Source organism: Daphnia pulex, chromosome 3 (assembly GCF_021134715.1).
Source record: "Daphnia pulex isolate KAP4 chromosome 3, ASM2113471v1".
Lineage (NCBI taxonomy): Eukaryota > Metazoa > Arthropoda > Branchiopoda > Diplostraca > Daphniidae > Daphnia > Daphnia pulex.
This window is the reverse complement of record NC_060019.1, coordinates 5166537-5305352: the sequence shown is the minus strand read 5'-3', so window position 1 is coordinate 5305352 and position 138816 is coordinate 5166537. Positions and strand designations below refer to the sequence as shown.

The 138816-nt window shown below is 40.9% G+C and overlaps 11 protein-coding genes and 5 long non-coding RNA genes across 36 annotated transcripts; 10 read left to right on the top strand and 6 right to left on the bottom strand.

Annotated features, from left to right (window-relative positions):
* The first annotated feature begins 24047 nt into the window (after nucleotides 1-24047).
* On the top strand, nucleotides 24048-25432 carry LOC124189716. Of its 2 annotated transcripts, none has more exons than XR_006872634.1 (5): nucleotides 24048-24131; nucleotides 24189-24320; nucleotides 24380-24466; nucleotides 24564-24676; nucleotides 24745-25432. It is a non-coding gene; the product is annotated as an uncharacterized LOC124189716 (long non-coding RNA). The 2 variants fall into 2 exon arrangements; XR_006872635.1 differs by having other exon boundaries at nucleotides 24559-24676.
* A 3006-nt stretch (nucleotides 25433-28438) lies between these two features.
* Nucleotides 28439-32223, bottom strand: LOC124191552 (probable ATP-dependent RNA helicase DHX35). The gene is made up of 14 exons (XM_046584843.1): nucleotides 32071-32223; nucleotides 31795-32009; nucleotides 31487-31722; nucleotides 31324-31408; nucleotides 31058-31250; nucleotides 30774-30941; nucleotides 30565-30711; nucleotides 30353-30494; nucleotides 30071-30261; nucleotides 29662-29765; nucleotides 29425-29512; nucleotides 29143-29352; nucleotides 28924-29077; nucleotides 28439-28666 (listed from the first exon to the last, which is right to left on the bottom strand). The coding sequence occupies exons 1-14, from the start codon at nucleotides 32090-32092 to the stop codon at nucleotides 28546-28548; spliced, it is 2076 nt and encodes a 691-aa protein (XP_046440799.1). The 5' UTR covers nucleotides 32093-32223; the 3' UTR covers nucleotides 28439-28545.
* Nucleotides 29166-29545, top strand: LOC124191553. Its single transcript, XR_006873476.1, has 2 exons — nucleotides 29166-29299; nucleotides 29378-29545. It is a non-coding gene; the product is annotated as an uncharacterized LOC124191553 (long non-coding RNA).
* A 510-nt stretch (nucleotides 32224-32733) lies between the features above and the next one.
* On the bottom strand, nucleotides 32734-36527 carry LOC124191551 (transcription initiation factor TFIID subunit 3-like). Of its 3 annotated transcripts, none has more exons than XM_046584840.1 (8): nucleotides 36348-36527; nucleotides 36057-36281; nucleotides 35753-35995; nucleotides 35546-35687; nucleotides 33746-35485; nucleotides 33292-33673; nucleotides 33122-33222; nucleotides 32734-33028 (listed from the first exon to the last, which is right to left on the bottom strand). In XM_046584840.1, exons 2-8 carry the CDS (start codon nucleotides 36217-36219, stop codon nucleotides 32905-32907), a joined length of 2895 nt encoding a protein of 964 aa, XP_046440796.1. In that variant the 5' UTR covers nucleotides 36220-36281; nucleotides 36348-36527; the 3' UTR covers nucleotides 32734-32904. The 3 variants fall into 3 exon arrangements, with proteins under 3 accessions (XP_046440796.1, XP_046440797.1, XP_046440798.1); XM_046584841.1 differs by having other exon boundaries at nucleotides 36057-36276; nucleotides 36348-36490; XM_046584842.1 differs by having other exon boundaries at nucleotides 36057-36276; nucleotides 36343-36478.
* Nucleotides 36528-38966: 2439 nt separating this feature from the next.
* Nucleotides 38967-42419, bottom strand: LOC124189718 (nucleolar protein dao-5-like). Of its 4 annotated transcripts, none has more exons than XM_046582166.1 (9): nucleotides 42134-42419; nucleotides 41871-41926; nucleotides 41726-41811; nucleotides 41374-41621; nucleotides 40444-41310; nucleotides 40338-40382; nucleotides 40193-40267; nucleotides 40053-40133; nucleotides 38967-39228 (listed from the first exon to the last, which is right to left on the bottom strand). In XM_046582166.1, the coding sequence occupies exons 1-9, from the start codon at nucleotides 42236-42238 to the stop codon at nucleotides 39073-39075; spliced, it is 1719 nt and encodes a 572-aa protein (XP_046438122.1). In that variant the 5' UTR covers nucleotides 42239-42419; the 3' UTR covers nucleotides 38967-39072. The 4 variants fall into 4 exon arrangements, with proteins under 4 accessions (XP_046438122.1, XP_046438119.1, XP_046438120.1 ...); XM_046582163.1 differs by having other exon boundaries at nucleotides 39205-39836; XM_046582164.1 differs by lacking the exon at nucleotides 40053-40133 and having other exon boundaries at nucleotides 39205-39836.
* A 267-nt stretch (nucleotides 42420-42686) lies between these two features.
* On the top strand, nucleotides 42687-54781 carry LOC124191116 (myosin-I heavy chain-like). Of its 5 annotated transcripts, none has more exons than XM_046584129.1 (37): nucleotides 42687-43010; nucleotides 43409-43515; nucleotides 43579-43641; nucleotides 43705-43960; nucleotides 44023-44161; nucleotides 44271-44322; nucleotides 44396-44614; nucleotides 44743-44916; nucleotides 44987-45359; nucleotides 45458-45520; nucleotides 45585-45763; nucleotides 45987-46126; nucleotides 46236-46321; nucleotides 46379-46557; nucleotides 46626-47021; nucleotides 47171-47499; nucleotides 47573-47801; nucleotides 47863-48012; nucleotides 48111-48205; nucleotides 48288-48434; nucleotides 48539-48645; nucleotides 48740-48786; nucleotides 48851-49024; nucleotides 49318-49414; nucleotides 49510-49595; nucleotides 49661-49763; nucleotides 49835-50107; nucleotides 50188-50334; nucleotides 50580-50674; nucleotides 50741-51640; nucleotides 51724-51835; nucleotides 51904-52093; nucleotides 52300-52471; nucleotides 52588-52770; nucleotides 52837-52896; nucleotides 53112-53315; nucleotides 53383-54781. In XM_046584129.1, exons 1-37 carry the CDS (start codon nucleotides 42980-42982, stop codon nucleotides 53470-53472), a joined length of 6447 nt encoding a protein of 2148 aa, XP_046440085.1. In that variant the 5' UTR covers nucleotides 42687-42979; the 3' UTR covers nucleotides 53473-54781. The 5 variants fall into 5 exon arrangements, with proteins under 5 accessions (XP_046440085.1, XP_046440083.1, XP_046440082.1 ...); XM_046584127.1 differs by having other exon boundaries at nucleotides 52297-52471; XM_046584126.1 differs by having other exon boundaries at nucleotides 47171-47508.
* A 701-nt stretch (nucleotides 54782-55482) lies between these two features.
* On the top strand, nucleotides 55483-75326 carry LOC124191118 (cAMP-dependent protein kinase catalytic subunit 1). 2 transcript variants are annotated; one of them, XM_046584130.1, is made up of 13 exons: nucleotides 55483-55751; nucleotides 64647-65011; nucleotides 65468-65606; nucleotides 69894-69955; nucleotides 70589-70717; nucleotides 71997-72095; nucleotides 72315-72397; nucleotides 72498-72624; nucleotides 72684-72779; nucleotides 72857-72979; nucleotides 73111-73275; nucleotides 73565-73697; nucleotides 74101-74230. In XM_046584130.1, exons 1-12 carry the CDS (start codon nucleotides 55706-55708, stop codon nucleotides 73694-73696), a joined length of 1566 nt encoding a protein of 521 aa, XP_046440086.1. In that variant the 5' UTR covers nucleotides 55483-55705; the 3' UTR covers nucleotide 73697; nucleotides 74101-74230. The 2 variants fall into 2 exon arrangements, with proteins under 2 accessions (XP_046440086.1, XP_046440087.1); XM_046584131.1 differs by lacking the exon at nucleotides 73565-73697 and having other exon boundaries at nucleotides 74101-75326.
* Nucleotides 75327-76334: 1008 nt separating this feature from the next.
* LOC124189826 (anillin-like) lies at nucleotides 76335-81258 on the top strand. The gene is made up of 17 exons (XM_046582303.1): nucleotides 76335-76522; nucleotides 76597-76617; nucleotides 76718-76916; nucleotides 77050-77297; nucleotides 77365-77460; nucleotides 77560-78187; nucleotides 78249-78678; nucleotides 78761-78929; nucleotides 79003-79176; nucleotides 79242-79379; nucleotides 79441-79561; nucleotides 79626-79787; nucleotides 79851-79939; nucleotides 80002-80181; nucleotides 80294-80632; nucleotides 80707-80835; nucleotides 80905-81258. Exons 2-17 carry the CDS (start codon nucleotides 76600-76602, stop codon nucleotides 81043-81045), a joined length of 3261 nt encoding a protein of 1086 aa, XP_046438259.1. The 5' UTR covers nucleotides 76335-76522; nucleotides 76597-76599; the 3' UTR covers nucleotides 81046-81258.
* Nucleotides 81259-82067: 809 nt separating this feature from the next.
* On the top strand, nucleotides 82068-87400 carry LOC124191599 (protein NDRG3-like). Of its 4 annotated transcripts, none has more exons than XM_046584906.1 (12): nucleotides 82100-82349; nucleotides 82721-82910; nucleotides 83601-83700; nucleotides 83960-84059; nucleotides 84163-84283; nucleotides 84748-84889; nucleotides 85117-85263; nucleotides 85329-85598; nucleotides 85710-85794; nucleotides 85897-85941; nucleotides 86042-86128; nucleotides 87090-87400. In XM_046584906.1, the coding sequence occupies exons 2-12, from the start codon at nucleotides 82735-82737 to the stop codon at nucleotides 87107-87109; spliced, it is 1293 nt and encodes a 430-aa protein (XP_046440862.1). In that variant the 5' UTR covers nucleotides 82100-82349; nucleotides 82721-82734; the 3' UTR covers nucleotides 87110-87400. The 4 variants fall into 4 exon arrangements, with proteins under 4 accessions (XP_046440864.1, XP_046440862.1, XP_046440861.1 ...); XM_046584905.1 differs by having other exon boundaries at nucleotides 82101-82349; nucleotides 83598-83700; XM_046584908.1 differs by lacking the exon at nucleotides 86042-86128 and having other exon boundaries at nucleotides 82068-82349; nucleotides 83598-83700.
* Nucleotides 87401-88073: 673 nt separating this feature from the next.
* Nucleotides 88074-90898, top strand: LOC124191598 (CDK5 and ABL1 enzyme substrate 2-like). The gene is made up of 9 exons (XM_046584904.1): nucleotides 88074-88807; nucleotides 88878-89064; nucleotides 89125-89321; nucleotides 89387-89510; nucleotides 89583-89930; nucleotides 89995-90101; nucleotides 90165-90244; nucleotides 90321-90451; nucleotides 90687-90898. The coding sequence occupies exons 1-9, from the start codon at nucleotides 88425-88427 to the stop codon at nucleotides 90825-90827; spliced, it is 1698 nt and encodes a 565-aa protein (XP_046440860.1). The 5' UTR covers nucleotides 88074-88424; the 3' UTR covers nucleotides 90828-90898.
* A 1556-nt stretch (nucleotides 90899-92454) lies between these two features.
* Nucleotides 92455-93641, bottom strand: LOC124191600. The gene is made up of 2 exons (XR_006873494.1): nucleotides 93461-93641; nucleotides 92455-93396 (listed from the first exon to the last, which is right to left on the bottom strand). It is a non-coding gene; the product is annotated as an uncharacterized LOC124191600 (long non-coding RNA).
* A 16763-nt stretch (nucleotides 93642-110404) lies between these two features.
* On the top strand, nucleotides 110405-111221 carry LOC124191597. Its single transcript, XR_006873493.1, has 3 exons — nucleotides 110405-110684; nucleotides 110756-111023; nucleotides 111081-111221. It is a non-coding gene; the product is annotated as an uncharacterized LOC124191597 (long non-coding RNA).
* Nucleotides 111222-122870: 11649 nt separating this feature from the next.
* Nucleotides 122871-126632, top strand: LOC124191594 (ubiquitin fusion degradation protein 1 homolog). 2 transcript variants are annotated; one of them, XM_046584903.1, is made up of 8 exons: nucleotides 122871-123032; nucleotides 123235-123612; nucleotides 125353-125402; nucleotides 125458-125519; nucleotides 125589-125743; nucleotides 125811-125983; nucleotides 126043-126285; nucleotides 126364-126632. In XM_046584903.1, exons 3-8 carry the CDS (start codon nucleotides 125374-125376, stop codon nucleotides 126584-126586), a joined length of 885 nt encoding a protein of 294 aa, XP_046440859.1. In that variant the 5' UTR covers nucleotides 122871-123032; nucleotides 123235-123612; nucleotides 125353-125373; the 3' UTR covers nucleotides 126587-126632. The 2 variants fall into 2 exon arrangements, with proteins under 2 accessions (XP_046440859.1, XP_046440858.1); XM_046584902.1 differs by lacking the exons at nucleotides 122871-123032; nucleotides 123235-123612 and adding an exon at nucleotides 125131-125249.
* Nucleotides 126633-126890: 258 nt separating this feature from the next.
* LOC124191593 (trafficking protein particle complex subunit 13-like) lies at nucleotides 126891-130144 on the bottom strand. 2 transcript variants are annotated; one of them, XM_046584900.1, is made up of 12 exons: nucleotides 129864-130136; nucleotides 129608-129785; nucleotides 129463-129547; nucleotides 129273-129403; nucleotides 129133-129205; nucleotides 129030-129074; nucleotides 128333-128341; nucleotides 127999-128098; nucleotides 127808-127932; nucleotides 127598-127726; nucleotides 127334-127434; nucleotides 126891-127230 (listed from the first exon to the last, which is right to left on the bottom strand). In XM_046584900.1, exons 1-12 carry the CDS (start codon nucleotides 129898-129900, stop codon nucleotides 126990-126992), a joined length of 1254 nt encoding a protein of 417 aa, XP_046440856.1. In that variant the 5' UTR covers nucleotides 129901-130136; the 3' UTR covers nucleotides 126891-126989. The 2 variants fall into 2 exon arrangements, with proteins under 2 accessions (XP_046440856.1, XP_046440857.1); XM_046584901.1 differs by lacking the exon at nucleotides 128333-128341 and having other exon boundaries at nucleotides 129864-130144.
* Nucleotides 130145-130574: 430 nt separating this feature from the next.
* On the top strand, nucleotides 130575-132586 carry LOC124191592 (arginyl-tRNA--protein transferase 1-like). Of its 4 annotated transcripts, none has more exons than XM_046584898.1 (8): nucleotides 130575-130649; nucleotides 130752-130893; nucleotides 130961-131029; nucleotides 131093-131631; nucleotides 131699-131749; nucleotides 131815-131945; nucleotides 132004-132250; nucleotides 132319-132586. In XM_046584898.1, exons 2-8 carry the CDS (start codon nucleotides 130794-130796, stop codon nucleotides 132466-132468), a joined length of 1287 nt encoding a protein of 428 aa, XP_046440854.1. In that variant the 5' UTR covers nucleotides 130575-130649; nucleotides 130752-130793; the 3' UTR covers nucleotides 132469-132586. The 4 variants fall into 4 exon arrangements, with proteins under 4 accessions (XP_046440854.1, XP_046440852.1, XP_046440853.1 ...); XM_046584896.1 differs by having other exon boundaries at nucleotides 130581-130678; XM_046584897.1 differs by having other exon boundaries at nucleotides 130581-130686.
* On the bottom strand, nucleotides 132522-133363 carry LOC124191595. 2 transcript variants are annotated; one of them, XR_006873492.1, is made up of 3 exons: nucleotides 133125-133338; nucleotides 132815-133059; nucleotides 132522-132743 (listed from the first exon to the last, which is right to left on the bottom strand). It is a non-coding gene; the product is annotated as an uncharacterized LOC124191595 (long non-coding RNA). The 2 variants fall into 2 exon arrangements; XR_006873491.1 differs by lacking the exon at nucleotides 132522-132743 and having other exon boundaries at nucleotides 132781-133059; nucleotides 133125-133363.
* Nucleotides 133364-138816: the final 5453 nt, after the last annotated feature.

The window sequence follows — 138816 nt, the reverse complement described above, 5'->3', positions numbered from 1 at the left end:
CAGAGCACGCCAATTCACACCAGAGCACGCAAGTGCACGCAAGAGCACGCCAGTGTACGCCATAGCACGCCAATTTACACCAGAGCACGCCAGTGCACGCAAGAGCACACCAGTGTACGCAAGAGCACGTCAATGCACGCCAGAGCACGCCAGTGCACGCCAGAGCACACCAGTGCACGCAAGAGCACGTCAATGCACGCCAGAGCACGCCAGTGCACGCCAGAGCACGCAAGTGCACGCCAAAGCACGCCAGTGCACGCCAAAGCACGCCAATTCACACTAGAGCACGCCAGTGCACGCCAGAGCACGTCAATGCACGCTAGAGCACGCCAGTGCATTCCAGAGCACGCCAATTCACACTAGAGCACGCCAGTGCACGCCAGTGCACGCCAGAGCACGTCAATGCACGCCAGAGCACGCCAGTGCACGCCAGAGCTCGCCAGTGCACGCCAGAGCACGCAAATTCACACCAGAGCACGCCAGTGCACGCCACAGCACGCCAGTGCACGCCAGAGCACGCCAGTGCACGCCACAGCACGTCAATGCACGCCAGAGCATGCCAATTCACACCAGAGCACGCTAGTGCACGCCAGATTACGCCAGTGCACGCCAGAGCACGCCAGAGCACGCCAGTGCACGCCAGAGCACGGTAGAGCACAGCAGATAACCGATCAGCACTTAAAGTTGCTATTATATTGTTTTCACTTGTTAAAACCATTTTTTAATTACAGGATGTGTAAATCAATGTCAAATACACCATTTCAAGTCTATTGAATCAATAAATTTTTAGAGCAAATCATGAACAAAAAGTTTTAGAAAAACGCACATCACAGCACTTGAATTTTTTAAAATTATTTAAGTTATTTGAGTTCTATTGTCGAGTAGTGGATTTCTATTGTCAAGCACTTCAGTTCTGCATAGCAGAGCACGCCAGAGCACGCCAGAGCAAGCCAATTCACACCAGAGCACGCCAGTCCACGCCAGAGCACGCCAGTGCACGACAGAGCACGCCAGAGCACGCCAGAGCACGCCAATTCACACCAGAGCACGCCAGTGCACGCCAGAGCACGCCAGTGCACGCCAGAGCACGCCAGTGCACGCCAAAGCACGAAAGTGCAAGCCAGAGCACGCCAGTGCACGCCAGTGCACGCCAGTGCACGCCAATTCACACCAGAGCACGCCAGTGCAAGCCAGAGCACGCCAGTGCACGCCAGTGCACGCAAGAGCACGTCAATGCACGCCAGAGCAAGCCAGAGCACGCCAGAGCACGCCAGTGCACGCCAGAGCACGGTAGAGCACAGCAGAGAACAGGTCAGCACTTGAAGTTGCTATAATATTTTTTTCACTTGTTAAAACCATTTTTTAATTACAGGATGTGTAAATCAATGTCCAATACACCATTTAAAGTCTATTTAATCAATAAATTTATAGAGAAAATCATGAACAAAAAGTTTAAGAAAAACGCACATCACAGCACTTGAATTTTTAAAAATTATTCAAGTTATTTGAGTTCTATTGTCGGGAAGTGGATTTCTATTGTCAAGCACTTGAGTTCTGCATAGCAGAGCACGCCAGAGAACGCCAGTGCACACCAGAGCACGCCAGTGCACGCACTAGCACGTCAATGCACGCAAGAGCACGCCAGTGCACGCCAGAGCACGCCAGTGCACGCCAGTGCACGCCAGAGCACGCCAATTCACACCAGAGCACGCCAATTCACACCAGAGCACGCCAGTGCACGCACGAGCACGTCAATGCACGCCAGAGCATGCCAGTGCACGCCAGAGCACGCCAGTGCACGCCAGAGCACGCCAGTGCACGCCAGAGCACGCCAGTGCACGCCAGAGCACGCCCATTCACACCAGAGCACGTCAATGCACGCCAGAGCACGCCAGTGCACGCCAGAGCACGCCAATTCACACCAGAGCACTCCAGAGCACGCCATTGCACGCAAGCGCACGCCAGTGCACGCCAGAACACGCCAGTGCACGCCAGTGCACGCCAGAGCACGCCAGTGCACGCCAGAGCACGCCAGTGCACGCCAGTGCACGCCAGAGCACGCCAATTCACACCAGAGCACGCCAGTGCACGCCAGAGCACGCCAGTGCACGCCAGTGCACGCCAGTGCACGCCAGAGCACGCCAGTGCACGCCAGTGCACGCCAGAGCACGCCAATTCACACCAGAGCACGCCAATTCACACCAGAGCACGCCAGTGCACGCACGAGCACGTCAATGCACGCTAGAGCATGCCAGTGCACGCCAGAGCACGCCAGTGCACGCCAGAGCACGCCAATTCACACCAGAGCACGTCAATGCACGCCAGAGCAAGCCAGTGCACGCCAGAGCACGCCAGTGCACGCCAGAGCACGCCAATTTACACCAGAGCACGCCAGAGCACGCCATTGCACGCCAGAGCACGCCAGTGCACGCCAGACCACGCCAGTGCACGCCAGTGCACGCCAGACCACGCCAGTGCACGCCAGTGCACGCCAGAGCACGCCAGTGCACGCCAGAGCAATTGAATGCACGCCAGAGCACGCCAATTCACACCAGAGCACGCCAGTGCACGCCAGAGCACGCCAATTTACACCAGAGCACGCAAGTGCACGCAAGAGCACGCCAGTGTACGCCAGAGCACGCCAATTCACACCAGAGCACGCCAGTGCACGCCAGAGCACGCCAATTCACACCAGAGCACGCAAGTGCACGCAAGAGCACGCCAGTGTACGCCATAGCACGCCAATTTACACCAGAGCACGCCAGTGCACGCAAGAGCACACCAGTGTACGCAAGAGCACGTCAATGCACGCCAGAGCACGCCAGTGCACGCCAGAGCACACCAGTGCACGCAAGAGCACGTCAATGCACGCCAGAGCACGCCAGTGCACGCCAGAGCACGCAAGTGCACGCCAAAGCACGCCAGTGCACGCCAAAGCACGCCAATTCACACTAGAGCACGCCAGTGCACGCCAGAGCACGTCAATGCACGCCAGAGCACGCCAGTGCATTCCAGAGCACGCCAATTCACACTAGAGCACGCCAGTGCACGCCAGAGCACGTCAATGCACGCCAGAGCACGCCAGTGCACGCCAGAGCTCGCCAGTGCACGCCAGAGCACGCAAATTCACACCAGAGCACGCCAGTGCACGCCACAGCACGCCAGAGCACGCCAGTGCACGCCACAGCACGTCAATGCACGCCAGAGCATGCCAATTCACACCAGAGCACGCCAGTGCACGCCAGATTACGCCAGTGCACGCCAGAGCACGCCAGAGCACGCCAGTGCACGCCAGAGCACGGTAGAGCACAGCAGATAACCGATCAGCACTTAAAGTTGCTATTATATTGTTTTCACTTGTTAAAACCATTTTTTAATTACAGGATGTGTAAATCAATGTCAAATACACCATTTCAAGTCTATTGAATCAATAAATTTTTAGAGCAAATCATGAACAAAAAGTTTTAGAAAAACGCACATCACAGCACTTGAATTTTTTAAAATTATTTAAGTTATTTGAGTTCTATTGTCGAGTAGTGGATTTCTATTGTCAAGCACTTCAGTTCTGCATAGCAGAGCACGCCAGAGCACGCCAGAGCACGCCAGTGCACGCCAGAGCACGCTAGTGCACGCCAGAGCACGCTAGTGCACGCCAGAGCACGCCAGTGCACGCCAGAGCACGCCAGTGCACGCCAGAGCACGCCAGTGCACGCCAGAGCACGCCAGTGCACGCCAGAGCACGCCAATTTACGCCATAGCACGCCAGTGCACGCCAGAGAAAGCCAATTCACACCAGAGCACGCCAGTCCACACCAGAGCACGCCAGTGCACGCCAGAGCACGCCAGAGCACGCCAGAGCACGCCAGTGCACGCCAGGGCACGCCAATTCACACCAGAGCACGCCAGTGCACGCCAGAGCACGCCAGTGCACGCCAGAGCACGTCAATGCACGCCAGAGCACGCCAGTGCACGCCAGAGCACGCCAGTGCACGCCTGAGCACGGAAATTCACGCCAGAGCACGCCAATTCACACCAGAGCACGCCAGTGCACGCCAGAGCACGCCAATTCACAACAGAGCATGCCAGTGCATGCCAGAGCACGCCAATTCACACCAGAGCACGCCAATGCACGGCAGAGCACACCAGTGCACGCCAGTGAACACCAGTGAACGCCAGAGCACGTCAATGCACGCCAGAGCACGTCAATGCACGCCAGAGCACGCCAATTCACACCAGAGCACGCCAGTGCACGCTAGAGCACGCCAGTGCACGCCAGAGCACGCCAGTGCACGCCAGAGCACGCCAGTGCACGCCAGAGCACGCCAGTGCACGCCAGAGCACGCCAGTGCACGCCAGAGCACGCCAGTGCACGCCAAAGCACGAAAGTGCAAGCCAGAGCACGCCAGTGCACGTTAATTCACACCAGAACACGCCAGTGCAAGCCAGAGCACGCCAGTGCACGCCAGTGCACGCAAGAGCACGTCAATGCACGCCAGAGCACGCCAGTGCACGCCAAAGCACGCCAGTGCACGCCAGAGCATGCCAGTGCACGCCAGTGCACGCCAGAACAGCTCAGCAGTTGAAGTTGCTATATAATAATTTTTTCACTTGTTTAAACCATTTTGTAATTACAGGATTTGTAAATCAATGTCCAATACACCATTTCAAGTCTATTGAATCAATAAATTTATAGATCAAATCATGAACAAAAAGTTTTAGAAAAACGCACATCACAGCACTTGAAGTTTTAAAAATTATTCAAGTTATTTGACTTCTATTGTCGGGTAGTGGATTTATATTGTCAAGCACTTGAGTTCTGCATAGCAGAGCACGCCAGAGCACGACAGAGCACGCCAGAGTACTCCAGTGCACGCCAGAGCACGCCAATTCACACCAGAGCACGCAAGTGCACGCCAGAGCACGCCAGTGCACGCCAGTGCACGCCAGTGCACGCAAAAGCACGAAAGTGCAAGCCAGAGCACGCCAGTGCACGCCAGTGCACGCCAATTCACACCAGAGCACGCCAGTGCAAGCCAGAGCACGCAAGAGCACGTCAATGCACGCCAGAGCAAGCCAGAGCACGCCAGAGCACGGTAGAGCACAGCAGAGAACAGCTCAGCACTTGAAGTTGCTATAATATTTTTTTCACTTGTTAAAACCATTTTTTAATTACAGGATGTGTAAATCAATGTCCAATACACCATTTCAAGTCTATTTAATCAATAAATTTATAGAGAAAATCATGAACAAAAAGTTTTAGAAAAACGCACATCACAGCACTTGAATTTTTAAAAATTATTCAAGTTATTTGAGTTCTATTGTCGGGTAGTGGATTTCTATTGTCAAGCACTTGAGTTCTGCATAGCAGAGCACGCCAGAGCACGCCAGTGCACGCACGAGCACGTCAATGCACGCCAGAGCACGCCAATTCACACCAGAGCACGGAAGTGCACGCAAGAGCACGCCAGTGTACGCCAGAGCACGCCAATTCACACCAGAGCACGCCAGTGCACGCAAGAGCACGCCAGTGCACGCCGGAGCACGCCAGTGCACGCCAGAGCACGCCAGTGCAAGCCAGAGCACGTCAATGCACGCAAGAGCACGCCAGTGCACGCCAAAGCACGCCAATTCACACTAGAGCACGCCAGTGCACGCCAGAGCACGTCAATGCACGCCAGAGCACGCCAATTCACACTAGAGCACGCCAGTGCATGCCAGTGCACGCCAGTGCACGCCAATTCACACTAGAGCACGCCAGAGCACGCCAGAGCACGTCAATGCACGCCAGAGTAAGCCAGAGCACGCCAGAGAACGCCAGAGCACGCCAGTGCACGCCAGAGCACGCCAATTCACACCAGAGCACGCCAGTGCACGCCAGAGCACGTCAATGCACGCCAGAGCAACCCAGAATACGCCAGAGCACGCCAGAGCACGCCAGTGCACGCCAGAGCATGGTAGAGCACAGCAGAGAACAGCTCAGCACTTGAAGTTGCTATAATATTTTTTTTTCACTTGTTAAAACCATTTTTTAATTACAGGATGTGTAAATCAATATCCAATACACGATTTCAAGTTTATTGAATCAATAAATTTATAGAGAAAATCATGAACAAAAAGTTTTAGAAAAACGCACATCACAGCACTTGAATTTTTAAAAATTATTCAAGTTATTTGAGTTCTATTGTCGGGTAGTGGATTTCTATTGTCTAGCACTTGAGTTCTGCATAGCAGAGCACGCCAGAGCACGACAGAGCACGCCAGAGTACTAGCTCACACCAGAGTACGCCAGAGCACGCCAGTGCACGCCAGAGGACGCCAGTGCACGCCAGAGCACGCCAGTGCACACCAGAGCACGCCAGTGCACGCAAGAGCACGCCAGTGAACGCCAGTGCACGCCAGAGCACGTCAATGCACGCCAATTCACACCAAAGCACGCCAGAGCACGCCAGTGCACGCCAGAGCACGCCAATTCACACCAGAGCACGCCAGTGCACGCCAGAGCACGTCAATGCACGCCAGAGCAACCCAGAATACGCCAGAGCACGCCAGAGCACGCCAGTGCACGCCAGAGCATGGTAGAGCACAGCAGAGAACAGCTCAGCACTTGAAGTTGCAATAATATTTTTTTTTTCACTTGTTAAAACCATTTTTTAATTACAGGATGTGTAAATCAATATCCAATACACGATTTCAAGTTTATTGAATCAATAAATTTATAGAGAAAATCATGAACAAAAAGTTTTAGAAAAACGCACATCACAGCACTTGAATTTTTAAAAATTATTCAAGTTATTTGAGTTCTATTGTCGGGTAGTGGATTTCTATTGTCTAGCACTTGAGTTCTGCATAGCAGAGCACGCCAGAGCACGACAGAGCACGCCAGAGTACTAGCTCACACCAGAGTACGCCAGAGCACGCCAGTGCACGCCAGAGCACGCCAGTGCACGCCAGAGCACGCCAGTGCACACCAGAGCACGCCAGTGCACGCAAGAGCACGCCAGTGAACGCCAGTGCACGCCAGAGCACGTCAATGCACGCCAGAGCAAGCAAGAGCACGCCAGAGCACGCCAGTGCACGCCAGAGCACTCCAATTTACACCAGAGCACGCCAGTGCACGCCAGAGCACTCCAGTTCACGCCAGAGCACGCCAGAACACGCCAGAGCACGTCAATGCACGCCAGAGCAGGCCAGTGCACTCCAGAGAACACCAGTACACGCTAGAGCACGCCAATTCACACCAGAGCACGCCAATTCACACCAGAGCACGCCAATTCACACCAGAGCACGCCAGTGCACGCCAGAGCACGCCAGTGCACGCCAGAGCAAACCAGTGCACGCCAGAGCACACCAGTGCACGCCAGAGCACGCAATGCACGCCAGAGCATGCCAGTGCACGCCAGAGCACGCCAGTGCACGCCAGAGCACGCCAATTCACCCCAGAGACCGCCAATGCACGCCAGTGCACGCCAGAGCACGCCAGTGCACGCCAGAGCACGTCAGTGCACGCCAGAGCACGCAATGCACGCCAGAGCATGCCAGTGCACGCCAGAGCACGCCAGAGCACGCCAGTGCACGCCAGAGCACGCCATTGAACGCCAGAGCATTTCAATTTACGCCAGAGCACGCCAGTGCACGCCAGTGCACGACAGAGCACGCCAGTGCACGCCAAAGCAAGCCAGAGCATGCCAGAGCATGCCAGTGCACGCCAGAGCACGCCAGTGCACGCGAGAGCACGCCAGTGCACGCCAGAGCACGCCAGTGCACGCCAGAGCACGTCAATGCACGCCAGAGCACGCCAGTGCACGCCAGATCACGCCAGTGCACGCCAGAGTACGCCAGTGCACGCCAGAGCACGCAAGTGCACGCCAGAGCACGCCAATTCACACTAGAGCACGCCAGTGCACGCCAGAGCACGCCAGTGCACGCCAGATTACGCCATTGCACGCCAGAGCATTTCAATTTACGCCAGAGCACGTCAATGTACGCCAGAGCAAGGTAGAGCACAGCAGAGAACAGCTCAGCACTTGAAGTTGCTATAATATTTTTTTCACTTTTTAAAACCATTTTTTAATTACAGGGCGTGTAAATCATTGTCCAAAACACCATTTCAAGTCTATTGAATCAATAAATTTATAGAGCAAATCATGAACAAAAAGTTTTAGAAAAACGCACATCACAGCACTTGAATTTTTAAAAATTATTCAAGATATTTGAGCTATATTGTCGGGTAGTGGATTTCTATTGTCAAGCACTTGAGTTCTGCATAGCAGAGCACGCCAGAGCACGACAGAGCACGCCAGAGCACGCCAATTCACACCAGAGCACGCCAGAGCACGACAGAGCACGCCAGAGCACGCCAGTGTACGCCAGAGCACGCCAGTGCACGCCAGAGCACGCCAATTCACACCAGAACACGCCAGTGCACGCAAAAGCACGCCAATGCACGCCAGAGCACTCCAGTGCACGCCAGAGCACGCCAATTCACACCAGAGCACGCCAGTGCACGCCAGAGCACGCCAGTGCACGCCAGTGCACACCAGAGCACGTCAATGCAAGCCAGAGCACGCCAGTGCACGCCAGAGCACGCCAGTGCACGCCAGAGCACGTCAATGCACGCCAGAGCAAGCCAGTGCACGCCAGAGCAAGCCAGTGCAAGCCAGAGTACGCCAATTCACACCAGAGCACGCCAGTGCACGCCAGAGCACGCCAGTGCACTTCAGAGCACGCCAGTGCACGCCAGTGCACGTCAATGCACGCCAGAGCACGCCAGTGAACGCCAGAGCACGTCAATGCACGCCAGAGCAAGCCAGTGCACGCCAGAGCAAATCAATGCACGCCAGAGCACGCCAGTGCACGCCAAAGCACGCCAATTCACACCAGAGCACGCCAGAGCACACTAGTGCACGCTAGAGCACGCCAGAGCACGCCAGAGCACGCCAGTGCACGCCAGAGCACGCCAGTGCACGACAGAGCACGCCAGTGCAAGCCAGAGCACGCCAGAGCACGCCAATGCACACCAGTGCACGCCAGAGCACTCCAATTCACACCAGAGCACGCCAGTGCACGCCAGAGCACGCCAGTGCATTCCAGAGCACGCCAGTGCACGCCAGAGCAAGCCAGTGCACGCCAGAGCACGCCAATTCACACCAGAGCACGCCAGAGCACGCCAGTGCACGCCAGAGCACGCCAGTGCACGCCAGAGCACGCCAGTGCACGCCAGAGCACGCCAGTGCACGCCTGAGCACGCCAGTGCACGCCAGAGCACGCCAGTGCACGCCTGAGCACGCCAGTGCACGCCAGAGCACGTCAATGCACGCCAGAGCAAGCCAGTGCACGCCAATTCACACCAAAGCACGCCAGTGCACTCCAGAGCACGTTAGTGCACGCCAGAGCACGCCAGTGCACGCCATTGCACGCCAGAGCACGCCAGTGCACGCCAGAGCACGCCAGTGCATGCCAGAGCACACCAGAACACGCCAGAGCACGTCAATGCACGCCAGAGCACGCCAGTGCACTCCAGAGTACGCCAGTACACGCTAGAGCACGCCAATTCACACCAGAGCACGCCAATTCACACCAGAGCACGCCAATTCACACCAGAGCACGCCAGTGCACGCCAGATTACGCCAGTGCACGCCAGATTACGCCAGTCCACGCCAGAGCACACCAGTGCACGCCAGAGCACGCAATGCACGCCAGAGCATGCCAGTGCACGCCAGAGCACGCCAGTGCACGCCAGAGCACGCCAGTGCACGCCAGAGCACGCCAGTGCACGCCAGTGCACGCCAATTCACCCCAGAGCCCGCCAATGCACGCCAGAGCACGCCAGTGCACGCCAGAGCACGCCAGTGCACGCCAGAGCACGCCAGTGCACGCCAGAGCACGCCAGTGCACGCCAGAGCACGTCAATGCACGCCAGAGCAAGCCAGTGCACGCTAAAGCACGTCAATGCACGCGAGAGCACGCCAGTGCACGCCAAAGCACGCCAATTCACACCAGAGCACGCCAGTGCACGCCAGAGCACGCCAAAACACGCCAGAGCACGCCAGTGCACGCCAGAGCACGCCAGTGCACGCCAGAGCACGCCAGTGCACGCCAGAGCGCGCCACTGCACGCCAGAGCACGCCAGTGCACGCCAGAGCACGCCATTGCACGCCAGAGCACGCCAGTGCACGCCAGTGCACGCCAGAGCACGCCAGTGCACGCCAGAGCATGCCAGTGCACGCCAGAGCACGCCAGTGCACGCCAGAGCACGCCAGTGCACGCCAGAGCACGCCAGTGCACGCCAGAGCACGCCAGTGCACGCCAGAGCACGCCAGTGCACGCCAGAGCACGCCAGTGCACGCCAGAGCACGCCAGTGCACGCCAGAGCACGCCAGTGCACGCCAGAGCACGCCAGTGCACGCCAGAGCACGCCAGTGCACGCCAGAGCACGCCAGTGCACGCCAGAGCACGCCAGTGCACGCCAGAGCATTCCAGTTGACGCCAGAACAAGCCAGAGCACGCCAATTCACACCAGAGCACGCCAGAGCACGTTTATGCACGTTTATGCACGCCAGTGCACGCCAGAGCACGCCAATTCACACCAGAGCACGCCAGTGTACGGCAGAGCACGCCAGAGCACGCCAGTGCACGCCAGAGCACGTCAATGCACGCCAGAGAAAGCCAGAGCACTCCAGAGCACGCCAGTGCACGCCAGAGCACGCCATTGCACGCCATTGCACGCCATTGCACGCCATTGCACGCCAGTGCACGCCAGAGCACGCCAGAGCACGCCAGTGCACGCCAGAGCACGCCAGTGCATGCCAGAGCACGCCAGTGCACGCCAGAGCACTCCAATTCACACCAGAGCACTTCAGTGCACGCCAGAGCACGCCAGTACACGCTAGAGCACGCCAATTTACACCAGAGCACGACAATTCACACCAGAGCACGCCAATTCACACCAGAGTACGCCAGTGCACGCCAGATTACGCCAGTGCACGCCAGAGCAAGCCAGTGCCCGCCAGAGCACACCAGTGCACGCCAGAGCACGCAATGCACGCCAGAGCATGCCAGTGCACGCCAGAGCACGCCAGTGCACGCCAGAGCACGCCAATTCACCCCAGAGCCCGCCAATGCACGCCAGAGCACGCCAGTGCACGTCAGAGCACGCCAGAGCACGCCAGAGCACGTCAATGCACGCCAGAGCACGCCAGATTACGCCAGAGCACGTCAATGCACGCCAGAGCACGCCAGTACACGCTAGAGCACGCCAATTTACACCAGAGCACGACAATTCACACCAGAGCACGCCAATTCACACCAGAGTACGCCAGTGCACGCCAGATTACGCCAGTGCACGCCAGAGCAAGCCAGTGCACGCCAGAGCACACCAGTGCACGCCAGAGCACGCAATGCACGCCAGAGCATGCCAGTGCACGCCAGAGCACGCCAGTGCACGCCAGAGCACGCCAATTCACCCCAGAGCGCGCCAATGCACGCCAGAGCACGCCAGTGCACGTCAGAGCACGCCAGAGCACGCCAGAGCACGCCAGAGCACGTCAATGCACGCCAGAGCACGCCAGATTACGCCAGAGCACGTCAATGCACGCCAGAGCAAGCCAGTGCACGCCAGAGCACGTCAATGCGCGCCAGAGCACGCCAGTGCACGCCAAAGCACGCCAATTCACACCAGAGCACGCCAGTGCACGCCAGAGCACGCCAGTGCACGCCAGAGCACGCCAGTGCCCGCCAGAGCACGCCATAAAACGCCAGAGCACGCCAGTGCACGCCAGAGAACGCCAGTGCACGCCAGAGCACGCCAGTGTACGCCAGAGCACGCCAGTGCACGCCAGAGCACGCCAGTGCACGCCAGAGCATTCCAGTGGACGCCAGAACAAGCCAGTGGACGCCAGTGCACGCCAGAGCACGCCAGTGCACGCCAGAGCACGCCAGTGCACGCCAGAGCATTCCAGTTGACACCAGAACAAGCCAGAGCACGCCAATTCACACCAGAGCACGCCAGAGCACGTTTATGCACGTTTATGCACGCCAGTGCACGCCAGAGCATGCCAGTGCACGCCAGAGAACGCCAATTCACACCAGAGCACGCCAGTGCACGGCAGAGCACGCCAGAGCACGCCAGTGCACGCTAGAGAACGTCAATGCACGCCAGAGAAAGCCAGAGCACTCCAGAGCACGCCAGTGCACGCCAGAGCACGCCATTGCACGCCATTGCACGCCATTGCACGCCATTGCACGCCAGTGCACGCCAGAGCACGCCAGAGCACGCCAGTGCACGCCAGTGCACGCCAGAGCACGCCAGTGCAGGCCAGAGCACGCCAGTGCACGCCAGAGCACTCCAATTCACACCAGAGCACTTCAGTGCACGCCAGAGCACGCCAGTACACGCTAGAGCACGCCAATTTACACCAGAGCACGACAATTCACACCAGAGCACGCCAATTCACACCAGAGTACGCCAGTGCACGCCAGATTACGCCAGTGCACGCCAGAGCAAGCCAGTGCACGCCAGAGCACACCAGTGCACGCCAGAGCACGCAATGCACGCCAGAGCATGCCAGTGCACGCCAGAGCACGCCAGTGCACGCCAGAGCACGCCAATTCACCCCAGAGCCCGCCAATGCACGCCAGAGCACGCCAGTGCACGTCAGAGCACGCCAGAGCACGCCAGAGCACGCCAGAGCACGTCAATGCACGCCAGAGCACGCCAGATTACGCCAGAGCAAGTCAATGCACGCCAGAGCAAGCCAGTGCACGCCAGAGCACGTCAATGCACGCCAGAGCAAGCCAGAGCACGCCAGAGCACGCCAGAGCACGCAATATTACGAGGCGTAATATTTTTTTCACTTGTTAAAACCATTTTTTAATTACAGGATGTGTAAATCAATGTCCAATACACCATTTCAAGTCTATTGAATCAATAAATTTATAAAGCAAATCATGAACAAAAAGTTTAAGAAAAACGCACATCACAGCACTTGAAGTTTTAAAAATTATTCAACTTATTTGAGTTCTATTGTCGGGTAGTGGATTTATATTGTAAAAGCACTTGAGTTCTGCATAGCAGAGCACGCCAGAGCACGACAGAGCACGCCAGAGTACGCCAGTGCACGCCAGAGCACGCCAATTCTCACCAGAGCACGCAAGTGCACGCCAGAGCACGCCAGTAGCCACCGGAGCACGCCAATTCACACTAGAGCACGCCAGTGCACGCCAGAGCACGTCAATGCACGCCAGAGCAAGCCAGTGCACTTCAAAGCACGCCAGTGCACGCAAGAGCACGCCTATTCACACCAGAGCACACCAAGGCACGCCAGAGCAAGCCAGAGCACGCCAGAGCACGCCAGAGCACGCCAGTGCACGCCAGAGCACGCCAATTTACACCAGAGCACGCCAGTGCACGCCAGAGCACGTCAATGCACGCTAGAGCACGCCAGTGCATTCCAGAGCACGCAAATTCACATTAGAGCACGCCAGTGCACGCCAGTGCACGCCAGAGCACGTCAATGCACGCCAGAGCACGCCAATTCACACTAGAGCACGCCAGTGCACGCCAGAGCACGCCAGTGCACGCCAGAGCACGCCAGTGCACGCCAGAGCACGCCAGTGCACGCCAGAGCACGCCAGTGCACGCCAGAGCACGTCAATGCACGCCATTGCACGCCAGAGCACGCCAGTGCACGCCAATTCACACAAGAACACGCCAGAGCACGCCAGAGCACGTCAATGCACGCCAGAGCAAGCCAGAGCACGCCAGAGCACGCCAGAGCACGCCAGTGCACGCCAGAGCACGCCAATTCTCACCAGAGCACGCAAGTGCACGCCAGAGCACGCCAGTAGCCACCGGAGCACGCCAATTCACACTAGAGCACGCCAGTGCACGCCAGAGCACGTCAATGCACGCCAGAGCAAGCCAGTGCACGCCAAAGCACGCCAGTGCACGCAAGAGCACGCCTATTCACACCAGAGCACACCAAGGCACGCCAATTCACACCAGTTCATGCCAAAGCACGCCAGAGAACGCCAGAGCACGTCAATGCACGCCAGAGCAAGCCAGAGCACGCCAGTGCACGCCAGAGCACGCCAATTTACACCAGAGCACGCCAGTGCACGCCAGAGCACGTCAATGCACGCCAGAGCACGCCAGTGCATTCCAGAGCACGCAAATTCACATTAGAGCACGCCAGTGCACGCCAGTGCACGCCAGAGAACGTCAATGCACGCCAGAGTACGCCAATTCACACTAGAGCACGTCAATGCACGCCAGAGCAAGCCAGAGCACGCCAGAGCACGCCAGAGCACGCCAGTGCACGCCAGTGCACGCCAGAGCAATCCAGAGTATGCCAGAGCACGCCAGAGCACGCCAGTGCACGCCAGAGCATGGTAGAGCACAGCAGAGAACAGCTCAGCACTTGAAGTTGCTATAATATTTTTTTCACTTGTTAAAACCATTTTTTAATTACAGGATGTGTAAATCAATATCCAATACACCATTTCAAGTTTATTGAATCAATAAATTTATAAAGAAAATCATGAACAAAAAGTTTTAGAAAAACGCACATCACAGCACTTGAATTTTTAAAAATTATTCAAGTTATTTGATTTCTATTGTCGGGTAGTGGATTTCTATTGTCAAGCACTTGAGTTCTGCATAGCAGAGCACGCCAGAGCACGCCAGAGCACGCCAGATCACGCCAGAGCACGCCAAAGCACGCCAGAGCACGCCATTGCACGCAAGAGCACGCCAGTGCACGCCAGAGCACGCCAGTGCACGCCAGAGCACGCCAAGTCACACCAGAGCACGCCAGTGCACTCAAGAGCACGCCAGTGCACGCAAGAGCACGGTAGAGCACAGCAGAGAACAGCTCAGCACTTGAAGTTGCTATAATATTTTTTTTACTTGTTAAAATCATTTTTTAATTACAGGATGTGTAAATCAATGTCCAATACACCATTTCAAGTCTATTGAATCAATAAATTTATAAAGCAAATCATGAACAAAAAGTTTTAGAAAAACGCACATCACAGCACTTGAATTTTTAAAAATTATTCAAATTATTTGAGTTCTATTGTCGGGTAGTGGATTTCTATTGTCAAGCACTTGAGTTCTGCATAGCACAGCTCGCCAGAGCACGACAGAGCACGTCAGAGCACGCCAGTGCACGCCAGAGCACGCCAATTCACACCAGAGCACGCCAGTGCACGCCAGAGCACGCCAGTGCACGCCAGTGCACGCCAGAGCACGTCAATGCAAGCCAGAGCACGCCAGTGCACGCCAGAGCAAAACCAATTCACATCAGAGCACGCCAGTGCACGCCAGAGAACGTCAATGCACGCCAGAGCAAGCCAGTGCACGCCAGAGCAAGCCAGTGCACGCCAGAGTACGCCAATTCACACCAGAGCACGCCAGTGCACGCCAGAGCACGCCAGTGCACGCCAGAGCACGCCAGTGCACGCCAGAGCACGCCAGTGCACGCCAGAGCACGCCAGTGCACGCCAGAGCACGCCAGTGCACGCCAGAGCACGCCAGTGCACGCCAGAGAACGCCAGTGCACGCCAGAGCACGTCAATGCACGCCAGAGCACGCCAGTGCACGCCAGAGCAAGCCAATTCACACCAGAGCACGCCAGTGCACGCCAGTGCACGCCAGTGCACGCCAGTGCACGCCAGTGCACGCCAGTGCACGCCAGTGCACGCCAGAGCACGTCAATGCACGCCAGAGCAAGCCAGTGCACGCCAAAGCACGCCAGTGCACGCAAGAGCACGCCTATTCACACCAGAGCACACCAAGGCACGCCAATTCACACCAGTTCATGCCAAAGCACGCCAGAGAACGCCAGAGCACGTCAATGCACGCCAGAGCAAGCCAGAGCACGCCAGTGCACGCCAGAGCACGCCAATTTACACCAGAGCACGCCAGTGCACGCAAGAGCACGTCAATGCACGCCAGAGCACGCCAGTGCATTCCAGAGCACGCAAATTCACATTAGAGCACGCCAGTGCACGCCAGTGCACGCCAGAGAACGTCAATGCACGCCAGAGTACGCCAATTCACACTAGAGCACGTCAATGCACGCCAGAGCAAGCCAGAGCACGCCAGAGCACGCCAGAGCACGCCAGTGCACGCCAGTGCACGCCAGAGCAATCCAGAGTATGCCAGAGCACGCCAGAGCACGCCAGAGCACACCAGTGCAGGCAAGAGCACGCCAGTGCACGCCGGAGCACTCCAATTCACACCAGAGCACTCCAGTGCACGCCAGAGCACGCCAGTTCACGCCAGAGCACGCCAGAACACGCCACAGTACATCAATGTACGCCAGAGCACGCCAGTGCACTCCAGAGCACGCCAGTACACGCTAGAGCACGCCAATTCACACCAGAGCACGCCAATTCACACCAGAGCACGCCAATTCAGACCAGAGCACGCCAGAGCACGCCAGTGCACGCCGGAGCAAGCCAGTGCACGCCAGAGCACACCAGTGCATGCCAGAGCACGCAATGCACGCCAGAGCATGCCAGTGCACGCCAGAGCACGCCAGTGCATGCCAGAGCACGCCAGTGCATGCCAGAGCACGCCAGTGCACGCCAGAGCACTCCAATTCACACCAGAGCACTTCAGTGCACTTCAGAGCACGCCAGTTCACGCCAGAGCACGCCAGAACACGCCAGAGCACGTCAATGCACGCCACAGCACGCCAGTGCACTCCAGAGCACGCCAGTACACGCTAGAGCACGCCAATTCACGGCAGAGCTCGCCAATTCACACCAGAGCACGCCAGTGCACGCCAGATTACGCCAGTGCACGCCAGAGCAAGCCAGTGCACGCCAGAGCACACCAGTGCACGCCAGAGCACGCAATGCACGCCAGAGCATGCCAGTGCACGCCAGAGCACGCCAGTGCACGCCAGAGCACGCCAATTCACCCCAGAGCCCGCCAATGCACGCCAGAGCACACCAGTGCACGCCAGAGCATTCCAGTGGACGCCAGAACAAGCCAGAGCACGCCAGAGCACGCCAGAGCACGCCAGTGCACGCCAGAGCACAGCAGAGAACAGCTCAGCACTTGAAGTTGCTATAATATTTTTTTTACTTGTTAAAACCATTTTTTAATTACAGGATGTGTAAATCAATGTCCAATACACCATTTCAAGTCTATTGAATCAATAAATTTATGAAGCAAATCATGAACAAAAAGTTTTAGAAAAACGCACATCACAGCACTTGAATTTTTAAAAATTATTCAAATTATTTGAGTTCTATTGTCGGGTAGTGGATTTCTATTGTCAAGCACTTGAGTTCTGCATAGCAGAGCACGCCAGAGCACGCAAGTGCACGCCAGAGCACGCCAGAGCACGCAAGTGCACGCCAGAGCACGCCATTGCACTCCATTGCACGCCAGAGCACGCCAGAGCACGCCAGTGCACGCCAGAGCACGCCAGAGCACGCCAGTGCATGCCAGAGCACGCCAGTGCACGCCAGAGCACGCCAGTGCACGCCAGAGCACTCCAATTCACACCAGAGCACTCCAGTGCACGCCAGAGCACGCCAGTTCACTCCAGAGCACGCCAGAACACGCCAGAGCACGTCAATGCACGCCAGAGCACGCCAGTGCACGCCAGAGCACGCAAGTGCACGCCAGAATACGCCAATTCACACTAGAGCACGCCAGTGCACGCCAGAGCACGCCAGTGCACGCCAGAGCAGGCCATTGCACGCCAGAGTACGTTAATGCACGCCAGCGCACTCCAGAGCACGCCAGTAAACGCTAGAGCACGCCAATTCACAACAGAGCACGCCAATTCACACCAGAGCACGCCAGTGCACGCCAGATTACGCCAGTTTACGCCAGAGCAAGCCAGTGCACGCCAGAGCACACCAGTGCACGCCAGAGCACGCAATGCACGCCAGAGCATGCCAGTGCACGCCAAAGCACGCCAGTGCATGCCAGAGCACGCCAATTCACCCCAGAGCCCGCCAATGCACGCCAGAGCACGCCAGTGCACGCCAGAGCATTCCAGTGGACGCCAGAACAAGCCAGAGCACGCCAGAGCACGCCAGAGCACGCCAGTGCACGCCAGAGCACGCCAGTGCACGCCAGAGCACGCCAGTATACGCCAGAGCACGCCAGTGCACGCAAGAGCACGCCAGTGCACGCCAGAGCACGTCAATGCATGCCAGAGCAAGCCAGAGCACGCCAGAGCACGCCATTGCACGCCATTGCACGCCAGAGCACGCCAGTGCACGCCAGAGCACGCCAGTGCACGCCAGAGCACGCCAGTGCATGGCAGAGCACGCCAGTGCATGCCAGAGCACGCCAGTGCACGCCAGAGCACTCCAATTCACACCAGAGCACGCCAGTTCACGCCAGAGCACGCCAGTTCACGCCAGAGCACGCCAGAACACGCCAGAGCACGTCAATGCACGCCAGAGCACGCCAGTGCACTCCAGAGCACGCCAGTACACGCTAGAGCACGCCAATTCACACCAGAGCACGCCAATTCACATTAGAGCACGCCAATTCAGACCAGAGCACGCCAGTTTACGCCAGAGCACGCCAGTGCACGCCAGAGCAAGCCAGTGCACGCCAGAGCACACAAGTGCACGCCAGAGAAAGCAATGCACGCCTGAGCATGCCAATGCACGCCAGAGCACGCCAGTGCACGCAAGAGCACGCCAGTGCACGCCAGAGCACGCCAGTGCACGCCAGAGCACGCCAGTGCACGCCAGAGCACGTCAATGCACACCAGAGCAAGCCAGTGCACGCCAGAGCACGTCAATGCACGCCAGAGCACGCCAGTGCACGCCAAAGCACGCCAAAGCACGCCAATTCACACCAGAGCACGCCAGAGCACGCCAGAGCACGCCAGAGCACGCCAGTGCACGCCAGAGCACGCCAGTGCACGCCAGTGCACGCCAGAGCACGCCAGTGCAAGCCAGAGCACGCCAGAGCACGCCAATGCACGCCAGTGCACGCCAGAGCACGCCAATTCACACCAGAGCACGCCAGTGCACGCCAGAGCACGCCAGAGCATTCCAGAGCACGCCAGTGCACGCTAGAGCACGCCAGTGCACGCTCGAGCACGCCAGAGCACGCCAGAGCACGCCAATTCACACCAGAGCACGCCAGAGCACGCCAGTGCACGCCAGAGCACGCCAGTGCATGCCAGAGCACGCCAGTGCACGCCAGAGCACGTCAATGCACGCCAGAGCAAGCCAATGCACGCCAGAGCAAGCCAGTGCACGCCAGTGCACGCCAGTGCACGCCAGTGCACGCCAGAGCACGCTAATTTACACCAGAGCACGCCAGTGCACTCCAGAGCACGCCAGTGCACGCCAGAGCACGTCAATGCACGCCAGAGCAAGCCAGTGCACACCAGTTCACGCCAATTCACACCAGAGCACGCCAGAGCACGTCAATGTACGCCAGAGCACGCCAGTGCACGCCAGAGCACGCCAGTGCACGACAGAGCACACCAGTGCACGCCAGAGCACTCCAATTCACACCAGAGCACTTCAGTGCACGCCAGTTCACGCTAGAGCACGCCAGAACACGCCAGAGCACGTCAATGCACGCCAGAGCACGCCAGTGCACTCCAGAGCACGCCAGTACACGCTAGAGCACGCCAATTCACACCAGAGCACGCCAATTCACACCAGAGCACGCCAATTCAGACCAGAGCACGCCAGTGCACGCCAGAGCACGCCAGTGCACGCCAAAGCAAGCCAGAGCACGCCAGAGCATGCCAGTGCACGCCAGAGCACGCCAGTGCACGCCAGAGTACGCCAGTGCACGGCAGAGCACGCCAGTGCATGCCAGACCACGCCAGTGCACGCCAGAGCACTCCAATTCACACCAGAGCACTCCAGTGCACGCCAGAACACGCCAGAGCACGTCAATGCACGCCAGAGCACGCCAGTGCAATCCAGAGCACGACAGTACACGCTAGAGCACGCCAATTCACACCAGAGTACGCCAATTCTCATCAGAGCACGCCAATTCAGACCAGAGCACGCCAGTGCACGCCAGAGCACGCCAGTGCACGCCAGAACAAGCCAGTGCACGCCAGAGCACACCAGTGCACGCCAGAGAAAGCAATGCACGCCAGAGCATGCCAGTGCACGCCAGAGCACGCCAGTGCACGCCAGAGCACGCCAGTGCACGCCAGAGGACGCCAGTGAACGCCAGAGCACGCCAGTGCACGCCAGAGCACGTCAATGCACGCCAGAGCACGCCAGAGCACGTCAATCCACGCTAGAGCAAGCCAGTGCACGCCAGAGCACGTCAATGCACGCCAGAGCACGCCAGTGCACGCCAAAGCACGCCAATTCACACCAGAGCACGCCAGAGCACGCCAGAGCACGCCAGAGCACGCCAGTGCACGCCAGAGTACGCCAGTGCACGCCAGAGCACGCAAGTGCAAGCCAGAGCACGCCAGAGCACGCCAATGCACGCCAGTGCACGCCAGAGCACGCCAATTCACACCAGAGCACGCCAGTGCACGCCAGAGCACGCCAGTGCATTCCAGAGCACGCCAGTGCACGCCAGAGCAAGCCAGTGCACGCCAGAGCACGCCAATTCACACCAGAGCACGCCAGAGCACGCCAGTGCACGCCAGAGCACGCCAGTGCACGCCAGAGCAAGCCAGTGCACGCCAGTGCACGCCAGAGCACGCTAATTCACACCAGAGCACGCCAGTGCACGCCAGAGCACGCCAATTCACCCCAGAGCACGCCAATTCACCCCAGAGCACGCCAGTGCACGCCAGTGCACGCCAGAGCACGCCATTGCACGCCAGAGCACGCCATTGCACGCCAGAGCACGCCAGAGCACGACAGTGCACGCCAGAGCACGACAGTGCACGCCAGAGCACGCCAGTGCATTCCAGAGCACGCCATTGCACGCCAGAGCACGCCATTGCACGCCAGAGCAAGCCAGTGCACGCCAGAGCACGCCAGTGCACGCCAGAGCACGCCAGAGCACGACAGTGCACGCCAGAGCACGACAGTGCACGCCAGAGCACTCCAATTCACACCAGAGCACTTCAGTGCACGCCAGTGCACGCCAGAGCACGCCAGAACACGCCAGAGCACGTCAATGCACGCCAGAGCACGCCAGTGCACTCCAGAGCACGCCAGTGCACTCCAGAGCACGCCAGTACACGGTAGAGCACGCCAATTCACACCAGAGCACGCAAATTCACACCAGAGCACGCAAATTCACACCAGAGCACGCCAGTGCACGCCAGATTACGCCAGTGCACGCCAGAGCAAGCCAGTGCACGCCAGAGAACACCAGTGCACGCCAGAGCACGTCAATGCACGCCAGAGCAAGCCACTGCACGCCAGAGCACGCCAGTGCACGCAAGAGCACGCCAGTGCACGCCAGAGCACGCCAATTCACCCCAGAGCCCGCCAATGCACGCCAGAGCACGCCAGTGCACGCCAGAGCACGCTAGTGCACGCCAGAGCACGCCAGTGCACGCCAGAGCACGTCAATCTTCTGTTGCCTCGCTACCAGCAAACTGTACAGACATCAATTCGAGAATTTGATCAGTAACAATTCATGACTGAAAGTTACATAAATTCAAATTAATTATTACCTTCGCCACCTTTAACTTGACGCGCAGATGTCGCACAGCATCTGCTACTGATTGACTCAAGACTTGGGCTGCAAGTGCCACCTTCATTTTGTGCCGCTGGAAGTAGGCATGATTACGAGTCAATCGATTTCCAAGACGAAATCCAGTTTTGTTTTGGAATTCAAATAACTCCGTTATATAATTCCATTTGGCAGGAATCCTGAATCCCGGCAATAAAACTCCTTGCGGCATAGCCAATAAACCTCTTGCTAAGTTCAGCATATGACAGGCGTCGAGCATCACGTATACCGGTTCATTTGTTGACGGATGTTTGAAGTAAGGATTGAATGGCTGTCAAGTCAAGTCAAGTCATTCTTGGTGGTAACTCTGCTGTTTCGTCGCCTTGTCGTTGCTTTAGTTAATACGTCAGGTAACTTTAAATTAGCACCTAGATGTGTGGCCATTTGTATGTTTGTGGGCAAACCATCAAACACAACAGATGTCACTGTAACTCCAAAGTTGGCACATTCCACCAAAATTTCGGTTGTTAATTTGGCAAGACGCTTACTGTCAACATGGTTTGTGAAGTAGTATGCTACCGGTGTTTTCCATCGCCCATCGAGGCTTACTAGATAATAGACGAGTGCTTCAGTGGCAACGGATCCGTTCTTTTTATCACTTTCGGCAGTCGGTACGCTCGGGAACTCATCAAAACCAAAGTATTTTTTCAGCTTGCTGTCCCAGTGAATTCCTTTCTTGATCGCCATTCCATCAAGAGAAAGAGTTGCTTCTGCAGTTGTCCCTCGATTATTTTATGTTGTATTTCTGCAAGGGCGTTCTTCAGGATTCCAGATGCACAGCCGACTTTAGCCAGATGGTTCTTGATACTAGTGAGTGATGGTAGAGTGAATATTGTCCTTAACTTTTCATATCCTGCTTGAGAGTAGAAGCTTAGGTTTACTGATAGATTTCTTATGAAATCTGTGTAACGTCGACCATTTGCTGGTTTGCTATGGTTAAACTTTTCGTTTTCAAACAGCTTGCTTGCGACAGATGACATGTTGTGAACTTTTGCGAGCTCTTCTTTATACTTTCTCAGTTCAACGTAAAGTTCTTTTATCTTCACGGTCTTCATAGCAAGAGCATTAAGGGAATCTGTTAGTTTCGCGCTATTTGTTATTTCAGTCTGCATCACCGTCTCCGGAACAGTTTGTACTTGTATTGCAGTCATAGGAATCGGGACGCAAATTTCTTTTTTTTTTTCTTAATGTCTCGTTTTTCTTCTGCTGATCTGAATCGACTGTAGGAAGCATCTTTTTCTTTTCTTCTTTGTTTTATTTTTTCTAGGATCTTCAATTTCTCTTCCTCCAGCATCCGATATGCTTGTTGATGAGCAGCGTTCTCTTCTCGAAGTCTATTCAAATCATTCGTCTTGTGCTTTTCACATTCGCTCTGGATCTTCATTTGTTGTCGAAGAGTAACGTTCTCTTCTCTTAGTTCATTTAAGTCTTCCATATTTTTCTTATCACGTTCCTCCAAGACCTTAATTTTTTCCCGAAGATCAGCGTTCTCTTCTCTTAGCTCTTGAATATTGAATTCGTCTTGGCTGGTCACTCCCTGCTGGAAACTTTCCTCAAGTATGGTCAGATTATTCTCATCACTGTTCTCAGTGGTGGGCGAAGACGAGGAGCTGGCCAGACGAGTTCTCTTAGTTGGTGAGTCGTTATTCACTTCTATAAGAGTTTCTTCAAACAAGAGACGTTTCGAACTGCTATTCGCTAAACTGGAATCTATAACGGACCCAATAAGTTCTATTGAATAAGCAGTTATCACTCATTCAACGTACACCGACGTACACATATTCAACGATAAACCGAAACATTAATGAGAACTATCTGTTCACCTGCTTGCGACAATCTGACATCCAATGTTACTGGATCGAGTAAGCGGTTTTGTCGTCTATGGGAAATCTTTCTCGGTGTTAGTTTGATGTCGTTTTTGTTAAAGTGTAAAGTACACAACACTGAACTTTTTTGGGCATGAAACCCGGTGGGCAGAATTTAAGCCATATCGAACGTCGAATTTCCTCCTTGGGAAAGGTAAAGAACGAAACATTTGGGTCACTGCGCTTCGAAATACAATTAATTGCACTACAAAGAGAAGGCATCTGACTGCTGCGAATGCAACACTTAAACTAAAATAATTTATGTTAGATAAAAGTGAACCGGCACACATTTTACAGAGAAATATATAAAACCAAGGTCAAAATGGATGTTCTTTGTGCGGTAACAAGAATTCTCCGAAGACGGAGCTTCCCCCTTCATCTTGTTTTAAAGGAGCTTTCCCCCTTTAAACTTTAAAGGTTGCCGCCGTTGCCGACTATGTTACGGGCAGTGGTCGGTAGAGGCGCTAGCGTAGCGCGAAGGGTGGTAGGGAGAGAGTTTGTGGGTGGGTTCTGGTGGGGTGAATAAATGGGGCAGCGTCGACTGCTGGCTCTCCCATTGAGTTGGCCATCTCCTTATCTCTGGTTCGGTGTAAAATCGCTAGGTTCGTTGACGATGATTTAATTTTTTCGATCGTTGATTGAATATGTTTACTTTTTAGGTTTTTGAGCTTTCAGAGATGTTTGGTGTGTATTCCAACACCAGTCCGTCAGGGTCTGTTCGAGTTCTGTTGGCAAGTTCGTCTGCGACTTCATTTCCATGTATGCCAGCATGACTAGGAATCCATACGAAGGTGACTTGGGTACCTGCTGATTTTAGATTAGTTATGATGTTTAGTATCTCTGTTATTAGTGTGCTGGATTCCCATTTGAAGTTGGATATGGCCTGTATTGCTGATTTGGAGTCTGTGAGAATAGTGATATCTGGCCAGTCGAGTGGGTAAGTGAATTGTAAAGCTTGTTTAATTGTTGCTAGCTCAGCGTTGAAGCTTGTTGTGAATGCTGATAATGCTCATGCTTTTTTTCCCCTAGTTTAGGTATGTAAAAGGCACAGGAGGAAATGTTTGTGAGTTCGCAGCACGAACCATCTGTGTAAATGGTTAGGTTATCTGTGGGTTCATTTTCCATCAGCTTTCTAAATATTTCTTGGGTAAGTTGGGGTTTATTTATCGCTGCTTTTTTAGATAGTGGGAATAACTTGGTTTTTATTTCGAATAGGTTCCAAGGGGCTATAGGCTCTATCCAGGGATTGTAGCTCGGCATTAGGGAGAAACATTCTTCGGAGTTGATACGCATCTTATTTAAATGGGGGATTACTGCCGGTATGCTTCTGGGTTTCCAGGTTTTAATGTTGTTCAGTGTATTTTGGATTGTGGAGTAGGCTGGGTTCCATGGCTTGGTGTTGAGTTTGTTTAGGTATCTTGATGCTAAGAGATCCCACCTATCTTTGATTGAGGTTAGTCCTGTTTCAAGGTAGATAAGGGAGGTGGGTAATATTTAATTATAGAACGTCTATTGTTTTATTGATTCCGATAATTTTGTCATTAAAAATATTCAGATTTTTAAAAATATTTCAATTTAGCATGAATACTGTCGTCGGGGGTTATTTTGAACATGCAATGTGGGGTAAAATTACACTGCAAGGGGGATACGGAGAAAAAGCACATTGGGGAAAACACTCCCTTTTTAACGGCGTCGCCCCAAATTGTCCAACTGGGTTCAACCCTTATTTTTATTTTGAAATTTAAGCAACTAATTGCTTGAATTTAAAATAGGTTTTTAGACAAAAGATAAAAAAAACATTACAAGATTCCTTCAGTAATATCCTTCGGTAATTTTTTTAAACGTTAAAGAGACAGAAAATAAAGGTTATGGTAGATTAATACATACTATAACGTTTGGAAAATTCTGTTTCCCTTTATTCTCTTTCATACTTGATTCTTTATAACTAATTGACAAATAATCTGTTAATATTATGAGTGGTGCGACTTAGGTGTGGCGGAGGCTTCGCCCCGCCACCCCACGTCGCACTTCATGTTTAGATTAAGTTATAGCAACATTTATTACTATAGTAACATGGAATTGGAAAAATTATTAGTTACATATAAACTATAAAGAAATGGATGTGCTCTTATAGCAGTTAGATTAAACCACCACTGAAAAAATCTTAATTCAGGCATATAACCTAAGTGTTTTACGACCGGTTCCGAAATCGATACCGATAGTAGCGTCGCTAGCGATATTACCGGACCACGCTTTCCCTTAGACTTTACGTAAATGTTGGTCTAATGGTTAGCAAGCCGGGTAGCCACTCACATGGTTCGAGGTTCGAATCTCGATGAAGTCATTGAGGAAATATAAATTTGTAACTTTTGAAAAATTACACTTAAAACACTTTCGGAGGTTAATGCAAGTGGAAGATCGGTGGTAACTCTTCACGACCGCCAAAAGATCTTGATGACTGTGGAGAGGACAAGGGAAGAAGAGAGACATGACCCAGAGCTTCAAAATGAGTATGATCAAACATTTTTAAAATGTTCCTCAACTTCTTGGTTGATGACTAACTGTTAAAAAAAAGGGGAATAGAAATTTTACTTGATCAAAAAATTTATTAAAATCAAGATCATCATTTATGTTGAATGTTCCTCTACTTCTTGGTTGATGACTAACTGTTAAAAAAAGGGGAATAGAAATTTTACTTGATCAAAAAATTTATTAAAATCAAGATCATCATTTATTAAAAACAGTAAACAAAAAGAGGCAATAATAAGAACAATAAAGACGAAATCGAACAAGAACAATAAAAATCAAATCAAATATCATCAAAATATCAATATCATATCATCAAAACTTGTCTTGCTAGGAAAGATTCAAACTTTTTTTCTTTTTGTTTACACTGCTGAGCACTCACTGCACTGACAGTTGGAAGGTTAAGCAAACAAAAGCGAAGTCACTGCCTAGGATTCGGCAACCAGCTAGGTAACAAATACGCAAATTAAATTTTTAAAACAGTAATTAAAACAAATGAAAAAATCGTTCCGCAATGTATCAAATTTTGACAGAATTATGTACAAAATTTGGTGACGATTGGTCATTCAGGGAAGAAACGTATAAAGGAACACTAAATGGACATTAAACCCTCTGAATTTCACTACTAGCTACTACTACCCTACCCCCTATACCCCACACCCTATATTGTTAAGGACCTTCGTATATAAATATACCTCAGGGACAAATTTATGTATGTTATTTGTTTTCACTGAAACTGACGAACAGATTGTTTTTGGGGGTTGTCCAATATTACATCCAACTCGTCCAATTTTACCCCCCATTTTTTTTATTTTCATTATTTGTTCCTGTTTTTCTAAATGATATAATTAAATAAAGTCGACACGGGGAATCTTGAAAAAGATAAAGAACATAGTTGGAACCATAAGCTATTAGTTTATCAATTTTTTCATTATATTGCAACAAATTTCTGAATAATGGATAAAAAAACAAAATTTGTCCAAGATAACCCCGCCCTCCCTCACAGTCAAACCCAAGCCCAACCAAACTAGAAGCAGAAGAATGTTTACGTCATGTGAGTAACTTATTTAATTACAAAAAATGATACATAAAAATATAAATTTCTTCAAACAAAACGGAATAACGTAATCTTGTTCAGTTTTTAGGCTAGTATTGCTATATAAGTATTACTATGGGGCTCTTTCACATCTGTTTTATTTAGCCGATTTATCTGGCAACGCAGCATGGTTCGAGACTTTTGTAGGGCAAAAACGGGGAGAAGAGGGAGAATGGGAGGAATGGGAGGGAGGAGGGCGTCCTCCCATTCTCCCTCTTCTCCCCGTTTTTGCCCTACAAAAGTCTCGAACCATGCTGCGTTGCCAGATAAATCGGCTAAATAAAACAGATGTGAAAGAGCCCTATATAACTTACGGGTCATTCCGCCGAGTTTCGAAATTTTTCGTCGCAAAAAAATAGATTTGCTTTATTTTTTTATCGCGTGTTCTTCATAACATGAAGAATTATTGTACCACAGGATTTTTTTATCGTGAACGAGAAACCTTCAATTAAATGTTAAAGTTTTGCGCTTTTTTACAAATTTTATGCACGTTTTTTTTCATTTAAATGACTGCGCAGGTCATTTAAGTTAATTTTAAAATTTTGAAAAAATAACGATAAAAAGAAAAAAAATTTCTCTTTCTAATGATGTATTTGGAACTTTTAAAAAAATTTTGTCTTCATGGAGCAATCTCAGTTCAAAGATTTTTAAAAATAATCAGCTGATCAAATCTGGTCTTTTGGATCGAATTTAAATTTGTACGAGTTCTTTTAGAAATATATTTTTACTACATTTTTAGTTAAATAGGGAAGTCTACAAAAGAAAAACAAACGAAATGGACGACACGATTTAAGGGCCAAAAACTTATTTTATTTGTTGTTCCCCTATTACTTGGACTTTTTCAGTATTTTTTTTTAAGATGCGCATTAGTAACGACCATAACAGGTAATTTTTTTTATGCAATCCCTCGGTCGCAAGATGACGAAAAACGGCGGGTGCCAACTTACACACTACCCTACTTGCCCCGCTCTCCCTATCTGTTTTATTATGGGTTTAATGAAAAGAAAATTCCTTGGAAAATTCAAGAGTTCACGCTCGATAACGCTTGTTACTCGAGCGGATCACGAACACCAAACTGTAAAATGGGGGGGGGGGGGGGCATCTTGTCATGTCGGGGGCCAGTTGCAAATAAGGAGATGAGGGCAGCACGTACACTGAACTGTAAAATTGGGGGGAGGGCACACAGGAATGGAAAACATTGGATGAATGAAATATAAAAAGATTTTGACATTAGTTTTACATGATAACACAAACTAAAAAGTAAAAACATCAAAACGAGACTTTTCCTTCACGTGATGATGTTCATTGTATTTTCTTATTTTTCCCGGTGCGTTGTATTACTAATTACTTGTACGAAAACAAATATTCTGCATAATGGTAATATTTTAAATTGTTCATCGTTCGGTAACTTTTTGAAAGTAGTGAGGTGCTAATTCTTCCAACCAAATTTGATCGATTACTGTGATATCTCTCATGAATAGTTGGGTGGTCTGCAAAACCTCACCAAAAACAACCCTAAAATGAAGAGTTCGGTTGCGTTTAGATGTGTAACAAAGGTAGCGTAATGATTAACACAAAATGAAATCATTTAATTCCGTAATCTATCAGCTAAAATATATGTGATTCAGTTTAGTGATTCAGAATCGCTGTGAAATTATTAAAATTTTGTTAATACATTATTGAACGCCTCACTGGATTTCATAAATATTACTAAGACAAATTTAATCTCGAATCTCCTATGAAACGACAAATAACAGATTATGTGAACTAACCATGGTGCTTTCTCCTCCGTAAACAAAATGGAGTGTGGATGAACTTGAAGAACAATATCGGCTAACACTGTTTTATATTGTCCACTTGGATGAAGGTATGCTGTGTTTGGGAAAAAGCTCGATGCTATGCAACGAAGTACGGGCTCAAGTTCTCCTAAAAATTTTAAATACCGTTCAATTAATTTTAATTTAGTTATTTAAAAAATGTAAAATAATAACCTTCAGCTGATGAAATTCGTATGCCTAGCCGCTGAAGCAATTTAATTAATTGGTCACGTAACAGGACTACCCGCTTGAGCGACTTTTTATTGAGGTAATTTGATTGACACCATCTGGAACACTCTCCATGTTTGGCAAACGCAGATACCACATTAAGGTAAGTAATTAGATCTCCTTCTTGTGCATCAAATTTTCGTCTAGCGACGCGAGCTAAAAAAATGCTAAATCATTACAGATTCGGAAATATCAATTTGTTTTGCTCTCTCCGTCAATAGGCCATACCTTTAATACTTTCTTGTCCTCGTGTTGGATAATAGAAGAGAGCTTGGACCTGCATCGCTGCTACAATCGATGCAATTTCCATTGAACACTAATTAATGGCAATAAAACAATTATATTGAAATTGTCATTGTTCAATTGTGAACTTAGTATAAAGCATAAAGTTCATTTCAGAGGTTTCCTAAGTGGCACACTGTGACGAATTTGCAAAATAATTTCATTGCCTTCATAACATGTCACCTTGAAATCCTTTGAAGAAAGTAGCATTTTGCTCATTATAGGTTCCACTGGGAATTCCGCTATCTTCAATCCTGCATCTGTTAGTCGTCCAGATGTATCAATGGCTGTGAAACATGGGTAAAACCGTAAGCAGTTAGTCAATAGCAAGTAAATATATACATAGTAAAGAAACTAACGACTATTAGTAAAAAAAAACGAATGTCTTGTAAGAACGCTTCAAGCATTACTTAAAAATGAGATATAAATATTATCAGAACATATACTAAGATTGTATGTGATTTCAAAGAAGAAAATTCAACATTAGTCCTGTGCTAATCATTTACAGGTGAAACCCCACCACATTACAATAATGAGAAATTTGACATTTGAATCCACTTCTTGCCCGTTTTTATAATCTACTGTATATTACCTTTTAAGGCAAACAATAGCTCTAAGGCTATAGCAAGATGTCGAGCTGGCGGGGGGCTTGGAAAATCAAAATGAATGACATCGTCAACACCTAGAGCTTTTAATTGCAAAACTGCGGACGACAAATTACTTCGTTGCACTTCCGGTGGTGTAAATCGATTCAGAGTGTAAAAATAATCTTCAGTGTACAGCCTTTTACAAAAAAGCATAATAAACATGCACAAAATATACTGTTAACTCTTAAAAGATTTTTGGTTGATAAAGGAGAGCAAGGTATGTTTACCGGTAGACTTTTCCAGCTCTAATCCGCCCAGCTCTACCAGCTCGTTGTTGGGCAGAAGCTTGAGAAATGGGAACAACAACTAGAGCATCGGTCTGAGTATCCGCGTTGAACCACTTCAATTTCACAAATCCACAATCGATGACTGCAATATGATGAAACGCACAATTAATTGAATCTAAAATATTAAAAGCAAATCCATGCGTGAGAATTACCATAAACAATTCCAGGAATAGTAATAGAAGCCTCAGCTACGTTTGTCGCAACCACAATTTTTCTTCTTCCGGGTGGAGAACGTTGAAACACTTGTAACTGGTCTTCATTCGATAATCCTCCATGCATCGCTAAAACAGACAATTTATCTGGAGAATTTTTTCAGAAATTTTTTATTTGTTATTTTTAAATAGGATTGCAAACGAATAACCTATGTTTGCGGAATCAGCTATTGTGTTTGCATGTTCTTTTAAAAGTCGCACCGCAGTTTCCACTTCTTCATAGCCAGTTAGAAAAACTAATACATCACCCGAAGGTTCCCGAATTGATATTTTAATAACAGTGTCGACACTAGCTTTTAAGTAATCAGGAACCGGATCTGGAAAGAGGTGTTAGTGAAGTGTGAAAGAAGTTAAGTATTAGTCTTAATAAGTATAACTCACATTGTGTAAGATATAATAATTCTTAAACTATATCACTTAGATCTATTTTTACCTTGAGCATAAAAAATGTCAACAGGATAACACCTGCCAACAACATTCATAATAACTGTAGACCCCACTTGATATTGAGCCGGGTTAGATCTTTCCAAACGAGATTTTTTATTCTTGTTCAGTTCAAAGTAGTTTTTTAGCTCTTCAGCGTCCAAAGTGGCAGAAGATATAACAAGACGCAGTTCGGGCCGTTTCTGTAATAAATAAAAACCGGAAATAGCACATGTAAGTTATGTTACTAATACATCACAGTTAAAGATGTTATACCTTACAGATTTTCTTTAACAAACTAAGAAGTATATCAGTGTTTAAGGATCTCTCATGGACTTCGTCAATCATGATTAAGCTATACCTATGTTTCATGATGAAAATAAATTATAAATGTAACATACAGCACATATAAGCTACAATACAATTTTTTTTTTTTTACTTTTTCAGCAATGGATCAGTAAGCATTTCCCTTAAGAGCATACCATCAGTGACGAACTTCAACTTAGTTTTCTCTGAAATCCGCTCATCAAATCTGATTGAGTAGCCAACTGATTGACCTAAAGATGTTCCCATCTCATCTGCAACTCTTGCTGCAAGACTTAATGCAGCTACTCTGCGAGGTTGAGTTACAGCAATAACTGTACCATCACATCCCCATCCAGATTCTAGGAGATACTGGTTTGAAGAAAAAAATGACACAAAAATTTAAATCGATAAAATTAACAACTTCAAGAGAATCATGCTTACTTGGGGAACCTGAGTACTTTTTCCACTTCCTGTTTCACCAATTAGAATAAGAAACTGGTGTGTTTCAAGCAAGTATAACACTTGGTCACGGTTTTCGAAGATTGGCAGTCTTCTTCGTTGATTCTCTATAGACTGCGAACGATGAGGATTATAAACAAAATTAGTTGATTCATCACTGTTGAAATCTGGTCTTTCTTCCCTCAAATCCGACACATCTACAAGAAATTAAAATAACATAATAACTTTGTATCAATAAAGTACCGTAATTGAACGTACCAGAGTTAGGTTTAACAAACATTATCTAATTAAATAGAATAACACAAATAGCAAATAGCTTATTTTGTTTGTATATTCGTCTCGGTTGTTTGGTACTCATCGACTACGTAGCCATCTAGTGCGATCATCATTCATCACCCTAAGCAACATGGTCGAGCAGGATTTCGGTGAAGAGTTCGGTGCTTTAATCGACGAATCGCGCAGTCGCTTTTTCTCTATTTTTTCGCGAATCAATTTTTGGAACCCAATAGCGGCACTGCGGCAGAAAGATGGATAAAAAGGGTGTCGAGGACGAAGTACAGATATGTACAATTAAATATTTATAAGGATATATTACTATACCCCACTTTCATGAATTTCAGTATTTAGTATGAAACGCTTGCTGGATTTCTGTTAGGTTTGGCGCTGCTCCTAAAACAGTAATATAAACAATGTTCACTAAAAAATGTTATATTTACATTTTGTTTGAGGTTAAAATGCTATTTTAACTGTACTATTACAGTACGCACGGCAAATCATGTTGGGAATTCAGAAAAATTGGGATGTTATAGCCATGCATCGTCAGGAAGTTCTCATGAAAAAACTCTCTGCTTTCCCTTGATTTTAGAATCATGGGTTGCCATCTTCGAATAAAGTAATCCTTATAAGAAACATAACCTTAAATCGATCGAAAAAAGTTCATATTTATTTAACATCCTCGGCGTCACCACCACAAAAATAATTCCATTCAATCCTCCCCCCCGCCAAAAAAAAAAAATAAAATTTACGTTAACTTGGCAGAAACAAAGATAAATCTGCCAAATTATACAAAAATAATGTACAGAAACATGTAGTTTAGACCGATTTCTTTTTCCTTCCTTTTTTCTTGTCCTTCAAAGAGCCTTGCTTTTTTGCTATGCAGCGTTGACAAAACCAACTTTCTGTTTCAGCAGGTGGAACTCGAATCCCGACGCAAACCCTAATCATGTTTGTGTTAATATAAATTAGTTCGGGTTTTTCCCGGTACATAAATTATGTTTTGTTTTAGTGAAGAGAAAAACTATACAATTACCAGTGGTACCAGTCGTCACATTCATCACAGCCTATCATTGGAGTTCCATCGTCTTGACGGCCGCAAGCTGGACATATCCATATCTTGTTCCCGAATTCGTCCTTAAACATTTATTTTTGCAAAGGTAAAAAAGTAATAAAACAGTAATTTGGCCAGAGATTATTACTTACATAGTAAGAACCAACTGTTTCTGTAATAACCGCTACATCTCCAACACCAAGTTTCTCGGCTTTTTTCTTCTCTTTTTCTTTTGTGACTCGAGGAGGTTTTTGAGGTTTTTCACGTCTGACTTTCGGAGATGGACTAGGTGTACGAGGGGACCCTGGGGGAGCCGTTTGAGAAGTAGATGGAGACTCCAACGAGGTTTCCCCGCAAGGTTTGATAGCTGGAGTCTCCTTCACAGTTTTTACCAGTTTAGGAGGCCGTGTAACCAAAGCAGAAAATTTTGCAACTTCGACAGAAGGTTGGACAGGCGATTGCGATATTACGTCTCGGTTCCCACTTGCAGCCGTAGTGAAATTTCCCTCTCTGCCAGCCATGGCTTTAAATATTCTAATACAGAAACATATGCAAAAGAAATTTCAAGCGAAGGTATTTTAAAAGAAGAGAAATGAAAATGGTTACAGTTTTGGAGTAGAATCTGGCGTGGGCGGATTTGGTGAAGTAGGTGCAGCTGCAAATTTAAATGTTATTTTAGGGACAGTTATTTCTTCTTTCTCCTTACATTTGTCCTTTTCTTTGTCTTTGTCTTTGTCTTTTTTTTCTTTTTTCTTTTCCCGTTTGGTTTTTCGTTCTTGCTCGTCAGAAACCTTAACTTTGATTTTTTTCTCCTTTTTCTTTTTCTCTTTTTCTTTCTTATCTCTTTTTTCTTTCTTTTTCGATAAAGTAGCGTCACTTTCACAAGTGTCTATATGTAACGATGATTCAGGGAGGCTGTCAACAATATTAGGAGACTTGGTAGCTGGAGACGGTGACGGAAGTATTTTATTGGTGGAATCCCCTTTGGGTGTTGTGCTAAAATCGGATGGCGATACGTTGGTAGGTATGGGTCCTAAGCTTGCCAACATATTCGAAGGAGAAATCCCTAAAGGTGATCTTAGTCCCAAGGGAGGTACTCCCAATAAATTGAATGGGACATTTTGAATAAATGGCTGGGAAACCAATCCGGGAACAGGAAAATGAGGGGAGAAGGGGAAAAAAGATTTCGGAATCGATGGAATGGGTGATTCAGCGTGCACTGGTGGTGGTACTACTTCAGATATTTGAGATTCACTTATTTCGGGCGTCATCATTCGAGAAGGGCGACCTCGTTTCCTTTTAGGTAGGTCAACACCATGATCAGTCACCATCTTGGCTTGATTTTGGCTTGATTTTCCACCACTTGTTGAATCGCTCTGAAACGACGATTCCTCCTTTGAGCTCGCAGGATCTCCTTTAAAAAAATCAGCCCCTGGTCTCCCCTTACTTTGACCGTCTACAATACCGATTTCGGAAGCAAATCCATGACGATCCTTTTTATTTTTTAGCTTGCGTTCTTTTTTCGAAACCTTGGTTTTTTCAATGGGGAAAACTTCACTGTTTGAAGAAAGCGACGCTATATCCGAAAACCCTTTAAATGCAACTTCATCGAACGATGCATTGGATCCTTTTTCAGACTCGTTGGTTTCCGGGGGAACGCGGTGCGGTGGTGGCACAGCGACGCGTGATGCCTGATTATCAATGTCTTTGGTTTTAGAAAGTTTTTTGAAAATATTCAACTTTTGCTTAGTGGAATCAACTGGTGTGATTGATTCTGAAGGTTTAAACGATGTAGACTTCTCTTTTTCAAAGAATGCAAATTCTTCCAACAATTTTTCCTTTCGTTTCTTCTTCATTTTCTCTTTTTCTTGTTCTTTCGCAATAATTTTGTCTTTCTCAGCCTTTTCCTTCTCCTTTTCCCGTTCCTTTTCGACCTCCCTTTCCCTTTCCTTTTCTTGTTCTTTTACACGTTCCTTGTCTTTGTTTCGTTCTCTCTTTCCTTCTTTTTCAACATCTGCCTCTTTGGTTGGTTCGAGTTGTAATTTTTTTCCTTCTTCGTTTTCAACTTCACGGTCTTTAATGATTTCATTTAATTTTTTCACTAAATCTGAATCCTTTTCATCGCATTTTCTCGAATTCTCGTCAGCTTTTTTAATGCCTTCAAACAGTTTCTTCATGTTAATTTTTTTCTCAGTAGGGAGGTTTTCTAATTCGGTTTCAGGACATATTTTTCGAATTTTGGTTTCTGGTAACTTTCCTTCTCTTGAGGAAGAGAGATACCCTGAAGTTGTCATCATTACACTGGATATTTCTCTTATTGGTTGCCCATCATCACCCAACCACCCCCTAAAAGACAGAAATGATTTAAATATAAGTAATCTAATATCACAAGGTGTGTTTTAATACCCTTTCCGCTTCTCAGCCCCATCAGGTCTTTTAAAAGAATAAGAATGTGGAGACAAACTTGTAATTTGTTCCACATTTTCTTGAATAGAAACATTAAGACTTTCAGCAATTTCTGTTTCATCCCCTGAAACTTTGTCTTCACCTATAAATAATTTAGTTTGTAATTATTAGCTGGAAAATATATGGAAAACCATTTATATATCTCACCAAGGATTATATGCTGCATTGGAGGTAAATGTTCATGAATGTGAACAGGCCTGGAAAGGACTTCATGGCTTCCTGGTTTAAGGAAATTCAATGCATGTTCTCTGGGTATGGGTATTGCAGAAATGTCTTCATTGAAAGGTGTAGGTTCAACATTGCAAACATAGTCGGAAAGGTCAGGTATAGAGATACCCATATCTCGAAAAACCAAACCTAAGTCATCTAAATTTGGAACTGTGCGTCCAACTTCAAATAAAACCATTTTTAGTAGCATTAAACTTGTATAAATATTTGGAGTATGAATTACATTGTTCTGAATATCTGTGCAATGAATGGCCTGTTTCAGTCAAGTATTTCTGAAGAACTTCAGTAAGTAAGTCTAAAGAAGAGGCATGAATCCCATTCCAGCCAATATTATGGCTGCAATGTCCAACAACTTGTCGTAAAACTTCATTCTGAAACTCATTCATTTCGGCCGAAGTTTTATACCTAACCTCTTGAGTCTTGAGGAAGGACCAAATGAATTGCTATACTAGAATGTATTTTTACAAAAAAAATTTAAATTCAAATTTTTTTTAAACTTTTTTTACTACCTTACTTCATACACTGTAGGCCTAATTATTTTAAATATATTTTGGGAAATTCAGGAAATTCTTTCACTAGATCACAAAACCAATGTATACACAAAAACAAGGTCTCTGGGAATGTGACGCCGTCCAAAGACCTAGCGTGCAGACGATAAATATGCCAATGAATTCTATTTACATGGTGTATTAGTATGGTGGGGGAACTTCGGCTATCTCGGCTGAAGCCAGTGGTCACCTATGATCAGCGCTGCCTGGTGGACAATTTTGAGAATTGAACCAATGACATGCCAAAGAATTGAACCAAGAATAGGTGACCAGCCCTGCAATTGGCTTGCCTTTTGCACTAAGCTCCGCCTCTTGTCCGGAAACTGGCTTCATTCGAGATAGCCGATTCCAACAAAAGTTCCCCCACCATACTAATACACCATGCTATTTATCTATTGCCATGTCGGTGGCGCGGGGGCCATAGAGTTAGGATGGTTAGAACTTAGAAGGCAATGGCCGATTGGCAGTCAGTTGTAAAAACCCGCCATCTAGCGACGTCTGGTGATGGCTATGGCACTCTCTGAAGTTGAAGTGAACTCTTGTGCTGAATCTGAATGGCATCTCTCATGGTACCTCAAAGGCCTGCTTTTGCTTGCCCTTGAGGTGCGAGGTTCTCGTAGAAAATGAGAAGAAATAAAAAAAACCAAAAACACGAAAATGAATCCCTTGCTGCGCGCGCGAGTTTCCCGATAGGGCTTTTTTTGCGGAGTTTAGGTGTCTTTTTAGTTTTGGGTTCGATATTTTTTTTCGATTAATCGTTTTCGTTAGGGAATAAAAAAAGCCTCATAACAATAGGAAAGGGAAAAAAAATTGCTAACCGAAATGAATCCGCCCAAAAAATTAAAAACCTACGCGCGAGGTCGAATCGAAGGTATGGGGTGTGTGTGACAGTAAATATAAAGTAAATAAAGTATGCACCATGGAAATAAACATTCGTGTACAACAAAACCCGCAGTGATGACACCATTGAATTCGGAGAACGGGAAGAACATGTTTCGAACTGCGGTGGAAGAGGTTATCCATCAGCAATTTGCGAAAGTTTATACTCGAGCTACCTAAAGAAGTTTCAAATTTGGATGCGGAATTTTATCTGTGGAAGTTAGTTTTGCCAGCTGCAAGCCTGCAACTGTTGTAGTGTTTTTTTTAGTTGTGGTTTTTTTATCGTTTCCAAAAGAAAATAATACCAAATTCCTTCAGCTGTCCGAGAAGTGTGTGGAATTCAAAACAAAAATGAAAACCATTGAAAAAATTATTAAAACTATTAAAAACGGAAGTAATCGAAATAATGTAATTTCTAGTTAATTTTACTATTCCGGCAGTCCTATCCACTGAGGAAAATTTTATTTACGATATCTTCTCCAATTACTTTATACAGAGTGATAGAGACTACCCTGTATCACTCTGCTTTATAATAGGAAATGTTTCTTTATTTCTTATTGGTCAACCTTGTTTTTATACTTTTAAAAGTTTCATCTGTTTGAAATTTTTATCATCGGTATTACCATTTCTACCGGATTTTAATCAAATAAAAAGTTAACAAACGATAATTCTAAAAATTTTCTGTTATTACGCATGGTTCCCTATTCACGGATGCACTTCTAGCTTTTTCACACTCTTCCTATAACCATCGCCTATAACGTGCTGCCACCAACTCGTTATTCACGGAATCACTTCTAACTTTTTCCACATTCTTCCGTATCGCCACCACCCTTCATCACTCTGCTATTTCGAAATCAGTTCATGATTTGCATTTATTACACATCACTGTAATCAAGGAACACTCATTCGTGGATTTAATTTTACATCTTTTTTTTTTCGCACCGAGTCCAACAACCAGAAACCGTTGAATTCTTCAGTAGATAGCAGAATCCATCCTGAGTTAAACTTAAACAAGATGACAAATTATGTTTAAATTTTTGAAAGGATGATTATAACAGTGTAATAACACACCTGCCAATTCATGGCCCTCTTGGTGAGACATTGAGAAGAAATTTACGCATTTAAAAAAAAAACAAATAACACGAAAATTGAAATGTGACCTTACACGTAATCAAATAATCAAATAATCATAATTTAAAAAAAAAGCTCGATAAAAATGAATCTATTGCGGTATGGTGCGATATGGGATAGAGGCAGGCTATTAGTCATCCACATCGTGATATGTAATCATTATGAAATCTAATTGATCATAATATTACCACGATATCAACATACAGGATTATTGAGACAGAGATCGAGAGATGTTTATAATTTTTTCTTGTATGATATCAGAAATTTGCGAAACTTTTGAAACACTGTTGAAAAAGTGCGCTATGCGCGGTATTATCTATTATGTAAAATTCTTGGGTTTGTGACAAAGACGCGAGTTTAAGGTACATAATTAAAAATCTCGAATTCTTTATCAAATTTTTACTATTTCAATATTCTACTCATCATACACGGGATTCATTACACGTAATTCTATGATCTGTACTATTTCGCTAATAGTAAAGAATAGTCATATGTGCAGTAATCTGAAGCGTGGAACCACACCCAATGGCACGACACAACAGATCATAGACGCAATAAAATTTTGAAAAGGCATGTTTCAGGTGTCAAGCTATGTAATATTTTGACAAAGACAAACTACAAATTTGTCGGGAAAATGAATCGATGAAATTAAAACGGGTATGAAAACAATGCATCAAGAATTTAGTCGTCAAAACGAATCGAGTTCACTTCGAATGAAATAGCTCCTCCCCTGTAACTTCCTCGCTTTTTTTTTGTCTTTTCATGTCGAAAACTTTTTCCCTTGGTGTGTATTAAATCAAGGTTGGCACGCTCTCCCCACGAACCCGACGCACCTCTCTGTAAATAAATTTTAAAAAAGAAACAATGAATATTAATCAATAAAAAGTTGCGAGTACACAACGAATTTACCTGAAATTTGCAACACATTTTAACTACTATTCAAACACCATTTTCTTGTTTAAACCAGTCCCCGAGGAGTCTGCTTGAATTGAAGGCCCTGAAGAACCTCTGTTGCCAAAACCCCTACCACCTCGGAAACCACCGCGTCCTCTATCACCACCGCCACGTCCTCTATCACCACCCCGAAATCCGCCTCGAAAACCCCCTCTGAATCCTCCATCACCGCCTCCTTCTGGCCTGGAAAATCCCCCACGTCCACCCCTAAAACCACCTTCAGAATCGCCTCGATTAGATCCGCCATACCCTCCCCTTCCTGGAGTTCTGTTCTCGCTGGAACCGTCTCCCTGCTCTCCATCTCCGTTTCTGGAAAATCCGCCCCGACCACCAAATCCACGGCCTCGGTTGAATCCGCCACGATCACCAAATCCTCCGCGATCGCCGAAACCTCTTCCCCTATTGCCGAACCCATTCTGTCCACCTCCCCTTTGAAATCCAAATCCAGGTCTCGCTGCTACGTCAGTATCTTCACCATCGGCCTCTTCCTCCTGCGCAAAACAAGCCGTCAATAAATTGGGTTTACAAGAAAGAATTAAACAAAAGAAATTGTGGCACGGCACAAATGACTACTGACGTCGTGATCTACACTGGAAAACAATTCATTCATTAGTAAATGCCAACAGACGAACGGCTTGCTGCGCAGAAGGGAATCGCTTTCTCCTCGGGGTGTAACGATTATACCACACACTAAAGTGAAAAGTTACCTTTGCAGTAAATGAATTATCGACAAATTTCTGGTCAATTTCAATTTCTTCTTCTCGCACACGCCGGAATGGAGTGTTGGGCTATGGGGCAAAATTTTGATTAGCTAACACAAACAATTCCCAGCACATGCATTACTTACGGTTCGACGTGCGCTCCCCCCATTGAAATCTTTTTTCGAGTCGTTGGGAGTAGTGGAAGCAGCAAAACTACCATTCTGTTCAGCGCAAGTCCATTAGTACAGTACAATACAATATGGCATGAAAGGGTAATACCAATATCCTTACCTTTCCCGGTGTATTTGCCGAATTAGGAGTAGAATTCTGCGGCTTCTAAAAGTAAAAGAACTAAACATCGACATTTCTTAACTGTGTGACACTATAGGCATCTTACTTGTTTCTGTGAACTGTCATTTCCCGCACCCATCGACAAATTCTGTTTTGTTTTCGTAGGTATAGTTTCTTCGTCAGAACTCTCCTCCGAATCTTCACTGCTGTCGGCATCTTTAGAAACAACAGACTTAGATGGAGTGGCTTTTACTGGCGCTGGCTCTTCATCACTCGACTCCTCCGAACTTGAATCCGACTCGTTAGCGTTTCCAGGTTTGGAAGCGACAGTAGGTTTGGAAGCAACAGTTGGTTTGGAAGCAACGGTGGGTTTAATTTCTTCGTCTGAACTATCGGAATCTTCGGAACTCTCCACTTTTGCTGGAGCCTTAGTTGCTGCGCGAAGTGGAGTCGATTTGGGAGCTGGTTTTTCGTCTTCAGAACTGTCCGACGATTCCTCTGAACTCTCCTGTTTAGTTACAACTTTAGCCGGGGCCTTAGCAGGCGTAACTTTTGAAGCAGCAACAATCTTTTCATCTTCAGAGCTATCGGACTCTTCCGAACTTTCTTCTTTCTTAAGGTTTGCTTTAGCAACAGCCGCCTTAACAGCAACTGTTGGTTTGGCAGATGGTGTCTCGTCTTCAGAGCTGTCAGATTCATCAGAACTACTATCTTCTTTAACAACAGGCTTGACAACTTGCTTTGATAAATTGACGACAGGCTTGGACTCCTCTTCTGAACTATCAGACTCCTCAGAACTGGATTCCTTTTCAATTTTTTTAATTAAAACAGGCTGTGTTTTAATAATGGGTTTAGTGATCTGCACAGGCTTTGTCTCCTCTTCACTGTCAGACTCTTCTGAAGATGACGATTCAGCTTTTTTAAGTACTGGCTTAGCAGATGTTTGTGTACCATTAACAGGCTTTGGAGCTTCCTAATACAAAAGTAAATAAAATCCTTGTTTTTAAATTAAATAAATAGTATTATCTAAACATACATCTTCACTTGAGTCTGAATCTGAAGAACTAGAGTCAGATTTTTTCTGTGCAGCAGCAGCTCTAGCAGCAGGTGTCTGAGGCTTGTTCGGGGCTTTTAAAGGTGTAACTTTGGTAACAGGGGCTTCATCATCAGTTGAATCACTATCATCTGACGAACCACTTGAGGCAGGTTTAGCTGTGATATTCATTTTGTGTGAAACACCATTGCTAGGTACTTCAACTGGCTTTGTTTCATCCATCCCTGAATCTAATATCAACAAATAGAATTACTTAAAAACCACTGTGCGGCACTTAGAATAAAAGCATTAACAATGTTGACAATTTTAATGGAAATTCTGCCATACAACATACCAGACTCACTGTCACTGCTTTCAACTTTTGATTTTTTTGCAGCTGATGCATTGTCAAGCGAAATTCTTCTCTTCAGTGGGGAAGTCCTAAATACAATGCTTATTGTAAACTACATAAAACATTAATTTAAACAAAATTTTCTAACTTTTGGAAATGGTCAATAACATCCTTTAAAGATGGGGATCCTTTCAGAAGAACCGGCTACATAAAAAGAAAAAACTTAAGACGGCGTCCTTTCACAAAAATCGACAACACGAAACACAAAAAAAAAGTCAATCCATAAAGGAAATAAGTGACGCGCTCTGGAAACTCGACTTGAAAGACCACGTGGTTCTCCATAACGAGGATGAAGCATCTGCAACTGACTACGCCAACCACGTGTTAAAGGAAAAACTACTGAAAACTTACTGCGTTTGTCTTTTTCTTGAATGTTTCAGCGTAATTGGGGTCCTTTTCTTGGAGATAAGAATAAACAAACGCCGCAGCTGTAGTGTCAGTGATATTGGCGGCCATCGTGAAACTCTGTCAAACCAAAAGGACAACTGAAGGGAAAGTGAGTCAAATGGAGGCTCGCAACGTGTGAGGTTGAAGTCGGGAAGCAAACCAAGCAACTTCTTTGACTAGATATACATGGCCTGACGTGCCGTCAGTAGGGTTGCTCAGAAATCCTGCGCCGACTTCATTCAAAAGCCATCTAGCGATAACTTTAAGATTTTAATGCGCTATGTTGATGAGGAGTTGGGGGCGAAAATTGAGGAACTTTTTTCAAAAATCTAATTCCTGTTAGCTCTTTTTCTTAATAATGTTAACAAAGTTAATAACAAGTAACAAGAAATTGCAATAAAATGGTTTTTCAAACAACTTCCAATCGTCGTTTGCTCGTTTATGTCTGTTCAATTTAGGTTTTTTTGTTACCCAGTTTGCTAGTTCTTCGGCCTTAAACATATAGACAAGTTCTACTTTTGAGTCTCGACTCGACTAGTTGACTTACTTGTCAAAGTCAAAATTTTGTCTTGATAAAATTACAGCGCGTTAAATTTTTTTTATTATTCATAAGCCGATGGCGTTTTTGAATTTCGTCTGCTTCCGTCTTATGTTTCTTTCTAATATGGTTTTGTTGTTTCAGTGAATCAAATCAGCGAGAAAATAAAAAAATTGCGCGTCACTGTTATATAAAAAATTATTAAGAAAATGCATAGTGTCAAACAATAGAATAGTATGCCAATTCTATGATATCCAATCAAACCAAAAATCATGGAAAAGTCACCAGGGTGCATAATTAATGGTAAGGAAGATTGTGTTTTGCTGATAATTTTTTTATTTTTCCCCAGGAAATGCATTTTGGTTTCCTGGCTCATATCTATGTAGATAAAGCCAAAAGAAAAACTTGCTTACAGTAATTATCTGTGAACTTTTAGAACATAGCACCTACTTTTTTTCAGTATCATTTAATCCTTTATTCTTTCATGGCTCCTCTAAATGAAAAAGGTTTTTTTTTTATTTATTATTAAATAGGATTTTTTATGCACTTGTACTTCCACAAGTCATGGAAATATCTAAATTATTTGTGTTTGTAGTAGTAAACATAGTGACATATTTAGAACATAACAGTCCTGCTACAGTTCTGTTAGTATAGGAACCTCTAGAAAATGAAATAAACTTTTTTTTCCAACACTTTTACAGGTGCACACCCTGAGGATGGTGTTTCAGATTTAACTTTAATATCAAATATTGATGAGAGAGGCATCAACCTAACCCTCAGCACTCGATACAAAAGAGACGAAATTTATGTAATTAAGCAATCACAGCTTAATAAATCAATGTGATAACTTTGTTTTTCCCTTTTTCTTTAGACCTGTGCAGGCACCATTTTGATTGCTGTAAATCCATATAAAGACCTACCAATTTATGGATTAGTAATTTACAAAAAGAAATATTGTATCAATAATATTAATCACAAAAAATATTTTTTATCAAAGGATTATGTGGAACGATACCAGAAAAAACATGAACTAGTTAACAGGGAACCCCATGTGTACCTTTTAACAGAATCAGCATTTACATCATTCCAGCATAAGGGTGTTAATCAATCTGTGGTTATCAGTGGTGAAAGTGGAGCTGGAAAAACTGAAACTGCCAAATTCGTGTTGAATTACTTGTGTTCAGTTACTTCTAATATCAGCACATGGGTTCAACATCAAATTATTGAAGCCAATACTATCCTTGAAGCATTTGGTTAGACATTTAAACTTAAGTTCCTTTTTATTATTATTTTCATTTTAATATGTTATTTAAAGGAAATGCGAAAACTGTACGTAATGACAATTCTTCACGTTTTGGAAAATTCATGCAAGTTTGCTTTGACGCTCAAGTCAAAATCAGTGGATGCATCATTCAAGATTACCTACTGGAATTATCACGAATTACGGTTCAAAGGTTAGTTGAACCAATACATTCAAGAAAAAGATGGGATGTTATATTTCAAAATTTAAACTAAAGATTATTGTACTTTCTAATCCATTATTATTTTTTTGTTGTAATAAAGTAAAGGGGAACGCAATTACCATGTTTTTTATCAACTGCTTGCTGCTGCCCAGGTAAAAAATAAAATCTTTTTATGTGGATTGTGTAATTTTATGTTTGGAAAATTAATATTTCGTAATTTTATAGCACGATAAAGAGTTGTCCAATCTTTGGATGCTGAAATCTTGGAATCACTATGAATATGTTAATCAAAGTGGATGTGCAAGCATAAATGGAGTTGATGATTCTAAAAAATTTGATGGACTTCGTTTAGCGCTCAATGTTCTTCAGGTTACCACCGAAGATACAGAAAGCATATTTTCTGTTGTGGCTGGAATTTTGTGGCTTGGAAACCTCCGTTTTAAGGTAACTATTTACTGGATGCTGTTGTTATCTCATAATTTAGACTTCTGCCTTTTATTTTGTTGCTCAGGTTTTTTGTTTCTTTACTTCCTTTTGGCCTCGCTACTAATTTGTAATTTTTTCTTTTTTAGGATATAGACGGAGAGAAATGTGAATTGCTCGCGGAAGACGAAGAGATTGTTGCCATTATCGGAAAGTTGCTGGGACTGAGTTCTGAAGAGCAATTTAAACTCAAAGAAGTTCTCATTCTGCGCCAAATCAACGTTCGTGGAAATGTCACTGAAATACCTTTGCGGCTTCACGAGGTTGGTTTCATACTCATACATAATGTGCTTAATTTTGTTAAAATAAAAACAAATGTTAACAATTTTATAGGCGCGGGAAAATAGACATGCAATGGCTCGTGTTTTATATTCTCGAACCTTTTCTTGGCTATTACACCACATCAATCGCTGCACTAGTCCTGGAGAAAACACTAATCGTTTCTTGGGAATTTTAGATATTTTCGGTTTCGAAAACTTCGAGCAAAATTCTTTCGAGCAGCTGTGTATCAATTACACAAACGAAAAACTCCATCGTTTTTTCAATCATTATGTTTTCGCTCTTGAACAAGAACTCTATTCAACAGAAGAAATTCAATTTTCTCATATTCAATTTACCGACAACTCACAATGTGTTGAGCTTATCGAAAAGCCTCCTCTTTGCATCCTCAAGCTACTCTCTGAACAGTGCCATATGCCTAAAGGATGTAAGTTCTTATCTTGCCTGCTTTGAAAAAAAAAAAATACTAAATTAACATATTTTTTTGTGTTTTTTGTTTTTTTGTTTTTTTTTTTTTTTTTGCAGGCGACCTGTCGTATATAACGAATCTCCATGCTGAATTTGAAAATCATGCTTACTACATAAAAGGTTTCACGAGCTTCTTTTGGAATCATTTAATTAGTTCTTATATTTTAATGCTTGGATTTCTTAGGCGACGATAGGAGAAAATGGGAAGAAGTATTTGGAATACGACATTACGCGGGAGCGGTAATGTACAATGTTTCGGGTTTCGTGGACAAGAACCGTGATGTTCATCAAGAAGTATTTCTGGATCTCCTAACTAACTCGCAGAAAGCTCTTGTTCGGGAATTCACAAGTTTGCCCAACCAAGTATGTAATTGTCGCAATCATAATACTTTTAGTTAGTTCCCAATGAAATCGCAGTTTCATTCTCGGTTGTATTCTAAAAGCCTTAAATTCGAGCCCTTTGATTGCATATGGAAACACCGTTCCAATTTTTCCTGCTTTCATTAATTTCAGAATAATGTTGACTGCCCAGTCACAAATTTTGGTATTGGCAATTGCGGGTAATATTTTATATATCTGTACATAGGAATCGCTAACCCAGTCCAAGGCCATTTGTGGGACCAACACTGTCGCTCGTGGAACAAATAAAGCCAAACCAACAAAGAGTGATACCTTTCGCATTCAGTTAACTCAACTTGTACAATCACTCCAGTCGACTAACCCTTGGTGAATAACTGAATATGTCTAGATGTTTGTAAAGATGTTGAATTTAGCTAAAAAGGAAATGTCATTTTGACCCAAGAATTTGAAATAACTCATTGTGTGTGTGGCATAGGTACGTACGGTGTATAAAGCCGAACACGGGTAAACTTGCCAATACTTTCCATGAACCAATGGTCTTGGATCAGCTTCGTTACTTGGGTATTACTTTCATTTAAAAATATCATCAGACCAATTTCTGTAATTTAATATTTTTAGGCATGCTCGATTTAATTAGAATACGTAGAGAGGGATACCCCGTCCATATAGATTTTGACTCGTTCATTTCCTCGTACAAGTGCCTTTGTAAAGGAACCCACTTTCCCGTCGGAAGCGGTGCCAAGGATATAGTTCACTCGATTTTAAAATACCTAAAATACCCTACCGACCAGTGGCAGGTATGAAACTTGGTATTGTTATTTTTCACTGGCCATTATCTTTTTCTTGTTATTATTTTTTGTTTTAGGTGGGAAAAAGAAAAGTCTTCCTCCGATTGCAGGTTTATGAACCATTGGAATCCTCTCGAATCTACACTCTGAATCGATCCGCCATTTTATTGCAATCGCATTGGAGAAGATTCGTAGTTCGTCGTTGTTATTTAAATAAGAGAAATGCTGCATTAGTGCTACAGCATGCATTTAAAGGGTGGCAACTTCGTTTGAAATTCATACAACGACGCCGAGCAGCGATTGTCATTCAGAGTCATTTGCGCGGTATGTTTGCTCGCGAAGTAGCAATGGCATTGAGGGAAATGCGTCGAGTTGAGGAAATTGAAGCGAAGCAACGAGAAAGAGATAAAATTGCTGCTCAAGAAATGGAAGCTGCCGAGACTTTAGAAGAAGTTTCGTCAATTAGTGACCAGGTAATATTTTTCTTTATTGATTTTTGTAAGTGAGGTAATAGTAGGATTGTTTGAGAAAAGCAGCGGCATAAAAGAAATAGCGCTAGTTTCCATCATTGTTTGCTCATTTTCCTTTGTTATTAACCAAATATATTTGTTATTATTGAAAGGATAACACTGGTCTGCAATCTCAGAGTTCTGCTGACGAGAGCAATAGCCACACGCCGATTCGCCCGACGAAGAATGATCTCCACGCCTTGTCGCATTTTACTGTCCAATTGAACTCCAAATTTTCTGCAGCGTGTTCCAATAACCCGCTTGAAGATCCGTTAGCTAACGCAGTTGCTGATAATGTGGACCTGGACAACCTATTCGCGTTTTTGTCGGAAGTGCATGCTGACGGAGGCAAGAATGCCATGCTTGAGGAAATAGAAAATCAGATGACAGAATTAGCCTCTGGCTTTGATGAAGAAATCCAACTTGTTTCTCGAGAAAGAGAGTACTTGCAGTAATAACTTTTGAGTCCCTTTGCACACATGAACTATATTGTTGTTTCTTTCATTTGGTTTTAGGAGCATGGAACAAACCGAAGAAGTTTCTAAGGATTACGAAGAACTTCCATTGCCGTCTCCTCCTCCAATGCTAGAATCTCCCGAATCTTCAATTTCAGATTCACTTCTACCATTTGGTTTTCCGTCTCTACCGGAACCAACGGAAAGACCTCCACCACCACCTACTGTTCATCAAGATGAACCAATCTATGAAGCTATTCAGCCTCGATTTCATGCTGGTTTTGGCGAGGTATTATTTTTGAAAGGGGAAAATGTGTCATTTAACCAAAATTTCCATCAAAAATCAATAGAGTGAAAAATTACAAGAAAGTGAAACTAATCCCGCCACACTTTCTGATCTCTGGAAGCCGAATAGGGAGAACCGTGAAGTGAGACGGAAGCTAAGGATTGCTCGAAAACTTCACGAATTGGAAGAAGACATTCAATCTGCTGCCAATCAGGTAAGCAATCATTCCGCAGACAATAAATATTTGATTTGTTTTGAGTTGGTTGCCTTTGTAGTAACTAAAGGCGATTGGCTTGGAACGTTGTTTTTTAGGCAAATGAACTACATGAATTGATTGAATACGCCGAGAAAAATTTCAACGTGCACGAGTATATTTCAGAAGTTAATCTCGGATCTACTCTTAAAAAGTAATTTTATAATCGAATCAAAACTAATGCGCTTGCTGTTTTAATAATTCTCGTTGACATTCATTCTTTCCCATTTGAATAGAAATAAGAAACCTGGAGAGACGATCACTATTTCAAAGGAAGAAATGGTTGTGTTTACAAAATTCAACTACATACCCACTTCTCACCTCGTACTTTATGACCATGATAGTATATTAGTCGCTTGCGACATTTTCAAGGATTTGTGCAGGTATTGAGCGTTTTTAACTTCTCCTATAAATCATTATTGCTCTGTTGCCTTTTTCGAAAAATTGTGTAATTTTTAAGATTACTAACGAATTTAAATTTATTAAGATATATGAAAAGCGAGATGAAGTATGAAGAAGAAGAAACATTCCTGAACACGGTCATTGGTCATGGTTTGGAGCGAGATGATCTACGAGATGAGCTATATGTCATGTGTAAGAATATACGAATATAATTCTTTTTTTTTTCTTTAAACGGCAAAGTTTAAAGATGCTAAATGTTATGATTATTTTCATAACTTGTCTCCAGGTATGCGGCAGTCTACCAATAATCCTTCGCCTGATATGTGTGAAAAAGTATATCACCGATACGTTTTTTGGTTACGGATTACGTTGTAATTTTTATTTTTCTATAATTCAGATTTGGATTTTATTGGCTTTCTGCGTTGTCGCGTTTGTTCCTAGCAAAATGTTACACAAATACGTCGACAGTTTCATTCGAAAGAATAGCGTGCTGACATCCACCAGGCATTATCCATTCGTGTACTGGTGTGGAGAACGCCTACGATCTTCTAGAATTGCCGATCGAAAAATGGTAGTTTTTTTTTTTTTTTTAAGTTATTTTTTTTTTTTTAATCTTTACATTCATCATTCAATTCGTGTCTACAAAGAATGACAGAAAGTTCTAATAAGAAGCTTCCCGATATTTTTATTTTTATTTTTATTTTTTTTTTTTTTGTAAACAACTGTTATAATTGATCATAAAAGCTATTAATCCACATAAACTTTCTCATTCTCACTCATACTTGGCTGTGTGCAGCACAGTCGACATTTTTAAAATTCGTAATTGGCTACGATTGTAATTCTTTTTTTCCTTAAACATTTCAGCCGCCATCTTCCCGTGAGGTGGAAGCGATTCGTCGGTTGGGATCCGTCGTTTGCCGAATCTATTTTTTAGACGGGAAAAGCAGAGCCCTAGACATCTGTAAGTTGTTTTTTGTTTTTTTTAATAATCGAATTTATACTATTTGGAATTCCAGTTTAATATATATGAACATAATCGACGGTTGTTTTTACTAGCCCCGTTGGACACTGCCGGTGACATAGTGCAACGCATTTCTGAAAGTTTGGGATTAAATGCGAATGACGGATGGGCGCTTTATCAGGTTGATTAATACTTGTCCGAAATGTTGGCAAGAGTTGACTAATTTCTTTTTTTTTACTCTGATAGGGTCCTGCACACGGTAGATTCTCTCATATTAAAGCCCACGAGTTCGTCTGTGATGTGCTCACTGCTTGGGAGACTAAACAAGAATCTTCGCCATCACACCATTGTAACTATTGTTTCGTTTTTTTTATCAACTGAGACCTCCCGCTAACACCGTTCAAATATTTCTCAACACAGCGGGCAGAAGCTCAGTCACCACAAGCGGCAGTGGAAGTACTCGTGGTTTGAAGGTCGTTTCGCCAGCCTCAACTCCGGAGAATCGCTTTTATTTCTATCGCCGACTCTTCCGTGGATCTCGTGAACTTTCTGAAGATCCCATGGAAATCGCCTTGCTTTATGGACAAGCTGTTTACTCTGTCGTCGAATTAGATGAATTCCCTATCAATGATAAAGTTTCGCTACAGCTCGCCGGTCTTCAACTTCAAGTTATCCTTGGGGACCCTGATTCAAGTAAGATATTGGCGAAATCGAGCAATTATTTTTTCCCTTTTGATTAATTCATGCTCGTTCAATTTATTTCTGATTTTTAGGAAAAGAAGAAACCTATGATAAATTGGAAGTTTATCTTCCCCACCGAGTCATTGCCCAAAAACAGCGAGAAGAATGGCATCAGTTGTTAAGTCACGCACATGTTCAATATGGAACCGGCAAATCCGAACTAATAGCACGTGTTTGGTGTAAGTAAAAAATGTTTTATTATTCTTGAATTTTTTTAGCAAACAAATTTGTAGATTCCATAATCATTTCCATAAACGTAATTCATCAATTTACTACTAGTAAATTAAACAGTAAACATCAGGGAAAAAATTGCTGAGACTATACACTAACGTCTCTAGAAAACGATTACCTTCTGTTCTCTCTTAAAAAACGACATATTTTCACTAATTAAGGTTTTTTTGTTTCCCCTTCAAATTTGTCACAGATCTTTCGTGTGTGATGCATTTTCCGTTGTATGGCGTTACGCAGTTTTCAGTCACCTATCGCGGCTATTGGGCTTATGGAAACAAATTAATTTTGGTATGTGTCTCCTGTTATTTGTGTAGTCTATGGTACTAATTCAAACGTTCATGTTTCGGTAATTAGGGCGTGAACTGCGATGGAGTAGCCTTGATAAAACCAGATGACAAATTCGTCATGTACGAATACCGCTACGCCGACATTGAATCCATCTTGATTGATCCCAGTGATGACTTTCTTACTCTGACACTTCTACAATCGCTTTCAGATGCCCACAAGTGTCTAGTTTTCGAAACTAAAGAAAAGGAAGAAATCGCCTCACTCATCGTCAGTTACTGCCCGGCATTATCTTATTGGTTAACGGATTTAGATCGCCCGAAGAAGAAACTGAAGCCGGTTACTAGTGAGGACCGACTACGCCGTTTTCAAAACGTTATCAATTGTCGGAAGCTTCTGGTGGACAGTGGCATTTTGCGTAAACCGATCGATGACATGGGACGATTCTTACGCTCAACTCTACGACGTTTAAATAAAACGAAAATCGATAAGCTGCGAGCAATTTCGTCCAGCTCTTGCGGTGAAAACTACAAAGGATTTAGCCATGCAGAGTGGGCTTTCACTCGGTATCCACTGGCTCAGTCACTTATCAAATTTACGGAACTGGATGACAAAGCTGCTGTGGATAATTTTCGTTTGGTGCTCTCCTATTCTGGGTTATTACAGCCAGAAGATGGTCATCCGGGTAGTGAAGAAGAATTGATTCCACTTGCCCAGACCTTATTGGAACGCAGCATGAAGAAGGAATGTTTGTTCAACGAACTATTCTTGCAGCTGATCAAACAGACAACAGATCACCCGGAAGCGAATTCACGTGTCAACCTTCGTCATTGGGCTCTGCTGACTTTGATGTGTTCCATAGCGTTGCCGCATGATAAAATTATTCGTAAATATCTCATCGCTCACCTAAAGTTATGTTCGGCTGATGTCACGTCCGAAGAAGGAAAATTTGCTCGTTTTGCCGAAAAGGTTGGTTTTTTCTAATCATTAATTTTCATAATTTGAGTTTTCTATAAATTTTTTTTTTTTTTTTTGTTATTTTCATTTGATAGTGTCTATACAAAACCATGAACAGTCGTAGACGTCAGTGGTCTCCGTCGTCGCAAGAAATTTTGTGTACAGTCAGTCGAAGATTAATCTACGCCAGAATATATCTTATGGATGGTACTGTCACTTCTCAATTCAACATAGAATATTTTCAGTCCTGATTGTCACTATACATTACTTTTTAGGTGCTTTCCATGCAGTTGAATTTGAGCCAACGGCAACTGCTAATGATGTTATTGAGATAATAAAAAGTCGCATAGGCCTGCGAAGTACATCCCAAGGATTTGCCTTGTATGAAGTTCTCGGCGATGTAGAACGCAGCATGGTGTCTGACGAAAAATTAACTGACGTCATGGGGAAATGGGAAAGATACAGGTAGGTCTTAAAATAAATTTTATTTATTAGCAGATTAGTAACGTGATAGGCTAAATGTTTTTTATTTGCGGTGTTCCTTAATAAGTTTTCAGACAAAATTTGGCTTTTTATGACAAATTCAAATTTATATTACCTGTAACGGAATTTATTATTAAGATAACGAGAGAACTTTGTTCCCTTAACTTAATTTGTTTTTTATTAAGCAGAAACTCAGGCGCCCAGCAACATCCTCAACAGCATCATGCATTTCTTTTCAAAAAACATTTATTTTTGGATCAGTACATAAATTTAGGAGATCCAGTGGAAAAGGAACTTCTTTATTTCCAAATGTTACACTCCATTCGCGTCGATCGCTTTCCTGTGACTGAGATGGAAGCTGTTAGTATATTTTTTTATTTATTGATTTATTTTCATTAGTAAACTATGTTTATGTTGATATGTATATTTACATAACCCGAAACATCATAATTTTCTTGTTTTTACCTTGTATATAGATAATGATTTGTTCACTGCGAGCGCAAATTGAACTGGGCGACTATTGCCCTAGTCCCCAATTGAACTATGGAGCTGTCATTCAGCATTGTCTCCCTCCTCGGATTTTACCTTTGATTGGAACTGAAGTGGTGGCCCTTCACCACCAGTCTCTATTTGGCATGACTCCTCAGGAAGCAAAACAGGTTTGTTCATTTGAGCTACGTATCTTACATAATGGTTACTAACAGTTTTTTTTTCCGAAATAATAGGCTTTTTTCAACATAATACAAAGTTGGCCCCTACACAAAGCAACCTTCTATGATGTTATGGTGAGATTGCTTGTATTTAGAACTGCATTTTACATTAGGATTTAACTTGAATTCAAAATATCTCGGAAAATATCGCCGAGGAGATTGCTTATTTATTGTTGTTGGTTTTTATTTTTTCAAAATTTTTTTTTTTTTTTTTTATGATTTACGTATTTCATTAATATTCAAATTATTAACCATATATATTTTTATATCCCCCTTAATGTACTTTGAAGCAATCTTTCACATCAAACTGGCCTAAAGCATTGTGGCTTGCTATCGATCAACGAGGATTACACCTTCTGGAGCATCGAACGCGCCATATCCTTTGCAATTATGATTATTCGACGTTGATTAGCGTCAGCCCAACTCTAAATTGTCTTATGGTTATAACGGGAACTGATTCAAAGCCTAGTAAAGTCATTCTGAACACCCATCAGGTAAATTTTAATTCAGTTGCTTTCATTTACAATTATTCCTTTAACCAACGATTTGAATTTTAACTAGGCTTTTCAAATTGCGAATCTTGTGCGTGAATATTGTGACGTTTTGCAAGTAACGACTGGTATATCACATTCAGCTTCACTCATGGCTTGAACAGTAAAGTATTTTGTGACAAACTAGGATTTTAATTACCATTACTTATTGAACCGCATCATAACAAAATGCTTCCCTTATTTTCCATATTTCCTAACCTCTTGTTGGATAGCTGTAGTAGCAAGGGTCGTACACCCGCATCAAAACTATAGCAGAATTTCGATCAGAATTATTGAGACAGGAACAGAATTTGCGACTTCGTGCATGTTGAACCCCAATGGCCTCTTTTTTTATCATTATTATTCTTGCGCTTCCTTAAAGAAAAACAACTATCGAGTAGATTCAAATGAAGAATTCTCACTTTCGCTTTAATCTCAATTATCTCCTATGCTAATCTCATTAGGCTTTCCACTCGTTACTGTAACGTATTCTATGACTGAGCGGCAACAGTTATTTTACAAATGAAAAATACTTTCCCCCAGACCCGCTCTTACTCTAATTAATGCTCATCGTTCTCGTCAATCGGAAAGTGCTCCATCGTTACTGAAACCTAAGACCATATTAAATTATTATATTGTCATTCTTTTAGTTCAACTGAATTTTGGGTCTTACCCACTTCCACTGCTTGGGTTATGTAGTTGCTTTCCTTATCTGAACCAAATTTGAAATTAAGTCAACGCCTTGTAGGTTAAAAAGAAAGACTAAATTTATGTAATAGAAGAAACACAAATGGTCCCACTCTTGTAGATCTGATCTTTCTAGTTCAATTAATGGCTGCGCACTATTTCCTCTACGCTTCATTCAGTTTAGTTTCATTTTGAGCGGTAATAGGATCTCGGATGATAAACGAACGTACAAAAACCAGAACTTTGAAAGCATGGAAGATTTGCGTTCGACCGAAGCCTTCTTCGTAAAGCCAAATTCCAGTTTTTTTTTTTTTTTCTTAACTTCAGTATAGACAGACTTTTTCTATGTCGGCGCAACATTGGGCCACGTTTTATTCTTTTCACTTGAGAAAAATCTTTTATTCCTTTCAAAAATGTGTGTAACCCCCTGAGAATACGGTTTTTTGACATTGTTCCGACACGCTGCATTTCAATGAGGGTTGCGTCTCTACTATTTTAGCATAACTAGACTGACTACGTCAAGTGACACCGTCTTTATTTAACAAAAAAGAACAAATATCTTGTTTGAACAAAAATCTTTATTGTGTTCATTGCTCTCTTTTATGTCTTGTCTTGATCTCAGTTGAACGGCTGTTTTCTTCGAGTTCCTTGCCTATTGCGATGCGCAATGGTTCTCAATTGTATAATCCTGTGTTATTTTATCCTTGGTGTTCATACGGAAATACATAAAAGTAATGGTGAAATTGTGGTGTAGGCACTGTGAATTAATACAGTGTGTGTCAGTGTCTCATTTTACATTTTAGTGCTTTTTAACCGCAAACAAGTTGTATTAAAATAGATTTGTTGTTGTTTTTTACAATCCCGAAAAATAATAATTCCATGACATTTTTAGTCAAATTATTTCCATTCTGGGTTATTTTATTTATGCCCTTTTCATCGAAATAATTTACGTATCATACGCTTGACGAAACGGAGGATGTTCGATTATAGGAATGAGAAATCAATTAATTTACGGGTTTTCCCCGTAAAGCGCCGTGTTTTACGGTTTATTTTGCGGCCCCCAAATTTTTTGCCGACATGCTGTTCTATGCAATGCCCGCCCTCTTTTTGGCTTAAAATGACTAATATATCGGTACAAACCGAACAACTAGATAACGGTAAAAATATCAAAAACAACTACCATCAGTACACCGTTGGCCCACAAGCAAATTTTTAACAAAAATGGTTTTGCATCGACCAGCCAATTATTGAATTTCAAATTTACATTTCAGTATAGCTTGTCGGATGTTCGGTCTATCTTGATCTGATACGCCTTGTCTTACGTGGGGCTCTCAAGGAAACAATGGATTTTACATGATCGAACTGATAAGATGCGTCTCTGGGACGTCACGAGATTCCATTGCTCTCCATGCAGGCCGATGAGTTGGATAGCGGAGCTCAGTCGAGCTTGAAACGGCCCATCGAACTGTTATTCCCTCGCAGTAACAGCGATATTTTTGAAAAAAAAACAAAAAAACAAATAATAATAATTCTAAGTACACAAAACTTAAGCCCAAAAGTTTCAGTGAGACTGCGTCGTATAGCCTACCCACCAGCTTGTACGGAACTATATTGTCTGTTTTCTTTAAAGGAAATCGGCAGCTTTTGAGCTAGACGACACAGTCAACATGTCCTTTTTCAAAGGACTTCGCAAGAAAAAGGACAAATTTCTGGGTGAGTTACCAATTCGATTATTCTACTTTATTGGTCGCGTTGCGTGGCCGGCAGTCGAGTTTCCTGTGCATTTACGTTGGCGCAACGGAGCTCGAATTCGTGACAAGTCGACTACCTTGCTGTCGAACACGAATATGTGCCGAATATTTTCTATCGATCCAGTATTAGACAACTCTTCGGTCTTCGAACGGTCTCAATAACAGCAAGGGGAAGACCAGTTCGCATTGCCCCCGTGCAGTCTATGTCATCTGTAAAGTATTTTTAATTTTTAACAGTAGCTTTGAGACTGTTACAGGTAGGTAAACGGGACGAGAGTTTAACATGCATCTATCTAGAATGTATTTGCTCATGATAAAGCTTTAGATAAGGCAAGGTAGCTCAGATATTTCCATTTGGTTTAGGGGAGATGTGCGTGCCGAAACATATTCCGTGGACCACTAAGTCAAACTATGTAAAAAAATAAAAAATAGAAAATAAAATAAAATAAAATAAAAAACTAAAACTGGTTGAAACCAACGTTTGAGTTTTACGGGCATTTTTCGCTTGTTTACCCAGTCGAGTCCCAGCAAAGTCAGTCGCCCTGATGTTTGGCTAGACTACAAAAGTCTGAAAGCAGAAACAATAAATACTGGAATCTAATGGCGTTCATTCAATTTAGTTCAATTCAATTCGAATATACAATCAGTGGAAAACCGCACCTTTTAAGATTTGCTTTCAAAGAAAATGTCGACATTTATTTGCCATTTTTAAAAAAGAACTCAATACAGTTTCATTGGCGCTACGAATTTGAAGTTGATTGACTGGATTTTGCGTTTTTTTTTTAAATTCCACTCGGAATACTTTGAATTGAACTAATGCAGCGCATTGAGTTGCGGTTAACTTGTCACCAGAAGGTTTTGAGCGACTTCTTAAATCGATTAAGGAGGGCGGAGGTCAAGGCGGATGGACGATCGGAAGGGGTCGAACGGAATAGAGTAAGCAAAATCCACAATGGAGGTTGAAACCTTTTTGGGTTTGGGTGATAGAGCCGGTAGAGACAATACATTTTACACCTTTAGGAATAATTGTCTAATTGTTCTGACATCAAATAGTAATACTAATGCGCTTTTAATTAGCAATCAAAAAATCTAGATTGATCTGAAACTCGAAATTTGTTAATTCGAACGGGAGTAATTGTGTCGGAACAAATTTTGAAGTGGGAATAAATCCTGGATGCGTCGATGGAATGAAATGAATCAATGTGTATACGTATAGTCGTGAGTTGGTTACAGTATTATTAGGACGGGAGAGTAAGGGGGACAAGAAGAAGAGAAAAGAGTTTTGCTGGTTGTTTGTTGCTGGTCTGCGCTGTGTACGCAGTCGCCTTGGAAGATGTTGCGTATATATGGGAGTGGGTGCGTGTGTGGGTGCGTTGCGAGCCGAGAACGGGGAGGGCTTAGCGCCGACTCTGGGTGAAGGACACGTGCTGCTGCCAAGAGGCAGTTTTCGTCAGTATTTCCTCTGATGCCGATGTGTCTATGTCGCTCCTTCCTAACATCCACAAATGTTATCCTAAAAGAAAGTTGACTCACACTCAAACCTCAGAGATCTCCGCAGTGTCCAGTTAGTACAATTCTCACGGCTAATTCCAGCGATTTTTCAACCCCCCCAAATCGATTCAGCGTCTCTCTCTCTCTTGTGGGTGGCTGTTTGTGATTCAATCCTTGAAATTAAAAAACAACAAAAACAAAAACAAAAAAACGAATCGCCATCAGTTCTGAGCCCAAAATCGACTGGATTTGAGAGTCACAGTTTGGCTGAATGAACAGATGTTCCTGTTTCACCTCCAAACATTGGTTAGAAAAGAAGAAGAAGCTCTCGGCTGCAGCCACATCAGTGATGCAATTGTATTGAACGTTGTCGACGGTGGGGTGTATGGCCTTGTTCGCCAGCCGTTTCTAAGAAGCCGCTTTTAAATCAGATTTCGGCCGGGAATACTCTCCTCGCTTATTTCAAACACACAATACTCGGTGGATACGGGATACCTTCGGGAAATTCCGATTCTATTTCCAAAAAGGAGGCTACACGGCACGCCAAGTCAACAAAGCAGCAACTCATCTCCCCCAGAAAAGAAAAGAAAAGAAAAGAAAAACAAAAAATAGAAAAGACTGAGAGGTAAGACAAAAACTTATAGCAGTACGTACTAGACTACACCCCCTTTAGATAATGATTGCCAAGCTCGGGAAAATGCCAGCTACCAGTTGCTGCCGTTCTTTACTGCTAGCTGTGCCCCAACAGTCAAAACCCTTGGCATTATCAAGAATCGATCTCTTGATCCAAGTTTCCCTTTCCCAGACGCAATTGCGAGAACGAAGAATTGAAGCTCTGCCCCCCTTCTCTCATTCTATTTTTAAATCAATATGAAATTTTCTCCACCCCCCAAAAAAAAAGAAAAAAAAAATGTTGGGACGCAGATATTTAAAAGAGAAACATTCCCCGCGACTTGACATTGTCGTCGTCTACCATCTAGGAATGGCTTCACATAATCCGTGAGGTTTGTGGTGAATTCGTGAATTCAAAGATATAAATCGCTCGAAAAAAAAAAAACGTTCAATTTGGGAAGTAGACACGACACATTCTGGATGGTCTTAAACGGAGTGTATTTTATCCGACTCCTAGCTCGGATGGCATTGTCAGTCACCGTTTCTAACAATAGAAAGCGGGTCGTCGCCACACAGCACTCCAGCCCCCCAACTCTTAAAAAGCGTCAATCTTTTTCCCTCGGTTTTTCGTGCGAAAAATGAGACGTTTCGGATAAACATTTCTCCAAAGTAACGGGAGGAGAAAACAGCGCAGCAGTTCACTAAGTACTCTATGCAAATGAACATAGTTCACGTCAGACGACTTTGTATCTCTCTCTCTCTCTCTCTCTTCATTACAACTTTGGTTGCGCATTAACTCGGTTTTAACTTTGAGAAACTCAATTAGTGTCGCCTATATTCTTTGGTCTAATCCTCGCACTTTTACAACCGATTTGATTAAGTGCTGAAACAGCTGAAACTTGTCATCGCCTTTCGTTGCGCCACATCAGCAGCATCCAGCGGGTTTGGGGGGAAAAACCCACCGAAATAACCTTTCAAGAAATTTAAAAGTAATGAAACTGTTTTTTTATATAGTGCCAAATTGCAAATTGGAATTGAATTCTCGGGAAGCGTATATAAAACATTCACGGCGTTATTCGTTATATAATCAAATCATGATTTAGACATGATGATACGGAATATATATATAGAGACATCACCTAAAAAGTCTGCTGCGCAAACTCCGTCAATCCGTCATCATTTAATCGATTAGCCTTCGACTGCTGGTTGGAGCATGGAATCCATTGCAAACGATCGATGGGCAGGGTTGTACGCCTCTCTTGTTAACCTTGAGCGGCATTATTACATGAGTGAACTGGGCCACTAGCCTCAGATTTTTGGAATTTTTTTTTTTTTTGAAGTTCATTACATCTCGTCTTGTCCTGTGTGACATTGCCAAATATTGTTCGTCGCCAATCAAGGTTGATTTGATCTTAATTTGCGTATTACAAACGACCGGCTGATTATGTTTTGTCCCGTAGCCTTTATCAGTTATATTGGCCAGCAACTGGTCCTAAACTGCACGAGTTTAGACTTGCACTCGGAAAGAATCATTCCAGTTTGTAACGCGTGTCATTCGTGATTAACACGAATCAAATCATCTCAAATCATCGTCAGTCTACGCGTTTGATATAAATTTTGTAATCACAAATCTAGAATGATCAACTGTTATTGACAGAGGGATTTGTGTAACTGTTGGGTGATTCTTACTCTGAGTCATTCGCTAATGCATTTTACACTTAATTTTACACATTTATTTACTTAAATATACTTAAAAGACTTAATGAACGCAATTCTAAATGCAAATAGGTATTCTAGTATTGCTTGCGTATAATGTAACTGTAAGATTTATCGGGAGTCATACATGGTTAAGGTTCGTGAAGTCACTGGATTACAAAAATTCCAATCGTACAACCTAGTTGTTTGCAGCGTCAGTTACTTCGTCCTACAGTCTACATACACAGCCGAATGAAAATAAGTCTTCCTACAAGACATTAATCCTTTGGTACTGGATATTTCTTTAATACCCCGTAGATATTACTCCGCCCATCTAAGGTCTTTCCGCATATCCATTTTAGTTAAGCATGTTTGATTAGAAAAGGAAAAAAAGGGAATCAAAGCGACAGCTGTGGTGAAATTGAAAAATCAAATTTAATTTTAAATTTGTTATGTGTTTTATTGACTGCAACTTTGTGGGTTGAGTTAATAAACCTATTCCAATGCTTTCATTGGAATAGGACGGAGGTGCGCCCTTTTTTTTATCAACATTTTCTCGTGTCCACATTGCGAGCCAAAAGATATTTGTAATCGTAGAATCGTATTAATAGATGGATCCTTGTGCGTGCTGGTACACGTTTAAGCAGTATGACAAATATGTTCGTGCACAAGCAGGTGTAATCAACTAATCATTAACTCAATTGATTCTCAAGAAATTAAATCAGACACAAATCCAATATGGAGAAATATTGTTTGTTATGGAAACTAGACACTCAGATTCTTATCATCTTAGGACATTGTACGAAGTTCGGGTCTTCGTCTGTCCTTTTAGCCACCTTTGCATTTTACCAGCGATTTAAATGTCTAGTAAAAACGCAGAAGCCTTGTAAATTAATAAAATGAGCATTCGGTATATTAGCCGAGGGTTCCCCTCGAATGTTACATATGTATTACAAGAAGAAAAGTTTCTAAATCCCAAAAGAATTAAATGATCATATTCTATTTCTAGGAATTTCCTTTTTCTTTTCAAAGTCATGGCAATACTACTCAGTGTATTTCATAGTTTTAAACTGATTAAAAAAAAAACAAAAAAAAAATTTCCTTCTATTTTTGTCTGATTGACGTATTAACCACGGAAAAATTGGACATTTTCATCACTAGCTGTTGTATGATACTGTGCATTCTCTACTAATCATTCTCTACAGATTTCTGTGACTTCCTAGAGTTTTTTGGTATAATACGATTTAAAGTAACCTCAAGTATATAGTTATCACTGTAATCATTTCGGGGAATTTCGTTCGGGAAAAAAAAAATACTGAAAGTTGCGTTTTTATCCTTTCGGTTATTACTGTCGAGGTTAAATTAAAAACACCGTTTCCAATCTTGACGTGGTGGTGGATATGTCTGCATAAAAAAAACCATTTCAAAAATGGTTGGTGCAATTATTTAGTGAAAGAAACCTGCCGACAAAATAAAATGACCTGATTACATAATGGCGTTGTCAATGTATAATGTTATTTATAACTAGTCAAATTGTTTTAGCATTTAAGTTCGATTACGTTTGTACCCCGAAATGTACCGAAGCTTCCACAGCAGCAGTAACTGTAATCATTTCCCTTTAAATTTGTCTCTTACTCATTGAAAGCATTTATTCGTCGTTGTTACTACAGGGGAATTTTGGTCGGCACGGTTCTGTGGGTTTTATCAATGATAACGATGAACAGGTTATTCAAACATTTTGTCCTTAAGGAAAATTATTAAAACTCATGCCGCGCTTTGTTTGGAACGCGACAGGTTTCAGATAGTGTGGGGCCAAGTAAACGGGTCAGGGGGGAAATATTTCCCTTCGTGAAAATGTTGAAACAGCAAGCATTTCATCTGTCGAAAAATTGAATTAGAAAGAAGAAGATGCTGGTGTCTGTAAATCATATCAATATATAGATATACTAGACTGGACAAGTATTATCCGTAAATGATTTTAATAAGGCATTCAAATTGCGTAAATTGTTTGGGGAAAAAAGATTCCGGTTGATTTTTTTGGTGCGTTTCCCGTTGGGTCGCCTTTTCATTGGATGGCCATCACAGCAGTGCGCCTTCCCAAAAAATCCCAGAAAAAGCTGGAGGGCAGATTGCTGTTTGAGAGTGGAAAAAGAATGGAGAGCCGGGCAGTAGAGAGAAGTAAGCGAGACCTTATAAGGATAACCCTCGATGACTCGAAAAATCCATGGCCCGTGGCATTTGATTGTCGAAAAAAACGGACGTAAGCCAAACTCAAACTCAAACTGCCTTATACAGCTCAGCAGCACACATGACGTAGACACTGTTCCTATTTCTTAGTGAATGGGCATAAAAAAGCACACGACGAAGCTAGCAGCATACGCCGCGTACATTCATTAACAACCAACGCAAAATATGGCGAGAGATTGTTGTTGGCCTTAAAGCTTTGAAAGAACGTGAGACTTTGCCGCGATATTATTGGCTCTAATGCTACCAGCAATTTTTTTTAAAGGGGCGGGACACAATTCAACAGCAGGAAAGTCGCGAGAAGCTAAGATGTTCTAGCCAGATTGACATAATTGACGTGGAACGCGTTTGTTTTCTTGCCAACGACATGCACAAACATCGGCAACTGTTTGAGCAGGTTCTTTTTTTTAATATAAGAATAATGATTTGATTTCAAGTCAAAATATCCTGATGGGATGACGCATGAGCAGGAAAATCATGCCTATCAAGTTTAAATTTAATTCCGAACATTCGACGTGATTTTATATCTATTTTGAAAGGTATCAGCATTTAAAGTACCGAGTCATGGCTCACAGGGAAATAGAGGCTAATCAGTGACGTGGCGTTTGGGATTTGTTTGATCACGTTGATAAATTCATCAGGCCCTTAACTAATTCCTACTTTCCCAGAGTCAATACTAAAAGAAGGGAAAAAATAAAACCCGAAAAAACAACAGAGGTTTCACAGACAAGTACAAAATAAATATTTGGACAGACGACGCTGCTAGTAAAAGAAAAGAGGATTGAAAGAAATTCCCTTTCACGCGTTGTGTACGACGTCTCTACTTTGATTGTTGTCTGCCAATGATTTCAGCCAACATAAGGGCATATATAGTCGTTGCTTGATGGCATAATATTTGCTGTGCTGCCACGAATAGATTAGCATCTCTTTTCTCACGTTCAACAAAAGTCTGCGCGTTCACAAAAAATAAAGAAAATAAATAAATTCAGAAATATAAGAAATACGAGAAACCGGTTGCACACATGTTGGCCGTCCGGGACGAATGAGTCATTGGAGCCAACCTGATCGGGAATTGACACCTTAGAAAGTGGCAACAAGAAGGATTGAAACTGATTGAAATTCCTGATGTTTCATTCGCCATGCTGACCGCCATCAATAATCGGCTGCTGCACACACACACAGTTGATGGACAACAGCGGGAAATTTTCTTTTCTTTCTTATTTTATTAATTCCCGAGTGAATTTCGCGGTTGTTTCGCTATAGACGGAACGGTTTCCTGCTGATGCCTTGCTCTTCTCCCGGCGCGCATCCTAGACGCTGGATGGTCTATATATTTTCTCATATTTCATCCGTAATCTGCGTTTATCATCATCTATCGATCTTTCTCGCCAACACGGCTGATGTCTGCTGGGCAAAGAAGAAGCACATGAGTCGGCGGTGCGTTACCGGGGAAAAATCAATGGGGATAGTCTTCGTGTGTGTGCTGTGTTCGACTCCCGTTTGCGCACGCAACGGGTGTAGTCAAAAGCCTCGGCGGCTTGTTTTCCTACGTCTTCGTGCAAGCGCCTTTTGCCTCTCTCTACCGTCCCCTACCTCTTTATTGATTCGCTACCCAACCCCCTGCAAAAACCACCTGGATGACGTGCATGGACAATATATATACGTACTAGGTACTACCTACGGATGATTATCATCTGTACGGTGATGCAGCCAACATTTTTTGATTATTACATCTTCTAGCTTCTTCTTGTTCTCACTCATTATTCGAGTTATATTAGTCGATTTCTGGCCTTTTATTACACGCTAGGCATTTATTCTTTATAAAAGGGCAGTGTGTGTGTGTGTCACCTGTCTGAAAGCCAACATTTTCAAACGTGCTGTAGGCTATGGGAAAAATATGAAAACACATTTTGATGTGTTGTACAGACTGTAGAAATAGCTCAGAACCTTTTTTTGTTTTGTTTTGTTTTATTTTGTTTTTGTTCTTTTTAACTTGCCTTTAGATGAATATACTTTCCTTTCTAGAAACCCGATCTAGTCTCGGAGAGAAAGTTTTTTGAACGTTTGTAAAGCCGCGCGGTTCTTTTTTTTTTTTTCGTTTTTCTTCTTTTTAAAAGTTCATGGATAGCGTCGAGATTCTTTTTTCGTATTTGTTTCCCATCTCCTCATTTATTCGGCTGTTACCTAGCGCCAAGTAAAGGGAAAATACACACGCATTTTTGTAGGGATGTCGTCGTCGTCTTATAATAACGGAGAGCCGTAGGCATCTATTTTACAATTCTTAAGGGGTACGCACACGTTCACGTATGATTCACACGGACTTACAGCTATGCTACAGCAGACGTGAGAATCTTGGATTTGTCGTTAAACTGCCGATTGTGTTTGATCCAAACCCACAATTATTAGTACGGTATAGGTTGATTCTTTATTGAGTGTAGTAGACCCGTCAGAAATATGTGGATTGACTCTTTTAATTGATTTGGTTCAAATGTACGTACGTGATGCTGTTGTGCGCGTGAATGAATCATCGCCAAATAAACTGCGACGATGAATAATTAAAAAGAGAGAAATGGATTGGCATCACATTCGGACTTATTGATTTGTCGAGCATTTTCGATAGTTCTCGTCAGTTTGGCTGCTGCTCTCTCTCCTGTCTATACTCTTGTCTAGCCGTTGCGTTAGCTCAGAGGAAAAGCTGGGAAAACTAGGAAATAATCAATATGGAGAACGACGGCTTTTTCTATGAGGTCAATCTAAAAATAAACTTTGGCTCGTTTTCTTTTGTTTTTGCTTTTTTTGTTTTGTTTTTAAAAAGGAGTTGAAGGCATTGGTTTCAAGCCGGCTACCCATGTCGACCCAACGGTGACCAGCCCGGGACTGGCGATTTTCACGCCGTCACCTCTCAAGTCGAGCAATAAAACGGAAAATACTAGCAGCACAATTTCGGTCGCAGCAAATACCTCAGCCGTACCCACCACTACCACTTCTACTACTACCACCGGCGAATTCATTCAAAAAGGGCCGGCCACCATCATCAACCCTCTTGCCAAGCCAATAGCCAACAAGAAGGCGGAGGAAGAACAATCGACAATTGCTTTGCTGACTTCACCCGCCAGTGCATCACATTCGAACCACATCACTCAGACTGCCGCCGATACAGACGCTACCTCTTATCATAAGGTAATTGAGCACTAATACAAATCAATCAAAAATCAAATCATAATAAATTAACAAGAGACGATATAGTTGGTCGCAGCTTTCATAACTAGAAAACATTAGCCAAAAAGCTAGAGACGAGCGAACTTCATTCGCCAAACAGGTCACATAGCAACTAGGACGTGAACAGCTAAGCATTTTAGTAACAACTGTTGAGGTATTGTCGTCTGACAAACATTTTTGAAGGCTATTTGTGTGTGAGCAAGCAGCCATCCATCCGTGGTGGAGTGGTAGTAGTAGTAAGTAGCTAGACGTCGTCATGTAGCCTATACATTGGCATTCACAAGTGGATAAAATGTTAATCGATTTCAGATTTTTTTTTTGGGGTGCCAACTATTATTACGCAATCTTTATACTATGTTGTTCTTGGGATTATTTTCTAATTGTTTGTTTCATTTTGACGTCGTTTTTTATTTGCAGAATCAACATCACGGTCCATCTATCGGCAATAAAGTTAACTCCAATCCATTAGCTAACAATTCTTATAACATGCCACTAGGCTCCAGTGGATCCAAAAGCGGTGCCGTTTTGCCCGCCCATTCGGATGGACATTCGAATCGTAAGTTCGCTTTTCTTTTACCATTATTTTTTTAATTTTTACAGCTCACTCTTCCAGTTGTATTCTCCACGTTTGGATTTGGCGAATTCCTTAATATTCCTCCATTCACATAATTGGACAATTATTTTTTACTTAACATTAGTTTATTAGATAACTCTTTGAGTTTTTGTTTTCATGATTTGGACTTTTTCCGCAATTTTTTCCCTGTTGGTCTATCATTTTATTGGTTCCCCAAAATAGTCATGATTTTCAGAATAAGACATGTTTTTTTTGTAATGAAGCGGATTGAACAGAATTAGCTTGGTGTTGCGATGATGCAAATTAGCGTCGCTGTTTCATCTGAATATTTGTTGCGACTTGCGAGAGAAACGAAAGACTGCGCCTTTTTTTACGGTAGTTACAAACCAACACGCAACACGCCATTTACCTTTAATTTCGCAGTTATTTCACCACCATTTCACCTGATCAATCACTTTTAAAAATTCAATCGAATAGGCAGCCACTCAAACGAATTCCTCTTACTTGTCTGTGATTGATCATGATTTTTCTCTACCGATTAACATTTATGGAATGCTGCGCTGTGAACCCCCACACTCAGCGAATCAAGGAGGCTGATAGAAAAACGGGGTTTTGACTAACAAGGAACTATTCAAACCATCAGGGAAAATTAGTTTTAAGGATCCGATGCGAATTTGACGTTGCAAATTGGACTAAAGACAATAAAGAACAGTCATTTTTTTGAAATTTTCAACAGTAAATCGTAATTTTGGGATTAAAACAATTCAAAAGTAAAGGCTCCAAATAATATTCGACCTAAATTCAAATAGGATATCTTGAGTATGGCACAATCAATCAACCTGGCGGTAACAAAGTCAGTCGTACACCTTTTCCCTATCGATTGTTATTACATAGTCAAAAGGGAGGGGGAATGCATAGTTATCTGTTTAGATTACTCCTAGTGCGTGATTTTGTGTACGAAAATAATGCTCTGATAAGAATATTTTTACGAAAAGTATGTGTCTTTAAAGAAGAGGATTATAGTCCTGTCAAAGTTGTCAAGATTTGTTTTTCCAAAGTCAGTGTAGATGTCATTTGCATGGGGCCTTTGAGGTGGTGGGTCTCTCTAGTAGTAACAGGTGGCGAGATGGAACAACTGGGACATAGCGGATGAAGATGACGATCGATATTATTATGGATAGGGTGCGGGAAAAGGAGGGTCCAAACCAGCAGATCTGGCAACACTTACTCTCGGCTACTGGCGGTCGGTATCGATCGATCCGGGCACACTCGGGAGGCTCCACTTCTTCCCATTTACCTACGACATCTTTACGCTTTTCTCTTAGAGAACACATAATACACCCCAAGACTATACGTAACACTAATCCAGGCTAAAGGCGTTAGCGTTCATATTTGCAATGAATTTCATTTGTTTCTTCTCTGATATGACGTGATGTTTACATCAGCCAAGGCAGGAATACAGAAAAGAGCCAAATTTGGCATATTTGGGCTTACTTGATACACCAAGACGATGCTTGGGAACACAATCTAGTTATTCTCTAGCCAACATCTAATAATAAAATCTGCTTATTGCAGTTTTTCCACGAATTTTGCGCAACGCCAGGGGAGAGCAGGTCGCTTGTTATTGATTCGTTTGCGTGAAAACGGACGACCGTAGACTTTCAGATCAAATGTCGTATTGTAGGCTGCTATCTTTATTAGTAAAAAGTTTAATTCTTTCTGCGCACATGATTCATTATAATATAAACGATGTAATTTTATTGTAAAATATTGATTTAAAGCTCGATAGGTTGAATGCCACAGTTGAATTCTGAATTTCCTTACCAAAGATGAAATGCATTCAAGCTAAAAACAAAAAATTAAATTCGCACCACTTTTTCTTCAGCAACAGTTAGTCTAATATTATATAATAGTTAATGTAGATTTGTTTGTGCATAATATTATTGGTGGTGAAGAAGAGAATGGGGATGAGTGAGTGCAATGAGTGAGTAAAAAAGGGCCGGTTTGTGTGGTGGTGGATGGAAGAAATGGAAGAATAATAAGAAGAAAAGTCTTTGGGTGTTTGGGAGTCGTCGCTAGCTTAAACGATGTCTCGACAGATGGTGCTGACGAGTGGGCGGGGCCTGTCCCTCTTCAACACGGAGAAAGGTCGGAAGCAACGGCCGTACGTCCATTGCCGGGAAAGAGGCAATGAAAGAAGCCATGGAGACTGGTAGTAGTGTGAGTTACTAGCAGATTTCGGTTGTTGTGTGCGTTTAAAGTTGAAAAGGACGTCCACAGTTGAGGAAATTCGCCCATTCTTCGCTGCAGTCGCTTTGATTCCAAACTCCTTTGCCCAGCTGCTTTGTTTTCTCAGTTGGCAAATGACTCAATGAACTGCCAACTACGACGAAATCAGAACCGGGCGACGTCTGACTGTGCAGAGCCACCACCAAGCAGAGACTCTGTGGCTTGTGAATTTCCCATTCGCCACTTCGGGCTGCGTTCAAGTGCATCGAAACAATAAGTGCAAAAACGATAGGAGACATTCAAGCTGCTAGAGCAGCAGCCGTTTTCGACTATTTTTGGGGGTTTTTTTTCCGAAATTTCTTTCGCCATTTCTTGTGACATTGGTCGAATGTTTGGGGCACCACTCAACTAGTGCAGCAGCTCCTTTCTATTGTGTTGCATTGCATCGCGACTTGTGTGATGGACTGGGCTGGTGTGACTAACGTGCCACTCACGTAGAATCTGGACCCGAACAAGCAGCAGATGCTCAATTTGTACGCATAATTTGGCTGCAAAACGAAATCAGTTGTTGACGTCATCAAACCCACCGCATTGCCCGAGACATTACTGCCTGATTTCGTCGGCTGACTCCAAATGTCGTAAACTGCCACAACTTTTTGGTTTTGTTTCGTTAGCAAAGAAATCCCAGCAGCATTTGCCGTTCGTGAATGCTTGCTTGTTGTCCGTATATGCGCGTGTGAGAAGCCGAGTGAAGAAAAGAAAAAAAAAACAAGCCGAGCCATGGGAAATGCAGCCACAACGAAAAAAGGCGATCCCACTGAAAATGGTAAGACCATGACACACGAGTCGGACCATATTCAGAGACTCTTATTGTGCCAGTCATCATTCATCAAGCCGTCGGTTTTCACGACTCGACTTGTTCAATGACTTCCCCAGCACCACCGACCACCTTTTTTTCCTTTTTTTCTTTTTTGGACCCGGCCAAAAAATGTTGTCTCCATTTTCTATAGACTTTTTTTTCATGTATTTACAAGATTGCCAGTTTCCAGGTTTATCGGGTTCATCGTTCCTAATCGCAGCTGTTATTTCACGAATATATGCCACAACTAGATGATGTTCAAATCCCTGAAGCTAGATTAAAAGTAGCGATAGGCCGTCTATTCCTTTGCGGAGCACACACCAAAATGTTGCCAGTCTGATTATAATTTCTGTTACCGATCATAAACATTTCAGCTTGGGACCTGTGTCTATCTGTATAAAGATTTCTCGGTTTCATCCTTAAAAGGTTACTCCCAAAAAACCAGTTCGAATGTTTCCCTCGGAGCGGTTCAACTCTGAAAGAAAGAAAACGTGGTTTGTCCTTAGATGGAGAGTTGGGTTTTTAATGCCATACTCCCAGCTGAGTTTTCAGTTGTCTCATTGAGGTCATTGGGCAGTTAGTCTATTGCCTGATTTGACTCACTTAATTAGTTGGAAATCAAAATGTCTTTGCTAACGACTTTATTTACGAGCTTGTCCTGATGTTCGACCAACAGTTCGACCCTGTTTTTCAATTATTAGTTTTCACTTTTTTTAAATTGACTCTTGACCAATTTCAAGATCAATTTGCAAAATATGTTTTTGCTTTGGTTTGAGTAAAACTCACTCAGGACGTTTGTATGTGGTTATTTGTATGTGGTTATTTTGATTCCATTTTGTTTGAATTCACTCCAGTGAAAATTAATGACTCAGTGGCGAAAGACCACGAAAGAAATTGCTTTGGAAAATCACAGCTGGCCAATGCTTTCTGGGCAAGCAACTGGGTGTTCTATATATCGATACGTTTTTGGGCCAAGGTTTATATGTGTTTTGCTCAGGTTTTGTTTACCAAAAGAACATAACTTGATTTTTAGTTCAATAACGGGTTTTGTTTCGTTTTGATCATCGGTTTAGTGTATTTCTACCAAATGAATCTGTATATATTTTAAATTGTCGACATATTATTTCATCGATGAAACTATACAGTTATCATTTTGATTGTGTTTTTTTTTCTCCATGTAGTTGAAGAATTCTTACGTGAGGCCAAGGAGAAGTTTGAAGAACAATGGAAAAACCAATCTCAAGTAAGCATAACTACCAGAATTTATTGATAATATCTAAATCTGAGTTACTTGTACACCCTGTAAAATGAAAATTATTACATTTCCTATCCAGTCCAGTCACCATTTTGCCGAGTTGGTAACCCTGGAACTTGTGTAAAAAAAAAAAAATAATGTCAGATGTTTGTGAAATTGTCACTTTCTCAAAATATCGCATGTTCTAGCATTAACCCGGTTTTATGTTTGTTATAAAAAGATTGACATCTTTGCTGTAGAGTTTTTTTCGATGGTTGTCCTCATAAAACGTTCCCCAAGAACTCGTTTTATGTCGAAATCGTTTTCTCTCAAATCCAGTTTGGTATTTCAAATGACTTATCGGCACTTTTTTCGTTTTTTATCATCAAAGCGTACTGTAGTCGTGCTTTTTTCATGCATTTGGGTTCGGTCAAATATCCCATGATTTGTTTTTTTTTGCTGTTGTTGTAACCCTGCTGAGAAAATGTGTACACAATCAGATAAGACTCTTGTGAGATAGTTTGTTATCTGGATTTTTCTAGCCATTTTGATTGCTTGAAAAACAAATTGAATCTAATGTTCTATGCAGACTGAATTCTAATATTTGCAATTCTCTTTTTTTCTTCTTCATATAATTAACAGAATACGGCGTGCTTAGATGACTTCGACCGAATCAAGACCTTGGGAACGGGCTCGTTTGGTCGCGTTATGCTCGTCCAACACAAATCGACCAAAAAGTACTATGCCATGAAAATTCTTGACAAACAAAAGGTAATTTTCAACTTAATATCAAATCATTTCTCTGATTGAGCAACGTGAGTTATCGTGTGCTAATTACAGTTTACTAGAAAGCATTCTGTAACTTTTAGAATGTAAGCAATCGATGGAGCATTACGAATGTCACTATTTCTTAAAAAATACGCCACAAGTAGTTATATTGTTTTATGCCCTTGTGAAAGCTGGCCTTGTAGACATGTTTTTGAGGTGAAGCAAAAATGGTTTGTTTATGAGTAGTCAGGTGTTCTTGTGTTTCCTTGTAAATGACTGTTTACAGCCACGTTAAGAGCACACGGCAAGTTACACAGTTTGCAATAGAGATTTTAATTATGTCGAGCAATTTTTGAAAATCCAGTTTGTTAAAAGGCTATTCACCGTTTAGACAAATAGTTCTTTCAAACAACCATGGTACACGTATGTTAGATGTGGATTTTGGAAAGTCTATTTGAACGAGTCGACTCGAGCATTGGTCCCTCGAGTAATTATCATGATCTTCACGTAATTCCCTGGACGCCGAGTTTGAGCATGCCTCGAGGACTCGAGGTCGCCTACTATTCGGCTGAGATAGAATTCTTAATCGAACCCTTCTGTGGATTTTATTTTGTCTGTTTGTGTGTGTGTGTGTGTGTTATGTTGTCAGGTTTCTGGCTTTCCAAATAGCTGGTTTATTTCAGTTTGAATCCGGTCTGTAGATTCGGTAACATCCAGTGTATGATGCCTTATTTGAAGTAGCTCGGCATCGACTTTGAAGTAAACCAGTGTTCGGAACTTCACTCAATTGTCAAGCCACTTAAGTCTGATGATTAACGTCACTCTAGCTATCGAAGCTAATTGAAATCTACTTGCGAAATCGAGTTAAATCAAAAACATCAACGTGTTGTGCTTAGTTTATCGGTTCTCTTGTCTCAGATTCTCTTCAAAATATTAAAAATGTTCCTTTTATTAAATCTCTCAATAGGTACTCAATTCGTTTTCAAAATTAGGAAATTTAGAGTTGTTACGAATATAACGCGTATAAATGTGATGTTGCAAGATTATATACGAGAGATTATATCTGTTTTACAGGTCTCTACTTTTGCAACATTTCGTAATCTACCATCATATTCGACTTTATTACTAATGTGCGAAGACCTAGATTTATTTGTTGACCTTTGATGATGCATAGAACATTTCTCCTTTTTTATAAATGCTGTGCGTTGCCTCATGTATTTCGTTATCTTGCTTCATGTAAATAATTTTAGTTTCATAATCATAATTTCATTTCTTTTTACAGGTGGTAAAACTAAAGCAGGTGGAACACACACTAAATGAAAAAAGAATCTTGCAAGCAATTAGTTTTCCTTTCCTTGTCAGCTTAGAATATCACTTCAAGGTAATTTTTTTAATTCTCTTGATCATTTTATTTTTCCACGCACGGCAGAGCGAACACCAAAAAAAAATTATTTTTGAACTCGCGTGATGAGTTTATTAAAGTAAAGTGTCTCGAAAGAAAAAATCTGATTTGATGCTGACGTCGGCTGTGTAGTGAATGGGTTTTTCTCGTGTGTCATTGATCTTTTAATTAATATTTGAATATTTTCCATTGCTGCAGGACAATTCTAATTTGTATATGGTTCTCGAGTATGTCCCTGGCGGCGAAATGTTTTCTCACCTGAGAAAAATTGGACGATTCAGGTTTGTTAGATTTTAGATTTTACTTTGAAAAATTTATTTTATTTTTTAAAATTCTCGGTAAGATTGGTGCTCGAACCTAAAAGTTTTGTTGATTATTTAGCGAACCACACTCGCGGTTTTATGCAGCCCAAATCGTTTTGGCCTTTGAGTATCTCCACTACCTGGACCTTATATACAGGGATTTGAAACCTGAAAATCTTCTTATTGACAGTCATGGATATCTAAAGGTTTTCATCGTGATTCATTTCTGACTCTAAAAGGTTCTATAAACTCTTTTGATTTGCAGGTGACAGACTTTGGGTTTGCTAAAAGAGTTAAGGGACGGACATGGACGCTGTGTGGAACTCCCGAGTACCTTGCCCCTGAAATCATTCTCAGCAAAGTACGTACTATTCGTTTGATCAATAACATATCATTGACAGCCAGAGCAAATTTGGTTATTGAACGTGATTCTATTAGGGTTACAACAAAGCTGTTGATTGGTGGGCACTTGGTGTGTTGGTGTACGAGATGGCTGCTGGCTATCCTCCCTTTTTTGCCGATCAACCTATTCAGATATATGAGAAAATTGTCTCAGGGAAGGTAAAGAAACGTGATCCAATTCAATATTATTAGAAATAACAAGTGTTTCATCAACATGTTTAGGTTTAACTTCCATTTAGTAGTACGAGTATTTTAGCCGTTGATAATAATGTCTTGTTTTTTTTCCCCAGGTTCGATTTCCGTCGCATTTCAGTTCAGATCTGAAGGATTTACTGCGCTACTTGCTACAAGTTGATCTGACGAAGCGTTTTGGTAATCTAAAGAATGGAGTAAATGACATAAAGAATCATCGTTGGTTCCAGTCAACTGACTGGATTGCTATCTATCAGAAAAAGGTAAGAAAAGCGGGACAATGTTCAATGAGAAATAGGCTCTCATTCCGCCGTATCTCATTGGGTTTTTGGTTGTTTACGATGGAGTGTATTATTTACCATTCGTCTTTGAACAGTTTCTGGTGTAGTCCTTTACTAATAATTCACTCTGGTGGTGCATGGGGACTTTCTGATCTTTTATTCTTGAATTTCCACTTTTGGTTTTTGCTTCTTCACTTCTCCTTCCGCATGGTGCATGGATGATTGCCTTGTTCTCCGTCGGTCATCTCTATCCTGAATGGATGTTAATCAGATTACAGCACCTCTAGTGCCCAAAGTAAAGGGAGCCGGAGATACTCGCCATTTCCAGGAATACGAAGAGAACGGAAGTGTGTTCAAGATCAAAGCGGAAAATGTGCATGCCAAGGAATTCGAAGATTTCTGAGGTCTTTCCAAAAAAAACAAAAAATAATCCGAAACCTTTTTGTCGGTTTGTTTTATGCAGTTTTTAGTTTTGAATGCTGGTTTGATTGTTTCTATTAGAACCGCCTTCAACTAGACAGGTGTATCGCTTTCCTGGGTGTAAATCCGTAGTTTATTGCACTAATCATCTTTTTGTACCTGGTTCTATAACATCTTTCTTTTGATTCACTCACCTCTTTCAGTAAATTGACTAGATTAAGAAAAGTAGAATTTTTAATTCATTGGTCCAGTGTCTTTCTTGTGCAGTAGCCAACTTTTCGATAGATTAATAGTTGAATCTGTATAGAGCTGTGTCATGGATAGAACTCTTATTGGGAAAATGTGTACCGATGTACTGATTTTGTGTGGTGCGATCTCGTTTAACAGGTTGAAGCGCCTTTCATCCCCAAGTGTAAAGGACCAGGTGACACAAGTAACTTCGACGATTACGAAGAAGAAGCACTAAGGATTTCGTCTACAGAAAAATGTGCTAAAGAATTTGCCGAGTTCTAGAGAAGAGAGAAGAATAAGGGGCCCCGGCTAGGAATTGTGGCGTCCTTGTACCGAATGCCATCATACATTTTGTATTTGAGTTGAAAAAAAACAAAAAAAAAACAGAACGGCATTCTTTGCCCAACCCACTGAACATCCCAACCTCAACCCTTTGTGGCGTTTCTGTTGTCTTTCTACCTGATGATGTTCAATTATTTGTCGTCAAAAACGCGTTCTGTGTGCCCTCTTTCTTTGTCACTCATCCTCCCAGACTTATATTTTCCAGTGCAACTAAACAACAGCACAGGCAACTGCTAGAGTTTATCGCGGAGGTAGAACTTGAACTTCATCATCATTACGTTTGGTTTGAATATTTAAAAAAAAACTGTTGGTAACCTTTAGTGATTAGTTCTGTCTTGATGATTCATATTTTGGTACTAGTCATTGTTGTAGCTCTTTTCCTTCGTTTCCTTCATGCCACCTCCGTCTACGCCCTGTCAATGTTGGTGACCGTCGTTGTTTCAATTTATTATTCCTCTACATCCGTTTGAATGAAGCCTATTGGTCTCTCAAACTTCATTGTATTCCTTGTTGTAAGGATTGAGTTCCCACTTCACCCGTTTTTTCTTAATCTTCTTTAACAAACAAAATGTATGCATATGAGAGAGAACTAGAAAAATCATAACTTGAATTATAGTTTTTGCATGCTCAGCTTCCTATCTTCACTTTTTCGTCTGTGCGCAACATAGAGCATTTTAATTTCGAATAAGTGCATATCACAGTTCGGTGAAGTATATGGAATCTGGACGGAAGACCGCTTATTAAACACTTAGTTTTCTCAGAAACATTCATCCATATGTTCCCACAATACATAACTTGGGTATTTGTGATTTACTAATGTTTCACTGAAGAAAGATAGATGAGCCAAGAATAAGTCGATTGCTGGATCAGTACTTCATGTGCCGGGTTTTCTGATTCACCGGTAACTACTGTGCGCCTGATGTGTTTCTAATGTTGCTATTTGCCATGGTGATACAAGTTATACATCAAAACTTCTCTTTTCATTTTATCGTGTACTGTTACTGCAAAATAAGAATAAAATAAAAAGGGGAGAATTCTAATTTTATCCTTCAAAACAAAACAAAACATAAGAAATGCCTCGTGCAACGCCTGCAGACCCACTGGCCAAACACTAATAAGTCAACTAAATATGTCGTAATTTAATTTGTAAGTGGGGGTGGCGTATATCTACGTTTTAAAATCCTTCGTTGTTAATAGAAAAGTGAAAGAAAAGTAGAAAAAAGCTCGCAAATTGTTGCTTCCTTTTTTATTACCAAATCATGTTGCGTAATCACAGTTTACGTCTTCTTTAAATTCAAAAAATGATTGTACAACCACTTGCTCGATAAGAGTCAGTCATTGTTGCTATTATTTGAAAGCTGAAAATTTATGAAAATCTAAATTAAGTGATATATGGCTATATGCAGGCTGTGAGCCTGTAACCAAAATTGCCAACTTAAATATTTCCTAAATGGAAGTGAATTTCGTCATTCTGATTCTGATAAAAAAAATTTCGTCAAATCCGGCTTGAAATCGAAAGATGAATAACGTGAAAATTTTAGAATTCGAAATTTCTTTCCGGATTTAGTTGAAAGCTTCAAGCGGGGCTTAGTTATTGAGCGCATTGTCGCCTTGTCGGGTTAATTTAGCTCCATGTATATATAACACTAGTTTTAAGTTGTTGTCCAAGTTGCTGATATTAGCACGGCTTTATTCAGTGTCAGAAGATTAATCAATGACTCCATATTGATTTTCCGTTAATTTTTGAATATTTGAAATTTGGAAATTGACAGAAAAATTGCTACTCAGTGAAGCTTCTCTTTTTTTAAATTAACCATTTAATATATAAACTTTCATTGAAATTGTAGCTTTAAAAATTGTATTACTCAAATGATTAAAACAATTCTGCGTCAATTTACTACATTTTCTACCTCAGAATACAGAATCCACAAGAAAGCAGTAATTTAGTAAACAACCAAAGAATATCTAGGTTAGCCATTTGTAATAATAGGTTTTGTGTTGGCTAATGTCCTGTAGCGCCAACTAGTGGGTGTGTAACGTAAGTGTCAAATTTGAAATAGGACTGTTGGGACTTGGGACTTCAACGGTTCACAACGATAACGTACTCACAGTCGGTTCTTACATATTGCAGTCTAGTTTTGGTTTTTTAGCTGTTTAAAACTCACGCGAATCGTTAGGAGCACGATATTTCGACTATAGACTCGGTTACAAATATCACAAAAAACGTTGCAGTAAAGTAATAAGTACTCACTCAAGTCTCTTACTGGATACAATTTAATCACATGTTTGTCACATCTTCATTGTTTGAAGAAAATGGATTTATTTACTCAGGTCTGCATATTTTTTTGTTATGGTGCCATCAAAATATTTTCACTTTTGATTTCATTGATGTTGTGTTGTCATACTTACAAGTTGTATTAACATTTTTCAGAACATGATAAAAAGAACAAAGCAGAGGCAAGAGATGATGAAAGTGAAGCCCAACTCCGGGTTGGGCTCATTGTCATCTAGTAAACTAGAGAATCAAACCATTCCATCAAATTCAAGCCAAATTTCAGATATTGATGAAAACATACCATTGTGTAATTTCGAGGAAAAAAGAAATGTAATTCGAAAGGAAAATGATGCAGGTATTTATTTAAACAACTAATTTAATTGTGTGGGTTGAGGCAGAAACTATTTCACTGTGGTTCATTAACTATGCATCAAGTTCTAAAAAAAATGGAAAACTAAAGTATTTTGTTCCGTTATCTTCTTTAATAGGTATCAAACATTTAAGACACAGCCCTACAAAAATTGAGGTTCCAAGTGATCAAACTTCTCCATTACAAGTGTCAAGAAAAACTAGATTGGAAGCTCTAGCCTACCGGATAAATGATTGGGTAGATGAATCTGTTGTAGCTCCTAAACCAATTTCATCCACTCCTGAGAAAAATCCTAGAGGAACCAGTACTCCTTCTAAAATAAGAGATACAACTACTTTGAAGTCTGCAGCAAGTGTGAAATCAGTGGTAGGTTCTCATAATTATCTTTTCTTTTAATATTAAAACAAATTTACTTCTATTGTCCACCTCACAGTTACAAGAATGCACTCCTGTGAAAGTATCTGGAAATGAGGATGTATCAACTCCTTACAAATCACTTGCGTTAGATAAATCGGTTCTCCAAAGCTTGGTATGAACAGCGAAGATTGATCTTCATCTTAATAGACTTTAATTGTATTTGTGTTATCCTTTCTATTCTACTTTGTTTGTTAAAAAAAATTATGAATAGGAATCCCAAGGTTTCACACCAACTGAATCACGGTCTCGTTTAATATACGAGTTTGAGAAAGAGCAAGAAAACGAAATAGAAGAAGAAACAGCCAAGTCTTGGACGTTTACTGCCGGATCGCCGCATAAATCAGCATCTCCCTTGAAAACCAGATCACCTGCTGGTGTTACACATTCAAGCAATACTCCAGCAAAGCCAAAGGGACCAGCAAGTCAGTTGGCTGGAAAATTTTCTAAGAGACCATCAGGTGGTCTAATATCATCAGATATGAAATCAGCCAGAATTTCTCAGAATATACGAGAGAATCACGAGTCTACCCCTTCGTCATCGAGCGCTGTGGAACTAGAAAAAAAGAAGCCTGAAAATAGAATGCGTTCTGTGCAGGAGTTGGCTGCTCAATTCGATTCGCCTCGCGTGCCAATGAAAGATCCAGCTGAAATGACAATTTCGGAAAGGAAGGCACTCTTTGAACACAACAAAGGCCAAATTTCTAATTCTAAACTACGAACACCACAAACAAGTCGTTCTGTTATTTCGCCACGGACGACAGCCATCGATTCGAAGAATAAAGGAAATCTCGATTTTTATATGAAAGAGAAATCTAATTCTCCACTCTCGGTTGTGTCTGGTAAAAGAAGTTCACTTTCTTTCGCGTATTTTGTCTAACACTTCCTTTGTTGTATTTTCAGAGCTTTCAAGCGTACAAACTGCTAAATCAAACCACTTTAAGGAGCAGCAGAACCCAAGGGGTGGCAATATCACTAAAATGTCGGAACCGCTGACCCATGGAGCAGCAACTTCAAGTCCTATCTCTAACTGCACGCCGAAGCCGAATATTATGAATACCGTTGCTTCGTCTTCCAAGGAATATAATTTAGATCAACCATCGAGTGGCATGTTTCGCAATATTCATGCCGAACCATCGCTTGACAAAAATATCGAAGAACAGCAAAAACCTTCCGGGGCGCTGTACGCAGGAATTCATCAAGTTCGTCCCATAAGAGTATCCCCTCCTAAACCGGGTAAACTCTATCCGTGTTTGTCAGATATTGACAGCGTAACAGAAAACGAATCAGAGTCAGATGAACAACAAACGGACAATACTCCAAAAAGCACAGAGTATGTATACACAGTTAATTAGTTACATCCAATTCAATATTTCAAAAATATTTGTCTAATTTGTAAATTGTAATTTTATCAGTGGTGGCGATTTGAGAGCAGGTTACGATTTGGATAGTAGCTTCACTATTGAAATTCTTGGGCGAGCAGGTTTGAGTCAATTCATCAATACTCCCAAGAGGAAACTGACAGAAATGCAACTGGATAAACCACAGGTGCGCCCTAATCTTGGTGTGAAAGAAATCATTTCGGTAAACAAAATTTAAAAGAATCATAGCAAAATTTGTTGATACCCGGTTAACCATTGAATCAAAATTGAAATAGGATGATGATGACTCAACGGATATCAGTGACCTACTAGATGAAGCATTGGGTGATACTGAACATTCCGTGTCTCCCAAACATCAGAAAAGGGATGATTGCGATCAATTAACATTGGAAGATGATGGCCTTGCCATTTCATTGTTTCATTCCGTTAGTTCTTATCGCCAGCAAAAGGTAAAATCTTTTTTTAATGATTTTTTCAACTATTAACTTGTAAAGATTCATTGTTTTTGTCATAGGAAAAGACGTTTACGCCAATGAAACAGATTGTACGGAACCCAGAAGTTCGTCAAGTAGCTTCACGGCATGAAACCTATGAGTCAAATGAATCACTTGAAGTTTCTGTTCAACAGCAAATTCGCACCCTTCAAGAAGAGGTATGAGATACTCTAAAACTATTTCTTACTTTCGCACCCTATATTTTGACTTCTTACTTAGATCTCTACTCAACAAAGTGTTATGGCTCAAGCCTCTCAAGCCTTAAATCTATGTCGAGCCACTGCCGAGTTCTCTGGTTCCACTGAGCAAGTCGAAGGAGAAAAACTGCTTCTTATTTCCAGTAAGGTTATCGTTATAAGCGGCTTAACGAATGTTTTCCTCACTCATTTGATTACTTTATTCAGGCCAGAAAAAGCAAGCAGCTATCAATGAAATTCAGAGGTTAAAAAGTGAAGCAGCCATGAAAGTGATTTCAAACAAACTAGCTTCTCGCGGCACTCTGTCATTCAGCAATATTGGACTTCCACTTAAAAAAGATTTTTTATCGATGCTTAAGAAAGGCGGGGGTACATAAACTCATTCATCTAATAAAAGTGTGCTTCTATCTAATGACAATTATATTTTTTTAGGTGATGTTGTACATTATTTCATCGTGCTAATACGCAGCCGAGGCCAAGTAATTCCGTTGCAAATGCTGTCAACGGTAGACGGAATCCAGGTTAAAAATACTTTGTTTTTTCTTTTTTATATTTTCCATTCGCTAAGTTTTGCTTTTAAAAGGATGGTGTGTTGCGTTTCCCCAATTTGGTGCAACTGAGAAATCTTCCTGCAGAGTTTGATGTAGTGATTGAAGTTTATGCGTTGCAAACATGGAAAGAAAAGATGAATCACGAAACTAAATATCATATTCGCAAGGATAATAGCAAAATGCGGTTAACTCCAAAAAAACTTTCGAAACAAGTAAGCATGCACACTGTTAAAGATTTTAAAGAAATTTGTTATTTGAAATGTTTTTCGAATTTAATACCCGTCTAAAGACGTTTAATAACCAAGTTACTTTTCCACGTTTCAGGATAGTCGTGGAATGCCGAGAACACCACTGTCAGTTTCAGGTGGATCTTCTACGGCTAATCTACGTAGTTCTAGTTTTGGATTAGTAGGAGTGACCAACATTACACCAACAAGTTTGAGGAGGCGAGAGTGGTCACTAGAGAAAGTACCAGTTGCTTCTCCTATTGATGGAACGCTCCAGTTAAAAATCCAAAGCCACACTGAGAGTCTGATCGAAGAACGTGGCTTTTTAACCGTTTTCGAAGATGTTGGTGGATTCGGGGCGTGGCATAGGAGATGGTGTCTGTTATCGAACGACCAATTGCTCTTCTGGAAATACCCTGACGATGAGAAACTTAAGGTTGTTCAAGAACTATATTATTTTCGCATATGTCTTGGGTTATATATTTCATCGGGAATGTTGCGTATCAATAGGAACCCCAATACTCCATCAATCTTAGGAAATGCATAACGGAGCACGTCGATATAGTTTCTAATGACGTTTGCGCTCGACCAAACACATTTTTGCTCATCACTGTCAGACCTGTAGAGAACACGGACAAAGTATTCAAGTTATTATTTTTTGAAGTTTAAGAGAACTTTTCGATTTCATTTTTTCTGTTTTGTTTCTAGGATTCGTTGGTTATGACATGCTATCCCAATCAAACAGCCCTGCGCCATCTGATTTCCGCTGACTTGAAAGAAGAGCGTCAGTTGTGGTGCATGCAGATAAATAGGGTTTTAGCCAACTTCAGAGTTTGGAACTTGGAGTGAATTAAACGTTCTTCGCTATGAGTACTAACGTTGGGGAAATCGCCAATGAATGTCTATATTCTATGTAGCTTAATCGCTTTATCTTTTAGATTTTACATTTATATTCTACTTTAATTTCTTTCCTTCAATTTATTACATTCTAAGCTTTTTTAAGGTTCGTCAAAGCGACTTCAAATTCAAATTCTTGAATCGAATACATTATTGGTCTTGCAATTGTGCTTTTTGTTGAATTTGAAGTCTGATTATGAAAATGGTCTTCAGACTTAGTTTGGGAACACAATATTTTGTGTTAAATATCTAAAAGAAATAGTTTACCCAATAAAATAAGTTATCATATGGTCGTTATGCATGCTGCAAATCGTCATTTATTATAGGTTAGAGCTTTTGCTTTCGAGCTTAAGAGAGGAAACTACCGCCAAAATCTGACCACGCTATTGGCTCTCCGCACAATGTAAACCTAAATACCTATCAATAAAAATAGGAGCCTACAGGCCCTACATACTCCTAAAGTCCTAAATCTAAAAACTGAATGTTTCTTATAAATTGGTACATTTAATTCTGCACGCTTGTCAAATGAAAACTAAATTGATAACTTTGACGAAGGACCCCACTGGCTTCGCAAGCCCCAAAGAAAATCAAACAACAACCGATTTATTTTTCGTCAACAAAAACAAAATATTCTCTCTTCACGCTCTCGAAAACGGATAACGTGAAATATAATGTTTTTTCACTTAAAAAAGTATTTTAATAGTTGATCATGGGTTAACTATTCTTTTTTAAATATTTCACTTGCAAATCGGCGAAACGTGCTCCGCGATGCATTCAGGAAATATGTGGAAATTGATCCCTCCTATCGCCTATCGGCTATCCCATTCCATGATTCCACTTACTGATTTCACTGTCGAATTTCTCGTGAAAAAAAAGTCGAATTCTTTCATGTTTATCGTTTCGACAACTAGATGGCGGTAGAGAAAAATTTACTCCACTTTTCAACACGGTGGAGACGGGGTGGAGAATGGGTGGAGTGGATGTCCCCATCGTTCCGGCTTTGTTAAATATAGTGGCCATGCTCCTAGGCGGTCCTTGAGCGGTTGAGTCCCCTAACTGCTCTTACTCTTACCCCTCAGTCCGACTTCGTGAATCGTGAGGCCAACAATCCCGAAGTCAATCTGCGCTGTTAGTTTTCCACCCAGCTGCAGTCGAATCGCAGCTCGTAAAGTTGCAACATTTCCAAGTCAGAATTTTTCCAGTGATTTGGCTTCCCCCAAAGTTATACCTCTTTAAAATTATAGTTGGTGATAAAGGTGAGGATGCATAAATTGTTGTACTTATTTGGTTTCTAAGGCAACGCGGTTCAATATTACGTATTTTTAAAATTTATTATTCACTGTAATTCACCAAGAGTTAGTTGCACTTCCAAATTGTGATTCACTTGCAGTTCACTTTTCCTTTGTAGTAAAATATAATTTTGCTCTCTTTCTGATATGTTTGATTCTAAGATCACTTCATATGTAAGGCTATTTGATATAATGACCATCTAGCTTAAGACGTTAAACAATAACTTTAGTGATTTTGAATATGATACTGTTTATTTACTCTACCAGCATTTGCAATGATGTTAAATATTTCACTTATTACTGGATTATGTCTAAAATTTATTTTATTTCGCAAGCAGCAAAGTGAAACATCATGTCAAATCCGTCTGCTGACAGTGCTTTTGCTATGGATGACATTTATCGAGCCACAACAACGGCGATTCCCAATGTATCTCGAAATGTGTTGGGTTCGTTGAAAACCTTTGTTGGCGCTGGAACCAATGAACCCGATGAAAAAGAGGCTTTCCTGGATCTCAAACCATTAACCAGGTAGTTTCGATTTTTTCTGATTTTTATAACTAGTTTGTGCTAGCCCCTTTCAGTTTGTGTCATACTTTTCAGTATGCATGAGCACACACACTTCAGAATAACTATTCTAACTATATTTCACAACATTCTTCTTGATTGCTGCCTCTTAACCAATTCTTATAGTGATTTGGGATATTTGAGCTGTGTCAATTTTTCTAAATGAAGTTCCTGAATTTCACAATAAACATTACATCTTTGACCTACATTCAAGCTCCAGAAAATTCTGGTAGCAAAACTTAGCCATTATGAAAAAAAAAAAATTACTTCACTAAGAAATTACCACTTTTCATCCTTACTCATTTTCCTTCTTATAATTGGTTAAAAATTAGTTAGCATTTGTTAAGGTGAGAATGAAGATCTTCTACGACCTATAGGTCCGTTCAACCTTTTGAGCCCTTCATGTTGAACTGGCGGAATATCACAACATTTAGTCAATGAAATGTTACATGTGAATGTGAAGTTTGAATTTTCTTAATATAATTTAGATTAGAAGATTGCAGCGCAAATCATGAAAATATTGCAAGAACATTTTTTCATTCTCATTAAAGATTTTGTTACTGTTTGTAGCTTTATTATTTGCTAATTTCTTGCAATATTTTTAAATATTTGTCGAATTCGATATGATTAACATATTTATATATATATTAGAAGGGCTGTTTCTTCTGAAGTTGGTGATGATATTGAATTGAGGACAGTTCAATTGCAATTTCCATCTGCTCGTACATTGGACAAAAATGCCTCCCTTTACCAGGTGACTCTTGTTCAATCCTGCTACGTAATCTTTTGATGATTTTCTGCTAGTTGTTACCTAGTCTATAATTTGTAGTTATTACCGCAAAAAAATTAATCGTTTTTTAGTTTGTCAAATAAAATACCGTACATGTCTCGTTTATGTCACTCAAACAGTTAATATCGGCAAGAAGATCGTAAACACAAATTCTTTGTTCGTCTAGTTTTTAATAATCTTTCAATGTGCATAAACCATTGTTTGTTTGTATTTTTTTTTTCAGGAAGAGCGAATTGAAACAGGAAGGGGTACTTTGCTTGTTGCTAAACAAGGCGATCAAACTAAGCCTGCAATGATTACTTATCATGATTTGGGTCTAAATCGTAAGTAGGGAAACATATTTCCTATGATTTTTTGATTTTTTTTTCGTAATGTTCAAAAGTTAAAAAGATTTTTTTTCCCTTTCCAATTTTTTCGCGTGGCAAGATGTGGCCAACTTCCAGGCATTTTTTAACTTTTCAGAGATGCGTATCCTATCTCAGAATTTTTGCCTGTATCATATCAATGCCCCAGGTCAAGAAGAAGGCGCGGCTACATTACCAGAAGGGTGAGCAATTGTTATCCAATTAGTAAGTTTTTTTAAAGAATTTGTCTGACGAATTTTTACTTTATTGGTTGAAGCTAAATTGCAATGAGGTACAAAGGTTTAAGGATTTTATTTATTTTTATACTATGTTACATTTAAATCCAAGGACGTGGTAATGCACCTGTTAACTTTCAATGCAAGATAAAGGGTATTTGACCAACAAGTTACATCTCGAAAATATTGTTAAAGTCCAATTTTGCATTAAATTCGATTTTTTAAAAGTTGTTTAATTTTTTGCGAATCAACCATTAAAATTTTCATTTAAAATGTTTCTATCGAGTGAGTGGTAAAGCTAGTCAATTATATTTGTTAGTACTTGTACTTTATGTTGCTGGGATTTGAAGTAAGAAGTTCAAATTTTTATTTTAAGTGAATTACTTTGTTGGTAATTAAGTAATTCATTAATAATTTGACGATTTTTTTAGTTACGTATATCCTACTATTGAGGAACTTAGCGAGCAGATAAGCGATGTGATGCTGCATTTCAATCTTAAAACATTCATTGGTCTTGGAGTTGGTGTTGGCGCCAACATTTTGGTTCGCTTTGCTCTGTCGCATCCTGAGAGGGTAACTTGCTTCAATCAGTTTATAAATTTATTAAGTATTCTTTTCCCATTATCGTTATTTGAGAGTTTCAAAAATTTATTATTTGTGTATTTCCTTCTTTTATAAGCGCAAATTTTTAAGTGATTTAACACAGTCTATTCGTTTAGTAATAATACCCCCCCCCCCTTTTTTGGGTAGTGAGGCATTTTTTTATGACGTATCAAATTAATAATTTGTTATTGTATTAGGTTGACGCACTGTGTCTTTTGAACTGTATCTCAACCACAGCCGGATGGATTGAATGGGGGTATCAAAAATTGAATTCTCGACATTTGCGTTCGAAGGGTATGACGCAAGGGGCCCTAGATTATCTGATGTGGCATCACTTTGGACGAGTGAGTTTCCAAATGAGTAATAATTTTTTTCCGATGATAAGTAATCGCTACCCTTTATGATCTAGTTAACGGAGGAGCGCAATCATGATTTGGTTCATGTTTATCGTGAATACTTTGAACATCACGTCAATCCAATGAATTTGTCGTTGTTCATCGATTCGTACATTCAACGTACAGATCTAAGTATCACTCGTGAGTTAGATCCGAATCGCCGGGCATCAGTGCGGACTGTGGAAGTTCCTGTCTTGAATTTGACTGGAGCACTTAGTCCTCACGTCGATGACACAGTGACTTTTAATTCGAGATTAGATCCATCAACTTCTACTTGGATCAAAGTAAAAATACTTGATTTCTCCCTATTATTGTTTAAAGTTTTCGATCGATGTTAAATATTCCTAATTTTAAAGAAAGTACAAATTATTAATTAAAGAAATATTTTGTTTCAGTTACAAGATTGCGGAATGGTTCTTGAAGAACAACCCGCGAAAATTGTTGAGGCTCTCCGGCTCTTCCTCCAAGGGAATGGATACGGTAAATGATTTTTGCTTCTTTTACCTTCTGTATTGCCTGTTTTGGAGTAGAGTGTAATTTGTATTGATGATTTAACAATTGTGTTTCTGTTTTATTTTTCAGCTCTGAGTTTATCTCGGAAGCCATTAGCTTCAGCTTCAGCAGAAGGTATTTATCTTTTTCTGCATTCAAACAAGTTATCGAGAAGATCGCGTCAGTAGCGATCAGGTTTTATTTTTATCCGACAATCTTTTTCGTTAATGTCTAGTCCTTGTTTCGGTCTCTCCGACGTCGACTATTCCTTTAGCTCCTTCTCCTTCCTCATCAGCGAACAAACTACTTTTATTTGGAGATGGTATTCAACTGGATATTAAGAATTGCTCTTCACCTGATGTGGTTGCTGATATCCGTATTACGGAAAACCCTATATCTAATGTCAATGTTACTGCTTCCACTAACGCTTGATGGAATGTTTAATACCTTGTGTAACGTTGATCCCCAATATTTGACCTAGTCTTGTGTTAGCGACATAATAGAGCATTGCTTTCGCGTTAAACCTTCCCTCTTTAGACTAGTTAGGACGCATGGGAGTCACCACCAAAAGTATTTGTTCTAACAGTTTGATTTCATTGTTAGTCTAACTAGAATTAGTGAGAACCTTAAGCCATTTTATCTCATCCTGAATTTAATGCCCTGTTTTATTGTTGTACTTAAAATTTAACTCTGAACCAACTTGGCAAGTTTAAAATTTCTATTGCTTAAAATGCTCATGCAGGAAATGATTGTTGGGTCAGTTATTGCAGTTATTTTTTAATCTAAGCAATGGTGCTAATGTGCTTGAATTATTCTAACACGACATGTTACGTTTGATGCTTCGATGCCGCCTTGCTCTCGTTGAACTATTTATTTGTGTGGTACGCAATCCCGGAGTGGGGGACTTAAACATAATTCTTTAATTCACACTTTCATGGCGGTGGTTAGTTAAACCTGAGTCATGTTGTAGTTAAGGGCGAAAGAGAAAACTGAGGATTTGTCTTGTTTTCACACAGCCTTCGCAAAATAAAAGGACGAACAATGGGTCACAAGCTAGATAAATTCCTTCCTCAAATGTGCTATCATTGGGTGCTATCATTTGAAATTGGCAGGTTATAGGCACACTGGCTGTGAAAGCACGTTTTTTTTCAAGATAGAATTTATTATGATTAGTGGTCATTTATCATGAACAATTATTTTGTAATTTCAATTGTATTATTCTGTGTTTGTTTGCTTGGTTTTGAGGCTCTTCAAATTTTCTTTTATGACCTGCTCTCTCACAGATTTCAGTGTTGGTGGATAAATCCTAACTACAACCTAGACGATGCCTAAAATGCCATCTGCAAGATTATTTGACGACGATTGCCACCAGTTGATTGTTGATTCCGCATACCTTCCTTTCGAGCATATTCTTACAACGTAGTTAAAATTTAATAAGTGGTTGATGTCCTGATACTTATTTAGTTATTTTATTTGTTTTATGCGCAATACCTTAAATAGAAAACACGAAACAATTGTCATTTTATGTGAGCTGCGTTTAAAAAAATTCAAATGTGCACTATTATCAAAATACAAACATTAGTAAGCCGAAAAATGTGTGAGAGATTATGGAAGGAAATTTTGATTTTCAACCGTTAAATCTCCGTTTACATCAACGGTCTATGCGGAGCGGAGAAAAGTGTTGTTTTCGTAGATTAAAAAAAAAAATACGAACTGGCCGATTTTAAAAATGGTATAGAAAACTTAAAAAATCAATAAAAACCTAGAAAATGACGGACGCGGACTGCACTATCATTCGATTTTCCGAATAAGTCTTCAAAAAATGTTGGTCTTTTCCTAATGGGCTAATGGCATCGGCATGCCCGTTGCAATTTCCCAAATATGAAAATTTTGAAAACCCGCCAATTTTGCCATATTCACTTCAGTCATGGATACGAGAGTTCCAATATTAATCTGGAATCTTTTTTCAGTAGGATGCAATTTTCCACAATCAATGGATCGATACACTTTTTCCTTTTATTTATTGATAAAAAAAAAATAAAAACTTTGGAAATTTATATAAGGGCTTTGCAATCGCCAATCGTTTGAAAACTTGGCTTTAATTCAGCCCTCCCCAAAAATAAAAAATATATGAATAACAATTTAGATTTAGGGAACCGCTAGCTGGCGGGCCCAGGCCCAGAGCCAGAGGTTACATTTGCCATGGGCATGGAGATGGGAGAGGCCGGAGAGTCTCTCTCACACCCAGCAGTAGAGAGGACAGGGAACTCCCCAACCGTCAGCCGTCACAGCGCCTCTAGCGGCCTGACGGTTCAGGAAAGGGGGGAAAGAGTCCGTACTACACCCAGCCGTCAGAAAGGGGTAGGGTAGCTCCAGCCGTCAGATGTAGAGACTAGAGAGGGGTACCCCCCAACCGTCAGCCGTCAGAGCGCCCCTAGCGGCCTGACGGTGCAATAGCACAAAACCCCATTCGAGCACCGTCAGCCCGACGGTGCAATAGAATTTTCGGTGTCATTGTTTACTTATTGTGTAAATCTAATCATGAAGTTTCTTGATAGATTGACTTACTAAATGTAGTTACCAAATAATTAATTGTGTCTTGTCACAGCCTTACAGCCATGATGGCTACTTTTTTTTACAGACAAAAGCATTCTCGACGGCGTTTGGCTGCACTGAATTTTCTATCAAATATTTCACTAGACGGTTCGTGTCAAGAATCGAAATATGATTCCGCTTCTAAAGCTACTGGGCCGTGTGGTTCATTTGCCAATGAGGAAAACTGCAACACTTTAGTTGAAAAGTCTAATCCAAATAATGTGAATGTTCAAGAGAATCAAAACACTGAAGGACAATGCACAGCAGTAATCATGCCGGAAGAAGTCAATGTTCAAGTTGTACATTCTGATATCAAGTGTGGTTCTCAGGAGGAAGAAGAAATAGCTAGACTAGATCTTGATCATTTAGCTAAAATGAAAAACTCATTAACTGTAGTGAGAGAAAGGTGGTACCACTTTTTGAAGAGAGACTAGAAATAGTTGACATGATGTTGATAATGTTTTGTAAATTTTTAGGTCACATACATTGGATACCATGATTAAAGGACACAAAGGAGTAATTCCAGCGAGTGTTAACATTTGCCATTCTCTAGTCATTCCAGGAATGACTTTACCAGCTCCCCATTTAGAAAAAACTTCTGTTGATTTTGTGGAGTCAGCCCCAACTGGTTATCTCTTTCCTAATTCAACTCGTTGCAGAAGGGTACTTACTAGAAATAACATTTATTTCCATATTTAAACATCTATTATGCAATTTTAATAGATTTCTAGCAACACATCCGAAAGTTCATATTCACCAACAGGATCAGGTGCAAAGGAAAAAGAAGTCAGATTTTTAACATCTGCTTATGATTGGTCAAACCAAATGACTGATCAGAGACTAGTTCTAGTTACTTGTCATTGCTCCCCAGTTGTCCTTTTTTCAACTTTGCCATTTTCGCGAATCAGCAAGCTTTCGAGGTGAATTCAAGTTTTTCTGTTGTAGATTATTTTGATTCGATGATTTCTTATTTAAATTTTTGTAGAGGAGATTTTCGGAGTGATAGTGGTCGTCGTCGACATGCCTCTTCGGGTACGCGCCCAGTATCATCAGCAGATTACCCTGATTTATACCATTTACTAGGTTTGACTAAGCCAGGAGATGGACAAGTAAATTTATTATTACCATTTCGTAGATGTTCGCATTTTTTCCTTCATTGTTATTGTTCTCAAATTTTCTAGGTTATTTCTTATTGTAAAATGCTGGTTCCATCTGGGAATGTTGGGCGTGAATATATAGCTCCGAGAAGACTTCATTTTACTGATGGAATCCACTCTGAAAATGATTTCCACCCAAATAAAGCTTCAGCATCTTTATTCCGAACTCACGACCGTTCCAATCACGTTCAACCTGCCTCACCACTTCAGTTGGTGGAAAATATGAAGATGGATGGCGAGGAAGGGAATATTCAAACGTCGTGTTCAAATTTCGGACATTTCACTTATCATCCCAGTCTTTTGGATGATCCAGAGTTGATTGCCGGTAAACACAGTACAAGAATAGCCCTACTTACATTTTCATCTTATATGGTAACTTCACAAATTGTGGCAAATTAAAAAATGAGTGATGAATGATCATGTTATCTCAATATAGACGTCCGTAATCGATTACGTAAAACCATGTGATCTTAAAAAAGAATTAAACGACAAATTTCGCGAGAAATTTCCTCATATTCATCTGACACTGAGCAAAATAAGAAGGTCTGCTTATTTTGTTTTCACTTTTTTGAAAATGAATGTTTAAAGTTGATTTAATACTATTAGCCTCAAACGAGAAATGCGGAAAGTAGCACAGCAGGAAAGTGGAACAGGAACCGATCTGCTTACAGTTGCGCAGTCATATGGTATGCACTATGCAGTATATAAAAAAAGAATAAAACAAAAATTGTCAGTGTTATTCATTATGATAAATTTTTTTAGTTTTCTTCGAAAAACTTATTTTACGAGGACTAGTTCATAAAGGGAATCGGAAGCTGTGCGCCGGCGCTACACTTCTTTTATCAGCCAAAATGAATGACGTGAAAGGTGACTCGCTTAAAACGCTTATTGAGGTGAGTTATATTTATTTCGATTAGTAAAGGAATCACTCGAATTATAAATTAAATGTTTAGTTTAGTTAGATTGTAAATAAAGCATTTTTCAAATAAAACAATTGTTTGTTACTTAAGTAAACATTATACAAAAGTGATGCCGACGTAACTACAAAAGCAATTTGGTTACCCAACAGAAAACTTATTTTACGTTTTTATAAAAAATATACTTTACATTTAAATTATTGTTTTGTAGGAAATTCAAAACAACTTTCGTATCAGCCGACGAGAACTGTTTGCTTCTGAATTTGCGGTGCTCGTTGCCCTTGAATTCACTTTGCATTCACCAACCTGGGAAATTTTTTCTCATTATCAGCGGCTTTTGTATGATTCGTGAAAATGTTTTTAGTCAAATGTAAGTCAATCCTAATTACTATGTCCGTCTCAATGGAATTATTCGTTTGTGAATTTGCTGTTGCGTTCTGCTTTCTATTTATTTGGCAATGTAGCAGTTAAAGTAAGACTACTTTACCAAAGTGGTGGAGGGGTGGCGGCGTCACTGTGTAGGAATTGTACATTCGAACATAGTTCTAGAAAAATCCGCAAGGCGTCACTCTTCATAAGAGAGTGTTCGGACGAAGCCTTATGGACAATTGCAGAGTAATCAAACCTATGGTTACTGCAGCCATATGGCGGGGAATTCTTTCAGAGACGATGACTTTCTTACGGGGTCTGGAAGCCACCCCTCCAGCAAACTCTATTCCGCCTCCTACTTCCGCGATCTAATTATCCATCTAGCGAGTAAACTAAAAACTTCATTCGACTATTTTCGCCACTTTCTTACCAGATAGGGACATCACTTTGTTCTTTTTTCAATAATTTTTAGCAATCGGTAACTAAGTGGATAGAGCAAATTGGATTATAACGATGGGGAACGGTGAGGTACAATGTTCGCGCCCCGTCTATTTTCGCTTTTTTTTCTGCCAGAAATGGAACACGTTCCATGCAGAAATCTTGTCAATACACACATTCGCGCACATCCACAGCAAATTCAATTAAATCGTATAAATTGCGCTCGATCGTTTGGCCCGACGTCAGCCGCCGCTCAGAAAAAGAGGATGAATCATCGTTTATTTGATGAAGTTCTGGCTGTTACTTTATAACTTTTTCCTAGATATATAGGCTATATAGGAATAGGATATATAAATAGCTCTAGATATACTTTTTGAAACTGTTAGTGTATTTTTTTTGTAAACGCCGTGTTCAATTTCCCTTGTCAATGCGACGAATCGAGCTTGTTGATTGTGCCAAATCGATCGATCGATTTCGTCTATCCGAATAATTGTGTATTGTAGCTTATTCTCGAAAGCCACGCATTTTCTTTGTCGATGCAATTGCGTGCGCAATGCCCTTATCCGCTGATTGTTTGATCAAAAAATTCCAGGAAACCTACCCGAAACGATTTTGCATGTTATTTCACCCGTCCTCCCAAGGGGTTGGGCAGTGCAGAGGGGGATTTTCCTTGGGTGCCGCCCCCAAAACATTTAGAAATAAATAGATAATGAAGTGACAATACTTCCCAAAGCCTAGGGGAAATTAACAAAAACTCCTTTTTTTCCCTTTCTGCTGGGGAAAGTTCCAAAAAATAGTTCAGCAACCACACGTAGTTGTTGCACTACGCTTATCACAGTGTCACACAGGACCCTACGGCGGGGCTTTGCCCCGCCATCTCACATCTCAATAATTGAATTTCCCACCCACTAGATGTCATCACGCGAAGGACTGATTGTACAGGGTAGTTTTCACGGCTGATTTGCTTGCTACTTTTTTAAACATTGTTTTGATTAAGGGCGCTATCTGCGGCCTCTCTTAGCACTAATTAGCTAGTGGCTGTAAAAGGAAATTTCTCTACCTTCCTTTTGTTTTCTTCCCCCATACTATTCTTCCTTTTCGTTTCCTTTTCTGCCTTTTTTCCAAATGTTTTCCAAAAACAACTAAGGACTTCCCTTTTTGCCTTTTCAGCAGGGGAACTTTCCAAAAAATGTTCCAATGCTGCACTGCCCAACCCCTTGCGTCCTCCTCCTCCGGGTTCACTAAAAATCTCATTTGTCTAATGTCGAAAATTATTGCCCTAATTTGTCAACACTGTTCTTTTCCCCATCCCCCTTCGTCTAAAGTCGTCGAGCCCTTTCGCGCCCTGGCGAGAACGGGCAGTTCAGAACAAGACGACGACGACGAGAGTCGGCCTCTCTCTCTCTCTCTCTCTCTCTAATTTTCCAAGCCCCTTAACTATTCAGTTTTGCCCACTTATCTCAACTGTATTCTATCATTGTTCTTAATACAATATAGAAACAGAGTTAGTTATTCTCGACATATAACTACTGCATATGAAGCCCGGTATTGACCTCACAACTTTTTTCTGTGGTTAAACCATCATATTCGAAAATATTTGAGCTTTAAACACTTCAAGCAAAGTGCATCAAGACAATTTGCTTACCAAGAGAGGAGCTGCCACCCCACCGGCACCTCCTCGTAGTATCCTTAGCTGTTCATTCTTAGATTTTCCCTACACCTTTCCATGCTAGAGTTCGTTACCTGTGCAGGGAATGCAATTAATTAGAAATCTATTGCCGTATCAAATTTATTGAGAGCAATACCGTATTGCACAATACGCATAAAAGAAACCAAAAGAAACTGAAAACTTTTTTCAAAAAAGTCAGCTATATGTTTCAATGCTCAAATGAAAAGAAAAAAAAGTTAATTAAGTCCCATCTCAATCTTCCATGCGGCATACTTAGAGGCAGCAAACTTTGCATTTTTTCAATTATCGTCTGTACCGGTTGCAAGAAGAACGCCGTTTCGATAAACCGAAAAGTTCGGTCTGCCATCAGGGCGTGCCTTTCCTTTTTGAAAGGTTATTCCCGGGGTCTTTTCCAATTGGTTGAATGGGGAGACAGGTGGTGAATCTGAAGAAAAAAAGATGGAAGGGTAGTCTATAGAACATTAAATGATCTTTAAAAATGAACTTACCATAGACCGAATTCATAAACGGTGCAAAAAACTTTTCCAATGTTTCAAAAGAGAGATCCGAGTCAATGATGAAGGCTCCGGAGACGGCCTCGAACACATCAGTTTCAAAAAGAGGGAATTGCAACTTGAGTTGCGATGATCTCTTCATTTTCCGCAAGTTCCCTTTCAAACGGCTATAAAACTGAACAAAAAAAAAAGTTATCTTACACAAAATTAGAATTTTAAAGATTTAAAACTTACAGCAAAGGCAAAGTTTTCTCGTTCAGCAAATTCAAGAAAGTGTTCCAGTTCTTTCACCAAATTTGGCGGAAGGTTTTGAATACAAGCATTAAATTTATGCTTTGCTGCCAACATTCCAAATGCGTCGTTATACATACACAGGCTGAGCGTAATTGAGAAATGTCTCCAGCACTGTGATACAATGATTGCTTAAAAAAATGAAGAGCAGCAAAAAACCCTGATGATAAACAGAGCGGTTAACATAGTTAGTTCATTGCGATTTTTTTTTAGAAAACTTACCTAATGCAGCATCACCAATGACTTCCAGGCGTTGATAATTCAAACTGCGAATGGAGTTGCAATAAGTTAATGCTTCCAGCAAAACCTCCTTGTCGTTGAATGAATAGTTCAAAATTTCTTCAAATGCCTTGACTGCACTCAACTGGTTGCTGGTAAGAGGCTTAGATTTTTTGGATTTGGGCGGTACTGGACTTGCCAGCGCCTTCCCAAGACGTTTGACTGCTTTTTTATTATTTTAATTGGAGAGCCTTCCGCCAAAATATCGTTTTCATTTTCTGGCCATAAACAAGAATGAAAAGAAAATCGCTATAAAACAAACTAAATTTAATGCACCTGCTGCAGTTTCTGGAAGAGATCCTGGAACTGGCTCTGCATGCATATCGACCTTTTTAACGTCACCATTAATCCGGTCGACAAAATCCATAAATTCCATGAGTTTGCCATGTGATATTTCAACTAGGACTTGAACGACTTTAGCTTCAGCCATTTTTCACAGATTCAACACAGAAACTAAGCGTGCAGATGTGAGGAAGAAGAACAAAAAAAAAAGAAAAACGAAAAAAAAAGAAAGTGGCTAGAAGAACTCCGTCACGGTAAATCACAAATGTTGGTCTACCGTCAGGGAGCGCCTGTCCTTTTCGGATGCTGATCCCCGGCGTGTTCTCCAGTTGAAGGAAAGGGGACAAAGTTGGCGAATCTAAAAAAAAAAGATAGAAGGATAGTCAATAGGACAATAAATGATCTTTAAAAATAAACTTACCGTAGACTGGAGTCATAAACCGTGCGTAGACTCTTTCCAGAGTTTCAAACGAAAGATTCGCATCAATGATTATTGCTCCTTCAACGGCCTCGAACACATCCGCAAAAAAACTAAGGAATTGCAACTTGAGTTGCCATGATCTGGCCATTGGCCGCAAGTTCTCTTTCAAACGGCTTGAACATAAAAAAGAAATATAATACAAAAATTAGAATTTTTAACATTTGAGACTTACAGCAAAGGGGAAGTTCTCCCTCTCCACAACTTCGAGAAAGTCATTGAGCTGTTTAAGCAAAATCAACGGAAGATTTTGAACATGCTTATGAAATCCGTATTTTGCCGCCAAAACCCCGAATGTATCATTACAGACACAGGCCGAACGGAGTTTAGTAATGTCTTCTGAAGTGTGAGTCAAAGATTTTTTGAAAAATTGCAGTGCAGATAGAAATCCTAAAAAAAAACAGTAGTTAACATGGTTAGTGCACAACAATGACACATTTAGATAACTTACCTAAGGCTGCATCTCCAATTAATTCTTAGCGTTTATAATTCTGACTCTTCATGGAATTGCCATGAGTCAGAGCTTCCAACAAAATCTCCTTGTCGTTGAAAAGTGTAATGAAGAACGTTCTCAAACTTTGCCAATGAATTTAGCTCATCTGTGGTGAGAGGCATAGATTTCTTCTTTTTTTGAGGAACTGGACTCGCAAGCACCTCCCCAAGACGTTTAGTTGCAATTTGAACTGGCCATTATACAAGAATAAAAAAAAAAAAACAGGAAAAAAAAATTCAAATACCTGTTGCACATTCTTGAACAGGCCTTGTGGTTTCGCTATCCTTTTCAATCGTTTCAACATGGGCACTAATGCGATCCATATAATCCATAAATTCCATAAGTTTTTCGAAAGGCATGCTGACTTCAACTCGCATATTTTTCGGTTGAGCCATTTTTGGTAAATTCAACACAGAAACTGAGCGTCCAGATGTGAGGAAGAAGAACAAAAACAAAAAAAAACAAAAAGGCAAAGTTTTCTCGTTCAGCAAATTCAAGAAAATGTGTCGTCACATACACAGGCTGAGCGTAATTGAGAAATGTCTCCAGCACTGTGATACAGCGATGATTGCTTAAAAAAATGAAGAGCAGCCAAAAACCCTTATGATAAACAGAGCGGTTAACATGGTTAGTTCATTGCGACAAAATTTTTAGAAAACTTACCTAATGCAGCATCACCAATGACTTCCAGGCGTTGATAATTTAAACTGCGAATGGAGTTGCCATAAGTTAGGGCTTCCAGCAAAACCTCCTTGTCGTTGAATGTATAACTCAAAACTTCTTCAAATCCCTTCACTGCACTTAACTGGTTGCTGGTGAGAGGCTTAGATTTTTTGGATTTGGGCGGTACTGGACTTGCCAGCGCGTCCCCAAGACGTTTGACTGCTTTTTTATGATTTTAATTGGCAGGCCTTCCGCCAAAACAACGTTTTCATTATCTGGCCATAAACAAGAATGAAAAGAAAGTTGGTAGAAAAAAAAATTCAACGCGCACCTGCTGCAGATTCTGGAAGAAATCTTGGAACTGGCTCTGCATCCATATGGACCTGTTTAACGTCACCAAATATTTTTACAAGCAAACCCATTGTTCTTAACGTAGATAATTTTAATACTATGGAAAAAGGAAAAAAGCGACGAACGAAAGGACTTAGAAAAAATTCGTAGAAAAGCCCCTACCAGCTAGTAAATGACACACCCACCAGAGGGCTAAATAGGTAGATTTTGCTCGATTGGTCACCGAGGGCTTAAGAAAGGATTCAACGTTGAGCGCAGTAACCATAGGTCTCTGACAATTCCTACACTGTGACACCACCACCCCTCCACCACTCTGACTTTACCACGGTAGAGAACACGGTCGAACACTCGTACAGAGTGTTCGACATCTTTTTTTGTACTTGTTTCCATCGCGGTTTACGTTTTTTTTTGGGGAAAATGGGGAGAAGAGGAAAGAATGGGAAGAATGAGAGGAAATATTGACCCCCTTTTTTCATACGCCCTCTTGTACCCATTCTTCTCTCGGGCTAATTGCTCTGTGGATTATTCCCCGAAAAACGTGAACAACACTTTTCAATAACGGGCGAAAAAGTAGTCGGGTCTATCGGGTACCAGGAACAATCCTAATTTTTTTTAGAATTTTAAAACAATGGGAAGGGTAAATAGGTTTTCGTCGGAATGAAAAGTATCCGGACAGTAGAGAGGCCCATATCTAAATGGGCTTACTTTAGGTTCAAATTGTGACTCACTGGGAAATGCTAGAGAAATGCAAATGGTCTTCAAAAAAAAAAGATCTGCGTTTCTTCTATGGCACCCGTGAGTCACGATAAAAAAAAAATTAGTATTCTTTCCCTACCCACCATCAAAATTGATTTCGTTCAGATATCGGATTATGAGAGCCATGCACGGCTGCCGGGTCTACGGAATTATTTATTCTCCCCCCACGTCCCTACTAACCCTTTTGTTTCAGAAAATCGTGAGGGGGGAGACTAAGCAATAGGGTCTTTGCATGAAATTTCGATTTGTTTTTAACATACTTCATGAGAATCAGTTTTTCACGCTGATTCTCATGGTATTTTTTATTTTTTTTTAAATCAATCGAAGTGTGTGTTTTTCTAGTTCAAAGTTCGAATAAGCGCCTCCCATTTCAAAACGGGGTCTCAGCCATTTTTGATGGGCGGTGCTTAATTTGTGATGAATTTGTAGACGACGCTCACCAAAATCACCCTTTACGTATTTCGCCTTAAGGCCCTAAGGGCGAAAGAGGGTTGTATTCAGCCGTAGGCAGTACGAATCAGTACTTCAATTTCCGTCATGATAAGTTATTTTTTTTTTAAATTTAATCTACGCTTAAATAATAGTTCTATTGATAAAGTCTTTAGATAAATTTTGTAAACCATGAATAACTAGAAACTTTTAGAGGATAGCCAGTATAAGATCCACATGTCCAGTTTTACCACCACATTTTTCCTAAACAACCATTTTTTTCCCCTATTTTTATAAATTCATTTATTCGTAAACATACAACGTATATGGCGACAAAAAATGCCCTAGTGTTTTATAACTAACGGTCTTTACACTAATATAATCTATTTCCGAATAAAATGGTTACAAACTGAATTAAAGACAAAATAATATTTTTCCCTATATGACCTCACTCTCCCCTAGTGATGTCTATCAAGTAAACTCGACCAATTCTGATTGTTTTTTCTTTCTTAAAAAATCACAACGCCTGGCGTGTCACAGCGAGTCCCGTTAAGAGAAACATCGAATACTTAATTTGTTACAGCTATTTGTCATTGTCAATACTAAAAAAAGGAGAATACAGACTATGTTATTAGTTAATGATGAATGAAATGTAATTAAAACTTTTTTTTTTACCATTTTTGACATTTTTAAACAATTACAGAACCTTCTCAGTCGATCATTAGATTCTTTCAATTCAATTCATTAATAATGATGGCCGCCGTTTTGGCATATTGCAAATTACATTAGAAGTTGCCTGATTTTCTAAGTTTGGGCGATATGGCGAAAATGGCGACTTTCATCTTTCATAAAGTAAGCATTTTTTAGATTCGTCTGCTCATCACCTTCCCATACGGTCGTGTCTCGTGTGGTGAACAGCGTGATGTATAATAAAGTTTAAAATAGGATGACAACTCTTCAGGCAAACAAATGCAAGGACGGAAATTTCGAAATTCTCGGCCATCCAGTTGTTTCTCCTGAATCCTGGCATTTCAGGACTATTCCATCGCTTACAGCAATCAGAAAGTAGAAGTTTAGGAAAATCATCTTGTTTGGTGTAATGTGAATCGTTACATTAAATGCCAATCGTTGATCAATCTTTTCATCCTTTATTCTTCTTTTCATTATATAATCATCATCATCATCATAATACCACATCATTACATCTTTACATAATCATCATTTACGCATCGTTATATTGATTAGTCTTCGTCAAGCAAAACCTTGATTACTTGTTAAAAAATGAAGAATGTTTTTGGAAAAATAACTCATTTACATCGTAAACAGAGTTGGATACGATCACCTTTTTTTGTTGTCGTGCTCCATTCCCGCTCTTTCCCCAATTTTCATACCCCGCTCTGATAACCGATCGAATCTTTGTAAAAAAAATCCGATCAAATCCCGATCACCGATCCCATCAAAATACATACTTAAGAATACAATAAAAAATGCATTTTTTTCAAATGCTTGTTGTATTAGAGAGGGAATGACAATAACATTCTATAGATAGTGTCCACTAAACATTTTGACTCATTTTGAGAAAAACTAACATTTCAAACTTTTCGTCACTAAGACGACTTCTAGTTGGTTTAAATATTTGCCACAAAACACAAAAACATTTTTTCTTACCAGAACAGCGTTCTCATATGGTTTTTGGGTATTAACGAGGGAAGGAGACTGATATCCATTAAAATGGAGAGGTTGCTGACGAAACAATTCTAGAGCCACCCAAATTTATTTTTGTTCAACCCTTTGCAACCTGCATCAAATGTTTTCAGCTGGGTTGGATGAACATTCTATGAATAAAAAAATGAATATCAGTTGATGTAAATCAAATCAAAGAAAAATACTGACATAGTGACGAATGCTGAATCTAGAATACTTGGCACAAGAAATATGTTGTTTGAGAGTGCATCCAGACATCAAAAAATTAAACAGAAACATGTTATTTGATTCCTTGCCTTTTCCGATATACTGAAACATATCTTGTGGCAAAAAAATAGCATCATCAGGCAGATCCAAATCAATTAACAAACTATCCCTTGCTGTCGGTGTAGAATGAGTATCAAAAGTAGTAGGCAGAGATGTGGTGAAGTGAAATGATCATCCGGAATTGTAATTCAAGAGAGATCGTCCATTAAGTTGCAAACTGGCGTGATGACACACTGAAAATTCACATATTGGGCAAAAACAATAGCTGGAAAATGGCCGACAAATATCATATAAAAACCCTTCTCTCCCTAGTAAAAAAAATCCTTATAAAAAAGCTTTCTTTTTCCCCATTCCTCACTAGATGGCGGAAATTGATTAAACGCTTGATCGGGGATATTATTCCCATCGATCCGAACACGATCCCTTTTTTGGGTTGTCGGTTCGATCAAATCAGTGCTCAGTGATCGCTGATTGATCTGGGTGATCGGAGCGGAAAACGAGCGCGCTCTGTCCAACTATCTGATCGTAAATGAGTAGTAACGTAAAAAAAATAAAAAAAAAAAAGTTATTGAAAGTATAAATCTTCTAAAATATCATCATCAATGTCGTCTACCTCCGATAGGTTAGCAATGGAGTACCCGACATCAGTGTGGTACTACGTTGACTCCAATACATGGGACTACGAGCAAAAGTCGTTGCTGCGGGCTGCAGTCTTTTCCTGGAATGTTGAATATAGATATTTTTCCATATCCAGGAAAAGATTGTTAACAGGAGGAGGATCAATGCCAGCATCCAAAACCCGAACTGAAAACTTATTTTCTTTCAAGATTTAAAAAAGGATATAAAGCTCTTCCTCAGTAGGCTTCATATTAAAATTGGGGAACCATCCCAGCCAGCAACTGCTAGCCTGGATAAGGAAATCGCTGCACATTTTTTTTCTTAAATTTTGTGTAACGCACCATTTCAAAATTTCAAAAATCCACAAATTGGAACACTGCTATTTTTTCCCTTGACATCTGCGGTCAAAAATAGACCGTAACCCCAGACCATTAGAGGAACTGAGACAGTTTTGTATTGAGTAAGTATTAAAAACTTGCGATGCAATAAACCGCTCCTATTTGTCTAAATAGGAGATGTATAATAATTCTGGTCTGGAATAGGTGTAATATATTTTCAGATGATGTCCTATTTCTATGATTGATGTTATATTTTCATGTTCACAATGTCCTCTAATTGATTTAATGTTGTTTTTCAGAAAAATAATTCCTATTTCGTCATTTCAAATTGCAATTATCTCAGAAAATTCCAATTGAAATCCAACACTTGGTGGCCAAGGCTTTTGCGGTTCTTCTCTTCATCTTTTTCTTTTTTATTTCTTCCTCTCCTTCTTCAACTTCTTCTTTTTGTTTGAATCTTCCAGTTCTTCCTCATCCGCGCAAGCTCTTTCTCCCTATCATGGTATTTATCCGGCAATGTAAATTTCTTGGCCAATTACAAATACGCGTCATAAAAACGGCTGTTTTTCTAAAGCTCATTGAAGAAAAATATTAAGCTAAAAATAAATTTAGTATTTATTTAATATTTCATTTTAAAAATACCACTTTGGTTGATGTTAATCGATAGTTCAGCATAATAGACGCCATTGCTTTTACGTCTCATGAACCCTTTGGTGACTCAAACAATATTAAGTTTTTTTTACCTGACTGTCCAGAAAAAGCCGAATAATATATGGATGAAATCCACCATTTTCGTAAAATTGTCACGAATCATGGTTTGGAAATGCAAATTTCGTCGGAAAGCGGCGATTTTTTTAAAATGTGGTCTATATCTGTTACGATTTTTCTCTAATTTGCTTACTTGTGTTAAATTTATATATTGAAATTGCTTGGTTATTATTTTTATTTAATTCATAGAGGAAACAGCCACAACATAGAATTGTAGTAGATTGGAAGCAGTTCCCGCTGAGATCAATGTTTCCTTTTCTTCCTCAATCAGGCCTTCTAATGCAGACTCTTTCTTTGTGATTTTTAGTGCCGCTACGTCAGTCAAAATTCACCAGTGCTTCAAAAACGTTTATGAGAACCGTTCATTAAACTAAAATGCAAAAGACGACTCGACGAGAAAGTTTCAAACTAATGTTTTCTGATAGAAAAATTGTGCAGCCTCACAGGGCAGCACAAAAATGGTCTATGTTTTAAATTATGGACTTTTTTATGAAAATCTACTTGCTCAAGTAAAGGGCAGTCTTTGTTTCTCAGGATACTTTAACGAATCGACCAACAGAGTCACCAAGCAAATAGTGCGTTTTTTACCCTATAACCAGGCTTACAATGACACGATACTTGAATGCAATGTTCTTTGGGCATATTGAAGCCCAATATTTCTTTTTATAACTGTTAACGCAACTTTTAGAACGCTTTTTGAAACCATCATTTTTTAACAACAAGGGCCATCCTGCATAGGCATCCTGCATCCATGGGACATCCTGCCCTACAAAGTCGTCACTGCCAACTTATTTGTTTTTCTCTCTTGTTAAAAAATAGGTTGTGGAGCGTCAAGTGAAATTTAAAAAAAAGTTGAGTTTTAGAAAAAAAGAAGATTTCAGTAACTGATTTGGAAATTAATATCTCCAGAAATGAAAATGGTATTTCATGAAGCTTTTTTGCGACGGCATGACCAACTCATTTATTACACAGCTCATATCTTTTTCTTTCTTTTTTTTTGGGTCTCTCTTCTATATTTTGTTTTTCCGATACTACCAGAGTCTGGTCCAAAAACAAACAATTGAAATCTCTATATCCCTTGTAACTGTATATCCCCTGTATCTGTGTTTATTAGTCAATTTTTTTTTGTTTTTTTCTAAGGAACTGCTGGTTATCTGGCCGCTAAGCCGGAGATAAATGTCGGACTGGTTGGGTGACTCCATAATAAACCTCAGCCTACTATCAATTGTCATAATGAGGATTGTAAACGTAAGCCAAAACCTGGTGGCACTAAACGGACTTCAAACGTAATATCTTCTCCTATTGTTCCTTATATTTTTAAAAAGTCCAAGGGCGAAGATTTTCCTTTTGTATTCAATGAAAGATTTGATTTGACGTCAAATCTTGTTTGCTACATGATCACGATGGCCAGATTTCGGTTTTCAAAACTACTTATGTAACCTCCGCGAAATCGACTTAAACGTAGTTTCGCGGTAATTTTTTAAGAGTACGGTACATTTCCCATTACAATAAAAACAAATAAAATAGCAAAAAGGCCTATAGTCTAAAGTGCATGACGCGTAACCTGCCCAATTTATAAATGCACCCTGCATGCTGCCCCCTAGAAGGACAGTAACTTTTTCGTTGTGTGACACTGGAAAATCAGTGTTTTGAACTTTAAACAAATTTATAATTTTTATTTCGTCAATCTTAATTAGAAAATGTAACCACGTTACGCACTGTTGGAAAAGGTATCATTTGATACTTAGTTTAATAGATTTTCTATTCTTTAAAGTTTTGTAATTTTAAATATAATGGTGCTACGTTTACAATTTTCAGTTAATGAAAATTGATGCCAGATAATGTTTTTGAATTGTTTAGCAATGCAATTAGTCTTCCACTCACATCAAAATTGAAATATTGCGAAAAGCTGGCTACCCTACTGAAAATGTGTACCATAGTTGAGCGAAAGTAAATATAATTAACACTAGACATTTGACCAGGTTATTAGATTGAACTATAGTGAATTCTGAAAGTGTTTTTATACTTATCAGTATATTTCACTATAATATCACTATGGTATACTAAATAACATTATTTATTTATGCATCGAAGAAACTACACTTCGAATTACGAAATATAACTTCAAATACATTTTTCAATGTGACGATAATTCAAATAATATACTGAACTACATTCATTTCAGTGATTTAAATAAAAGAAACTAAACAAATATACTAGTTTCATTGGTTTTTTAAATTAATTCATTCTAATTCTAACTGAATTATCATAATGCAAACAGATCTTGAAACAGTTCAAACTTTTTTTTTTTTTTTTTTTGGGGGGGGGGGTCAAACAAGAAAAATAATAAATTTACTGCAGCAGCAGAAGATGTTTGACCAGCAGCAGCATTCTTCAGACGTATGAATATTTTGTGTTTTGAAAAGAACAAAACAATTTAATGCTTGTTAAATAAATCATTTCAATCCAATTTACGATAGTATTAGAAACTTAGGCAGCAATTAATGAATCGTGTTGGCCAGCATTCTTAGATTTGTCTTAGGATCCTCTGAGATTATTAGCACCATCAAGGAAGTTACCATCTTAGTCCTAGTATGTAGAAGAAAAAAGAGTAAGACAATAATATTTAAATATTGATGACTTAAGAAAAGTTCCTGCCTTTTTATCAATTTTGTTTTTCACAAATATTACCAAATCAAGAACGGCAGCAGGTAAAGTAAATGAGATTGGCATGGGGTAATTTCTCTGCTTGGCAAGCTTCCAAAACGAAACTCAATCGAATCATTCCGTCTTAAGTTGCCGGCCCTGAAACCATTTTCCTTTCCCTGGGAATACAGTGTCGATTTTCTTCTTTAGAGCAACTGTCATCAACCAACAAGAATCCAGTCACCGCATGAACTTAACTGAGAAAGGAAATATTAGAGTAGCTAATTGCTATGAATTAATTTTAATTTTAACGATACCTGTTTGTGAATAATATGTCACTACATGCAAGAGGTATTTACCACCTCTATGAACCTCTGTTGATGTAAATCCCTTCCATAAGAAAGATTATTTTCAGTTTTAAAGGCGATTTTTATGTAACTAAAATAAAAATTTATTTATACCTTTTGGTGATTTAATATACAACTTCCTCGGTCTCTCATGTCTTTTTTCGTCTCTTGGTGTCCTGGTCACATATCTTATGTTTTGGAAATTTACCCTCTCTTATAACCCTTAGATTTTATATTAATCCTGGGTGAGTCTTGTACAGCAATTGAAAGCGAAGTGTTAAAAATAACAATTGGATAAATTAGCACAGCAAGTAAAAAATTATTAGTATTATTCCAAATATTAGTATATCGTAAAAGATTTTGAGAATACTATTTCTTTATTTTTATAAGAAGTTATCGAAGACTTAAGAGAGAAATTGGCTAATCACCAGCAGCAAATTGAAAGGGGATTGTAAAAAATGAAAACAGAGTAAATCAACAAAACAACTAAAAACAATAACAATATTTTATATTAAGAAACCAGTATTTTTATTAGTAAATAATAAGTGTACTGTAAAAGATTTTGAGGATAATATTCTATTGTTTGTAAAGGAAATTATTGCAGATTTGAAGAGAAATTGATAAAGATTCGGTCGTGTGGAAGTTCTATAACCGTGGCAAATGTTGATGGTAATGTATCTGTGGCATCTGATAATAATTCTGAAGACGATTGGGTATGAGAAACGTAGTCCCGCAATGATTGGGGGGGGGGGGTTCCTTCAAATAATGTGATAAATTTGCAGGCAACCTTTTTCTAAATCATCCTTTTCGTGCTGCCTATAACTCTCTTTTTCCCTTAGGGCCGAAAGAAGAAATTCAAAAAGGTTAATTTGGATGAAGGTTGTCTGCAAATAAAATCACATTTCTAGGACTGCTCACCAAACATGGTGGGGGTCCGTTTTAATCTTAGAGGGGAATATCTAAACTTTAAAGAGATTTTACATAGGGAAATTATAATTTCAAAAATGAAATAAAAATATTGTGAGAATCATTGTTATATTTCCACCCGATCCCCTATTCATGCAAAGACCCTATTTTGTATTCAATAAACTTTTGAAAACATTTGCACGTATAATCATTGAATTAGAAAAAAGTTGGGTGATGAATCGGTTAGTAGAATCAAATTGCAAACGGAGCAACAAAAAAGGTAAATAGAATATATCAAATTATAGTCAAACAAGTCGATCATTATAGAGGAATAAGTTAATAAAATAGAAGTTGTCATGAGTTATATTTTACTTCATTAAATAACAAATAACTATTGAAATTCATTTTAATGTGTTGCCATATCCCAAAATAGTTTTCTTCCCTCGGACGGAAGAGGGAGAAAGAAAAAGGGTAAAGATTTTGGGATATGGCAAACCCTGGTGAGGTGAAAAGAAATAATTGATGAAATTGAAACCAACGACTTAAAGAACAAAAAATACCAAGATATTCAGCATGGCTTGTGTCAGTTTTAACGGATATCTCTGGAAAGAAATCTTCATCTGAGCTTTATATTAATCAGCATTGCTATCTTTAGGCTTGGAACCATGAGTAAAGTTTGACTTTGCAATTTTTTCCTATAATTTCCATCTTATAATTTCCTCTGCTTGTTTGGTGACTGAGAGACTTGGGGTTTTAGATTTACATGGATCTAATCGGCACTAGAAGTTAAAAAAATATTTCGTTGCCCCATTCCAACACAAATAAAATAAATTGTTGGGATGGTAACCCTTTATATTATCCCAAATTGCTGCTACTACTTTCATGACTATACCCATAAATCACGAACATGATTGAAACCATTAATCTCTTATTTGATGCAATATCCTACAACTGAACTTTTTCTTACTTGATTGTAGTGACGACGGAAAAGGTGATTATTTGTTTGCTTCAGACATATAAGTAAGGCCTCAGTAACTGGCTCTCTTAGACATGGGACGTGGCTGTTTTAATAAATTGTTTACATCTGGTTTACATACCTCCCACTGGGTATAGATAACAGTCTGTGTATTACCCTTGGTTCACAGAGCATGTTATTTCACCAAGGTAAAAAAGAGCAGTAAAACAGTTTGTAACAGCTCTGCGCCACAGACCCGACAAAAATAGAAAAATATTCGAATGAATGATTCTTGTTTCAAAGTATGGTTTTCGTCAGTCTGTCGAATACTGCAGCATTTTTTTTAAGTCATGCATTTGCACTGCAGCGCATTTTTCTTTGTGTCATCTGGGTTTTTCTTAGCGCATTGTTTTTTTTTGTTTGCTGCCAAATGCGCAATAAATGAATGCAGTAAAACTCGCATGGAAACAGTGCTTAGACAAATTCTATTAAGATATAATATATAGCTGAGGATGGGTCTGAATACCAGTGAGAAGAATCGTTTAAATGTTACCGTTTTGTTTAAAAAAATTTGAAAAAAAACTTTGAAAAATATTAGCGGCAAGAGCCGCTGTATGAAAGAAAATTCATATTTTTTTGTTTTTGACCTTGCTGGTTTTTAAAGATAGAGACATTGTATTTAAGCCGCAGGCCACAGGCCGCGCTTCACTGTTTTTTCAGTACTGTTGTAAATTTTAAAACACAGTAACAAAAAAAAATCATGCAATTAGGCCATGAATAAAGCGTTTGCTCTAACGACTAAAATATCTTCAAGAATTGATTCAGTTAAGTTCGAGCGATAGACCGATAAAATAAATTTCAGTCCAGAAAACAGTCTCTCGACGCTTACCTGTGCTCAAGGCACTGCAAGGGCAATCTAAAATATTACGCGTTATGTTTGTAAAAAATTTTATAGAACATTTTAAAATAATAAGCTTTGCTAATACGTATAACTAACTGATGTCGTAACAAGTGATTGTCCTCCTAGTATTTTAATACATCAGTCGAGCGGTCAATCAATTTGTATTTCACGAAGTCCTGAATCATTTTCTAAATTGCGGCTTCGTCTGCATTTGAATTGGTCTTTTCACGACGCTCTGCCTCTTTTTTAACCAGTATATCTTGAAGTTCGTCATTTGTTAACCCTTCTTCATTTTCATTGGGCTGCACGGGTTGTAGTAACAAGGGTTTATTAGCTGGAGGATCGTTGTTGTTAAAAAAACGGGCAATGAAAATGAAATAATATTTATACCTTTGGATAAAGATACAGAGCCGCTAAAACAACTTCACTCTTTAAAAGGACGGGCAACCTTTTTTTCATGTGCTTGAGCAAGTTTTTAGCAAAAGTTGAGCTGAATTTTGAAATTTCTAGTTGACATTTTAAGCCACGCCCCATAAAAATCACCGATTGTGAGTTGCTCCGATTGCAAAACATTTGTCAATATACGAGCCGGTTTGAAAGTCTTGACAATATCCTCAATTATTGACCAATCTTGTCCTGTAAGCTTGAGACTGGGGTTTTTTCCGTCTTTTGTTAGTTCAGAAATAAATTCTTTTAACTCAATCAGCCTTTCTAGCATCAAACATGTTGAACACCAGCGAGTGAGGCAGTTGATTATTGGCTTTTTTTGCCCGGCAAGCCTAATTGCTGCCATGAACGTTTGGCTCCTTAAGACCTTGTAAACAACTCTTGCTTTAGCAATGGGCCTGGCTCGTCCAATGCGTCAAGAATGGCGAGTTGAAGAGTGTGATCAGCACACCGTACACCTTGCAACAAAGTTTGCACTTCCATGCTCTCCTCTCCTCTCTCATGCATTTTGTCCCTCTTCCATTCGGCGTATTAATTTTTCTTCGTTTAAGCGATCAGCAATATCAGTTTCTTCTTCTTCGTCATCACCTGTTGACTCTGTTTGAGCTAGAATACGACAGACTTTTAACATATTTGCACCGTTGTCGGTTGTTATGCTATACACCTGCCATAATTTAATACCAAAGACACAGAAAACGTCCAGCAAAATTTGTTCAAAGTTGACCGCTGTGTGACTTTTCTTGACCTCAATAATGGCAAGAGTATAGAGCTGAATTTTCCCTTTTTGGTTAAACTGAAGATTTATACCCAACAGAGCTCGGTCCAAACGGGTTGCACAATCCATTTTAATAGACACTAATCGATTTTTCACATCCTTTTTGACCTGATCACGTATTTCTTTAGCTTTGTCGAAAGAAAAAGAAAAAAGACGCGCTTTAAATTAAGTGGGTGGTTTTGTATGACCGTGACTGAACTAACACTTCACTCCAATTTTTTTTTAAGCAGTAGTATATACCGTATAGAGGCTTTGTTTTTTTTCTTAAAAAAATAGAAAAAGACTTTCAACTTAAAAGAATGATATTTAAAAGGCGAATGTTGGACTACAAAAGAAATTGAAACAAAAAAAACAGTTTTTTTCTCTTTTTTCAAAGCGATGCTACCCACTGCTGAATACGCCTCGATTCTTATTTTCTGTCATTTTTCATACAATTTTTTTTCCTAGCCCACCGTTTAGTTTTGTCTCAGTTGTTTTTTCTTTCAGTCAGACTTATTCCCCTAAACTGGTTAGAGAGCCGGATCCAGTTTTGAAACATTTTGGTTTTGACGTTACCACTAATCAAAGTAAGTGTTTTCTTGGATCTTGCCTAAATTAAGCAACAATTTTCAAGGGTAGTCATGTGGGGAACCTAACTGTTCATGTTAAACGATTTCATAAAGAAGGTTATGAGTTGTTGGTGCAAAAAAAGAAAAGTATCGTTTTGTTGCGTCAGGAAGCTGCATCATCTAGGCCACCTCAAGAAAAAAGGAAAATTGATCATTCCGTGAAAGTTAAAATTGACGAGAAACCAATTATTGATGGTTGTGTTAGTTTGGTTACAGAAAGTTGGCGTCCATTTAAGATGTTCACTTCTTGAGGGGCTTGGTGGGTCTTTGACTATAGGGGAGACTGGAGTATACCGGGACACCGGGTCAAAAGGGACAGTTGGGGGAAAAATAGTAGATATTAATAAAATTAAGACAAATTTTAGTATGTTATTTCAATACGTATATTCTACTTTGGCATGCAATTTTGTTGAGTTTTGTCAATAAATGTATGAGTTATTGACAAAACTAAAAAAACGGTTTTTTTACTTATTTTTGTCTCCGCCATTTTATGTTTATAGAACCAAATAATTGCTAACGGCATGTAAATTTAATATGGAAATGAAGATAAATCATTTCTTGGTCGTAAGGAACAAAAATTAGAATTTTAGATCAATTAGTTTAGACAGTATTAACTTAAAAAAAAAGTGTCTAAACCGGGAAATCGGGACAGCTGTTTTTGACAATTTTGGGACAGTTACGGGCCAATCAGCGTACAGCATTTTAAAGATGCTTGATTTCCTGAACTTGCAACGCAGGATATCCTACTGCTCCATGAGGGTTTTTGTTTATGTAAGAAAAAAGGTTCATTAACACAATAATCAAATTGAAACATTTATAAACTCAAAGAGTCTATGCAGTGGAACCTTTTTTCAATTTTTTTCAATTTTATTAATGAATTTTTAAGGCGAAAACGGAGGACGTCCCTCACCACCCACCCCAGTGTCCTCACTTACCCCCCAAAATAGGCTCCTCCCATAAATCTGAGTAAGCTTTAAAGTTTTTTTATGGGGAAATGGTTCATTATTAAATTATAAAAAAATATGGGGGTACATTAAAATAAGGAATACATAAAAACAAAATTTTAAAGAAATTATATGATTAGTTTGGGAGATATAGGGGGCAAACGAAAACCGTCCCGTCTTACTCCAGTCTCCCCTAAGTGCTGAAAACATAGTTCCAAAAATCAATCTTGATGCTTAGGGGTGGAATTCTAACTGTGGCTTAAAGTCAAGTTTAAGTTTTAAGTTAAAGTTAGAAAATTTTATACTTAACAAAGTATTATTTTTTTTTTAATTTTTGCCTTTACTTAGTTAAGTACTAGGTAGCAAAAGTCGACTTAGACTTCTGTAGGGAGGAGCTTATTTCAATTTGTATAAGCCAATGAAAAACGTCGTTATACAAGCAAACAAGGAGTTCCGAATAGCAGACCAAAGTAACAAGTGAATTTTGTTTACGAAAATTCTTCTAGTTTTTCATTCGATTTTTCTTCATTGAACGGATTAATTGATAATAATGTTACGTAACGCATCGGCTACATGGAGTAGTAGTGAAACAGAAATTTTAGTTAACGAGCTCATCGGACGAAAGGTATTATTGTGTTTATATTTTACCGTTTCTTATAGTTTTTGAGTCCCATAGTTCGAACGAGAATTGCATCTCGTTTCAGTGTGATTAACAATGATTCTATTGAAAATATTTTTGACTCAATGACATTTGTTTTTCCCATAAGGATATAATATTTGGTGCACAATAAAGTACTGTTACGAACAAAATCAAACAACAGCATTGGGAGACTGAGATTGTGGCTACAATTAATCAGCAATTTCCAAGCCAGCATCCCCGTGATAGGGAAGAAACCAAGAAAAAATGGAATAATTTGTCGTCAGATGCAAGAAAAAATCTAAAAGAACAAAAGAACTCTGTAGAGCAAACCGGTATTATACTATTTCATTTATGTGCCATTTGAAAACATTTTTATAATAAAAAAAAATATTATGATTAATAGGAAAAGGAAAAGTTTTCCCAATGAAACCTTTGAACGAGAAGATTGTCAACATGATTTGGGGAGAAGTAGCGCAGCTTTGCCGGGAAACAGCATATCCATATATTATATAAAAAAATCATTCCACAAATAACATTATTTCAATGAAATTTATTAATTAGGGCGGAGTAGAGACAGACGTGATGGAAAACGCTAATGATACTCTACGTATTAGTAATAGTGCCTCTAGTGCTTCTCTCCATACAATGAATGCCTCTAGTTGTACAGTCTTGTAAGCCATAATATTCCTTTCTTATTAGCCATACACTAATTCCATATTTATTCACAGGGCTAAAACGGTTCAATCGTCTTTTCTTGAAAACGAGGAAGACGACTTATCTACATTTGAGTTTGGTGATAGCCAATCAAACCAATCATCTTCATATCAAACATTTAGTAACGTTGACTTTGCTGACGGTGTACCATCCACATCCCGAGTGGTAGCTTTGCTTCCCAAACGCACATCAACTCCGGTATTGTCTACTAAAACAACAGATCAGAGTTCTGAAAATATCGTGTTTGCGAAACGCTCTCAAGCAACTTTGGCACCGGTTGAAAAAGATATTCCACTAGTTGCAGTAACTTCATGTTCTACGACAAATGGAGACTCTTTAAATAAAAATCCTTTAGCTCTTCGTGATATTGTCAATATCGCCAAAAGAGCACATGCTGAAAAATCAAACGTTTCTGTTGCTAAGAGGTTGATGCGCGAACGTTTTTTTTGCTGCACTCTGTCATTGCAGTAAGACAGCTTATAGGAAAACCAATTAATGCCGAAAAAGACATTCTTGTAGACCTTTTAGAAATGATGAACAATCCGTCTCAATTAATTTGAAAAAGCTATGTTACAAGATTCGTTTGATTCTGTTTCATCAACATGTGCGATACAAATTTGAAAGAAATTTATTTAACGAGTGAAATCATTCAATGTCATTCGATTTCGCTTTTCTAAACCTTGTCTTCGTAGACGTAGAGCTGCTTGAGCCAAATTTTCTTGTCTATCTGGTTGATTGTCATAATCTTGTTCCTCAAAATGATTCACTGCTATATCGTCGTCGAAATCTGGTTGTCTTCGTGATGGGGCTATATTGTGAAGGATGAAGCATGCCATTATCACACGACAAGCACGTTTGGGTTGCATGCGTATTCCAAAGAAAAGAGCCGGAAACCTACGCTTTACCATACCAAAAAACCGTTCGATTACACACCTAGACTTTTTGTGAGCAACGTTAAATATTCGTTCTGGTTCATTGCTCGGCGCTGCATATTGTGTAAGTAAAAAAGGCGTACAAGCATAGCCACTGTCCCTGATTAAATGAAAAGGAGAAAAATCTCCACTTGCTAACCGTTGACCAATTATACTTTCATCAAACATTGCTGCATCATTAGTGCTTCCGGGTTTCTTTGCATAGACGCTTAACGCCCTACCATTTGCATCACAAATAGCCTAAATAATAATTTGAAATGTAGCGTGGTTTCCGAATTTTTTTTTTCAAAAGCGTTGGACTAACCTGTACGTTGATGGAATGAAAATTTTTACGGTTAACATAGATTTTTTCGTCAACCCATGGCCTTGCTATTTTTATATGACATTCATCAATTGCACCAATTATACCACGAAAACCAGCAAATTATGAGAACTCAAGACATACCTATAAATTAAAGTCAATGAGATTGGAATGAGAAACCATATAATTATTTCATATGTACCATATTTTAATTTTCTGGGAAAGAAATCCATTCTCGTGCTATAGAGCTGAGCACTTGAAACGTCATGTACGCTGCGACACACCGATGATTGACTCATTCTAAGTGTTATTCACTAGCCTGTCTGTGTGCAACTGAGGCTGAGCCTCTCTGTATTGAACTACGGCTCATTACCGCTAGGGGCTCTGCCCAATACGACAAGATACAACATCTTTCCTTTTTAACACAACCAAAGAGATGGGCATTGCAAAGATAAGGAAGTGAAACCGAAGTAAGAATGAAAAGGAGAACACAAAAACAAACAAACAAGAGTTCTGAGGCTACAACACAAACGAGAACAGTAAAACGAACTAGGTTAGTCGTTGTTAGCTGGAACCACCGCCTCTTGAGTATCTTGAACAGGGTCCAGGGGGTTGCTGGGATCTTCCGAAGGAGGAACCGTTGCTAGCTGGGCGGGATTGAGCGTTGAAGTCGGATTACTTGCCAACGACCTGGCTGGGCTGTGCGAAACACTCCGCCTGTTCTTCGCAGCCAACCTTGCGCTCGAGCGTGAGAATGACGGCCACTCTCTAGGCTTGCGTGATTTCCTGGTAATGCAGGGGATGTTGAGCGGCAAAACCCACACCCAACAGTTGAGATGCTGTTTAGCATCCACCCCAATTCCCTCCTCGTTTCTGTCAAGCTCGCCACTAGCTTCTTCTCTCTCTATCTCTCCTGTCACTAAGGTACTGTGAATAATCGTGTGTAATGAGAGTGTAATAATGGTAAATTGTATTGCCTTACGTGTGACTATAAGTCAGAACCTAGTGTGTGGAATAAAGTTAATTCAGCAACATGTAAACTCTTTTTATTCAAACTCAACAGGTTATGGGCCCAGCTGACGCCCACACAATTAAATACAAAAATGGCAGAGAATTCCGAGGGAAAACGTGATTTCACAAAATTCAATGGAGTGAATTTTCCGCAATGGAAATTTGCAGTCATGCTGAAACTGAAGCAAAAGAAACTGGATGGGATAGTCCTGGGTTACGACAGGAAACCAAATGAGGTAATTACATAAGATGTTTCAACTAGAACTTTTTCTCTTGGTCTGTGAACCACATGTGAACACGAGAAATTTTTGAGTCTACACATGGACTGTGATTCCAAATCACAGGTAACTGATTGAATGTGTACGAGAAAATTTTTGAGCCTACACATGGACTGTGATTCCAAATCACAGGTAACTGATTGAATGTGTACAAGAAACTTTTGAGTCTACACATGGACTGTGATCACAAATCACAGGTAACTGATTGAATGTGTACGAGAAACTTTTGAGTCTGCACATGGACTGTGATCACAAATCACAGGTAACTGATTGAATGTGCACGAGAAATTGTTGATTGTTGATTGTCTACACGGACTGTGACTCTAGACTCACAGGTAACCGATCAAGTGTGTACGAAAGGAATTTATGATTTGTGTGCGAACATGCCTAATGTAACTTGCAGACAGCCGAACAATATGATCATACGATCTTTTCTGTCTCTCTATTTTCAGGTATGTCAAGAAATGGAGGTAGAAAGAGTGAATGTCACTGTGATAACCAACCAGAATGAAATCCACACATGGATAGACAAGGACATTAGCGCACAAGGAATCATTTTCTACAACATCGAACCGTCTTTCCAAGTTGCACTCGAAGGATCAGGCAGCTCTAACGAGATGTGGAACAGGCTCATACTACAGCATGCTCAAGTGGCCATAGCAAATGCTGATTTCCTGCTCGGAAAGTTTCAGCTGTACAAAATGGATCCTGGTAATGAGACACAATCAAGCAGCATCAACCCAGTATCGGGGTTAACTATTTTCTTTCCTAGATCACTCTGTTATGGCACACATAAACAGACTAAAAATGATGGCAGACGAATTGAACAGCATAGAATGCCACATATCCGAACAGGCACTGATTGTGAGAATCCTACAAACGTTGCCGCCAAGTTTCAGGCATTTCCTGTCAGTGTGGGACAGCGTTCCATCGGCCGAGAGGAATCTGGTAAACTTAACTGCCAGATTGGTCACTGTTGTGTATCGATGACATTCTCCATGTACGGGAGATGTCGCGACGGTCGTGGCAGCGAAGGGCTAGAGAGAGAGATGATAGGTGGGCATTCGGGCTCGCGACTCCTCGCGTTAAGGTTCTCCCTTCGTGTCCGCATCGTATCTTACCTTGTGTGTAATCTTCGTTGTTTAACTTAGTTGTGCTGTCTTAATAAAGATCTTAACGCAGACACAACAGTCACTGAAGAACTTAGATCGAAATCACTCAAAAACGGTCAGGCCGACCCCGTTGATGTTGCGTTCTTCGCATCTCACCCGAACAGAGTGCAGAAAGAGGCAGTAGCCAATGCCGCCCACAGCAAAGACCCGAAACGAGACTACAACCCACGTAACAACAACTCCAACTATCGAGACAACAGACAAAACTACCGTGATGATTATCGAGGTCAATCAAGCCGTCATCGAGACAACCGACCAAACCAACGCAACTACCGCGAGAACCACCGAGGAGGAAAGAGCGGAAATAGAGACCGAGGCTGTTTCATCTGTGGTAGGACCAACCACAAAGCCACCAACTGCTGGGAAAGGAAAAATGACGAGAGGAGAGAATCCAGAGGCAACAAATTTGACCGAAACCGCGACTCCAAACATGACGACAACAACGACAACTCAAAGGAGTCGTTTGCAGCCCTATCCTCCGTTTGTTTTCTCGCTCGAAAGCCTAGCTACTGGTACGCCGACACAGGTGCATCACACCACATGACAAACCAACGCTCCTACTTCACCTCATTTGAAGAAATCTCTGACTCCTGGACCGTAAACGGAATCGGCGGCGTGCAAGTAAAGGCCCTTGGTGTCGGGACCGTTCCGATAGTCTCCTATATCAATGGAGAAAGCAAAGCCGGCACACTACATGAAGTCCTTTTTGTCCCAGACCTGGGAACTAACCTTTTTTCGGTTGGCATTGCAACTGATCACGGTATCGAAGCCCATTTTGCAAAAGATGGAGCAACTTTCGTGAAGAACGGCATTGAAGTCATGTCTGGGAAGAGACTTGGAAAATCATTATACCACCTTAATGTAACTGCCACAAACTCCTCTGAAGACTGTTCAACAGCCACCGTCGCCACAAGGTCGAATCGTCTTCTCCCGCTGTCACTCATCCACCAACGGTTAGCCCACCTGAACAATGCAGCTATTCTCAAAATGTCAAGATACAATGCCGTCACCGGCCTCAATCTTGACCCCAGCACCAAACATACCCCCTGTGAAGGATGTATATTCGGAAAATCATGTAGAACGCCATTCTGCTCCAGCACAACAAAATCAACCGGCGTTGGCCACATCATCCACTCTGACATAGGAGAAGTACCGGTTCCAACTCCCAACAACGAGACCTATTACGTCGTGTTCAAGGACGACTTCTCAAACTGGACATCTGTCGTTTGCATGAAGAAGAAATCCGACGCTACTAAACTTCTCATGAAATTTATTGCATTCGTCAAACGAGCCACCGATCGAAACGTAAAAATCGTCAGGACAGACGGTGGAAAAGAATACGATAACGACGCCATCAACGATTTCTTCGCTTCAGAAGGGATTGTGCACCAGATCACCAACCCTTACACCCCTCAGCAGAATGGAGTCTCCGAGCGCCTTAATCGCACAGCGATGGAATCTGCCCGAAGCATGATGCATATGAGAACGAACAAATTCACAAATCTATTCAAGAAAGTTGACCACTCAATCCTAGAACTGTGGGGAGAGTTTTTGAGAAGTGCTGTCTATGTCCTGAATCGCACTCTGTCCTGTTCATCATCATCCAATTCGTCATCAAAAACGCCGCACGAGCTATTCTTTGACCAGAAGCCGGACATCAGTCACCTCCGCATCATCGGTTGCCGTGGATACCCACTCATCCCCAAAGCCAAACACAGAAAGCTAGATCCAAAAGGTATTCCGTGCTGGCTAGTTGGATACGGCGAAGAAACCAAAGGATGGAGGATGTGGGATCCAGTCACGAGAAAAATAATCCTAAGCCGCGACGTTACGTTTGACGAAAATTTACTCATCAGCGACTTTAAAGAGGACTCCGATCCTCACGCAACAAGGCAGTCTCAACACAATTTAATTAATCCAAATCTACTAGCATCGAAAATTCTCGGTTTACCAACGGTACAAAATCTTTTTTCCTTTTTACCGATTGTTTTAAACCGTTCATTTTTTTTTCTTTTGGCCTCTCTATTATACAAACATTATAGGAATGCAATAGTCAATTGAACACTCCCGCTGAGAAAGAGCTGCACGTGTCAGAAAATCCGGACACAGAACCGATGGAAGAAGATCTCCACCAACAAGATCCACCTCAAGAAGACACTGCACCAGTAGACGAAAATACAGAGCACGGTTTGCCCCAAGAACCTCCTGCTACAGCTCCTGAGCCCCAACCGACTACTCCACAACGCAACGATGCCGAAAACCTCCGTCGAACGACTCGTCCGCACAAATACACCGCCAGGTATGAAGAATTCCGAAGATCACTTGGCCTCACTGCAACAATCAACGAGTTCAAAAATGGTCATTTCTCAGCGCTGTTCACCGAATCATTCGAGCCCCAAAGCTACAAGGAGGCACTCAAATCCGATCAAGTGGAGAAGTGGATGAAAGCCTTCGAGGAAGAGTACAACTCCCTAATTGAAAACAAAAACTGGAGACTAGTTACCCCTCCCCCAGGATGCACCCCATTGAACTGTAAATGGATTGGTAAAGTCAAGCCCGCGTATGACAACATCCAAGAAAGATACAAAGGAAGACTAGTAGCAGTCGGCTGTGCACAACAACCAGGGAGAGACTACGACCAACTCTATTCTCCAGTACCGCACCACGAATCAATTAAAGCAGCCCTCACCGAGATCGCCTTCCGGAACATGGAAGTTGCACAATTCGACATCAAGACCGCGTTCCTATACGCAAAACTAGACAAGATCATCTATATGAAGCAACCAGAAGGTTTCGTCGTGAAAGGAAGGGAGAACGATGTTTGTCTACTTGAAAAATCCCTCTACGGACTCAGACAAGCCCCTCTTCTATTTTTTAAAGAAAACGACAATGTAATGCACAAATTTGGACTAGAAAGCTGTGATGGAGATCGGTGCATATACATCCGGCGAACTGGAGATGAGTTAACTATAGTCATAACTCACGTCGACGACAGTTTTGTCGCAAGTACCAGAAAGGAAGTTCTCGTAGACATCGCAACGCACATGGGCAACAATTTCACGATCAGTTCGGTACCACCAACTCGCTATGTTGGCTTGAACATCCACCGCGACCGCGCAACGAGGAGGATTTTCCTGTCCCAATCACACATGGTTGAGAAACTGTGTAAACGTTTCAAAATGTCGGACCTTCCTCCGAAGTTGATCCCGGCTGACCCAAGTGTCCATCTCGCATCAGACAACGTCTCAAAGGACGAGGGAGAGAAGACTGCCTTTCCGTACCCCTACCGTGAAGCAGTCGGCGCCCTCCTCTACGTCGCACTGATGACTAGACCGGACATTGCATACGCCGTCGGACAGGTATCGAAATATTGCCAGAACCCAAATCAGTCCCACTGGAACGCTGTGTCTCAAATCTTCTCCTACCTCGTCGGCACCAAGGACTATGGAATCTGGCTAGGTGGAAGCCAAAGTGGACTCGTCGGATACACCGACGCTAACTTCGCCGGCGATCGAGATGACTGCCGTTCAACCTCTGGAGGAATCTTTTTTCTGCATAGTGGCCCTGTGGCGTGGTTCAGCAAGAAACAGCCCGATATCGCACAATCGACCACAGAATCCGAGTACATTGCCCTGTGCGAAGGCACAAAATCCATCGTCTTCCTATGCCGACTTCAAGAAGATTTCACCGGCGTCGAGCAACTAAAGATTCCAATTATGTGCGACAATCAAAGCGCAGTACGGCTGTCCTACAACCCTGAATACCACCAGCGCACAAAACACATCCTCGTCAGATACCACTACACACGCCAGAAGGTCAACGAAGGTAAAATTGAAATAAAGTACATACCCACTGAAGACCAACTCGCGGACATACTGACCAAACCCCTTCCTGGCCCTAGGTTCACCAAACTGCGCTACAGAATTGGAGTGAGAAAACTCACCGATTGAGTAGCAAAATCTCGACCCCTTTTTGAATAAATCCATCTTCCGTTTGTTTGTTTTGAGGGAGAGTGTTGAGCGGCAAAACCCACACCCGTCAGTTGAGATGCTGTTTAGCATCCACCCCAATCCCCTCCTCGTTTCTGTCAAGCTCGCCACTAGCTTCTTCTCTCTCTATCTCTCCTGTCACTAAGGTACTGTGAATAATCGTGTGTAATGAGAGTGTAATAATGGTAAATTGTATTGCCTTACGTGTGACTATAAGTCAGAACCTAGTGTGTGGAATAAAGTTAATTCAGCAACATGTAAACTCTTTTTATTCAAACTCAACAATTTCCTGTTAATGCAGGGGAAAACGTCCTGACTGATCGGATCAGCAGGCGCATACACCGCTGGGGGAGTTGGCGGTAAAGAGAAGACGGGTGCCACCACGTTGCTTGTCGCCGGACCGGGAACAGGAACCACCAACGGAGCGCGAACGTATACTGCTGAATTAGCAGCTGAATTAGACAGGGAGAGGGACGAACGAAGCTCTTGGTCTTCTGCTGGGCTCTGCTGCAGGGGCCCGCTGGTTAACTGTGGGAGGAGTTGCTGGACATTCGCTTTGCTGACTACGGCAAACGTTGATCGCCCTGCGATTCCGGCGAAACTCCCTTCCATCACTGGTGCTGACGACGTAGGAATCCGGCTCTTGACACACTATCTTTACTACACCAGAAATCCATTTTTTTCCGACGCGAACACGAACACGTTGACCAACTGATAAAACCGGATATAGTTTGGAAACGGCGGACGACTGATGCAGCATTTTATCCTGTCGGCGTTTTAAAAGTTCCTCTACTGCACCACTGTTGATACTCTGATGCTTGAGTGCGGCAGGCACAAAAGGCAGACTACCCCGCAAATGACGAGACTGAAGCAGGAAGGACGGAGACGGGAGGCCACCACCAACTGGAGTGGAGCGAATAGCACGGACTGCGGCTTGAAGAGAGCGGCCGCTCTCAATTGCTTTTATAAACGACGATTTGACGGTCTGAACCGACCGTTCAACGAATCCGTTGCATCCAGGATAAAACGGGCTTTACGTTACGTTGGAGAACTGCAGCTGGCGGGAAAACACACGAAACTCGGCACTGCCAAACTGCGGCTCGTCATCAGACATTAGAGTTTCCGGGACGCCGAAATCAGAGAAAATTTTCTCCAACTCTTGAATGGTGGCAGAGCTGGTAGTCGACGACATTTCGACCACACACGGCCACTTGCTAAAATAATCGACTGTCAAAGATAATGTTTTCCAGCAAGCTGGAAGAAATCCGTTGCTACTTTTTGAAAGGGGTGTTCCGGGACTTCTGCCGGATAATACTGCCGTTCCGGATTGTTGTTTCTTCTCTTCTGACAAATACTGCATCCAGCGACAAGATTGCGAATCTGCTCCACGTATCCCGGCCAGAAGACGGCGGATTTTGCTTTTTCCAAAGACTTGGTTTCACCGAAGTGTCCGTCATGGACGCTGGCTAGAATTTCACGTTGAAGGCTGTATGGTACAACCACTTGCTGCCCTTGAAGAAGTAGGCCGCAGGCCGTCGACAAATTTGCCCGTTCGGACCAATACGGCTTCGCCGGAACCGGACAATCACGCTTGTGCTCCAGCCAGCCTTTGTTAACGAGTCCGACGATCAACTGTAAAGTCGAATCAGCTTCCGTGGCTTGAGTGTACTTTTCTTGAATCGTTGGCTCCGGGATAACATAACTGAGGACAGCGTGGACATGTTCATCATGATACTGAGACTGATCACCTGAATATTCCCGAGGGTCCGGCGCTCTGCTTAAGGTGTCGGCAAGGTACACCCGTCTCCATAAATGTCTGACCTACCCCGGTGGCGGGAAATATTTCTAAAACCGCTGCAATTATTCTTGACACTGAATATAATTGCAGCGGCATGTCAACATTATTTCTTTGGTATTCTTGGTTGACTGTTTTCTCCCCCCGCCCAAATTTTGAAAGACAAAGAACACAAAAAAAAGAATTTTGACAAGCCGCTGCATTGATATACAGCGTTAAGAATAATTGCAGCGGCATATCAAAATTTCCCGCCACTCGGGGTTTATTTTTATGTAAAAATGTCTTATTCAATTTGATATTTTGTTTTTTTTTGTGTCATTTACTAATGGATGTATACGAGAAAACCACAGGGAATTAAGAGTTGAATGTAGACATTTCCGCGAAGAAATATTTATATTGTCCTAGAATTTAGTGAAAGAAAATTTATTTTCATACGTTTTGTTTTACACTCCGTGGGTTTAAAATTTTGGTGAAACAAAATTTATTTTAATACGTTTTATTTTACAATCCTTGGGTGTAATGGTTAGCGCTTCGGGTAGATCAAATAAGTTGTGCATGGGCTCGAATAAGCGTTCGTGGGGCCGTACATTAATGCGTACCGATATGTGAAAGTTAAACTTGCGTGAGCGAAGATTGTTTTTTAGTGACCCGTACGAAACTTTTAGCTATTTCCGCACTAGAAATAGCTACGAAGTTAGGGGTATTTAGCTAGAAATTTTCAGACTAAAATTTTTAAATTCCACATTGGGAATTTTAGGATAGTTTTAGTTTTTTTTTCTAGCTAGAAATCTTAGATTGAAGGTAGCTTGAAGGTAGCTACGTATATTGGTTAGTATGTGTAGCAATTTGTGTCTCCAGATCACATTCCTTGTATTAAACAAAAAATGTTTTCCCCTATTGTTTACTTTTTTCGCGACCGAATCCACAGAGAATGGGCCCGAGCCCCGAGGGAAGAAAAGGAGGAAAGGAAATTATGAAAAAAGGGGGACCCATACTTTCCTCTTCTCCCCTTTCTTCTCTCGGGCCAATTCTCTGTGGTTTCGGTCGCGAAAAAAAACTCCTGAAGCGATGCGCGTGGTTGCTGGTAGGGCCCTCACAACAGTGTTTCGCGATTTCTTTTAAAAAAATGAAATATTCCATCTTACAACACTGTTGTGGAGGCCATGGGCATGGAGAGATGGTTTCCAGTCTCCATGTTAAATTTACCATAATGGGTTGTCCGCTTTTTTACTGAAAGGTCTCTCGGGATGTCCATATGCCGCGAGAGCCTAGATGGCGCCACCGTCGGAGAGACCTCCCTATGCCTCCATGTAAAAGTCGTTAGTAAAAAACTAAAAAAGTAGCTTTCCGTCGAATCCTCTCATGGGAAATTTAACACTGCCATTGGGAACCACCTCTTCATACCCTTGATTACATATACCCAAAAATACGTGTGAGTGAAGCACGTAAACAGTAGGGAAACGGAAGAACCATGGTGTATTAGTCAGGTGGGGGAACTTAAGGTTGGAATCAGCTATCTCGGCTGAATCCAGTGGTCGCCTATGATCAGCGCAGCCTGGTGGACAATTGGGTGAACTATGAGCTATGAACTTTGAAAGTTTTCTAAGTCCGACGAGTAACCTGAGCCCCGTTCAAATCCGGGGAACTTTTGTCTAGCGTAAAGTCGGACTGTTTTGCTATTCGCTTTTCTGTAGCTTAATCATCTGCCCGTAATAGATTTTATCGTGGGAAATCTTTATATATATAGATATATAATATATATAGATTGCACATTGTTTGGTACTTATCTATCTATAATAAAAGAACAAGCTTTTGTGGGAGGAGCCTGTGTCTGTCACGGACATTTTGGGGGAGGAGCCTGTGTCTGTGTCAACACAGGCTCCTCCCCAAAAGCTTTTATGGAACATGCCCAACCATGCCCAAACAAATCATCACCAGATGTCATCGCCGTGATGACGCAATCTTTGATGACGCAACAACCAGCATCACCACCAGATGACTATAGCATCACCGTTATGACGCAATCTTCGAAAATTTTTAATAAATATACTGTTACCCGAAGGGTTTCTATTCACGTTTTTTTTTTCTGGTATGGGTGGGTTTAGTACTCGATTGCCCACTAGATGGCTAATCAAGTACTCGATTGCCCACTAGATGGCTGATCAAGCCAAAATACAAAAAAGAGGGCCAATGTTGGAGGATGCGTGTAAACGTAAAAAGCGCCACTTCTATTTTGGAAAGATGATTAGTATTATAGTCTGCATAGAGATTAGAGAACTACGCATGGATTTCGTTTGCGCCATTAGTTAGGCAATTCAAATTCTTTACCGTTTGCCATTTGTCATCAAGAAAACAGGACTATTGTGTTGTGTTTTTTCCCCATGAACCATAGTTCAGAACTTGACCATTTTTGGTGGTGTGTGTTGCAGAATGCAATGCGGTGCCGAAAACGACGAAATCGAAGTGCCGAAAAAAAGTGCCGAAACAGGTGGCAACCATTTCTAGTGTGTATATGAGTTATGAATATTAAGCATGAATATAGTCATAGTGATACCCTGACGTTAGGTCTTTTCGTTCGTGTCCGATCCTTGATTTAGGTTTAGGGGATTTTAGTATATGTAGAATTTTAGGATTTTTCCGCCACAAATATCCATAAGTGCCTTTCTAATAATTCTGTTATTTTTATTTAGACTTGACCGAAGAATTTATTTGTTCGAGGTTGTGCAGACTTTAGTAAAACGGAACTAAGGCAATGCTGCTCCCAGCAAACTGGTGGAAGACAACTAAAAAGTAACAACATACCAAAAGGAAACAAGCAGTTCAATTGGTGAGCGAGGTGTCAGAAGAAAAAACATCTCGTGTCAAAAAACAAGGCATAGACCTAATCCTTATTGCATCTGCTACTCCTGATGCCACCGTCCTAGTAGTAATCGGGAAAAAAATCAGTGACTACCGACGTTAATGAACAAATCACAATTTCTAATCGATCGTCATGGAAAAAGAGGAAAAGTCGTTGACAAAACCTGCAGGCCGACCACGGCACCACACAAGATGAAGAAAACTTCCGGGTAAAAAAACCATAACTTAATTCGTGTTGCTAATAGACAATACGATTTATCCATCTAATTGTTGACAAGCAGTGACGCAGTATTATTGTGCGTGTTGACTTTGTTTGAATTAGAAATTCAGAGACTAAGGTGTAGCATAGCACTAGGTATTTTAATTTGAACTAAGTTTTAATTAAAAAAACCTAATTGTAGATTTAATATAATAATTTTCCAATCTTTTATAGGTCATATACTATTTTGATTTTTTTTTAATGGAAAAAAAATCAAAAACATCCCTTCGGGTACCTTGCTAACGCAGGTAGCTGACAATTTTATAGACGTTTCAATCGACTCTTTCCATCTCTTCACATCTTTAGCGCTAGATGGCAGGATTTTTTCGTAGCAATTCAAAAGTAGGAGGATGGGAAAAGAGGGGAGCTCGGAAATACTGACTCGCGGCCCCAGGTTAAATTTTCTTATGGAACTGACTGACCTCCCCCTTAATGACTCTGAATACACCATGGAAAAAAGAATGATTAGTTGATTACCTTCCAGGTTCGGACGACCTGACCCCTAACGGCAAGCACGCGCATCGCTTCAGACGATTCCTCTCATGCTTATGGAGCCGATTTACTTTACTTCGTAGTCTGTGGTTCAGTGTTGTCTTTACTCCGTAGTCTATGGTATCAGTAGTCTGTCCATGACATGGCCTACTATAGTCACGGCCCATCATCGTACGCTTCTGTTTGGGACCAATTTTGGGTTCCCTGCCCCTTTCCTGTTGCCATAGTACATAGCCAGAGGGTCGTAAGTATCGGTTTTTGTTCCACATTTCCGCAGATTCTGTGTCTGGCTTGGATAGTTCTATGGTCAGAGTCGAATAAAAGTAAGCGATTGATAGACTAGTGGTTATAGCGGTAGATTCCCACTAGAGTGGTATTAGGTTCAAATCTATGCAAGTATTAATCAATTTTTCATTATTTTTCCTTGTTTTTTCTTTATTTTTAAAGCGAATTAGATGGAATGCCTAGATTGTGTAAAAAATGCGAGTTTTTTCACATTATTTTCAACAAAATCTGAATTTGCTTTTTTTTTCTAAGTCCTTGCCAAAGAAAACAAATTCAGATTTTGTTTTAAAAAATGTGAAAAAACTCGCATTTTTTACACAATCTAGGCATTCCATCTAATTCGCTTTAAAAATATAGAAAAAACAAGAAAAAATTATGAAAAATTGATTGTGACTTGAATAGATTTGAACCTAACACCTCTCTTGTGGGAATCCACCGCTATACCCACTAAACTGTCCTTCAATTACTTTCTATCGACTCTGACCATGGCTGGATGCAAGCCAGACACACAGGCATGGCGACTTAAGCCAAAAAATCCCAAAGGGTGGAAAGAATCTGCGGAAATGTGGAACAAAAACCGATACTTACGACCCTCTGGCTATGTACTATGGCAACAGGAAAGGGGCAGGGAACCCAAAATTGGTCCCACACAGAAGCGTACGATGATGGGCCGTGACTATAGTAGGCCATGGTCCATGATTATAGAAAACATCAAACATAATTTACGTGTTCTCGTGTATTCGTAAAAGTTTAGTAAACGTTTTGTGAAAAATCAAGTGAAATTTGTCGGGATTAGTCGAATTCAAAATGGTAATTTTCAAATCAAGTACCTAAACATTAGATATCAAATCCTCGATGAACTGTGAACTTTTGGAATATTTACTTAATTTTACATCACTTTTATGAATTTTAGTTTGGATTTGGATTTCTGGAAATGCCTCGTCCGTTCAATACACAGTATAGGTAAACCTCACATCAATTTCACTTACATGAATTTCTCACATTCAATTATCTGTAGGTGTTACTCTGTCTCCATGTTACCTGGTCAGGAAAGATTGGATGTCGAAAAAGGCGGAAAGAGTAAGAAAATATGGTTGTTTTCTGTTAGTTTATGAATTGTATTATATTTTTTTAAATCTTATAAATTAGTCATAATGCCACCTTCTGCTCTTGATCAATTGACAAGGCTCAATATTGTCTACCCAATGTTATTTAAATTGACAAATCCTAGAGCAGGACAAATCACTCATTGTGGAGTATTAGAATTTGTTGCTGATGAGGGTAAAATATACCTTCCATATTGGGTGAGTTTAGAATTCTTGCGTTGAATCTTTAAATTGAAAATCTGTTGTGTGATTATGCTTCATGCAGATGATGCAAAACCTTCTGTTGGATGAAGGAGATTTGCTGAACATAGAAAGTGCATCATTGCCTGTTGCAACTTTTTCCAAATTCCAGCCACAATCAGAGGACTTTCTAGACATCAGCAATCCAAAGGCTGTTCTTGAAAATGCACTCAGAAATTTTGCATGCCTTACCAGTGGGTACTGATGAGATTCAATAATGTAAGACCTTTAGTTTTCTTACACTTTCACATTATTAGGGATGTTGTTGCCATAACCTACAATGAAAAAATCTATGAACTACGAGTATTAGAAACAAAGCCTGGAAATGCAGTTTCAATCATTGAGTGTGATATGAATGTTGAATTTGCACCCCCTGTTGGATATTCTGAACCAACTAAAGTTTCAAAAGAATCACAAGAAGAACACATGGATACACTTGACCCCACAAGTTTCATGCCAGAAGTTCAAGGGTTCATAGCCTTTGCTGGTGAAGGAGTTCGGTAAATTAAGCCTAATTTAATTTAATTTTAATTACAATTTAAATTATTGAACTTTTCAACAAAATTTTTAATTATTAGATTGGACGGGAAAATTAGGAAAGTAAAAAACGAGGAACTGCCGCCGATCATCAAAGCATCATACCAAAGAGGAGTTCCTGATTTTGACTACCAGTTTGGTAACCTCAAATTCATCCGAGCTGTAAAGAAAGAGGATGAGAAGGAAAAAGAAACTCTGGAATCCACATTCGAAGCATTTTCCGGTGCTGGGCAGTCGTTGCGTCAAACAAAGTTCATTAATTAAATTTTCATGTTTAAGTTGAAAATAAATTTCTTTTTCATTTCGGTAATATTATTTGAACGTGAAGTAACGTTTATTTTGAAGATTTAGTGCAATCTATTTTTAGGAAGTTTCTTAAACATAGCGAAGCGCGACTTTTAAATAATATTTTGGTTATTGACAAATGAAGTTCGGCTGGCTTCGCATCTGTTCAAAAAATTTCCATCAGTATAATCTTTTACCATTGAGACAAAAGTGTACTGTTATTGCACAGTTCTGTTTTCTTAAAACAAAATAATAAGTAAAGGCAGTTCCAATATTCCAAAGGTACAAGCGTGAATGTATACACTTTATTTGGAAACAAAAAGGAAAGTAAAAAATATAACAAGCATGAGATACAGAATTAATCACAACAGAATCGCTGGTGTTAAGGGATAACCAGCATTTGGGCGATATCTGGATAATCATATGTTCTTTTGAGAAATAAATCGATAAGTTTTAATCCAGAGATACTCTGCAAGCCTGGCATCACTGGTACAAGTTTCAGGGAAACTTCCGTGGAATGATTAGGATCAATTTTCTTCAGTGGCCGATTAGATACACCAGTCCAAAGTACTGTAGGTTTTGAACGGATTTCCAACACCAAACTTAGTTCGACCGGCCTTTCACTAAAAATTATGAATAAACGTATAGTTCATGATAAAGAATTGTAAAATGAACCAATTTATTTAGTTGATAAGTTTCCCTCATGTATCAAAGAGCTCCATTTACCTGGTGTTCGTTATTTTGCAGACAAAGTTAATTGGCCGATGGAGTTTTACTGGATTAGGTAGCTCTTGGATTGTCAGGCGTACATCACCGTAATTGGGGACCTGTATAAGAATAAAGGGGACCATTTTTACGGTTTAAGATTTAGACTGACGAATTTACTAAAAAGCTTTCCAATCAAGCAAAACTCTCATTCCAACTTAGCAAAACTACTCAAACTAAAAACAGCATTTTTTTTTTTTTTTTTTTTTTTTTTTTTTTTTTTACCATTCGTTGTAGCTGACTGGTTTGCAATCGTCCACGGTCTCCTATAGCAGTTCTCCAAATTAAGTCAAGTTTCCCAATATTGCTCTCTCCTCTCAACATTCTGTGGTTATCACGTACATTCTGCTTTGGCTGTGATCAATAAGAATGAATTTGCCATTAATAACCAATTTAACGGAGAAATTTAAGATTACTATTTCTTAACGTTCTTACCTTTAGACAGTGAAGGTATTGGCGGATTTCACCCGGTTGAACCACATTTACACATTTTCCGAAGAGCTGTGGCATATTGGACCAAGGAGTGCCAGTGGTCGTTGATATTTCATTAAGCGATGAAACTAATTCAGAGAACAATTAAAATTGCTTAAACGGTTAAATGAAGAAGCTCAATGGTGGCTGCAGACCTTCAAACAGAGTAGAAGGTTCCATTGTGACTTTATCTAAGCAAAGTGGTCGGTCGACAGTCGTGTTTTGAATTTGGGCTTCTAAGTACACATCGTCGGACTAAATTTAATTGAAGCTGAAATAAGTGGTTGAGCTATATTCATAAGGCCATACAAATTTATATTGATAAAAATGTCAAGTTAATGTCACAACTAGCTCTAATTTCGGATTCCACTCCCTTAAAAACGATTGAGATATTTTACTACAAGATGGTTAAAAGCAGTTGATAACCAAGACGAAGTATTAAGAAATTCTTTATAATTTCTCCTATGACACAAACAACACAAGTCTTACGTAATAGTCCTGTGAAAGGTGAATCCCGATAGCCGTCCAAAGTGAAGTAAAAAAATGGACATGCAGCAGTTAATTTATCATTTGGTAGAAAAAAGGACGCATGCAAGGAATGAAGAGTTGTTTGAGTTGAAAAAAGGAAAACAAATTAAAGATCAAGAAAATCGCTTATCCAGTCCATGAATTAAGTTTGAGCAGGGTAAATCACAACCGGTATTGTGGAAATTACTGATAAATATATATATAGTTATATTTCTATATAGGTTGTTTTTTCTTTACAGTGTAGGGATTCCAAATGGAAACCTTCAAAACTTATGGCGCCATCTCATGAATTACGGAAGCTTATTCAATTCGTATTGATGAATTCTACTGGAAAGATTTCGAGGAAAAAACCAACAAAAAAAAAAAAAGGAACCGCGCATTCGATTAAAAGTTTGAAACCACCTTGACCCACAAATATGTTTTATATGTTAATCGGGGTAATTATTAATTTTTCCAAAAATACGAATTGAATAAGCATATAGTGGCGGTCAAATATACTGTGAGATGGTCGTCACAGATTTTTGTCGCTTTCATATGGAATCCCCTATGCGCATAGTTTTGTTTTATGTGTTAAAACTCGTAATTTTTACAATTATTAAATATGAAAAGTTGATCAGTAGTATGTAGTCTAAGTACAAGTATAGGAAGTAGAACTTACCTCTGCATTGTAGAACTTAGTTTTTACATCTAGAGGTTTAAGAACCTGTTTTGGAAGATTTTATGTGAGTCTTAGTAGATATCACATATTTAAATATCTTTACTTGAAATTTGTAGTAGCGAGAAGATGTCATCTGTTCACCTGCACCAATTTGATAGGATACTTCACAAACTAAACTGCAAATTAATTCAAATCAAGAACAAAAAAAACTAAGATGAAAAAAGATAAATATTGATAACATACATGTGTGTTCCAATTTCTGTTATTTCATGACTTAGGATATCATCAGTTGATTGCTGAGGTTCAAGCTGGTTAATTGACACTTTATTACGTTTTGTTAATGGAAGCCTTTGTGCAGCTGTCTGGAGATCTGCCTGCAAATTACAAGTATCTTTACTAAAAACTGTTTATGAAATTACCAAACTTTGCAAACCTTGATGGATATATTTGAAACCAAGCAAGAGCCCACATTCTGAACACGAAGGTAACTTTGAAAAGTTTCACCTAAGTATATAGTACTGGAAAACAAACAAATTTAGTATAATTTAGTTCTAAACAATTAAGATTCATTTTTAAACCCAAAGCTTTGAGGTAGAAGTAATCCAAATTTAGGAGAAAAGGTCTTATCCAGAGTTTGATCAGCATCTTCTATTAAAACATTATTTTCTTCTTGGGATAGAATTGTGCTGACCAAATCCCAAGGTTCTGGATGGAAAAGCCCAGGTTGTGTAAAAACTGGACGTGACAACCTCATCACTTAAAATTAAATGATTGCAGAATCGTTTACAAAATGTTTGACGAGAAGTTAGATTTTAAATATTGAATACGAAATACCTTTGATCGACAGAATCTGATCGGCTTTAGTTTCCATGGCACGTAGATAATGGAAACTTATTAAATTTAAAACACAAGGAAATTGTCCACAGCCCACACAGGCGACACAGCGCAGCAATATTTAAAAGGAATAACTGCTGTTATTTTTTATTTTTAACGGAAGCCGAATGTTTTCTAAAGAGTAAAGACGATTTCACTTCCCTTCCTCTATTTATTAGGCCCCGTTGCCCGTTCTCAAGACTACAGTAACTCCACGAAGCCACATCACTCCGGCAGTCAGCAGTCTGGCCTAATTATCGTCGCGGCAGCAGAGCCATTGGCGGCAGTAGTAGGAAATTTGGAATTCGAAAACTTGATCTTATTGATTTTATTTTTCAATCAATTCATTTTTTTTCAAGAGATTGGAAATGAGAAAGAATGAAAAAAGTCTACTTAACATAGGCCAAAAAAGGAGGTTTAACCAGAGCTATAGAATATAGTATTGAATAGTGAATACTAGTATAGAATGCTATAGAATACTATTATTCTATAGCTCTGGTTAGCTGATTAGATTAGCCTTCCATCTCCCTACTCCCCAAAAATAGTAATTTGTTCTGGTTCATCAATAATCATAAACCATGAGAAAAATACGAATTTTTTTATGTTAATTGTTTCGACAACTAGATGGCTTTACTTGAAGAAAATGTGAGCAAATTTGGTTTCACTTTTCCAACACAGGAGCTGACAGGAGTGACGAGTGAATGGAGCTGACTGGAGGTATAGCAAGTAGCGCGGCCCTTTAAACTAGTACGCCATATTTGTCATTGACCTCCTAGGTTACATAGTATAACAACAACAACAAAAAATCGGAAAGAAAAAATCCAATTAAATTAAATTATTTTAATTTAGATTTCTGATACATGAAAATTGAGCTGTACTGGGGTAAACAAAATGAATGACAAGGAGAACTTTTCTATAGTTGAATATTTTGGAAATGACAAGGGACACAAGTGTGGTTATTGCAAAGGCTCCAATTCAAACCTCAGCCACGGTAAAGAATATTAAGTATAATTGTAAGCTTAAATTTAACTAACTTAAATTTCAATGACTTTGCAAAGGCATGTGGGCTCATACAATGAATATTCAAGATTATGAAAATCTAATTAACCGTGGTTGGAGAAGGAGTGGTACTAAGATTTTAAAAGTTTAAAACATTTAAATTTTCCAACTAAAATATATCTACCCTTCAGGACATTATTGTTATAAACCAATGATGAAAGATACATGCTGTCCACAGTATACAATTCGATGCAATGCAAAAGACTTTCAAATGAATCCCTCTCATAAAAAAGTTTTGAAAAAAGTAAGAAATTATCTTTCTAAAGAAACAAATTTCAACACCAAACCTGAAGAGTCTTCTATAACTGACCACAATGATTGTGCATCAGAATCATTAACAATGATAAGATCCCATGAGCAGCACCATGCCTCACCACCAAACAAAAGTGAAGTCTTAATTTTATCAAAGCTCAGTAAAGAAAAGCCAGGTTCAACAACTATATTAAAATGCAATCCAAAGACTATAGAAGAATTTTTGGATGAAAATTATCATAATTCTTCACAGAAGTTAAAAATTAAATTAGTAGAATCAACTCCTACTGGGTTGAAGGACACACTATTAATTGAGTACAAATTGTATGTGAAGTATCAAATCCATGTTCACCACGACAAAGAGGAGGAATGTACTCTAGAGCAGTTTAAACGGTTCTTAGTGAATTCTCCTTTACAGGTTGTAGTTCTTGATATTCTACCATTTATCAGTATTTTATATCATTCTGTTGTGTTGTTATTGTTAGAAATCACACTCAAAAAGTGGGTGTTCAACTGGATATGGCAGCTTTCATCAGGTTTTTCTATATAATTCAATAACAATGCTTCAGTATAATTAATTTTTGAAGTCAAAATTTTACAGCAATATTGGATTGACGGGGAGTTAGTTGCTGTTGGGGTTGTCGATATTTTACCCTCATGCTTGTCATCTGTTTACTTCTTTTATGATCCAGATTACAACTTTCTATCTTTGGGGACTTATGCATCATTAAGGTAGTACATCTTTCATGAATAATACGAAACAAAATTTTATTTTATTTTGTCTCGCTAGGGAAATAGCATTTGTTCGCCAACTTGGTCAAGTTGACCCTAACTTCGTTTATTATTACTTGGGTTTCTATATTCATTCTTGTCCTAAAATGTTCTATAAGGGTCAGTACAAGCCATCCTTCCTATTGTGTCCGGAAACTTACACATTTTTGCCATTTGCTGAAGCTGTACTTAAACTTGACCGCAACAAGTATTCTCGATTGCTGGAAAATGTGGACTCGTCTGAAGAAAAGAAAGTTCTATCAAAAGTGAGTCACTGTAGCTTTCAAATCACTGATTGTTACTCATCTTAGGAATGTAACATTTCTTTAAATAGGTTGGGATTGTTTACCGTCGCCAAGCGACAACCTTTGGTATTTATAGTTCTTTGAAGAGACTGGATGAAGATGAGGTGAAGGAAATTGAACAGTACGCTGTGTTGGTCGGAAACAAATCCGCAAGTCGAATGCTCTTATATCGCTCTTAAGTTTTATGGTACACAAATATGAATAAGTGATTCATCAAATATAAATAGATTGATAGTTTTGAATAATTTACTAACTATTCATATGTAATTGGTAAAATAAATGAGACATTCAAATCCATTAATCTCAAATAATAAAAATGGTTTTCTACTCTTATTACTCAGCTGTCATATTTATGTGCATCAGTTTCAGATTTTTTATCAGATCAGAATCAGAATTGCTTGTTTCAAGTAAGCTTCTACAACTTTAATCTTTTTAAATGAAGTTCCTTAGTGGTCTACTTAAACGATACACATGTAATTAAAGAAATGAAATATAATGAACTTGTGTAATAACATGTAAACTGACTTGATCATTGTGGATTTCTAGGAGTTGGGTTATAACCAATCCTTTCATAAATCATTTCTCTATTGTGTTTAAAACTTGAAATCATAGATTCCTCTGGTCTACCAAATGCTGATGTGTTCGAGCTATCCATTCCATTTTTTCTCCTTTCTTGATGCTTTTTAACAAACTCATATTCCTGCAGGTCTTCCATCCTCAATTCTGTTCTTGTTAGTAATCTTCGAGCCATGATTGTAATCCTTAAGAATCTAAACACACAGAGGATCAAAGTTATGAACATAATAAATGTATTTTGCATAATTCAATAGCTTACTGAAGTGTAATCGTTAGTAGAACTTAAAATCTTTACAGAAAATATTGAAGTTTAATTCAAAAGTTTACTCAATTATTTGTTTCTTTTGAAATTGAAACACGAGTTTTCTAGTTACTTGTATGCTTTCAATTTTCATCGAGGAATACCATTAAGGAACGCCAAATGACCCCCTAAAATAATGGTACTCTATGACGCGCCGTTTGGCTCACTACCCCTGGGCCCTGGCTGACTGTGAAATACCTTGGCGCCACCTAGTGAGCGTATGTGTAACTACCGGATAGGGGGTTAAAGCGACATTAAGATAACTTTGAATTTTTCCCGCTTTATTGTGCAGGATTTGGACAGCTTTTTCCTTTTCGTCACTTGTCGAAAAATTGACGGTGAGCCTAAGGCTATTGCAATGCGGTTATTCGTTTTTACCCGCAAAGGAAATTTCAGACAGCCTGTCTGGTTTCATTCATATTTTTTTTTTTTGGGGGGGGGGGGTGACATAACCAGTGGCTAAATGAGCCTATTACCTCTTTTTCTTTCTTCCCACCTTTCGCTTTGTTCCTAGCCCCCCAAAATTAGGACCAAAAGTTAAACATAGTTTCCCGCAATGTTGGTAGATGGCTTTCAAAATAAATCGCTGTTCGAATTTTTTGGACCATACTGTATTTACCTCCCATGGGAGATGCATGCTGCTCGAGTCGGTGGATCCTCATCTCCTCCTTTCCGGAAGCCCCAATCTTAAATTTGACCCTGCAAATTTCCCCTTCTGTGAGAATCCCACATACTACCTAAATTTGAACCTTTATTACTATTTTCTTAGACGCCAAAAGGTAAAATTGATTACCTCATCACCTTCCCGTTTGGCCCCTAACAGGTTGGCAACAGCTGTGGCCATATTGATGTTGGTGTTGATTGTTGGGATGATGTGGGGTGATGGGTTGGGGATCCAGAACCCAGAGGTAGTGCTTATATCAATAGGAAAATAGGAAATCGTCTTCCCCTTGTTTCAAGTCTTACACACTTCGGAAAAGATCAACTAAAGTTTGGGGTGGAAATATTCAATGAAAAAATAAAGAATAATTTAAATTAGTAGGATAATGCCGAACACTATCAGAATTGTTTCCCACGCATTAGACATTTTTATTCTTGACGCAATGAATTAAAACCTATTGCAATTCACGTGGAAACTAGGAAGTAAAACTGAATGATAAACTGAATGAAACAGCCTAAGCTAGCTCACAACAGAGGCAGTTACTGTCATAATGTAAAGCCAGACGAATAAATAGCCCCTCCCTCCTTTTCCGTCTCTCACTCCTGTTTCCTCACTTTTTTTCTGTGTATTATGATTTCAACACCGGTTGTTTATTTTTTTAGACTTACAAAGAAGCGATCTCGTAATTCCTGTTGAATTGACCCCAATTAGACTGTGAACATAAATGGAATATAAATTTAGAAATTGAATAGAAATTTTAGACTTTTACACCAAACACATTCCCCGACTACGATCTTCAAAATCTGTCTACTAATCTTTAATGATAAGTGCTACACTATACTTTAATGGATAGGCCTAATCCCTACAATTCGGTAATTAATCAAACGACCATTTGCCATCTTTCCATATCACTTTGGAGAAAGGTGAAGGTGATGCAATTCCTTGTTTACATTAATGATTTTTTCAGATTTATAGAACAAGAAGAAAACGACCTTAAGTGAATTAAGATGAATAGAAACATCCAATTCCCAGGACGTTGCCAATGACAAGTTGGCCGATAAAAAACAAAATTGCTGTAGTTGTCTTCAATCGAGCGACGTTGCGTGGACGTGAGAACTCCTCGTGAGACTCTGCCTTCTCAGCCGATTGGCCAAAATCGGTGCCATCAACGGCACACAGGATAGGAAATCGTCTGTTGCCAAAAAGTATAAATTTTTCCACCAACCTGAAATGAAAACCAAAATGTTTGTAAGGATTCAATTAATTTATGGAATATATGAATATATATTACCAGGAACAGCGATTGCCTAAATATCTAAACGGACGAATAAAGGAGTTATTCGAATACTGGCAAAAACACTTTAAGAGATGACAACAGTCATCTGCGTGAAAGCCTTCTCTTTGTGTGACGCATTCAAGCAACATGTAAAAAGGGCCAAAAAATGGCAAACAAAGCGCTTAAAGCGACTGTCCCAATATTGAAATTGCCGCAAAAATAATTAAAATAAACAACAAGTTTTATAATGAGAAACAAATACAGACGAATCAAATTTGAAATTATTAGAGAATTCTCAATGCTGAAAACAAGCCGTGCAACGGCTTGTCTGTGGGTGTATTGATCGACCAGTCCCAGGAGGCAAAGGCGCCGGCTAATGCCATTTCAGACATGACGTAACCGAAGGATATAGAACCCATACCAGACCAGTTGTAGAACTGGAGAAACGTCACCAAGTAATAGGTAACGCAAGTTTCAGGACCCACCACATTGAACGATGAATTACCGATCGAGGACGCTTAGAGTGAAACTGACCCAAAATACCTAATGCAAAGAACTTGGAAGACCCAAGGGAAGATGGGAAAGATCGTGAGACTACCAACAGCCCTAAAACAAAATCACAAAGAAAGTTATTAAAAAAAATATGAAGCATTGCCAATTAACTGTTAATTCAACGTACTGGCTGGCATTGTCGATGAGGAAAATAGCCCCACGAATGTAATTGCGCCAAAAGATGAGCATTAAGACAATGACGACCATAGAAATTCCTAGAATAATGAGAAATATAAGCCAATTTTTCCTCGGAGTCCAAGTATGTGACCAGGTTTGTGGAAAATGGCCAATTGGCCAGCGTTTGTTATTGGCTCAAGAGAATTTCTTTAGTTCTTCATATCGCGTGAAGCACATAAAGAGACCTAAATAAAATTAATAAACGAATCAATAAATACCCAAAGTTGTATGAAATATAGATATGAGAAATTACCAACTCCCTGTAGATCTACGAAGAACAAAATCGATTGACAGACCATAAAACCGGCCGAAAAGCTCATCAAAAAAAGCGAAATAATCATACCAACGATTAGTTCGATCAATATAGGCCACCAAGAATTGAAATACTCTTGAAGAATCCAGTAAAATCTCTGTAAAGAAAAATGGAAAAAATGAAGGAAAGTAAATAAGGACTGTGCAGTATAAGGAATTCTTTGAATTCAAGAAGAAGAGAAACGAACAAGAGAAACAAAAAATTAAAGGAAACGCACTACGACATAAATAATGAGACAAAAAAGCCTTCAAAAATTCTTTTTACCTGTGTAGTATTCAAAAGCTGCGCAAAGAAGGCGGCGCCGTTGATTACTTCTCCAACTTTGATTGGGAGTTATTCTTATGTACCATACATTAACCAATAGGTTTTCTTCGTATATTTGGATGTTAGTTTCGAGAGTACTCTTCAATTTTCTGGTCTCACTTTCCGTCTTCGGAGATGAGTACGAGATCTCCAGAAGGATTTGGATCACTGCGGAAACCCTCTTCTTTTTCTTAGTTGCTTGTGTCATTGGGGGAGATATAATGGATTTTTCGGAATTTGCAAGAAAAAGACAGAGCGATCATCAAATTTTGCATGTGAATAGCGAATCCAGTTGGTTCCCTTTAACATTAATATGGAGGACGTTGGCAAATTTAATAAGTAGCGCGTTACGCAACTTAAAAGGCTGTTGAATCTGGGCATGAACGGGCCCAATCCATAACCTACACCTCTCTAGTGTCTTTTCGCTGGTCCATTTTATGCAATTTGTCGGGCATATTGTCCCAACCAATTGATTAGACGATTTCTAGAAACTGACGATTGACAAATTGAGACTTGAAAATTGTCTTGCTTTTTTCGAGAACTGGACATTAGAGACCCTCTCCTATAACAAGGAAGGTCAAAAATTTTCCACGGCAAAATAATGAAACTCCACCATAGAGTTCGGCAAACTCATCGCCTGACCGCTCATCTAATGTTGAGTGTATAGCAAACACGATTCAAACTCCCTTCTCCCCGTTCTAAAGGAAATATCACTGGAGATGCTGTTTCAGTTTGGCATCTTGTTAGACAGTCACCTCGAAAATGACATCGCCAATAATTCTTGTTCTTGCTTTCCACAAGTGCACTGATAGGCTGATGCACTTTAATGGGCCAATTATACAGTCCCCTCCATAAGTATGGGATCACTCTACGCCGTTCCATAAGGCTGCGTGTATTTTTCTAGTTGGTTTTTCGGGTGGCAAAAAGTGAAAAAATGACATAAATTCACAAAACTTAGAATTTATGTCATTTAATCTCTTTTGTTTTGTCTGAATTTTTTTCAGATTTTTTCGTTCATGGGTTAGGCCTCTAAAAGTGGCTCCAAAAGTATCGGATCACTCCGACGCCCACCGTGTTATCTTATGGCCCAAACTTGTTTTCCATATTGATTTTTATATATTTAATTTTCTAGAGGGAATTTTTATTTTCAAACCGTGTACATAATACCCTTTCATAAATTAACTAAGAGTTTTTCATGATGATCTGAATTATTTTCGAATTTTCCCAGATTAATTCGTTTCCCGAGTTTCTGAAATCAGAGACTGCAGAAGACTTCATTTACGGTTTACAACCTCTATCAGCTGGCGTAGGCCGGAAAATTAGTGTCGTTTCAATACACCACTGGCACTCTGCTTCCTTTTTTACTTAAGGGGCGTGTTTTTACTTGTAATTTGCTAGTCTAATTTTCTTCATTGTAATGCCGAATAGACTTCCTTGGAGCTCTTGAAAGGCAAGGTGTTGAGTCGATGGAATTCGTGACCATGGAGATGAAGCATCAGGGCACGTTCATTCTGTAATATATAGGTAACGTGTGCGTTGAACACGTAACACTATTGACATGAAGAATAATTGACATAGAATTCGAGAAATAATTTATAATATTATATATCTATTTATAAAGGGTTGGTTGGTAGAAAAAGTCGTTTCGTCGAAACACTGGTCTCAGCTTCCCTCATCAACTGGGATGACAATAACTGGCATTTCCCGTAAACACATTTCTTAATTAAAAATTTCTATAAGATTCTATCTTTAACATCTAGCCAGTTTTTGTGAACTTACTGACTTACTTTAAATAAATACAATACACATATAAGCCTCATAAAAAATCGTAAATATAATTTGTTAGGGCTATACCCTGTTGGAGCTAAAATGTGGAGAAGTCGAACCTATACAGTCGCTATAGAGAAGGACGTCGTCGATTGAAGGGAAAACAATACTTACCTGGTCGTCATAAAGATCTACAACAAGTTACAAAAAAACAGATTTAGGAAAATATCTTATGTAAATAAAAAAAAGGTATTTTTTCTTTGATAAAACGTTGTTAGATTCCATATCTGATGTGGTGATGAGTTCAGTGTATACACATATATTCTGTCAGCCTTGGTAAGGGTTGTTGGTCTCATTTGTAAAACTGAGCAAAAAAATCCGGAGGTATTTAGTTTTGTCATACATAGTGAATTAGTTATAACAGCCCCTTTTTAACGAAATGATAGAGGGAAGTATGAAAATAATGAAGTAAATATGGTGGAGTTGGGCTTTGTTTTTATAAATATTATTGTTGTTTTATAATAATTTTAGTCTGATGGTCATTAACAGAAAACCCTAAAACGTCTTATAAGCTGTTTTTTCGATGTGAACTATAAGCTAG

Excerpts from the sequence above, each read along its gene's own strand:
- LOC124191552 (XM_046584843.1), bottom strand. The coding sequence starts at position 32,092 with ATGTTTGTTAAACCTAACTCTG. Across the intron at positions 31,409-31,486 it reads ACTGATCCATTGCTGAAAAA|GTATAGCTTAATCATGATTG; the intron begins GTAAAAAAAAAA and ends CATGAAACATAG. Across the intron at positions 30,942-31,057 it reads TGACATTTTTTATGCTCAAG|ATCCGGTTCCTGATTACTTA; the intron begins GTAAAAATAGAT and ends ACCTCTTTCCAG.
- LOC124191551 (XM_046584840.1), bottom strand. The coding sequence starts at position 36,219 with ATGAATGAGTTTCAGAATGAAGTTTTACGACAAGTTGTTGGACATTGC. Across the intron at positions 35,688-35,752 it reads AATGCAGCATATAATCCTTG|GTGAAGACAAAGTTTCAGGG; the intron begins GTGAGATATATA and ends AATTATTTATAG. Across the intron at positions 35,486-35,545 it reads GGGGCTGAGAAGCGGAAAGG|GGGGTGGTTGGGTGATGATG; the intron begins GTATTAAAACAC and ends TCTGTCTTTTAG.
- LOC124189718 (XM_046582163.1), bottom strand. The coding sequence starts at position 42,238 with ATGGCCGCCAATATCACTGACACTACAGCTGCGGCGTTTGTTTATTCT. Across the intron at positions 41,812-41,870 it reads GTTATTGACCATTTCCAAAA|GACTTCCCCACTGAAGAGAA; the intron begins GTTAGAAAATTT and ends CATTGTATTTAG. Across the intron at positions 40,268-40,337 it reads CGGCAAATACACCGGGAAAG|AATGGTAGTTTTGCTGCTTC; the intron begins GTAAGGATATTG and ends TGCGCTGAACAG.
- LOC124191116 (XM_046584124.1), top strand. The coding sequence starts at position 42,980 with ATGGAAAAGTCACCAGGGTGCATAATTAATG. Across the intron at positions 46,127-46,235 it reads CTCCAGTCGACTAACCCTTG|GTACGTACGGTGTATAAAGC; the intron begins GTGAATAACTGA and ends TGTGTGGCATAG. Across the intron at positions 48,787-48,850 it reads CGCCTGATATGTGTGAAAAA|ATTTGGATTTTATTGGCTTT; the intron begins GTATATCACCGA and ends TCTATAATTCAG.
- LOC124191118 (XM_046584130.1), top strand. The coding sequence starts at position 55,706 with ATGTCCTTTTTCAAAGGACTTCGCAAGAAAAAGGACAAATTTCTGG. Across the intron at positions 55,752-64,646 it reads GAAAAAGGACAAATTTCTGG|GAGTTGAAGGCATTGGTTTC; the intron begins GTGAGTTACCAA and ends GTTTTTAAAAAG. Across the intron at positions 72,780-72,856 it reads CTGAAATCATTCTCAGCAAA|GGTTACAACAAAGCTGTTGA; the intron begins GTACGTACTATT and ends TGATTCTATTAG.
- LOC124189826 (XM_046582303.1), top strand. Across the intron at positions 79,177-79,241 it reads GTTCTTATCGCCAGCAAAAG|GAAAAGACGTTTACGCCAAT; the intron begins GTAAAATCTTTT and ends TTTTTGTCATAG. Across the intron at positions 79,788-79,850 it reads GATGCTTAAGAAAGGCGGGG|GTGATGTTGTACATTATTTC; the intron begins GTACATAAACTC and ends ATATTTTTTTAG.
- LOC124191599 (XM_046584905.1), top strand. The coding sequence starts at position 82,735 with ATGTCAAATCCGTCTGCTGACAGTGCTTTTGCTATGGATGACATTTAT. Across the intron at positions 85,264-85,328 it reads TGTGGCATCACTTTGGACGA|TTAACGGAGGAGCGCAATCA; the intron begins GTGAGTTTCCAA and ends TTTATGATCTAG. Across the intron at positions 85,599-85,709 it reads CAACTTCTACTTGGATCAAA|TTACAAGATTGCGGAATGGT; the intron begins GTAAAAATACTT and ends ATTTTGTTTCAG.
- LOC124191598 (XM_046584904.1), top strand. The coding sequence starts at position 88,425 with ATGATGGCTACTTTTTTTTACAGACAAAAGCATTCTCGACGGCGTTTG. Across the intron at positions 90,245-90,320 it reads TACAGTTGCGCAGTCATATG|TTTTCTTCGAAAAACTTATT; the intron begins GTATGCACTATG and ends AAATTTTTTTAG. Across the intron at positions 90,452-90,686 it reads CGCTTAAAACGCTTATTGAG|GAAATTCAAAACAACTTTCG; the intron begins GTGAGTTATATT and ends ATTGTTTTGTAG.
- LOC124191594 (XM_046584902.1), top strand. Across the intron at positions 125,520-125,588 it reads TGTCGAAAAAGGCGGAAAGA|TCATAATGCCACCTTCTGCT; the intron begins GTAAGAAAATAT and ends CTTATAAATTAG. Across the intron at positions 125,984-126,042 it reads TTTGCATGCCTTACCAGTGG|GGATGTTGTTGCCATAACCT; the intron begins GTACTGATGAGA and ends TCACATTATTAG.
- LOC124191593 (XM_046584900.1), bottom strand. The coding sequence starts at position 129,900 with ATGGAAACTAAAGCCGATCAGATTCTGTCGATCAAAG. Across the intron at positions 129,206-129,272 it reads ACAGAAATTGGAACACACAT|TTTAGTTTGTGAAGTATCCT; the intron begins GTATGTTATCAA and ends ATTAATTTGCAG. Across the intron at positions 127,231-127,333 it reads TGCAAAATAACGAACACCAG|TGAAAGGCCGGTCGAACTAA; the intron begins GTAAATGGAGCT and ends CATAATTTTTAG.
- LOC124191592 (XM_046584898.1), top strand. The coding sequence starts at position 130,794 with ATGAATGACAAGGAGAACTTTTCTATAGTTGAATATTTTGGAAATGAC. Across the intron at positions 131,632-131,698 it reads TAGTGAATTCTCCTTTACAG|AAATCACACTCAAAAAGTGG; the intron begins GTTGTAGTTCTT and ends TGTTATTGTTAG. Across the intron at positions 132,251-132,318 it reads AAAAGAAAGTTCTATCAAAA|GTTGGGATTGTTTACCGTCG; the intron begins GTGAGTCACTGT and ends TTCTTTAAATAG.